This window comes from Squalius cephalus (assembly GCF_949319135.1).
Source record: "Squalius cephalus genome assembly, chromosome: 23".
NCBI classification, from domain to species: domain Eukaryota; kingdom Metazoa; phylum Chordata; class Actinopteri; order Cypriniformes; family Leuciscidae; genus Squalius; species Squalius cephalus.
The window spans coordinates 10,189,161-10,319,624 of NC_137144.1; the positions used below are offsets into that span (position 1 = coordinate 10,189,161).

General features: G+C 38.4%; 3 protein-coding genes and 1 long non-coding RNA gene across 10 annotated transcripts; 2 read left to right on the forward strand and 2 right to left on the reverse strand.

Moving 5' to 3' along the window:
- The first annotated feature begins 1,126 nt into the window (after positions 1–1,126).
- dusp8a (dual specificity phosphatase 8a) lies at positions 1,127–47,741 on the forward strand. Of its 3 annotated transcripts, none has more exons than XM_079859425.1 (7): positions 1,127–1,463; positions 14,970–15,326; positions 24,324–24,462; positions 44,125–44,291; positions 44,418–44,577; positions 44,847–44,970; positions 45,243–47,741. In XM_079859425.1, exons 2-7 carry the CDS (start codon positions 15,096–15,098, stop codon positions 46,309–46,311), a joined length of 1,890 nt encoding a protein of 629 aa, XP_079715551.1. In that variant the 5' UTR covers positions 1,127–1,463; positions 14,970–15,095; the 3' UTR covers positions 46,312–47,741. The 3 variants fall into 3 exon arrangements, with proteins under 3 accessions (XP_079715551.1, XP_079715552.1, XP_079715553.1); XM_079859426.1 differs by lacking the exon at positions 1,127–1,463 and adding an exon at positions 4,390–4,579; XM_079859427.1 differs by lacking the exons at positions 1,127–1,463; positions 14,970–15,326; positions 24,324–24,462 and adding an exon at positions 39,925–40,463.
- A 5,988-nt stretch (positions 47,742–53,729) lies between these two features.
- LOC307151423 lies at positions 53,730–62,004 on the reverse strand. Its single transcript, XR_013819876.1, has 3 exons — positions 61,951–62,004; positions 56,798–57,072; positions 53,730–54,405 (listed from the first exon to the last, which is right to left on the reverse strand). It is a non-coding gene; the product is annotated as an uncharacterized lncRNA (long non-coding RNA).
- A 68-nt stretch (positions 62,005–62,072) lies between these two features.
- On the forward strand, positions 62,073–113,050 carry mob2a (MOB kinase activator 2a). Of its 5 annotated transcripts, none has more exons than XM_079859430.1 (5): positions 62,073–62,204; positions 106,083–106,246; positions 107,852–107,945; positions 111,658–111,782; positions 112,574–113,050. In XM_079859430.1, the coding sequence occupies exons 1-5, from the start codon at positions 62,188–62,190 to the stop codon at positions 112,843–112,845; spliced, it is 672 nt and encodes a 223-aa protein (XP_079715556.1). In that variant the 5' UTR covers positions 62,073–62,187; the 3' UTR covers positions 112,846–113,050. The 5 variants fall into 5 exon arrangements, with proteins under 5 accessions (XP_079715556.1, XP_079715554.1, XP_079715555.1 ...); XM_079859428.1 differs by lacking the exon at positions 62,073–62,204 and adding an exon at positions 85,698–85,880; XM_079859429.1 differs by lacking the exon at positions 62,073–62,204 and adding an exon at positions 89,484–89,963.
- Positions 113,051–127,224: 14,174 nt separating this feature from the next.
- Positions 127,225–129,473, reverse strand: kcnj11 (potassium inwardly rectifying channel subfamily J member 11). The gene has a single exon (XM_079860070.1). It carries the CDS (start codon positions 129,161–129,163, stop codon positions 128,018–128,020), a length of 1,146 nt encoding a protein of 381 aa, XP_079716196.1. The 5' UTR covers positions 129,164–129,473; the 3' UTR covers positions 127,225–128,017.
- Positions 129,474–130,464: the final 991 nt, after the last annotated feature.

Consider the following 130,464-nt stretch of genomic DNA (forward strand, 5'->3'; position numbering starts at 1 on the left):
CCTAATAAGTTTGCATATGAAGTACACAGCAGTGTCAGTGAATACAATGCTTGAGATGAACACATGTGATGTGTGAAGAAAGCAAAGAAAAAATAAGAAAATAATATTTTGTGAACTGAATATTTTTATTATGCAATTTTCCAATCAAGCAGTTTGTCAAATTGTGTTTATAATATCATCACAATCATTTCCATTACAAAATGCTTTTAAGCACAACATAGGCTATAATTGATATAAATATAGAAAAAAAGAATAAAAATGACAATTTTTGTAGGGAATTGTAAATTGTAAATGTGTAATTCACCCTTTTCCCGCTAGATGACAGACCTTTACTGTAGAAAAAACGACCACAGTTAGCCTAGTTCTCTCCCTCCTCCAGAAGAGGGCGCTCGTTTAGAGACGTTCTACACTGTCATGCATCCTATATTTTACAGCAAATAGAATGCTGAACTGTACAATTAAAGGTATAGTTCACCCATGCCCCCCCACCCCCAAAAAATTAAAAATAAAGTCTCTCATAATTTGTTTACCCTCAAATTGTTCCAAACATGTATGAGTTTATTTCTTCTGTTGAACACAAAAGAAGATATTTTGAAGAATGTCGGTAACCAGACAGTTGATGGTAGCCATTGACTTCCATAGTAGAACAACAAAATACAATGGAAGTCAATGGGGTCCATAAACTGTATCAACATTCTTCAGAATATCTTCTTTTGTTTTCACCATTAAAAAAAAAAACAAAAAAAAAAAACACTCAATCAGGTTTGCAACAAACTGTGAGTAAATGATGACAACATTTTCATTTTTGGGTGAACTATTCCTTTAACATGCCATTAAATGTATGCCCATTTGACCCACTTTTAAGGATTACACTAGTATTTCATTAGCATAATGCTAACAGTATTAGCCTACACTAAAAGTTCACTTTCTTATGTTCATTTGTTGGTTCGTTCAAAGAAACAAAACAGCTGTAAATATTCAGCATCGGGTTTATCTCATGTCCAGCGAGTGACCTACAAAGTGCGCACTAACCCTAACACGCTCTCTCTTTAAAGCCTCAGTGTCCCTTTAATCTGCGGATCAGCGCGCTGACGTCAGCGAACCCCCAGGGCCACGCGCTCCCATTGGCTGGAGGTGACGTCAACGGCATTTTTTTCCCTCCTGAACCATGACCTCATCCTTAGTTCATTTATAGTGCCTAAGTGCACCTTCTGTTTTCCCGGCTGGCTAATGTCTACTATCGCTTATCTCTCTTTTCGTCACGGCGTCACTCGCTGGCCCAGTTGCGCTCTAGAAGAATGAAAAGGTTTTAATGGTTTTGTTATTCGCATGTGTGTGACAGACAGCGGCACAGACTCATGGTTAGTATACACTAGTGACGTCTGCTGGCGAATGGCTTCCCATCGGAGCGCAGTGCCCTACATGGAGAGCAGCTGAAACACTCGGGACCCGGGCAAACGGAGGTGAGTGCAGGCTATGGAAGGGGCGTATTGATATTTGAGACCTCACATTTAGGCATACGGCTTTATTTTGATGATAGTCGAAGAGAGACTGTGTTTTTTGGGGGGATGGACGTACTGGCGTGTATCGACCACTAGTGTCTCGTCTGAATGAGGGCAACTGTGTGCCTCAATGACATGTTAAACCAGACAGTGGTCATCATAATGTATCATCAATCGGCCATCATGTATTGTTAAATATGAGGTATTGTAAATCATCGTCATCTCATGACAGATTATATTGAATGTTTGTCTTCTGATTTGAGTGAGGCTTGTCATGCATGTCTACATTGCAGTCTGGGAGCTTTGTGTCCAACATCAGGTTTATAGTACATTTCAGTTACATTTCCATAATGTCCATAATACTGTGTGTGTGTGTGTGTGTGTGTGTGTGTGTGTATATATATATATATATAAATATATACATATATATATATATGATAATAACATTAAACAATAATAACAAAACAACTCATTCTATAAATATACATAAACAACATATAGTAATTGATTATTAATTATTAATAGTAACATTTGAATGTAGGCCTAGATAAACTATGATTGTTATTTATTTTGATCATTAATTTATTAACGAAATCAATAATGATATGCTGTTGTTATTAGTAATATAACACTTTAATATGCATTTAATTATAATTATTTGGATCAACTGAAAGGTTTCATCAACCTATTAACATGCTGTAAAAATAAAATAACAATAATCATACTTTTCAATATTTTATATGTATATTTGATTTTTTATTTATTTAATTGAATTTAAAAAAAATAATAACTTTGTAATATATAACGTCTATTATAACCTATATACAATATAATATTATTTAGTTTGAATAATTATTATTAACAGTAACAATAATAATGTTTTAAGTATTGTTATTAGTAATAATTTAACAACATAATAGCCTATAAAATAGTAATATACATACACATATTTAGTTTTCTATATTATAAAAACATTTTCATGAATTGATATGAAACAACAATAACAAATTATACTTTTTATTATTGTTATATTAATAATTAATAGAGCCATTGAATACATAGATATATTGACATTATAATATATAAAATATAATGTCTTGTATAAAAACTATGGTGTTATTTATTTTGATAATTTATTATTAACATTAGTCATATGCTTTTATTATGTTATTATAATGTATATTCTCTAGTGCTCAGATAGATAGATAGATAGATAGATATCAGGCTGCAGGGTTTAGATCTTGCTCTGTGTTTTATTATTATTGTGATTATGATTTTTGAGTGAGCGCACATGGTTATGATTAGTCTCAGGAGGAAAACTTTAAGAACGTTGTCTTTCTTTATGTATATAAGGACATAATTGATGCACTGATTTGAAATGCTGTGATATATTTGTGTGATTTAAAATGTTATCAAACTAAAAAGCTCTTGCTCCATAATGTAAAAGGCAGATTGGCTCATGTTACCAAATCCAGTTCATCACAACAGATGATATCACTGCAACAATGATTAACAAATGCATTCAGGCTCAGAAAGAACAATGGTCTATATCAACGTGCGTATGGCACAGAGTCCAAATAAGTGATGTCATCCATATAGTTAATGAATAACCCTGATTAAGATATTTTGCTCTCTTTTATCTTCCATTCGGCGATGTTTGTTCTCTGTTGTTCAGGTGCAGTCTGTCATTATAAAGCAATCGCTGTCACTTTAAATAGAGATGCACGCTTCTCTTTGTTTTGCTGTCATGGGCCATTTCAGCAAAAAAAAAAAAAAATCTATTTTGTCGTTTCTCGACATGCTACTCGGAAGTAGTATCAAATCCCTGGAAATCAATAGAACAGATGTTTGGTGTGTTTCTTGCTTTGGGATGTGAGGCGACAGCCTCCGCAACCTCTCCGCATGCCCAGACAACTTTTTTCCTTTTCCGTTTTTATATTCCGTTGCCATGGCAACTGTGTAGTCTCACTCTGTCTCCACATCAGCACTTTGCACCACTGTTGTTTATGCCGGTGTTTTTGATGAAGTAAAGTAATACCGGTCAACAGTTTGGAATAATTACGGTCTCATCAAGGCTGTTTTTATTTGATCAAAAATACAGTAAATCAGTGAAATATTATTACAGTGCAAAATAACTGTTTTGTATTTGAATCTATTTTAAAACATAATTTATTCCTGTGATGCAAAGCTGGATTTTCAGCATCATTACTCCAGTCTTCCGTGTCACATGATTAGAATAATAATTAGAATAATATGAAGGATCATGTGAAACTGAAAACTGTGGTAGTAATGCTCAAAAGGAATAGGCTACATTCTCATTGTTAGTTAATATTATAATGCATTAACTAATGGAACCGTATTGTAAAGTGTTACCTATTACTATTTTACTGTATTTTTGATCAAATAAATGCAGCCTTGGTGAGGATAAAAGAAAATTTTAAAAAATAGGCCAGTAGAGGAAAATATGCAATGCAACTAAAATAAAAAAGCACGTCACACCTTGTCGTCTTTGAAAATGCAAGAACTATTTTCTTGATTTGTTATCGCAACTTCAACTTCAAAGTCAAATCAACTTTGATTATTAATGTGGTTCAGATAAAGTAATATTTATGTTTATATTTATTAAACCAATCTCCTTCATTGTATTAACTCAAATATGTTATTTCAATGAACTCAAAATTAAGGCAACCAGGTAACTTAGGCTACTTTTTTAAGTTAAACCAACAATAATGTTTGTACAGTGAACAATGCAAGGTAATGCTCAGTCGGTGGTCTCGAGAGAATACACACACCTTCTCATTTCGACATACACAGTGTCAAACTGCAGTGCACAGCCTCCCCCCCCCAACCTTGCAACTGGAGTTGTCAAGCCGAAGGAACGCCATTAGACACATGCAGCGTCAGCCTTGTTATTCTCTGACGTGCCTCCACTTCTTCCTCTCATCCTGCGGCCCGCGGGGGGGCTGTTGTCATGCTATCGACCGTCCGATTGCAGGAGAGGTTACAGTGAGGGTTTCTTCTCTCCAAGGTGTGGCTGTACATCCTTCCTGTGGAGCGATTAAAGAGACAGAAGGGTGGTAAGGAGGTTTCGGTCTCTGGTGGATTATTGCGTGTCTGGAATCCTGCATGTGTTTGTGTTCTGGTGAGAATATGCAGGTTATGGTTACTTATGGTGACTGGGATTGTGATCAAAACAAAGGCGTCCATGTTGGGATGCTGGTTGCGTGAGGCTGGTCCTCTGGCAGCGTCGCTCTCGTACCGCACTGGGTTTGTTTATGTGGACGTGATGTGAAACGAGCCGTTTCATTATGAAACTGATGGATGATTATTTGACTTAGAACTGTTTAGAGAGAAACACTGGAAGTGCGAAGTGAAATGGAGATTGTGTGTGTGCGTTTGTTTATGTTCTTAAACATTCTGCTGGAATGCTTGTTTTTCTTCTTTTGTTTCCTATATAGCAAAAATTCCTTTATTTAATATATGCACACACATATTTATATATATAGATATATATATACACAGAAATGTGTGTATGAGAGTCTGTGTGTGTGCCTCAGTCTCTCCCTCCTGATTCTGCAAGGCGCTGCAGATATCTGAACGTTGCAGCATCACCCTCCCTCAATGCAGCAGCAGAGGGAGAGAGAGAAATAGACAGAAAGATAAAGAGTGTCAGTTTGAAGCAACTTATATTCAAGGTTATTATTGTTAACAAAAACTATTACAAAGATGACAACATACTTTAAAACATTTTTTTATGTAATTTTTTTTGCATGTGAACAAAAATTAAACAAACAGTAAATGTGCACTAAAATACAAATACAAATTCAATAGCCTACATTTTCATCATTCTTAGTTTTGTTTTTTATTTCTAAGTAAAATGACAACTAAAATATTTGCAAGTGAACAAAAACTAAATAAACTATAAATGTGTGCTAAAAATAAACAAAAACTTAGTTTTTATTAATTTTTTTCATATTATTATTTTTTTTTTTACATTTTTGTCAAGGAAAATAACAACTAAAACATTTGCAAGTGAAAGAAAACTAAATAAACTATAAATGTGCGCTAAAATACAAATTAAATCTCTTAAATCTCTTAGAATTAATCTCTTAAAGGTAGCGTAGGCAATGTTTTTCATAAACACTTTTTGTTATACTGGTTGAAACTCTCTTCAAATCTTGATAGCATATATAGATAGTTACATGTATCTTATGTGGAAGTCTGAGGACCAAAACATTTTTGTCCAATCATTGCATTCGGTCCGAATTCAAATTAATGATAGGATGTCCTACCTGCCTGTCAACCTATTGCACACCTTCTCACACCTTCTCATGCAGACATCACACGTCATCAGCGTGTTTCATGAGACAATGCAGAGTTAGACAGACGTCAGTCACCGAGCACCGCAAACAAACAGCAGCCACCTTGAACTAAAACAACAATTACCGTAATTACGAGATGGCAACCTGTGACGTCCTATGCAAAGCTGTTCATGTCCTCGGAATTATGTGTTTCTATGGAAACACTATCAACGCCAAAAAACTGTCAAAGCTTAAGTCAAAATTTTACGTTCATTATTTTTGTAATGTGCTTTGAGACATGAGGTAGTTTAACGCCGTCTCTCGTGATGCTTTGCAGACGCAGCTCTGGCTGTGCACGTTCATGTATTCTAAAGGAGGCGTGGCTTTGGAGACGCTCTGAAGGGAGGGTGGGATCTCAGCTAGCTTGCTATTGCTAGCCTCTCCGAAATTGCCTACTGTACCTTTAAGCCAGACTTCAGACTATTGGTGTATTTTGTCAAAATAACCAACCATTTAGACAAGAAGCGACTGTCTGATCATCAGACCAGAGAAATAATTCATCCAAAAATGTTGTTCCAAACCTCTATGACTTTCTTCGTTCTGTGGAACACAAAAGAAGAAGAAATGTCACATTCTGAGAAATGTTTCAGTGTTTTTTTCTCCTTATACAATGGAAGTCAATGGGCACCAAAACTGTTTAATTCCAATGTTCTTCAAAATGTCTTCTTTTGTATTCTGCAAAAGAAAGAAGCACAGGTTTGGGATGACATTAGGGTGAGAAAATGATTGGAAGTATTGTCCGAGCCATTATAGGAAAATGGAATAATTGAGTTATAAGGAATGGAACCAAAAAATACTATTGAAACAAAATTATTTTCCAAAAATACAAATGGATTAAAAACTATTTTTGAACCATTAAAGCTGAACATAAAATAAACTTCAAATAAAAACACAAAACAAAATAAAAGCTTGTTAAATTTCCAAACCTTTAATAACCTTGCTTACAGTCTGGCTCTTGGCAGTTAGAGGAGAGCTTATCCTGATCATCTGCTTAACCTTAACCTTAACCACAACCTTGGTTGTCTTCGTTCTGTGTGCTATCTCTGCATAGTTGCTCACTAACATGTGCTAATGCACAAGGCTCTGTTGCGTTCAGTGAGAAGGTGTTTTCCAAGGAAACTGATTATAAATCCTCGGTCTGCCAAAAGCACCAATTCTAAAGCATCAGAATTTGTCATAGAGTGACATGTTTATCCGGTTTGAGTAGAAAGGTTACCTCTTTCTACTTTCACTTTTGGTGTGGTTAACCTTCCATTAGTAAGCCAGTGGAGGAGGGTGACAGCCAACACCATTTTTTTTAATGACGGGTGTTGCATAGAGTAGACGTTTGGAGGAATACGACTCACATGAGATATTTTGTTTGAGAATATTTTGTCATGTTGGACTTTGATCATCTACTATGATATTTGTTTGTGTTTTTGCTTTTTAACAATGTTAATTATAGGTTCCAATTATTACGGTTACTGTTACTTCTGTAAAATCATAATGCCAAACCTGCATGACTGTGAAACACAAAAGAAGATATTTTGAAACAATATTGGATCACATTGACTTGCTTTATATGGACATACTGTAAACAGCTGAAACATAGCTGATTTTTGTGTTCTTTAGATGAAAGTCATACAGAATAACTAGGTTTCCATCCAAAGTTGCGAATTTAAAGGCACACTATGCAAGATTTGTACCTTAATATAACAGATTCGAAATCATTCATGCGATTGGTCCGCTGGTTAGTCCAGTTATCCAATCACATCCTCTGATGAGGCAAAGTCACATGAGTTTTTTTTTGTTGCTTATCGACGGATTTATATGTGTTTCCACTGTACTTCTTATCGGATAAAAAATATCTACCTCAATTTATCGCATACATTTTTTAATGCATATTTTAGGAATTTATGTACGTCTTGGCATTTACGCCCGGCCATATCCAAAAATCCTCATAAAAATAGGTCGATGGAAACATAGCTAATGACATGAGGGTGAATAAATGATGACAGAATATTTGGGTCAGCTTTCCTTTTAGAATGAAACAGTCACATAACAGTAACTGGTAATCATGGTAAAGTGTTGTGCTGAATGGGTTGCGACCACAACAATTTTTCTCAGCTAAACTAGGCTGTATGTTTTACTGCAAGGCAGTTATGGCTTTCTATTCATTAGATTATATGAACCCACTGCAGTGTTGCTGCTGCAAACGAATACTTCCCTCATCCTCAACTGGCGCTTGGTTTAGTCTTTTGCTCTGCATAATGTAAACGAGTGAGAGATTGGATTGAGAGGTTTGGAGATTGAAGCGTTCAGAAGGTCATTGCATACTCAAGCGGTTCCTGCTCTTTCAGGCCTGATCAACACATCACCCCACTCATACACAGTCATAAACAATTCCTCTCCCTCCCTCACAGATGCCTTCCTCCAACACAGATGCACGTACATTGAACACATAAAACTGTTTTCAGTCTGCCAAGTGGAATATTTAGGCTAAATGTGCCTCTGCAATAAAAGGATTACTGAAAAGACTATATGTGATCCTTGCAGCCGTGGCTATAAAAAGCACATTTTTCCAGTCTTGTTACATAATCTGTATTGGTTCAGTTTCCTAACGTCACATCCTCTCCAGCTGTAATATAAACACGGTCAGTATGTAATGTATCGCATATTTCCGATAAAGATCTGCTGAGCTAGAATCAGTATTGCCATTCATAAAATACTTATAAATACTGTGAAAGGAAAACATAATTGTATGAGCCCACAGCTTCATTATGGACGCATTAGTTTGATGATAATCATAGATTTACAGTTAAACTATGGTAACTTTATCATAATATAGTTATGTTGCTCACAATTTGATAAAAAAAAAATTAAATATTAAAAATCAATGTAGTAATGACTGTTTTTGTATAATACAGTGAATTAAATATTTAAAAATGAAGGATATTTATCACATTCTTTTTATTTGGAACATTATAGTCACGAACTAAAGCTAATATTTGCAAGTGAATTATTAAATGTATCTACAATGGTATAATAAACAGCAGTTTAAAAACATTATCTAAATATATATTTTTGTTTTTACAATTTAACAGTAGCATCACCTTTCTATGAAATACTAAACTGAAGGATTGTAAATAGTTGTTATTTTCATTTTAAGAATTTAACTGTATAATGTATACATTTTTATTATTTTTTTTTTTCTATGAATACAGCCTTTCATGCTAACATGGCATTAGAAAGGTAAATAAACAGTAGTGACTGGCCTTTTGGCTGTGGTAAAGGTATGGTAAAGTAACTCTCTCTCTACTTACATACTTTAGCATTTGGGGTCTATATGAAGAGTTCAGATGCAAAAGCCTCTAAGTGCCATTTGAAATTTTCTTCTAGAATGATCACTTTTATCAAGCTCGTATAGTTAAGTTCAATAATTTCACTTAAATGGCAATGCAAATTACCTATTAATTGTCATTTAAGTGAAATTTCTTAAAATTACTTAAATATACAAGCTTTATAAAAATGACCATTCTAGAAGAAAATTTCAGATGGCACTTTAGAGGCTTTTGCATCTGAACTCTTCATATGTGCAGTTAAGAATTGTTATTATGATCACTGGCGATATATGATCACTTGATGAATTTATTGAAGATTTTAGTGTGACAGCAGATGTTGTTTGGGCTGCAGCTGGCTTTCATACTCCCAGAGCTTAGTTTGCCCTAACGCAGGTGGTTCCTGTTTCATTAGTGTCGTTAAGGCCAGAAACATATGCAAATGCAGATGTGAATGCTTGGCCAGTGAATTGCAAGTGTGCTGTATCATTGTGCAGACTTAATGTGTGTTTTTGCACTTCTGTGGCGGTAGCAGACCTGAATACCCGAGGAAGTGATAAAGTTAGCTTTAAATGTTTGTGCCATTAATCTGGATTTGTTCTTGTTCAGAGTGCTAGCTAACTTATGCAGAGTGCTATGTGATTTAATTTAATTAACTTGCTAAGCAAGCTTCTGAGTGTAGAATCTAGTCTAAAAGTTCATAAAGTGCACGTAAAAATAATCCATATGAATTGAGTGGTTTAGTCCAAATTTTCTGAAGAGGATTGATCGCTTTATATGATGAACAGATTTAATTTAGATTTAGTTTAGGTTTAGATTTAATGAACAGGCTTTTATTCACATATGAACTTTCATCAACTCACACATCAGTTGTGATAAACGGAAGCTCAAGTATGTTCGCTTGTTGTGCAAGAACCATTGAGGTTCATTCTCGTTATCCAGCACATTTGAGCTTCTGCAAGAACCAATGAGGTTCATTCTCGTGTAATGCGGCACGTTTAAGCTTCTGCAAGAACCAATGAGGTTCATTCTTGTGTTACGCAGCACGTTTGAGCTTCAGCAAGAACCAATGAGGTTCATTCTCGTGTAATGCGGCACGTTTAAGCTTCTGCAAGAACCAATGAGGTTCATTCTCGTGTAATGCGGCACGTTTGAGCTTCTGCAAGAACCAATGAGGTTCATTCTCGTGTAATGCGGCACGTTTAAGCTTCTGCAAGAACCAATGAGGTTCATTCTTGTGTTACGCAGCACGTTTGAGCTTCAGCAAGAACCAATGAGGTTCATTCTCGTGTAATGCGGCACGTTTGAGCTTCAGCAAGAACCAATGAGGTTCATTCTCGAGTTACGCAGCACGTTTGAGCTTCAGCAAGAACCAATGAGGTTCATTCTCGAGTTACGCAGCACGTTTGAGCTTCAGCAAGAACCAATGAGGTTCATTCTCGAGTTACGCAGCACGTTTGAGCTTCAGCAAGAACCAATGAGGTTCATTCTCGTGTTACGCAGCACGTTTGAGTTTCAGCAAGAACCAATGAGGTTCATTCTCGTGTTATGCAGCACGTTTGAGCTTCAGCAAGAACCAATGAGGTTCATTCTCGAGTTACGCAGCACGTTTGAGTTTCAGCAAGAACCAATGTGGTTCATTCTCGTGTTATGCAGCACGTTTGAGCTTCAGCAAGAACCAATGAGGTTCATTCTCGTGTTATGCAGCACGTTTGAGCTTCAGCAAGAACCAATGAGGTTCATTCTCGAGTTACGCAGCACATTTGAGTTTCAGCAAGAACCAATGAGGTTCATTCTCGTGTTACGCAGCACGTTTGAGTTTCAGCAAGAACCAATGAGGTTCATTCTCGTGTTACGCAGCACGTTTGAGTTTCAGCAAGAACCAATGAGGTTCATTCTCGTGTTATGCAGCACGTTTGAGCTTCAGCAAGAACCAATGAGGTTCATTCTCGAGTTACGCAGCACGTTTGAGTTTCAGCAAGAACCAATGAGGTTCATTCTCGTGTTATGCAGCACGTTTGAGCTTCAGCAAGAACCAATGAGGTTCATTCTCGAGTTACGCAGCACGTTTGAGTTTCAGCAAGAACCAATGAGGTTCATTCTCGTGTTACGCAGCACGTTTGAGTTTCAGCAAGAACCAATGAGGTTCATTCTCGAGTTACGCACCACGTTTGAGTTTCAGCAAGAACCAATGAGGTTCATTCTCGTGTTACGCAGCACGTTTGAGTTTCAGCAAGAACCAATGAGGTTCATTCTCGTGTTATGCAGCACGTTTGAGCTTCAGCAAGAACCAATGAGGTTCATTCTCGAGTTACGCAGCACGTTTGAGTTTCAGCAAGAACCAATGAGGTTCATTCTCGTGTTATGCAGCACGTTTGAGCTTCAGCAAGAACCAATGAGGTTCATTCTCGAGTTACGCAGCACATTTGAGCTTCCGCAAGAACCAATGAGGTTCATTCTCGTGTTACGCAGCACATTTGAGCTTCAGCAAGAACCAATGAGGTTAATTCTCGTTTAACGCAGCACTTTGAGTTTCAGCAAGAACCAATGAGGTTCATTCTCGAGTTACGCAGCACTTTGAGTTTCAGCAAGAACCAATGAGGTTCATTCTCGTGTTACGCAGCACGTTGGAGCTTCAGCAAGAACCAATGAGGTTCATTCTCGTCTAACGCAGCACTTTGAGTTTCAGCAAGAACCAATGAGGTTCATTCTCGAGTTACGCAGCACGTTTGAGCTTCAGCTAGAACCAATGAGGTTCATTCTCGTGTAACGCAGCACGTTTGAGCTTCAGCAAGAACCAATGAGGTTCATTCTCGTGTAATGCGGCACGTTTGAGCTTCTGCTAGAGCCAATGAGGTTCATTCTCGTGTAACGCAGCACTTTGAGTTTCAGCAAGAACCAATGAGGTTCATTCTCGAGTTACGCAGCACGTTTGAGCTTCAGCAAGAACCAATGAGGTTAATTCTCGTGTTATGCAGCACGTTTGAGTTTCAGCAAGAACCAATGAGGTTCATTCTCGTGTTATGCAGCACGTTTGAGCTTCAGCAAGAACCAATGAGGTTCATTCTCGAGTTACGCAGCACGTTTGAGTTTCAGCAAGAACCAATGAGGTTCATTCTCGTGTTATGCAGCACGTTTGAGCTTCAGCAAGAACCAATGAGGTTCATTCTCGAGTTACGCAGCACATTTGAGCTTCCGCAAGAACCAATGAGGTTCATTCTCGTGTTACGCAGCACATTTGAGCTTCAGCAAGAACCAATGAGGTTCATTCTCGTTTAACGCAGCACTTTGAGTTTCAGCAAGAACCAATGAGGTTCATTCTCGAGTTACGCAGCACTTTGAGTTTCAGCAAGAACCAATGAGGTTCATTCTCGTGTTACGCAGCACGTTGGAGCTTCAGCAAGAACCAATGAGGTTCATTCTCGTCTAACGCAGCACTTTGAGTTTCAGCAAGAACCAATGAGGTTCATTCTCGAGTTACGCAGCACGTTTGAGCTTCAGCTAGAGCCAATGAGGTTCATTCTCGTGTAACGCAGCACGTTTGAGCTTCAGCAAGAACCAATGAGGTTCATTCTCGTGTAATGCGGCACGTTTGAGCTTCTGCTAGAGCCAATGAGGTTCATTCTCGTGTAACGCAGCACTTTGAGTTTCAGCAAGAACCAATGAGGTTCATTCTCGAGTTACGCAGCACGTTTGAGTTTCAGCAAGAACCAATGAGGTTCATTCTCGAGTTACGCAGCACGTTTGAGCTTCAGCAAGAACCAATGAGGTTCATTCTCGTTATGCAGCACGTCTGAGCTTCAGCAAGAACCAATGAGGTTCATTCTCGTATGCAGCACGTCTGAGCTTCAGCAAGAACCAATGAGGTTCATTCTCGAGTTACGCAGCACTTTGAGTTTCAGCAAGAACCAATGAGGTTCATTCTCGTGTTACGCAGCACATTTGAGCTTTAGCAAGAGCCAATGAGGTTCATTCTCGTGTAACGCAGCACTTTGAGTTTCAGCAAGAACCAATGAGGTTCATTCTCGAGTTACGCAGCACGTTTGAGTTTCAGCAAGAACCAATGAGGTTCATTCTCGAGTTACGCAGCACGTTTGAGCTTCAGCAAGAACCAATGAGGTTCATTCTCGTGTTACGCAGCACGTTTGAGCTTCAGCAAGAACCAATGAGGTTCATTCTCGTGTTACGCAGCACGTTTGAGTTTCAGCAAGAACCAATGAGGTTCATTCTCGAGTTACGCAGCACGTTTGAGCTTCAGCAAGAACCAATGAGGTTCATTCTCGTGTTACGCAGCACGTTTGAGCTTCAGCAAGAACCAATGAGGTTCATTCTCGTGTTACGCAGCACGTTTGAGCTTCAGCAAGAACCAATGAGGTTCATTCTCGTGTAACGCAGCACTTTGAGCTTCAGCAAGAACCAATGAGGTTCATTCTCGTGTAACGCAGCACATTTGAGTTTCAGCAAGAACCAATGAGGTTCATTCTCGTGTAACGCAGCACGTTTGAGTTTCAGCAAGAACCAATGAGGTTCATTCTCCTGTTACGCAGCACGTTTGAGCTTCCTCAAGGCGTTTGTTCTCAAGCGTCATGTAGGTTCAGCTGAGCTTCCGTTTGTGTTCGCTGATCATTGTTTATATGTGAATAAAAGCCTAAATTAAATCTATAATATAAAGCGATCCATGTCTCTTCAGAAAATTTGGACTAATCTGCTCGATTCAGATGGATTAGTTCTACCATCTATTTATTCACAAATATCTTCATTTGTGTGCTGAAGATGAACTGAAGTCTTATGGTTTTGGAACAAAATGAGGGTGAGAAATGAATGACCGACTTTTCATTTTTGGGTGATATCACAGGGTCACCCGGTCAGTGACAAATATCAGCGTCTATGGTAAATGTAAGGAAAAATAGTTTACAGAGAGCAATTTTAGAGGTTGAATAACTGTACTCTTTGTATCCATGTTAGATTCATATTGTTCTTAAAAACTTTAGTAAAACTTTACAATAAGGTTCCATTTGTTAGCAATAGTTAACTTCATTTCAGCATTTACTAATTTACTATTAAAATCAAAATGTTTATCTTATTATTTAATTAACTTAAGCTAACACATATGGGGTTCCTAAACTTTTTTGCTGGCTGAACCCCTAACACCTGAAATATTTACTCGAAGTACCTCCTGAGTGTTAATATTTCAATATTTTAACGACACATTCGCAAGCTTACAGTTCTCTGATGTTGGTTAATGGTCGCATGACATGCAAGTAAATATTTATTTTTTTGTGCATGTGTGTTTTATTTTGACTTTGTAGCCAAACTTTAAAGTAGACTCAAACCTCTGTTTAGTGTATCAGTCCACATTCACAAATGCTTGTGAAACTCAGCATTAACTAATGTTAACTTATGGGACATTTCTGTAAAGGGTTACCAAAACTAAATACCATTTACAAGAAATGTTTCAATTGAATGACTTTAAAAGTTACATGTGGTGTAACCATCAAGTAAAATGTAAAAACAAATTTTCATTATCGTTATGTAAAATCATTATCAATCATTATTTTCACAAATGTTTGCTCTTTGCTCTGACAGGTAATGTTTGCTCATATGCTGAAAAGAAGAACAAGCAGGAACAAACTTGTTTTTGTCCTGTGTAGTTTTACCTTACAAGAAACAACGATCCTAACTATGTGACCAAAAAACTAAACGAGATGCACCTTGCCCAGTTATGATTGTTTGCGATGTGCGGTCTGAAATAAAACAATAAAAAAACTGTTGCTTTTGTTTTTCCTCAGACACCATGCGCACCTTGATGTCTCTTTGTGACCCGTGTCAGTGATTTTATTATCACTGATCCACCGCCTCTGCCTTGGTTGTCGTTGTGAGCAACCTTCATCCAGAGAGGGCTTCTGGGTACCTCCATGGCGGGGGAAAAGGGCCGCCGCAGCGTCATGGATATCAAGCGCCTGGCGGGGCTGCTCCAACGTGGAGCCGGGCGATTGCTGGTCATCGACAGTCGGACTTTCTCGGAGTACAACGCCTCGCATGTGTACGGTGCCGTCAACGTCTGCTGTTCCAAACTGGTCAAGAGGAGGCTTCAGCAGGACAAGGTGTCAGTTACCGAGCTCCTCCAACCCAACGGAAAGGTCAAGGTATCAAGTGTGTGTTTGGGAGAATGTGTGGATAGTTTACGTAATCAAGGAATTGGGGAACTATTGGTGACATCCAAAGGCGGTTGATGTCTGTACGCGGACAGCTGTGAGCCTTTGAAGGGTTCAGTTTACAATGCTGTTCTTTTTGTGTGGACTTCACAACCATGTCACTTCACAATATTATAATGAACTAATGTTTACTTGTGAACACCCATTAAAGAGTCCCTGCTTTTGGCGCCAACTTGCAACATCTGCAGGCAAATTCATATGCACGTATAGTATTTGACACTTCCTTATGTAAAATGATTTTGTAATTAGGTGTAGTAGTCAACAGTCAGTATGAAGTCGAAGAAAATGTTTGAGATCACAAATCAGGGGTCTTGATGTTTTCTGGCGAGCAACTACCCTTGATCTTCCCAGATTGCTCATTTCTAAATTTGGAGGACCACTGTAGGTTTATTGGTTATCAGAGACTCTGAAATTGGAGACTTGAGTTTTCCATGACTTCTACATCGAATATGACATCATTTTTCCCGCCCGACTGGCATGCCAAGTCTTTATATTTTTAGGCACTCTGTGAAACTGACTGAACTCTTAGGGGGAAATCCAACCACCGACAGATGTCACGTAAAACTTCATGCCATTACTGATGAGGTCAATGGAGAAAACTGATCCGCCTTTATTGCGCACCTCGCTTTCCGGAAAAATTATGCCGCATAGGGAATGCAGTGAAATTTTATGTCACACCAATGATGAACACTGAAAGCAAAGTCATGGTCTCAAAGCCACCATAACACAACACCCTTTTTTTGAGGGCATAGATACAGCTTGCCTTTTTGATTGTTGGTTCATGAAATCAATTTTGTCAGTTCCTCATATTCAGGTTCACGAATGAGTGACCGACCTGTCATGCATGCAGTCTTTTCCGGTTTGGCTTGCAATTAGAAGGTTTGCAAGCTCTTTGTAACCCATTTCAACTGTTTTTTTAGATGCAAGTTTTTTGTCCCATCTATTAATTTACACAATTCACACTTACAATGACTTGAATAAACCTCTTCTATGATAAGCATGTTTTTCATTTCGGAATTTAAATTCATTTAGATATTTTTTGGGTGCAATTGAAGACACTAAATTGTCTGTAGGTGTAAATGAGAGTGTAAATGTCTGTGTATGAGCCCCTGTGATGGACTGGCCATCCGTCCAGTGTCCCCTGCCAGTAGCTGAAGATGCTGGGATAGATGGATAATAAAAATAAAAATAGATGGAAAATAATGATTAAGATTTCAAGGTGTGAGTAAATATTTTGTTATATTTGACATTTTTAGGGTCATGGTTTTTCATTACCATATGAAACCAACATGAATACAAAAGGTCTATTTCTACGAATTTGGCAAATGCGTTTTAAACTATATTTAATTTATATAGATTATGTCATGGTATGATTTAACTATTCGGAATCTCTTGATATTTTGGGTACTTCTTCAAAATATGTTTCATATGTTTTAGTATGGTGCTGGCACTGAGCATGTCAGTTCTGGGCCTTTGTGTGCTATTTGTTTCCAAAAAAAATAGGCACTTTGATTCAGATTTTCTGGCCAAAACCAGTTCCATCTGAACTTAACAGAGTGGCACTGTTTTCTTGGGTCACTCTTTCGCTGCATTCCCTATTTCTTTCCACTGCCGAGCCTAGAGGCTGTGTGGCTTTTATTATCTCCCTCAGTAAAGAGGATAACACTTGTGATTAATGCAAGTCCTGGATAAAGCTGGAGCTATCTGGGTGTAAGTGGGGGGAGGTGGGATGGGGGACGAATTCAGGAAACTCTTTGTTATTGGATGAGCATGACATCATAATCTTTAGTGTGGCCACTGACAGAGCGCTAGCTGAGCACGTGCAAATCGTCTACGCGACTAGCGCTGGATCCAGACAAAACCCTACCCCCTACATCCCCCCCCACTGCTTTGGACAGCTGCCATTGCCAGAAGTTGTGGCATCAATGTGTGAGCTGAAAGTAACGACATCACCGCAACCAAAGGCCACCAGTGTGGTCCATTGTGAGCGCGAATAAAGGAAGGAAGTGAAAGAGGGTATAAATGGATGGGTAGCACACATCCACACTGAGATAATGCCCGAGGTCCCCCATGGCTCTGTGTTCGGCCCATTTCAGATTGCATCAGCGGAAGGCACCATATGCGCCAATTGCCTGGCCTGCATTGTAAATGGGTCAGTGTTAAGTGCAGAAGATAGAGTGCAATGGTACAGAAGCAGGTCTTCCTTTGCAGCCACGAACAGTCTTGGCTTATGGTAATCTGTGCTGCTGAATGTTCCATTGAGCTGGTACTGACAGATGGCTATGTGGTCGCCCAGAGCGAAAACAGCCGAATAGACAGATCTGAAGGATGTACGGATTGAACAATGGCCTAAGAAAGGAAGGTTATTATCCAGGCCTTTATCTTGCACTCTTTGTAGAACATCACCTTTTCAAAATTTCACATGTAGACACTAATACATTTTTCTATTTTCTAACGAAAACATTTTCCATGCAAAACTCACCGCCAGGTTTATGGCTAAAACAAATGTGCCCACTCCCAAGTCTCAATGAGATTCTGGCACTTCTTCCTTCAGTGTAGTTGAGCTGGATAAAGACACTATAACTTTGCCTCATCGACACTTATAGAACTGAATGGAATCAACATTGAACTGACCTGAGTGGAATATTTACACTAGAGCAGCTTATAGCTGAATTGAACTTGCTTCATAATTGATGAACATGGTGCATTGACACAATTATTGAACTGATTTGAAATAACACTGAAAAAACTCTAAAGAGCTGCTTTACTGCTACATTGATTAATTTTACAACATTAACAATGTTATTTTCCTGTTTATTAATGTGAAGCTGCTTTGAATCATTCTGTGTTGTATAAAATGCTAAATGCTTAAATGTGACTTGACTTGAGCGATATGTATGCTAAAATATATGCAACATCTGAAATCACATCAACATACTAAAAAGCAGTAAGTAGCTTCCTATACTGTAGCTTCCTAAACATATATTTTCATGTGAAAATTGACACTGTTGACTATGTCCTGATCCACTGAACATGTAAAAGTACAGAGGACATACTTGTCAACAAGTTAAATTAGAATAAATGAGCCAGAGAGCTGAATGGCACGGGTCAATGGTCTCAAGATATATGTATCCACACAGGCCCCCGACAGGTGATATAAATAGTAATTGAACGTGCCATTTTTTAAATTCTGCTGATGTCACAGCATGCAAACGATCTGAATATGTTACAGATCTCTGCAGTGACCTTGGGAACATTCTGTGGATCTTGGAAAATGTAGCTATTTGACATTCTCGTCTTTGTGGATGACACCTAACTATTACTGAACCTCTCTATTGCTTGGTTTAGTAATAAGTGGGTACCTAATTACAACCCCACAGCACTGGCTGATGGGATTTTCAAGGTGTATCCGGCTATTCTCTGAATAGCATACTACCAATATACTACTAATATTTTATATATTAATTACCATAATATTTTTTATATTCCTTCAGTATGCAATAATATGTACTGTATACTATTTGCATTGAGTCAATTTCTGTATGTGTGGAATACCTGAATAAACTATATTTTTGGTTGTACGTGTACTTAGCTTAGAAAGGACTGGCTAATATAAGGTAACTACATGGGTTAAGGTTAGGTTTAAGGGTAGCATCAGGGTTTGTACCTAGTTATTTCCCCGTTATTACTATAATAAGTACACAGTATGTACATGGAGAACAGGACTATAAAATAAAGTGCTACCATATATTTTTTAAAATATTACAGTTCCAATTTCATCTTATCAATCTTATCTGAGTGAAATATCACATACAAATAATAAATGCATAAAATAATAAATACTATACATTATACTGTATATTATATATTCATTTTCTTAAATAAAATAATAGATATTATACAGTACATTATATTTATTTTATTAAATCATTAATAAATAAAACAAAATATTATACAGTACACATTATATATATATATATATTTTTTTTTTCCCCAAAATAATTAATAATTAAAATAATATATTATACATAAGACAGTATATTTTATGTATTGCCTAAAAAATATACCTTATACATGGCATTTCATACTTTAAATATTCAGCACACTGCAATAAATATCAATGCACTCGAGTTGACCTTACTTTTCCAGTGTGAAATATGAGCTGTAAAATCTTTCTCTGTCGGCCTGTGAGATGTTTTTACCTAGAATTTTACACAAAATTAGATTTAAAAAAATAAAAAAAACTTTAAATTTCAGAGAAAACTGGATATCACTTTGTACATTAATAATATGCCTGTCATGTTGATGTTGAACCGAAGGACTTATAAGTAAAAAAGCAGTTGACAACAAAGTCAAATGTGTAAATGTGGCAGCATTCGTGTTTGCCCTATAGGTGACCCAGGCTTCAGGAGGCCTTCACGGGAGGCCATGCTTCTAAAAGACCATAATCCCCAGGTGATGATGTCATGTCTGGATTTAGCTTTCATCCAATTAAGGTGGAACACCTTGTACCGAAGCGGGAGGGGCCTGTGGGAGACGGGCAGGGCGAAGAGAATGGAGGCTTAGGCCTAGTTTCTCACTATCCCCTGTCAATCAATAGCCTCAGTTTAATACCTTATCTAACAGCTAAGCTTCACTTGCATAATCGGTCAAGGTAAATGAAGAACGATAGGTGTAAACATATTCCAGGCCCTTTAAAACCAGGACTATGGTGCTATTATTTAACTTTCTCAGTCAGCCGAGTTGAGCTGGCAGGGAACGCTTGGTACTCTTCCACCGAGTCCGACCTTCGGCAGGTGACATCACCTTTTAGGCACATTGCCAAGTTGACGGTGTTGTGGTGTACACACGCCGACTTTCGTTTTCTTTCACATACACCTTCTCACCTTACTTACTTTTAGAGACACTTTGCATTTGCAAGGTTCACTAGTTGTGCTATGGATTTGAATTAAAGGATCAATATATTGTGCTGTGAAGTCCAAAACTACATTTTTCTTGCACAAATGGAAATAGTCCATTAATGTGGTAAACTTTTAAAATCAGGTCAGTGCCGTTTATAATAAAGGCTAAGGTTAAGGTTGATTTGACCTTTTATTTAAAGACAAAGATGGTGTTTTCTTTTTATGAACTGGGCAACTGATGTTTATTTAACTGATGGACGATAACTATGAAGTTTTAATAACTGTTCTAATTTGGTAAGAATAGGGAAGTCTAGTCCACACCACAACTTTAACAATAACAACTCAATAACAAAATTATGTCATTGGAATCACAATCACAACATTTTTTAATAATATATATATATATTCAATAATATATATATATATATATATATATATATATATATATATATATATATTAGGGCTGTCAAACGATTAATCGCGATTAATCGCATCCAAAATAAAAGTTTGTTTTTACATAATATATGTGTGTGTATGGTGTATAATTATTTTCTATATATAAATACACACACATGCATGTATATATTTAAGAAATATTTGCATGTATATACTGTGTATATATATTTATATTATATATAATTTATATTATATATAAATATTTTATATATAAATAACAAATTTTTCTTAAATATATATGCATGTGTGTGTATTTATATATAGAAAATAATTATACTCCATACACACACATATATTATGTAAACACAAACTTTTATTTTGGATGCGATTAATCGTTTGACAGCCCTAATATATATATATAATATATATTCGATATATATGTGTATATTTTACAACTTCTAATAAACAGAACATTATCGTCCATTGGTGTGAATGCTAATTATTGTTATAGTTATCTTTATAGTTTGTCGTTCTTGGTGTGAAGACCTAAAAAATTATTAATTCACAAGTCAGACAAGTGACTAAGTCGACATTTATGTGATGTATGTGAGTCGACATCGACTAGTCGCTGATGACGTCATTAATGAACAAATAAGCCAGAACCTTGAGCCGAGACTCGAACGCGGGTTGCCTTGTGGGCAGCACGGTGTCATAAGCCATAGATGTGCACAAGACAACCCGCGTTCGAGTCTCGGCTCAAGTTTCAGGCTTATTTGTTGAGCTATTGCTCCTCAACAACAGCTTATTTTTATCAGTTCTTTTGTCTTTGAGTCGTAATTTTTCTTGCAGATTTCTGCTCGTTCTAAATCAGATACAGATAAAGTAGCACAGTAAAGATATTTAGCACAGTAAAGCATTTATATGAATGCTAAATTAATTAATTACACATTAGTGAGAGAGCGATTGTGCGTGAATTATTTCTACCTGTCAGCGTCTCTCTACTAATAGTGAAGCTGTGGGGTTTAGTTACTAAGAAATATACGCTAGAACTTTTCCGTTTCTAAGATATTTTATTGATAAATCACAGAACATTTCTGCACTATTGCACTATTTCTGTGTGTGCGCGATCTGCACGTTATGTGCGAAGCTACTGTCTGCATGTGTGTGCGTTACAAGGCAGCTGCGCATTAGTTTAAAATGGCGATTAACTTGCGTGTACAATAAGATGTTTAAAACGTGCATTCACCTGATCTATTTTGAGCGTCCAGATGGTATAATCAAACATATCTTGTGGAGCACACTCAGATTATGCATTTATTTGGCATTTTAACTGTTTGGAAATGGAGCGTAAAAGTGTACTTCAAAGATTTCTTATCCTGTTGCGCCCTCTACAGGCCATGATCAGCGACTAGTCAACATCAAGCTTAAAGGTGCTGTATGTAAGTTTTTGACTGTACTAAAGCATAAAAATACCATAATATTTTTGCAAATTTGCAGATTTTTAGGAAACATGCTGAGTTCACATAATCGTTTCTCTGAAGAACAATGCTACAGCTAGTTATTTTACTTTGAAATGTGCGTTGCATGTCAGAATGTCTGTTTTTGTTTTGGTCTGTGCGATATCGCACGCTGCCAATTTACCCAATAGTATTTCGCCACCACAGGTTGCCAGTTACCACATTCATTTCTGTCCTTCCAAAAAAAAAAAAAAAAGTTTCTCGTGAACTCGCTGAGGAATGCTTGAACTATTGAATTGAAATGAATAGCAACTTAAATGTAAGTTTCTTACACAGTCTTATGGGCCACATTATGATATTTTGGAGGGCTTGAAAGCTTCATTCCCTGTTTATTGCAAATGGATAGAAAACTTAGAAAATTCTTCATATTCCGTAGTCATACTTGGCTTATTTAATTGCTTTTTCTTTTTTTGTGACTAAAGTCATTGGAAATCACAATGTAGTGGTGACCAATATAACTAAATGCATTCCTATTAATCGTCTATATTGTTGGTGTTTTCCCTTCCTGCATTACTTTCCTCTTCTCATCCCCTCTTTTTTTGCTCCTCCATCTTTCCTCATCTTCTTCCTCTGTCACTGGCCTCGTTCGGTCTCCCCTCCTCTCTTTCTGTTTTCTCCAGTAGTGCTCCAGTACAGTAGTGAGTCATTCTGCAGCGGCTCTGGCTGATGGTCATGTGATCAAAAACTGCCTGACAACATTGAGACAGCCGGGCTCGCGTGCAGCCACACACAGCTTCACACTCCTGCTGCATCGCAAACACCCCCCCACACACATAAGCGCATCACAAAGTGCATGCACTCCCATTCGGGTATAACGCACTAGTGCACACGCTAAAGCCTCGCAGCCGACAATTTTTGTGCGAAATGCGTGTCATTGCTCTTGATTCTTACATGTTTGTCTGTTCCATATTAATGCACATTAAAAAGCTGTGGCCTTTCGTAAAAATGCACTTTAATAATCACTGTCATAGTACAGTGATTGAGCGATTTATCGGACGGATTGATTAATTGGCCAATAAACATGCACGTCTGGCCAAAATGCTGTCTCCCCCTTGTGTCAGTTCCACAATAAATGGTCTGATGTATTAATAGTATATTGATTATATTTATAGTATATCGCTCATACAAACATATTAGTATACATTTTGTATATAATAATTGATATATAATATATTGCATTATGATATTGTCAGTTCCACAACCCTACATCCTTATCAATATATATTATATATGTAAATATATATTATTAATGATATATCATTTGTATAATATATTATTCTAATATACTGTTTAACTGCTCTACAGTAAATATTCTTAAAAGTAAAAAGTAGTTGTAAATACTTCATATTGTCTAATATATTATTAATTATCCAAATCATCATATATATATATATATATATATATATATATATATATATATATAAGTCAACAGAACAAGGAAACAATATTTGTGTTTTATTTGTTTTTAATATTGCTATTTAGGTTTAATTTATTTTTATTTCAGTTTTAGTTTTTATTTATTTCCATTTAATAATTTTAGTGCTTCAATTTAAATTTATTTCAGTTTTATTGCCAAGGCTATATTATTTTAGCTTTATTAACATAAATGTTAATTATAGTTAACGATATAGTTATTAATAATAACCCACATTTATATGTTTGTTAACTACATATATATATATTTGTATGTATGTATGTGTGTTAAATAATATATTGTGTTTTATAATATATATTCACAATTCTTAGATGCTTGTAAATATTATAAATGATAAATATCAAATATTGTAAATAGTTAATATTGTCTAATATATTATTAATTTTCTAATTACACATATAGTATTCATCATTGTCTAATTTTATGCATGTATGTATGTATATGTTAATACATGTTTATGTAAACAATCATTTTCACAATATTCACTTTATATATGATTGTTGTATCTGATTATATCAATTTGTCATTAATATAATTTTTTAGCTTCTTTGTATGTTACATTTGCTATAATGTCATCATGGCAGCCTTGCTATATTGTGAAAATAGTCAGATGCCCATTTGCATTGCATTGCATCTATGACTTCTAACTGATATGTTCCTGTGTGTTTGTGCACTCAAGGTGGACCTGGCCCGCAGACAGGAGGTGGTGGTGTACGATCAGAGCACTAAGGACGCCGGTCAGCTTTCCAAAGACAGCTTCGTCCACATCCTCCTGAGCAAGCTGGACGGCACCTTCCACAGGGTGTCTCTGCTCACAGGTACAGAACATCAGCATTTACTGAGACTTACGCTGGGAAACTGAGGTCTGATCTGCAGGAGAGGGACTGGGACGTATCGGTTCTGGTTCATACCAGCAGATGGCGATTCTTACATCACAGATTCTCAAACACACTCCTGCGTTATGCTGTCATTTCCTCACATTTACTTTACACGTTTCTCTCTCTCTCTCTCTCTCTCTTTTAATTTCCCTTTCGGCTCTGTCTTGTCTGAGTGGTTTTTTTTCTGTGCAAATGAATCAGAGGCCTTGATGATTAATGTTGTGTGCTGACAGGTTTTTTGTTATGTCATCATTTAAGGAATGCGCACACTCGACTTGTCGAGTACTCATTTTGCACCATGTAGTTGGCTAGTAAAAACATTCATTGTTTTCAAATTGAGTTTTCATTTGCGTTGTTTCATGGTGTAGGCACCAACAAAATATCACCTAAATCCCCCCATTACCGGTGTTGTTTTTATTTTATTTTACAGTGTTTATGCTTTAAACAATGCATACTGGTCATTTTATTTGTAGTGATTATAGTGCTCTGCATTGCAGTCGGACAAAACCTGGAAAATTAGCAACCCGGAGTTAGCATTTTAGCACTTTTTGTTCCATCGTCCCGTTGTCAATGGATTTTTTTATTGGTTTTTGGTTAAATTCCTGAAATAAGGTCTGTGGTGAACACAAGCTATTTCCACATTTTATTCATCAAATACATCAGTAATGCGCCACTGTGATTTTTTTAAAGCTGTTACGTGTCTTGAAAAAGGCAGTTGCTAACAAGTGGCTAAATGGGACTATAGAGGTTGTCTGGGACATTAAACGTCATCAGCCAAACAGGGGAACTCATCTACTCACTAGTTCGCTTTCACAGCCTCTTTGTGTTTATAATTCCGCTCTTGCAAACCGTTCTAACTCAAACTTTTAGGGAATAAAAAAAAAAAAAAAAAAAGACTGAAAGACTGTGAAAATGGTGTAGTTCGTTCATAGCCTAACTTTAGCTTTCTACTTATGGTGATTGTATTTAGGCTTCATTAAAGTTGTGTTCATTTGTGAAGATCTTCATAATGAACAAAAATATAGGAATCATAAACATTTGCTGGTCACAGAGTTTATTTTCTGCAATAATCCAAAAGCCAATGGAAAAATCCTAATGGGGTGTATGTCGAGGGAACCATGGTGAACTGAACGTCGGGTTGGCCAAGAAAAATATGTCACAATGCTGCACTCTATTATTAATAAGATTCATTGAAAGTATTTTTTTTTTATAGGTGTTGAAGTTAACTTTTTTCAAACCAATAATGAAACACAATTTTATGTACATACAAATTTTGTATTGATTTATTTTTATGTTGAGTATGTTACTCAAATGCCGATCCTTATCTGCAAACTTAAGAGTAAAGGATCATGTAATGTAATGCTAAGTGTTTCCACAATGTCTATGCACTGGTCTGACAGGAATCTCCTGCTGTCAATCAAATAATGATGTCATAATTCACAAAGGAGCTGCTAGTTGCCAAAGGCATGATTGTTAACCGCCATATGCAGAACAAACCTTAAGTAAACACTTCAGAAAGTTTTTACATCCCACAAATACAGACTTCTTTTCACTTTCTTCTTTGCACACTTCCTAATACATATAATTATTATTTTTGGTTAATAGCGACTGTCACAGCAAAGTTTGTCTCTCAAAGTGATGAGTCTGTAGAAACCCTCAGAGTAGGCAGTTTTCTGCGTGAAGCAAGCTTATGGTTTTTTTTCTTCTTTCTCTCGCTTATTATTAAGCTGCATGATCCAAATATGTCAGCAGTGAAAAGAAGCTCAAATTTATTTCAGTCAGGATTTGGGGAAATATCACCACTTCTGCAAATCTTTGATTATGTGGCTGCTTCTGCTGAAGCGTCTGTCACTTTTAAAGCTTAAGTCCCATTTAGTGTTTTTCGGTAAGCTTCTGCCACCTTAAATTAGAAGTGTCACGCATGACATGGAAACTTAACACGGCCATCACTGAAGCTAAGGCAAGCATCACTGCTTTGCTCAACCACTGCAAATATAGGAATATTGCTGTTAGGGACATGAAATATGAAGTGTTTTTCAGAATTCATGCTTGTATTATCATTTTCAGACTCTGAAAATAGTTCTTTGTGTACATGAGGCCAGGAAAGAAGACGTCATTATTTTATTAAGACCATATTAAGACAATTTGAATGACAAATGGCTCTTGGCGGCCTTTGATAAACATTAAAGGACAGCTCTAGAGGAGATGATGTAACGTTTCTGGATGCATTCAGTCCAGTACATGCAGTATTATATTAACTTTATGTGTCTTTCATGTGATCTGGATTTTGTATCGACTTATTTTCATTTAGCATACACAATACTGTGAAAAAGTCTTAGGCACGTTAGTATTTTCACCAAAAACAAATGGTTTTAAGCCGGTTATTTGTATCTTTTGCTGTAGTGTGTCAGTAGGAAATATCAGTTTACCTTTCCAAACATTCCTTTGCCATTAATTGTAATAATCCAGTGAGATTTCTGTATGCACAAGTAGTCTGACAGCTTGTTTCCGCCACAGAATAAAAAATAAAAAAGGTAGATGCGACTTTTTATCTCAGAATTGCGTGATATAAAGTCCCAATTGTGTGTTATATAGTCAGAATTGTGTGATATAAAGTCACAATTTCAAGAAATAAACTCGCAATTCAGATTTTTTTTCTCAGAATTGCGAGTTTATTTTTATAACACGCAATTCTGACTTTATATCACGCAATTATCTTTTAAAATGTTTTATTCTGTGGCGTTAACAAGCTTCCAGTATGCTGAAAATGGAGATCTGATCTCACCATCATTTGAGTCTGTCTGTGATTACATGAGGAAACAGAAAAAACTGAGACAGACTAAATCCAGAAGAACTGTTGCAACGTCTCCAAGACGCTTACCTGCAAAGCTACCTGAAACAAAGCTACGGACAAAAGCTGTTTTAAACACAAAAGGCGGTCACACCAAATATTGATTTGATTTAATAAATAGAAGTTAATTGATAAATAAAATCTATTTATGACATTATTTTTGAAAGCATCCTCACTTTATGAAAATTTTACACAAGTACCTAAAACTTTTCACAGTAGCTTGCGGCTTAAGTGTGGAGCACCGTTGTACAAATGAGTGATCATTAATGGAGTTGCGGCCTATGAAGAGTTTTTCAGATCATTGATAATTCTACTGTTAGGATGCCTACCTAAGAAGCTTGATAATAGGGCTAGGGCTTGAAACAGAGCTACAGAGTTATGCAACAATGTTTTTGGTTTAGCAGCAGATTAGATCAGGTGTTATGATCGGAATAGTGATGATTGTAAATTATAGACTCTAAATGAACAGGAAGTTTATGACCATTTCCTGTCTCAGGCAGTCACAGTTTCCTTTACTAAAAATGCTATCTGGATTAGAGTGTCAATTATGCACAAATCAACTTTGAAACTCCCTCAAAACACATGCAGACTAATGAAACAGAAAGCAAGGGATGGTTTCATTGTTTGAAAATACCATTCCAAATAGATGTCACAAAATTGTACCACTTTACGTAAAAAATAACAAAAAGCCATTTCTGAGTGATTCTTAAAGAAGTTTGTCTAGCAGCTGTTGTGAAATCTTGGTAAGTGAACCTTACAGATGCATTGTATGAAAAATATCAATGCACCATACATTTTATCTGAAAAGCTACCATAATTTCGCCACATTTTAGGCACAGTTTGACATTTCAGGCATTGTGAATCATTAGAGCAAAGAAACCGTAGGTGTTTAGTGTGCAAATTTGGAAGCTAGCCTACATACATGGCCATGTTTATGGAGTAATGGAAATGGAGGATAACGTGAAATATGTCGTCTGCCTTTAGCTTATTGAAAAGTATGGCATGGTGCAAGTCCAAATCGCATGAGTGTTATTATTTAGTGAACTTTACATCGAAACTACCTTTACCTTACTGCATGGTTTAGCTCAGACTCCGTCTCGGTTTCCTTTCTGTGAACTTGTTTGTGGAGCATGTCACAAAAATGATCCAAAACTCAGCATATACTACTTGTCGCACAGTTTTTTTTTCTATTATTTTGTTAATCTGTTAATTATTTAAGTAATAATATTAATATATTATAATGTATTACGCCTATTTATTCCTTATATATATATATATACATACATACAAAGATTGCTGTGAATAGAGAAAATTCATAGCATCTGCAGATATTCAGTGAATAGAGAAAAAACAGAATAAACATATATATATATATATATATATATATATATATATATATATATATATAATTTTGTTCTGTTTTTTCTCTATTCACTGAATATCTGCAGATGCATGAAGCGACGATGTGTGAATCCTAATCTTCTGTTATTTATGCTGCTATTTGCGCATATAAAACTAAACCCATGAAAAATGTATTTTGTTATTTTTAATGGGTCACAGACACTTATCAATTCTAAATGATTTTAATTCAAATTTAACACACTTTTAATGATCGGTTTACGACTTTCATTTGTCGGTTAGGGAAAAAACCCAAAATGAACATCCCTAGTGTGAAGAAGTTTTAACACGTCTGAACCAGCTCTTTGGGTCCACCCGGTTGACTGTCATAAAGATTGTCTGTTGCCTGTTGAGTTGGCCTGCAGTTTCCTGTTAATGTGTGGCGATCACAGGTTCTTGGACTGAAATGTTATGCGTGCTGTTGTTGAATTTGATCTTCCATCTCCCTCCACAGGCATCTCATCCACGCTGTCCATCTTATTGGAATGACACACACATTTACACACACGGAGTTCACAGCCTGAAGCTTTCACACCTTACCCACAGGGATGTGCTGCAGAACGCATGCGTGTATCCTACAGATGTGCAATCACTCTCAATCTCGATAGCCTGTCGCCATCTGCCTTTGTTTTTCTATGCATGGTGGGACGTCAAGTCCACTGGGTCACCTATATGTGACCCTGGATCACAAAACCAGGCGTAAGTCGCACGGGTATATTTGTGGCAATAGCCAACAATACATTGCATGGGTCAAAATGATCGATTTTTCTTTTATGCCAAAAATCATTAGGATATTAAGTAAAGATCATGTTCCATAAAGATATTTAGTAAATTTCCTACCGTAAATATATAAAACATGTATTTTTGTGAGTGAATGCAGCACAATCGCGAACATATAAGAACAACTTTAAAGGCGATTCTCTCAATGTTTAGATTTTTTTTGCACCCTCAGATTCCAGATTTTCAAATAGTTGTATCTTGGCCAAATTTTGTTCTATCCTAACAAACCGTACATCAATGGAAAGCTTATTTATTCAGTTTCAAAAATTGACCCATGTGACTGGTTTTGTGGTCCAGGGTCACATATGCATTTGCATGTGTGTCATTTTCTCCAGGTATTACATGGGTCAATGACATCATACACATTTTTTGCTCTGTTAATTCATTATTTTTGGTATTAAAATATATTTTGATACAGTCTGATACAATTGTCCTGATATCATAACGAAGAAATATGAAACAAATTGAACTTCATGAAAAGAAAAATGTAAGTACAGTAGTTTGGCATAATTTATGGCTTTGGGGGGATTCACTACTTATTAAGATTTAAAAAATGTTGTCCAAAAATCGTATTTATGTGGTATAACCAAAGACTATAGAAATACAGAAGATGCGTCACTCGTATTGTTTTGAATGGGGAAAAGTGCAACGCTCAATATGGCGGAATAAGTCCCGCCTCCTAAATAAGAGCCAATGGCCGATTGTTAATTGCTTGAGCTTATTTCGTCCATTAGATCTGAAAAAGCCAATATATTTAACCAGCCATAGACCCTCCCATCAAAGAAATCAGGACAGAAGTGGTTAAAAGTGGGCAAAACACATTTTATACACCATGTGTAAACGTAATTTGTCTCCCTCGTGTGCATGTGATCTGATCGACCATCTTAATACCAGGTTTAAACAAGGCCTCTGTGTCAATGTCAATAAGTCTTTTAAAATATCAGACAATTTTACCTTTTTATGACAAGCCAAGTTTAGTTCATATTGCAAAATGTCATGTGGTGCGACTCCCCGAAATCGTAATGATATTTATGATTTTACAATTAAAATGTTCATAAAAGATACTTTTACCTTGAAAATAGATTTAAAAGCTTTTGTGAGAATGTAAATGTTTTTTTTTTACCACATGACTTAAAGAAAAAACATTTTAATTACATTTTTATTTTTATTTTTTAAATAGTGTAAAAGCTTTTCAAAATCATATGAAACCAACATAATTTCAGAGAGTAAATTTCTAACTTGACACATATTTTAAACCTCCAGATGCTCTAAAATTGTCTGCTGCACAATTCCACTCAAAAGGGATGAATAAAATGTCCTCTGTACCACCAATAGTTAAGGCAGCAAAGTGGGAGGAATTCGGCAGAAAGTAGCAAATTATGCTCAATTAGAAGATGAAAGTTTTAGCTTGGCAGGGACCAGAGCGCGGCTGTTCCTTCCCCCTTTGTATTTAGCTGCTTTTTGAGCTGAATTCAGCTTTGTCTAACTCCCGGGCTTCTATTATGCAACTGGGCGTATCTTGCTGAAGTGTTTGTGTGTGTTCGCCAAAATGAGGTAATGAACAGGTGGTGACGCATTCGCTCTAAAACAATATCAATATATCCTTTCACTGTAAGCCTGCCCTCAACATTACGTTCTCTCTCAGACTCCAGACTCGCCACGGTCAGCCAAAGCTCCAGTTTTGCCGCCGTTTCTACGCCCAGTTGAGGTAAAGGACAGGAGGGCATTCATGATTTAAACCAGCACAGGAAAAGTCTGACAGACTTCTCTGGAAAAATGGTTCCTATTATATTTGCGCGACTTTAACTGTTGTAAGCCAAGATTATGAAAGACAAGTCATATTTTTAGCCTAAACATTCAGCGTTCCAAGATGCATTTTTGAAACATAAATGTACAGTCAATCTTCCAACTCTGAAGTCAAGTTAATCGTGTCAATTAAACACTAACAAAAATGGCCCTAAATGAGATCCAGCTGTTGTTTTTTTACATGCATGCATTTAGCAGACGCTTTTATCCAGGAACAAAAGCAATTAGTCAAAGAGCCAATATACAATGCCAGGTTTTTTAGACAACTAGAGTAGGAAGCAAACTAGAAAAGAAAAGAAATACAGTTAAAGTTAAAGTCCCCCTGTAGTCAAAAATGTTATCCCTTAAAACTCATCTTTGATCACCAAAATTACATATTTAAACGTTTTTTTTTTCCTATGAAAAAATGTCTTCATGCCTTAGAATAGCATGAATGTAACTCTACACCCTTCCCTCATTTACTATATGTCGTTCTATGAATATGCAAATGAGCCCTGCCTCCACTCACTCACTCACTCCAGCTCAGAGATCCACTCGTTGACGATCACACGTTGACCTGATTGGTTACAAGGTAGTTTGTGACGTCAGAAACACCAGCGATTTCAAACTGCGTTTTTAAGGAGAAAATACTCAGCAATGGTGTTGACTTATGAATTTGCACTTTATTTGTCTTAAAACATATTAAAAACACCATATAGACATTTAAACAACATTAAAAACGTTATACCACTAGGGGAACTTTACATACATTAATACCTCCACTGGAAGGGTGTTGACATTTTTTCAACATTTTTAAATAATTTTTGCTAAAATAAATGCGAGTTCTTTCATTTCTTTTATAGGATTGTGCTCATGACGTGTTAATGTTATGAATATTTTTAAGGACAATTTGTGAAGAAAAATGGGCTGAAAGGATTGTCGGCCAGATTCAAACTTACCTTTTCCATATAAGCACCAAGGCTCAACATCTGTAATTTTAGAAGTTATTACATATAAATGTAGAAACAAGAAATTTAAATGAAGCCTAAAATTGTGCAGCCTATCAAGGAAAAGTGTGCTATTACTCTTTGAATTTTTGCCTGGTGGATGAAATGGGCAAAGAAAATCCCCAAACTTGCACTTGACCCAAGTCATATCTAGAGACAAGAATATTATAAACTTTGGGATGGGCTTTTTATGATTTGGGCCTGTAGAAATCACCTAGAAACCACCCAAAACACCCTACCAACCACAAAGCATTTCCCCTGAAACCACCCAGGCGGTGAGTTTTGCACGAGCAAGCACCACATTTTCTTTAGAATAATTTATTTGTCAGATGCTTAAAGACGATGTGTCTTACATGAGGAATAGTGATCAAAGCAACATAATGTGAACATTTAAATCCTAGTCATAATAAGACATACCATCAAACAAATCTTGAATGAGTTTAGAAGGTTAACATCTAAAACACTGTCCTGTACTAGCTGCATGACTTCCTGTGTCGATGTAACCCGTGTCCATTATCGTCCCAGGGCAGCACGGGGATCAATGTTTCAATTGAAAAAGAGCCACTGTTGCCATTAGGATGAGGTAAGCTCTCGAGGGACGATCTTGGTGCTCTGTTATTTTCAACAAACACACACGTACACTCAAGTCTTTCTCTCGCTGTATGTCTTTCTGATTAGAGCATGTCTTTATTTTTAGTTCAGGCTCCTGTGGTCATCACATCTGGCGCCAGTCGCCTACTTGAACAGGCACACATGCACACGCCACAGATTCGCAAAGGTCAAAAAGATGACCTTTCAGTCTCCACCCTGTACCCTCGACATGCACATACACCACTTTGCGGTATGAAGAAATGAGTAGCATTTGTCCTACATATGGCCCACTGTAAACTTGGCTTTAATTTCTCAGTGCTCTCATAGACCTCAAATTATATGTGTTATGTCAATTCTGAGAAACAAGCTGAAGAAATGAAGAAATGTCAGCGGGCCAACCAGTGCCAAATACTTTCAGCATGACATGGACTACTTCTCCTCTCCTCTCTGCTACCGTCTCCCTCTTTTTTCACTCTTTTTCTCCCTCGGTTTACCCACACCCACTTCTCTTTTCTGGATTCTACCTATCATCCACATTTCCCACCAAAAATAAAAAAGTTCATTGCACTTAATTAAACGGAGGAAAACTTTTCCACTCTATGTTCAGCTTACAGAACCAGAGGGATATATTTAACACTAGCATTTTATTTCCCCCCTTTTATACTGTTAGCGATGCTTTCTTTCATTAAAATGGGCATAATTTAATTTGTACACAGAAGTTTTTGCTTCTGTACCTTAAAGATTTCTATATGTAAATGACTTGTTATAATTGGCTAACCTCCAAGCACCAGCATATTTAATTCAAGACGTGCCAAGAAGTGAAAGTAAAAATGGTTTATGTAATTCTTGTAACAAGAAAATGCTATTTCAGTCTATTTTCACATTTAATTCATTGTGTTACTTGCGGTTTCTTTGTAATTATTTGTGAAATGTACTACCAATTTCCTAGTGAAAATTGTTTCACTCCATTTTCAAAATGCCATTTCTTTTTTCAGTGTGGGTTTGATTCCCAAGGAAATCAAGAACTGATCAAATATATACATTAAATGCAATGTAAGTCGCTTTGGAAAAAGCATCTGCCAAATAATTTAGGTTATTTAGCTTGTGTTTGAATTGTCATGGAAATTTCTGGCGTTATGTGCTGCTTAGCTGCTTAGTTTCAGTAAATTCTCTGGATCATTTTGTTGCTGTAATTTATCTTGAAATGAGCTTAGGTCTACACGATATTGGAATAAACTGACATTGCGATATTTTGTTTTTCTGTGATAATATATTGCGATATAAAAAAGAAATCACCAGATGAATTGAATAGCTCTATTTGGACAGAATTAATCATTTTAGGATGATTGGGTGATTTTGTGGGGGGTGAATCTGCATAGAAAATAATAAACAAATTACAAGCATAGATAAAGATACAAATTAAATAAACAGTGCCTTTTCAGGTAAGTCTAACAGTATTTAGGTACAAATAAGGAATAATCAAATGTAAAATAGCACTGCATAGTCTTCACTTTATAAAGTAAATATAATTAATCTTTGTTAAAGCTACAAAAGTGATTTTCTTTTTGTATTTTGTTGTTTGACTAAGATTAATAACTCAGACAGTAGCAGTTTTATTAGGCTGCTGTCACTTTAAGACCGAATGCACGGATCCAATATAATAATACACATCCATTTTCTTTCTCAATTGTTTGCGTTCATGTTCAAGCACAAATAGTCACGTAAGAGAATGGAATTTGGTGTTCGTGTGTGTGGCTCTGTGTGTGTGCGAAGACAGGAAACAGCATGTGCTGTCTGAATTGAGTTCTCTTTCGCGTCTTCATGCGCTCAAACATTTTTTCACAAATGGTTTAAAATAGCTTGAATGTTTAAACTGACAGGAACATGTGTTCTAGTTCTAAATCGACACTTCTAGTTATAACACCTTCCAAAAGTCCAAAGGTTTTTTTGGCTCTTGAAGAATGAAATGAATTCCAGGAAAAGTTTGCAGAACACAGGACATGCACATACACAAACAAGTGACGCAACCCAGCACTCATTTCCTGATAGAGGCCCAAAGTCCTTCCATTCCATCCTCGGCTAAATTTGGATTTCCAGCGGAGCTTGAAGCCCCTGTGTAAAGAATGTGGGCTTTGTCGTAATTCCTCTGTCTTATTGGAAGCATTAATACTCCCTCTCATTTATCTCTCTTTCTCTCAGGCTCTCCATCTCCCCCTTTCCTTCCCACTCTCACGAAGCACATCCTCCCAGTTGTGTAACCCTCTCTGGAGACCTCTATCCTGGTTTACATGTGGCCCGATGACATCATAGTTCTCCATAGGGGGGTCTAGATCGCTTTCTTTCTCTGTCTTTTAAGGGGGAAGGGTGGGTCCATCCATATTAATAGATCAACCCTAGTTTCTCAATCACCCCTTCTTCTCTAGTAAGGACAAATGGATAACATGGGAATAGTTGATGCATGAAATGTGGTAAAATATAAATATAATATGGAGGTGTGGTTTTATGCATGTTCACCCATCTATAAGGACCATCAGTGTTTATGTTAAAGGGACAGTTCACCCCCAAATTAAAATTCTTCATTCAAGCATATCATTTTGGAAGGTTGCACTTACAAGCTTGCAGATGTACACAAGTTTGATGTCTGGCCCTAACTGCTCTCTATTGTATGTCTTCGTTTTCTCTCCATATTTGAACATCTGACATTACGACATTAATGTTAAGCTTAGGAAAAGAAAGGAGTGCAAAAGTTTGTCAATCTTCTCTGGACGCCTTGTCTTTCTCACATGTCACAGTAACATAAGAAGAACAAATTGCTTGCTTAATACCATCAATTTCCTCATCCAACTATATGAATCACACAAGATGGTTTTAAGCTTTTGGCTGTTAACACATCCTTGCAAAACATCTGAAAATTTAAATCTGGTGTAACTGGCCTCCAAAAGAGTGTTAAAACCGGTTTAAACCGGGTCCTCCTTCGGCTGTCGGTAACATAGCTGAAACATGGCAGACCTTGATTAATGAACTTGACCTTTGACCTGTACACTGGGTTTCAGCCCAGTACTGAGTGACGGCATCCTGTTGAGCCCTTACACTTGGAAGCCTCGAGTCTGTTCTTAACTGAGTGAGATCTGGTTCATAGTCTTTTTAACATTAATAGTGCTTAACAGTGTTAAATGAAAACTGATATAAGAGTCAGGCAATGCTGTTTTATCACCTCATAGATGTGTCTGTGGTGTTATTTCGGCGCCTAAAAAATCTATTGGACGTCTCCGATGGACCCGATTTTTCCCTAAAATCGGACAGGAGGAGCTCTTGCACGGGGTAACCTCGGGTTCACTGCCCCATCAGTCCGCACCCCAAAAAACAATTTGTTCGGAATGTTTTAGGAGATTTGGAGGCATTGATAGAAACATTGAGTCACAGCAATATCAGCAAAAAAGCTGTATCCTCTTGTAAGAGGATGTGTAACATTACTTACAATAAAACTAGTGTTGTTTTTCCGAAGTGATAAAATTCTGTATCAAAAATGTTAAGGCCAGACAAGTAGTTTTTTAAGGCTTGGTTTGTTGGGAATTACAAACCTGCGCACATATATTCAAACGCGCATACCAATAGACTGAACCCGTAATACGCATGTGCACGCCATCAGCATTCTCACAGGTTTCTTGTTTAAAGTCTGTGTAGAGTTTCCTGTTAAAACGGTGTTGTGTTAGCGGCCCCTAAGTTAATAACTAATGATCGTTGCGACGGAAGTGAATCAATCAAATTAACTTTAGCTGGAAAATAACTTTATTCAAGACCTGCTATAAAGCCAAAACAATCTCTGTTGCTTTAACCTTGTATCTCTGTAAAGCCACTTTGGAACAATCTACATTGTTAAAAGCGCTATATAAATGAAGATGACTTGACTTGACTTGTCCCATTTCACAAACTTTTTCATTTTGTAGTAATGATGCATTCAAGTCCTCCTTTGAAGTTCGTATTTACAAGTTGGGAAGTCGTAATTACAACACCAAGGGCTCTATCATCAGCCCAGTGCAGCTACAGGCACGATGCAAGTGTTTTTTGCTAGTTTCAGCCTGACACAGTTATCATTTTCATGCCATGTGCCACGTTGTTTAAATAGCAACTGCGTTTGCGCCCATTTGTGCGCTGGTCTGAAAACGAGGTGTGTTCAGGCGCATTGTTGGCGTGTTGCTATTTTGAGGCAACTGAAATAGACTGCGCAATATTTTTGGTTATTTAAAGAGCGCGTTAGTAATGTGCACCTATAGTCAGGTCCACAACGTGCGTACACTTTGTCCCGTAGATGGTCTGTTTGCGCTTTAACCTTGTGCATGAGCATATCCGTTTCCTCGCTAGAAAAGCGTTCAGTCTTTCCGCTTGCAAATTCCGCCATGTAAATAGCGAATCCGCCATGGCGCGAGCACAACTGGCTATTAGATGGAGTGGGAGATAAGACTCTGATTTTGCACGTTACGCCCAAAACACACCCATTACTCATTAAGAGAAACAGGGACAACCCTTTTAGACCACGTGCCGTCCTTTTTTCCATATATTGGACCACAATCAATGGTCGCAGCTTTCTCTACATAGCGGAAGGGGAGGGGCTAAAGAGGCTAAAACTAGCAGCGACACATTAGCTACGTTTAAAATGTAATTTTGTTCAAATGGAAAAACAGCAAATGGTTGTCTAAAAGTAGTGTTCCAATTTGAGACAACAGCATTCTTCTGAAATTCATATACTTGATGGCAGAGTACATAGTGTTAGGTAAATTTAGTGTGTAGTGAAGAAGTCTGAAGAGGAATTTTCTATTCAATTTGATTTACAATACAGAAACAGTCACCCTCATGCAATCAGTGTCTTTCTCAAGAACCCAATGGTAGATCACACTTTGTAGGGTTCAAATACACAACTTTTTTTTGTTTCTTGACCTCAGCTCAGCTATACCGTTCCCAAATGTCATGTGTGGAAACTCCTACGTGGGCTGCTGTCTAACGGCTGGGATATGTCAGAGTTGACACCTTCAATTAAAATTGCACATTTGTTGCGGCACGTGTGCCCGATTTAAAGCATGTCAGCAGTTGGGTCCAATAAAGGATGATGGTGATTAAACGATATGAAATATAGAGTAGTACACCACAGCAGTAAAGAGGCTTTTTTTTGTAATATGGCTTCTATCTGCTCTGTTTCGGTGGCGGTAAAATGATATAGCTACGCATGGCTAGCATGTAATGTCAGCGTGTCGTGTTTCTTTCTTTCCATGACTTCATCATGACTTCACTTATGGCTTGTATACACAAGATATCTAGAAGCGTAATCATGCAGTGAGAATTCAAGCTCCTTCGCCCCATATTGTGAGCGTAAATGAGAGATGCCCCATTGGGATCCATTTATGTCATATGTATGTCAAACTCCAGCTAAATTTCACGCTGTTTTATCACAGACAGGGGGATTTAGACACACTTAGACTGATGCACACATGTGAGTGCTGAGCGATTGAAGCTGGCGTTGTGCTCGACTGGAGGCTACCTCACACCTCAGGCATGACAGCTGGGGCCCCGTAAGCATTACATCATGGACTGATGTATCCGCGTATCACATGTCACTGGTGCTCTGACAACAAGAGCTATCAGCGCTAACAGTTTTCCTACTCCACTCACGCATTCACACAAAAATGTCTCTTGCACACACACACCATCCTCTGTTAGAATCCGAAAGCTTTGTATAAATAAATTCAGTATATTGTGGCAACACTCCTTAAGCCCCACATACGGGCAAGTGGAGTTGCAGTCAAACTGCACGAATGACGTAGCTTCTCTGCTTCACCTGATAGATGATCCTGCAGTGTAATGTTGTATTCTGATACATCTGCTCCCTACTGCACCTTTACGAGCATCATACTCACCCGTACAGATGGACATGCATGTTGTTCAAAGAACTACAAATAACTTTCAGACAGTTGTGAATGAACTAACTAGCAAAAACCAGCCTGCACCTGGACGTTCATTACGCTCCAAGCTGGTCTTTTCAGTTGTTTTATGTGCTATCACATCTTACTAAACCAAATATGTGTTTGAAACATGCAGTAAAGCACTTTAGAACAGCCATTGTATTTAATTCATGCAATGTTATCATTGCTACCAGCATGAAAATCAAAACCACCATAAAATCATGGCAATGACTTTTTTTTTTTTTAATGGAGTTTTGCAGTGTTTATTATAAATGATTTATCCATGCACATAATTTCTTATTTTTTATTTATGCGCCCTCATAATCTCACAACCTCTCCCTCACATGAGATCACAGCAATAACATACAACAACAATCAAAAGATCCAATCTACATTTATTCTTGTTTGAGAAGCCACTTCACTCAAGTGGGAAGAAAAGACTATTGCAACTTACGTTTTATGTCGACTTCAACACGTTTTAAGCAGATGTCGTCTTGCAGCACATGGATAGTTATGTTAGACATTTACACTTTTCCCAGATGCATTTATCTAATAGACTTTGTGCATTCAGTATGTGCATTTATTGGGAATAGAACCCGTGACCTTAGTTTTGCTACACCAGTTCCTCTACAGGGGCATTTTAGATGTAAAATTCAGATTTTTGGAAGACAAATAGAAAATTCACTCTCAATAAGAGTAAAACTAATTGTAAATGCATTTAATATGCATATCATTTTAGTTTTTTTCCCCTATATGTAAATTTGCACAATGTAGTGCATTTTGTATTATAGTAAATGTGATGCATTTAGGGAGTGTGACGAGAGAAGATCAAGCTAAAATGTGCATCTCAGTGTACATATATAAAGTGTATACTTGCAGTCTGGTGGTTCCTGTCTAAAACAGTTGAGAGGGTGTTATATTTTTTCATTTTCAGAAAAACATAGAGTGGGCCCCTAAGGTGGCTGCATATTTGCTCGGTGAGTAAGGAATGTGGTTGCATGCCTTACTCATGAGCCAGATTCAGCTCACACACAGTAAGAGCGAGAGAGAGAGAGAAAGGGGGGGGAGACAGAGTGAAAGTAAGCGAGAGAGGAGAGAGACAGGGCAGACTATGCTCACGGCAAATGAGCTCATTCACTCTAAGGTCACGCAGAGAGAGAGAGAGAGAGAAGGCGGGGAAAGACTTGAACGGAGGCTGTACAACAATAGCGAGCTCCACTTTCAGTTGTTGCCACACAGAATGAGATCGAGGAAGGATCCGTGGCGCTCCTGAGGAAAGACCACACACTTCTTCTGCCCTTATTTCTGTGAGGGGGATGCAGTTGTTTCTTTCCTGTGGAGTTTCCCTCCTAGGTGTTGTTTTTAGGATCTTACATTTTTTTGTTACCCAGCATCTTGCAGACGTATAGTTCTTGGACTGTGGTTTGGACTAGTTGGTGCATTCTGAGTTTGTGCGGATGCCCCTAGACGTGGTCATATCCCCTCCGGAGAATTGCTTCTGGCCGGGGATCCAGGGAACAGACATGAGGCTCAAAATCAGAGTTCGTAAGATGAGGAAGGAACGCAAGCTTAGAGGTGTGTAGCATCTGTTGTCACCTGGACAGATGGTGCTTTCCCATCTGTGCCAACACAAACACGTGTATGGTTCGAGATTATGTTTATATATTATCTAAATATTTTAAATTGACTGATGTTAAAATTCCTTTTTCAGTCTTTCTATTACCACAAATTTATGTTAAAAAGTAAAACATTAACCTAGCATTGCTATAGTGCTCCTATGATAATCTCCAAGAGTAGTAGCAAATTTAAATGGACATGCATTGGGTTGCTTTATATGATTTAAGTACATTAACGCTGTTGCTTTGTGTGTGTTCATAGTTCACAGCCTGTGAAACGTTATGCACACATGCAAGAGTATATTTGAGTTACTATGTGTGTGCGTTCTACTGATGTCACCAAATAGAAGTTAAACAGTTGGACTTTGCCAAGCAATTTACTTTTATTGCAGTGACGTCTATGTTTTTGTAATGGCTTTAGGGCAGAAATGCAATAATTGTAATAGCGGCAACAGTTAATGATTCAATGATACAGGGTCCCGGGGTTTAACACTTCTAATCTGTCAAGCATGACACAAAGCGCCGGGAGTGATGAGGTAGCCACAAACCCCCTGCTGTTTTTTGTGTTCCTCATTGTGCAGCATGCATGTGTGCAATGATGTCATTGGGCCTTTATTGAGATGCTAATAAGTGAGTGTGTGCGCGGAGATGGGGACAGATGGGGGCTGCTCCTCAATGGCGTCATGTCTTCTGCATCTGGAGACTTGTGTGTGTGTGTGTGTCTGTTGGTGTGCATTAGTTTCATTCAGGGGCCCATCAATGCCGCTGGATGTAGAGCCTTGAATAGAAGCCTGTGTGAGAGTGCCTATAGAGCTCAGCTGAAAAGATGAAAAACAGAGGGGCTCCTAAAGATGGAGGTCAGGTGCCGCAGGACAATGAACTGATATCAAAGGCTGGAGTTAATGAACTGTGCAACTCTGTGTTATTAAACACAAATGCATCTCGATAGTTCATGGTCTTGATAGTTCATGGCCATATCCGAAAAGTGTAACCTTTTTACCTCATCTTCTTTGTTGCACAGTAGGGGAACATGACATTGCAGCTGCAGTAGAATTTTAGGTAAGTATCCCACAAGTCTATGGTGACCCAAGCATTATATGCTCTACATAAGCTATTCAAAACTTCTGCAAATCCAGATAAATGTTGTGGTTCCTCCATACAAGAAAGGTTATTCCACTGTTCTGTTTTCAGAGAAAGCTGGATGACAAATGGAGGGTTATGTAAGGTTTGGAGACAGAGAAAAAAACATAGAGGAAGTGTGCGAGTGGCACATTGCCTTCTCGTCCAGAGCGAGTTTGACCCTGGCACACTTCTCTTGCTGAAAACACACATGCACTCATATTCCCAGTGGTTTTGAGAAACGTCACCACTGGCCTGTTACACAACTGGAGACTATAAAAGTGACTAATGTTGCCTAAGTCCGTCGTGACTTACTGTTAGTGTGTGTCTGTGCATTAATTAATAATTTTTTCTTTACTTCTTTAACTTTACTTATTACGGTGCAATTAATTGTTAATATTTTTGCTGCAATAGTAAAATTAGGTGTTTGTGGATTCAACTTCAGCCAGACGTTAAGACAGATACGGAAGCTTATGGTTTCCCTGTAATCCTAACTGTCACCACCACCGCCCAGTTAGAAACGATAGCCGATGACCTCACTCAAGCATTTCCTCTCTTGGCTTTTCAACAATGTGGTGCTGTACTTGTTCCTGTTTGTGTTGCTGTGGTACAGAAACACGTTTTTTCGAGGAAGCTATATAAAGCACCCCTCTAGATCTTCGAAGCAGGACAATATTCCAGATCCTTGAGATGAAAAGAGCATCAAATATCACTTGCAAAAGGAGATCCTGTCTCCTTGCCTTTTGAGTTTTGAGCTGTGGTCTTGCTTTCAGAGTTTCCAGATGCTCATTGAAATCCTTGACCTTTTGAGTTCAAGGGAGAGGGATGGGAGGTCAGCATTGCTTTTCTGTTTTGGCCTAAGTAATGCATTTGAGAGATGTGGGATAGGAAGCTAGTTTTAACAAGCCTTTATCAGGCAAAATTTGGAATCTTAGGCATCGCTGACAGTGTTGACATAATGAGCAACATTTTTAGGTGATTATGTCACTGGACCGGTAAGGGGAGTTACATTTGGGGGAGGGGGATAGATATCCAAGATTAGATGGTTGTATCAATGTGTTTGAATGTATTTGTGTGTGTGTACGTGTGTGGGGTTTGGGGGGAAGGGTGCATTTGAACCAGTATGGGGGTCGTAGAACATTTGGTCGGTAGTCATTCATCTACCGCTAGTTTCGAGAGCGTATGGAGGAGGCTCCAGGGGCCCGTTGGTTCTGCTTGAGTGACATGCAAATCACCTCTCAGTCTTCTGTGCTGAGAGATGATGTCATTGTACCGACCGTTGCCATTAATAGCAGGAAACAGACAGGTTGTCGCTCAAGCTCTTAAAAAACCAAGCACCTCCAAACATACAATAATTGTTTAGATGGTGATTTATGCATGGATAAGAGGGACAGGTGTTCCATGTTGTCCGTTAGGGCAAAGCAGGTGGCTTTTTAAAATTCACAGTTTGTTGAAATATGATGTCACCCTTGTATAGACTCTAGATGATGTTCTAAGCATGGCTTACATTTTTTTTTGGTAAACCTTCTTATCACCTCACTCTTTATTTGCCATGACTCATTTTATTGACTTGTTCATTTTAACTCCTCCATCCCACCCAGATCTGTTTAACACAGTCACTTTTGTTTGGACTATTTCACTGTTTCCTGGCTGGGACGAAATGATTTCATGGCTCCCTGGTTGACTGCTGTGTCTGCACGCTCCCAGGGTTACCATGTCCCAAATTCTCATGAAGCTCATCTGAGATTAAGGTCTTAACCCATCTGCTGGGGCTCACACTTTCTGGCAGCATTGCACAGCTCGATGAAGACTTAACTTTCTTCCTCTGTAAATCCATTCCACGTTTCCATCTTTCCCTGTTAAACTAATACATTCTAGTTCAGCTTCATGCACAATGTGAATACTTATAGTTGCAAATGCAGTTGCGAATTTATACATTGCATTTGAATGTGTGTATGTTGTTGCCCATGCACCCAACACCCTAGAGCTATGAATCAAGGGCTTGGTCTGCACCTGTGACCACCCTCATTCTCTAAGCCTGACGCAGTTGTTCAGTTGAGGATATTAGGTCATTCAGGAAAAGGAGCTCCAGCAGACAAATGCCAAAACTGGAGCCACCCGCCTCTTAAAGAGACAGGATCCTTCATTAGGCCAACTGGCCTTTGCTCACTTGACTGCTATGTTCATACATGCACTGACCTAGATTGGCATAATCTTGTTCATAACATCTGAATCCTCTCTTTATTGGTTTTTGACAAATGATGTTTGACATCAGCATGTCCTTTGTTAGTATGAAAGGTTTTGACTTGAATTATGCCCTTTATTATTATAGGTTGCAGCTTCTTTGTTCAGTTCTTTGTCCTGCTTGAGAGATTTTGAGTTGCATCCCATACATAGTGACTGCAAAATCCAGCATTCTTGTTGGTCTTGTCTTTCTTTTATTACATAGGTAGGGGGTAACTTTGTTCTTAATGTGTTCTTTCTTTTTTCTGTTTCTTCAGGTGGTTTTGCAGCATTCTCGTCCTGTTTTCCAGGCTTGTGTGAAGGCAAGCCAGTGGCCACTCTGCCTATGAGCTTGTCTCAGCCATGTTTGCCTGTGGCGAACGTTGGTCCCACACGAATCCTGCCCCATCTCTACCTAGGCTCACAAAAAGATGTGCTCAACAAGGTACAACTGACTATAACTAATATCTTGGAATGTTAGATAATTTTTCCAAATAATTGTTCACATATTTTATCCAAAACAGAAGTAATGATGCTACATAATTCTTACCCTGGTTCTTTGTACTCTCAGGATCTAATGGCTCAAAATGGCATCACATATGTATTAAATGCAAGCAACACTTGCCCAAAGCCAGAGTTCATCTCCGAAAGCCATTTCATGCGTATACCCGTCAATGACAACTACTGTGAAAAACTCCTGCCATGGCTAGACAAAACCAACGAGTTTATTGGTAAGAACCTGCTTGTAACAATAGAAGGTTGTTTTAACACTTGATTATAGTTGTCCTTTGGTGATTGAGTTTCTTGATGTGAACTTCACATGTTAGCTTGAAAAATGAGCAGCATGCCCTGTTATGATATCAGGAAGAACAAATTTGATCCTCAAAGCATATTTGCAGAAGTGATATGTTTTGTTTTTTTCTGGCTTGTCACTGAGGAGGTATTTGGTTGTCTTGCATGTTTTGTGGGTTGTCTCACATGTTTCCCCTCTCCCTTTCAGACAAAGCCAAGGTTTCCAACTGTCGAGTCATTGTCCATTGTTTAGCTGGCATCTCCAGGTCCGCCACCATCGCCATTGCTTATATCATGAAGACAATGGGCTTGTCATCAGATGACGCATACAGGTAAACTCACTCAGACACCCTGCAGCTTAAATTGCACGGCCTCAGAAAAAAAGTTTTCTGCTACCTGTAATTTTATATCCATTTACTGCAACATGTAAAATGGATCACATAGAAACAAGTAAACAATACCTGTTGAAGCCTTCTTGAACACATATTTTTGTTTAAGGCCTTTACAAGCTCACATGATGAGTCTTTGTGTTGAAGATGTCTTCCTATCCTTACATGCGGATTTGTCCCTAGGGTAATCATTCTTACTCTTCTTGGGTTTCCAGGTTTGTGAAGGACCGCAGACCTTCAATATCACCCAACTTCAACTTCCTGGGACAGCTGCTGGAGTTTGAGAAGGGTCTGAGGTTGCTAAAAGCTCTGTCCTCAGGTCAGGAGAAGTTGGAGCAGTTAAAGGAATTATCAGAACCTAGAGGAGAATCTTCAAGTGATCCTGAAAAGGGCCGTCTGGAGGCGGAGAAAGACCGCACAGAATTTGACGTTAAGCTACCTTCTCCAACCTCCCTCCAGCAGGGCTTTAATGGCTTGAATCTTTCGGCAGAGCGTATCCTGGACACCAACCGTCTCAAACGCTCTTTCTCACTTGACATCAAATCTGTCTACGAGCCCAACCACTGTCCTCGTCTCGCACCTGTGCATACCGAAGATGTCCCCAAACTCTGCAAGCTGGATAGCCCAGAGGCTGGAGAAGCCAATGGTGTATGCCAGTACTCACCTGTTTCAGTCAGCCCCGGTTTAGCTGAATCTCCAGGCCTCTTTCCTGAGAGCAGCTCCAGACCTCGTTCACGGAGGAAAAGCAAGCACAATGGTAGCAGTGCTGGAAGTTCTCCTGTGCACTCGCACAGCCTAAACTTCGGACGGTCACTCCCTGCACACAAAAGTCCCAGTCTTGATGACAATCTGAAGCCCTCCCTGCTGCTCAGCCTTCCCACTGTGGGCACCGGGCCCATGTGGACCAAGCATAGAGACACCGTTCAGGCCACAACCCCTGTTACGCCAACAGGCGAAGCCCCTTGGTTCTACAGTTCGGAGTCAATGAACAGTAATGGAGGTGGAGGAGTGGCAGTACACTTTCCTACGCTAGGCTGTAGCAGTCTCCCTGGGCCGTGTGAGGCTGTGCGTCTGCGGGAGAAGGTGGGGGAACCACGGGACTCGAGGGGCAGCTGGCACGAGGATGCTCCCACTTCCTGTGCTGCCGATAAGCAGTTTAAGCGGCGCAGCTGTCAGATGGAGTTTGAAGAGGGGATATCAGAGACACGTTCAAGGGAAGAACTGGGAAAGATCAGCAAGCAATCCAGCTTCTCTGGGAGCATGGAAATCATTGAAGTATCCTGACATCACCTGCTCAGCCCCTGAGGACTTTTACACATAGGCAGCGGACAGGCGCCACTTATGAGCAAGGATGAGTGAGAGTGGGCCTGGAGAGGCTGTTGTGTGGAACATTCATATTAGTTCATAGGCTTGTCGATAATGACTGGTTCTCAGAAATGTGACACTTTTTTTTTTTTTTTGTCTTTTTAAGCCAGTGGAACCTGACGCAGATTGACTTTGCTTTTGACTTTCTACTGTTTTTAAGCCATAGCCATCCCCAGATGACAACGAGCTGAGACTCCAGTTGCAGAATCCCTCGTTTCCTCACTCTAGAATCAGACCCCCAGGTTTCCTCATAAAAGCTTTTCCAGCCTTTTGGTGTATTGAGAATCAAGCATGGCTGTTATGCTTACACTTGTTTCTTTTATTATGCCATATTATGAAGTTACACCGCCACAGCACAAGGAGTCAGCATAGACTAAGCCTTGGTGGTACATGCTTTTACTGGCTGAATGAAGGCCTCTTTGTGCAGTTCTCTTGTCCACCCTGGTCCTGTATCCTAGCATTCATGGAATCCTGGAGGAGGAACCAGGCATGTCATGAAGGAAACACATTGTGGGCATTTTCCCATAATGTTCTGTCACTCTTTTGTTACCCAGATTTCAGGGTCTTGTTCTTCCCTTCCTGTGCCCAAGTGGTGATGCCCGAACTGTTGTGCAACCCACGTTCCTCTCACCGAGCATGCTTCAAGGCTGCTGTTTTCCTTACAAACAAATAGTATATGAACTATACACAGTGATTTCAATGGATGTTTAATTTTTTTTTGTTTTTTTTTGTCCTTTTTCTTAGTTACATTTTTAATTTATTCTACTGGTTCATTCTGGTAATGAGAAATAATATAAAGATTGTGGAGTTTTTATTTTTCCTCTTTTTTCAGTGTTGATCTTTCTTTTTCAGTGATATTTACGAAAATACACTTGCAAGACCGATACGGAACTACAAGCAATATGTTTTCACTTATTGTCCTCCTTTTTGTTCATAAGAGAGTGCGGTTATTACCAGGAATTATCTGATGTTAAAATGCACTTTCTTTTGCTTTAAGTGGGATGTTTTTGGATGTTCTCATTAAAAGGGTACCACAACGCTTTACAAAAAATCATGTGTAACCATTTATGTCCTGCGGTGTGCGTCACAAACTAAAGCATTTGGTATGGCTTTTATTTGTCTCTCCAGCCTGCTGGCTTGAATTATTAAAGACTTTAATCCAGCATGAATAATCTAGAGTAATCTAGAAGAATATGTATGATACCCCAGAAACTCATTTTGATTTTCAAGAATTTGATTTTTGTATTAACAAGCACACAAGACAAAATGAAGGGAAAAAAATGACAGGGACTCTAAAGGGGTTTGTCTGTGTTCCCCATTTGTTCTGCATATTTATGATATTATTTATTGTTTGTTTGGGTCTGATTGCGGGAGGATGTATGATGGATGTTGTGAATGACCCTTTGCAGATGCTCATATAGACTGGCGTCTTGGAGAGGAGTTAAGCCCCTAACCTTTAAATCCACGACTGCGCACCCATATGAAATAAGTATACACAACTAGATGCATTTTTAAACCTGACTGATGATCTGACAGAGTTATGTCTGTTGATCATCTAGTTTCTATTGGATCATAAACTTTTTATGTAAAACCAATAACTGATAAGAACATAATCTGCTCTATGGTGACAATACATTCGGCTTGCTTTTTTCTCAGGGGAGCTTTTGATGACTCAATTACAAATCTGGGCTCTGAGCTTTCTCTTTCCTGTCCTTTTCATTCATTCTCTCTTTTTTGTACCAATTTCTTTCCTACTCTTTCTCTCCTTCTCTCCCTTTTCCCTTTATCCTCTCCATTTCTCTCAGAATCTCTAGAACGCTCCAAAGTTTAAATATAACACAGAAAGGGTGTGTGTGTGCAAATGTGAATGGGAATGCCCTCTCCATGGGAGATAGTTCAGCAATTTATTTATGTCTGTATTTTTTCAGTTAGCTTTTCTGAATGGCAAATCTTGTATTTTGTGCTGCTGTAATTGTTTTCTTTGTGTGAGACATTACCTGTATTTCCTTTTCCTTCCCTGTACTATATTTTTAAAGACATTGTTATCATTATTTAAAACATGTAATAAAAAGATGCAGGCTGTCCTTTTTTGCTGAAATTGTTAAATAGTTGGCAACTAATTATTATTATTACTATTATTATTATTATTATTATTATATGTTGTGTGAATAGCATCGTATCAACAAAACTAATTGAGATAGGGAATTTTTTAAAGAAAAAATCTTGATACCTTAGGCTGCTTGACGCAAAATACCTCAGGTTCTTTGGAAAAGGCTTGTTCCTCCCCATGTACCCATTTTGTGATGATGATGAAACAAAATACAAACATTACAAAATATGAAAAAGTTTCGTGATTTCTTTTCCTTTGATTTTTGTATTAACATGATCTTGCATGTGCAAGATCAGAGATTTCCAACAGTTTTTATGAATGATCAACATTATAATTCATTTATGCATTTTGCAAGTGGTTTTCTAACATTCTATTAATGGGTTTAAGAGTTTTGTAAAATTTGGTGTTGACGTAAGGTACATGAAGAAGTTTGTAGGCATTGTTACCTAAGCTTTTTTGATAATGTCCCATGCAGACAGTAAAAAGGTTATAGGGGGGGTGAAATGCTCATTTTCACTCAATCTCCTGTTAATCTTGAGTACCTATAGAGTAGTATTGCATCCTTCATATCTCCAAAACGTCTTTAGTTTTATTATATTTATAAGTTAAAGATTGGCTGTACCGAGTCTTTCCGGAAAAAACCGAGCGGCTGGGGGCGGGCCGTGTGGGCGGTGTGCTATAGCTGTGCTAACTGATCTAACAACAACACAGAGAGACATTTGAAGTAGTTTACTCACCGTGACTGCTCGATCCTTAAGCATTAGACGATCTGCAAATAAGTCGATCTGGGCTTTGTTTATAAAACAATCATCGTCGAAATGCAGGGAACAAAGAGTCGTGCACAACCTCCGTTGATGCTTCGAAAAAACAAACTCCATCCACTATTCCCTTAACGCTGGGTTCTTTGGGAATCTGTGCAGGGTTGTCTTGCCCTGCCAACCAAAAACCCACTTCTTTGGTGACATTGACTTCCCTAAAGCCGAGCAGAGCGCTTTGAGGTAACGTACTGCTTTCGCTCTCTTCTCTCTCTGGTCTGCGAGTGCGCGCGCGGCCGCGGAGAAGTGCCCTTAGGACCCATATAAGGAAATTCCGCTCTATCTTACGTAAGACAGAGCCATACTCGAAAAAAACTTTCCGAAACTTGTGACAAACCGGAAGGAGTATTTTTGGAACAAAAATACTCCTTCAAACGTACAACTTAACTTTTGAAACTTTGTCCATGTTTAGCATGGGAATCCAACTCTTTAACAGTGTAAAAAACTCAGTATGCATGAAACAGCAATTCACCCCCCCTTTAAGATTTCTTTAATTGGAGCAAAAATAATGGGCAGCGAGTTCATCTGCATGTCCATTGATTCTTAGTAGGGAAATAAAGCTGTGAAAGATCTTTTATGTAAACATTTAATGTTTCAGAAGGTAGGTTTTATATAAATAAATATATATAGGTCCTACCATGCTTTTTCACTTTTTCAACTATATTTAGTCTGTAATGTTGCTGTTTGAGCATTAAAAAGATCTGCAAGGTTACAAAGCTCAAAGTCCACTCTAAAAGGAAATATTTTATTTAACAGAATCCACGTTTCAAGAACTACAACGAATGTCTTCGTTTAGACTACAACACGATTTTTACAGATCTTAAGTCATAACGTTCCTCATTTAAATAAACCCCACCCAAGGAATACCCAAAGAAAGTTGGCGAGGCCTGGTTGAGCTGCGCTAGAGAAGATGAAGAGTGTTGTTGCTGTTTTTTCCACCCTGGAAAAAAATTTGTCCTAAGGCTGATGAACTTAGAGAGGTAAATATTTTGGTTAAAACACTGTTCCTGAAGATTATAACCTCGTTTGTCTGTGCGCTGCACATCTTACGGAGAACGGCAGACAGACAGAGTACAATGCAGGCTATAAGCACAAAAAGCATCTCCTGAAAGACGTAACAATTCCCATTTTGTCGGGACATCTGTTGTTTATGGATCTGAACTTGAAAGTATGTCTTATTATTTTTAGATGTGTTTTCTATTAACAGTTCCAATTATAAGTTTTATGTTGCTACGATAGCTCTGATGCTAATGAAGGGCAAAGCTCTGCCTCCGCTAGCCTGCTAACTAAAATTACAGTATTGATGTAGTGTTTACTTTAGCTTTTGTAAGCTCTTGCTTTTGTAAGACAGTTCCCTGCCCCTCAGGAAATTATCCATGATTTTGTGATCGATTACTGTTTGTATTGCCATATTTTTCCGACAAATATGATTAAATGGTGGATAACATCGTATCTATGTGAAAATTATATGCCACTCTGAAACATCAGTGGCTTCATTGAATAATGCATTCAACCAGACTAGGTAGAGAGGAGCTGTCATAATGTAAAATATGTGAACAATAATGGGTTTTTTGAACAGTCAAGCATTAAAACATATTCCAGTACACCCCAAAAACAAAGTCAAGACTTTGTAAAAGGGCATAATAGGACCCCTTTAAATAGCCAGTGATGATGACAAAAATAATGAACAGCTGAGAAGATGAATCCAATGAAAATAAAGAGTGGTGGCAAACAAAGACAAAGAAACACATGTTACTGATGAAAACAAACTGAAAGTCCATGAAAACTATAACAAAGTCCATGAAAACTACAACAAACTGAACATAACTGTGACAGTAACGAGACGATGCGTCGTAACGTTGACGCTATGGGAACAGCCCCAGGCATGACCAGTGTCTGAAATGTGTGGAAACAAACCAATTGATTGGAATATGGTAGCCCTATAATGTCACATGTAGCACTCGTTAGTATAAAAGGGTGCCTTCCTTAGACGTCATCAGCTTATTGTCTGAAGGAGATGTGCAGGCATGCCTGAAGCATGGCAACTAGATGCAGCGTCTCTTTCTCCCTCAGGGAACCAGGGTTATATTCATAACCTAGACGCTCCCTTTCAAGGGAACTCATTGCTGCGTCATAACGTTGAAGCTATCAGAACGTTAATACCCACTTCACCATGCTGAACAAGTGCCTGCTTCACTAAGATGTGAAGATATGCACAATCCTAGTGAACTAGCACCGATAACTCAAGGGACTTACACTGGAATTAAATGTCAAAGTCCGTTCAGCCACATCACCATGACATGAAACGATGCCCTTATTTCCTAGAAGAGCTAACAAACAAGCCAGTGAAATTCCCAAAGCTCAATGCTCTTACCTACTCCTGGGAGCAGAACTTACCAGGGAAATCCCCCAACAGCCTAACAACGCATGAGATACTGAAATACTTCGCAACTCTACACATCCTCAACCCTTTACTACCTCTTAAACACTAGGAATGGTCTTAGAGAATGGAGTGTGCAAGCTAACTCCTAATCTGTACAAGTCTAAGGTGTATAAATGCTTCCCTCATTATCACCTCCAGGTCCAAACTGGAGGGGTGACAGATGAGGCAGTGGGACGCCAGTGGTGGTATTGCCCAGTGAACCTAACCTGTACCAGCCCTAAAGACAGCTTACCAAAGAGGCTCAGAGAGAGCCATACAACTCGGTATCGCTGTCTAGAAGGATCTCTGGGAGCGGAGGCCTCAGCATGATAACCCTAGAGCGAGTGGAGGCCTGTCTATGTTCTACCCTAAAGACAGCTTACAATGGATGCTCACAGGGAGCTCTTCACACTTGATGCCACTGTCTAAACTGAGCTCTGGGGAGCAGAGGCCTCAGCATGACGACCCTCTAGAGGGAGAAGAGGTCTATCTATGCTCTACCCCAAAGCTACACTTGGGAGACAGCAACTGATGAAATGGGACACGAGAAGCGGAATAGGCCATCTTCTTTCAGCTATGTCTGGCAACACTTCCAATGCAATTTGAAAGGAGCATACACTTCTAACTGCGTATTTATCAAGAAAAAGCAGCATGCGAGAAAGTGGGAGGCGGATTTGCCCATCTTTCCTCACCAAAGCCAGCGCACAACTATAAACACGGAAAGAGTATATAGCTACTACTTCCGAATTCGCCCACTGGGAAGACAACAACTGATGAATTCAGGTGTGAGAAGCAAAATAGCCCATCTTCTTTGTCTAACAACCATTCATATGCAAATATGAAAGGCGCATATACTCCTATCTCCGTAGCAAGTAATGCAAAAAGCAGACCTTAAATAACCCCTGCACAAGCACGATATATGTGCAAGGTTCTCCTAGAGAAGCGAACAAACAAATCTCCAAGTATGAGTGAATAAAAAGGGCAATAGCGCTGAGAAAAGCTCTATCTGCTCCTAAACTTCTCCATAGGAAAAACCCTGCGGGTTCATGAAAGCCAACATCAGCATAGGCTGGAGGGGGAGAAGCCTAAAGCGAGTTTTCTCTGCTACATATTACTACTTCAGAAACGAGAGCAGAGCTTCCCCACGACGACTCATCACAGTGTGTGCATATACAGCTCCCTCAAGAGCTGACAGCATTCACTCTACTCTCAAGCTTACATTTACAGGTGATATCTTCACTCACACACTTAAATAAATGGATCCTCAAGACCAAGAGCTAATGACGTCTAAGGGAGGCACCCTTTTATACTCCGGGGTGCTCTATGTGACATTATATGGCTGCCATCTGTCAATCAATTGGCATGTTTCCACACATGCTTCAGACACCTCGCCTGGGCACGCGTTCCCATAGCACCAATGTTATGACACAAGCGTTGAGGTCCCTCGAAAGGGAACAGCGTTTTCCAAAAATGAGTACACTCTAAAAAATGCTGGGTTGTTTCAATCCAAATTTGTGTCAAATATGGACAAACTTTTTTTAATTAAAATGTTTAACCCAACGGTTGGGTTTGTCCATATTTGACCCAAATTTGGGTTAAAACAACCCAGCATTTTTTAGAGTGTAGCAAATATGTTCAGATAAGTTTAGGGATGCAGGGAAAATACATGCTAAATGCAACCAATTAATTGTACATGAAATAAAATGGTTGTTTGTAATGATTTTTGGCAGCTTCTGTGATGTCCCCCTGTGAAAGAGGAGAAGATTGTAGAGGTGGCATAAAAACTCCCATCATATCCACATCCCATAACTATAATAATAAAGATATAGTTCTAAAAATCATTCTAAATCTAAAAGAATAACAGAGTCCACACCACAACTATAACAATAACGGAACAGAGAATCAATATCGTTGGAATCACATTCAGAATGATTTTTTTCCAGTTGATGAACCATAAAAACATTGACAGCCAATCAGAATCCATCCTGCTTTAAAGAACTCGAGCATTTATTCGCAGCACAAATAAACAGAACAATATCGTCTGCTTGTGTGGATGCTAATATAGTTATCGTTATCTATATATTTATTGTTCTTGGTGTGAATGAACCTTAACAGTGCTGAGTTCATACCCAGCTGCCCACTTGCAAGCTGCGGGGTCAAGGTGAAACGCAGCGTTAAAAGGCCCTCCGTATAACCAGGAACATTAAATCCTGTGGGAAAAGGATGAAAAATTCCCAGCTTCCCACTCGAGAATACCATTCTGTTGTCTCTCAGCTTGGGGGTTTTTCGTTGTCATGTTTTTGAACATGAGCACAGTGAATGAGTAACTCTGTGGGTATATCTTCAGCCTTTGGTCAAAGTAATTTGTTAATAGAACAAATTTTACTTTGTGCAAACAAAATAAGGGATGTGATGTGGGTGATTCATACATGCACCCGTGTGACGTATTCAGATGTTTGTTGAGTAAGTCAAGTGAGGCAGTGTGTTTGGACTGCGTGTTCTGAAGAGATAATGATTACGGAAGCCCAGCTGACGATGACCGCATGATGACATGCAGTCCACACAAAAGACTCTCCTGTCTTCCTCCCTCACATCACAGTCAAAGCTCAAACATTCACTTTTAACATGCATGCTGTGGCTGTGACCACAGGTCAGCCTTGTTGCTTCTAAATGGGTACAAAGAGAAAAATAGCAAAAGTTCATGATAAATTATATATAGAATAGCTTATTAAATATTATATAATGCAGAAATATTATATATAACTGATTATTAGAAATGACATTACAATTATTATTTATATAATTTCTTAATAGTTATTATAAAGTGTCGCCAGATATATTCATATACATTTTATATATTATTTTGCACCAAATATTATTTTTTTCTTGTTCTCAGAGCACTCCTTACACTATATATCCAGGCTATTTGAAAGTTGTCTATTTCCAATGTCCCCTTTGTTTGTTTTAGTGTACGTGCAACGAGCAGATTCTGTATCACATGGTTAATAAACGGGTCAATGATAAGGTTTTAAAAGGCTCTTCAAAACCTGGTTCAAATATGACTGTATTACTGTAAAATACGATATAGAATAACAATGAATTATGTTATAATATAATAAACTATATTTAATTCTGCCTACTTAACATTTTGGAGGATTTTGTCTGAGTGCAAGAAAATTGTGTTATTGTAAGCTATTGGATACGAGAGTGACAAGTTCCAATGAAGCTGATTGTTCCCAGATGCAGCCATGTTGTGTGCCAGAGAGCTCTCGGATCCCAGAGTTTATATACGGCAACTTATAAAACTGTTACATCATAGCAACAATTCTCTTCAATTCCGTTTGCTGGAGTCGGTAGGTAACTTTCCGTGGGATTTCTTGCCCTATTGCCTGTGTCCTCAAATGACCGTAAATCAAAAAGCATGTGAAAATGCTTCTTCACTATAAAAGAAAAGCCGCAGAGACTTACCATAATACATTTTATAAACTTTTGGTGCCACAAAATTATGTATTCATGCACTTTATGACATTGCTGCAGTTAGTTAGTGTGGCCGCAATGTTCCAGTGTAGTGTCAATTAAAAAAATAAATAAAGTGCCATAATATATATTTCCCACTGCCCTGAAAATAACCACTATAACTCAATGGAAAAGTGTAATTATTTGATTTGACTGCAGGTGAACATTTAATGATCAAACATAAATGATCACATTCATCTAATCTTTCCTAACGATCCGCTATCTACCCGCCCGATAAGCATGCTGACAAAAAAACGCGTCTCTCTAGGCAGCCTAGGCTCCGAGATCTGCACACAAAAACAATCTGGTTTTGAGTGGTTCACCAACCACTCAAAACCAAAATAAATAGTGTTCCAACCAATCACCGACAGGGGTGGGTGTTGTGAGGTTTTGCGCTCGTGCACGGCTGCCTATGACGGCTGCACGTGAAAACCTCACAACACCCACCCCTGTCGGTGATTGGTTGGAACACTATTTATTTTGGTTTTGAGTGGTAGTGAAAGCAACTGTTTTTGTGTGCAGATCTCAGAGCCTAGGCTGCCTACAGAGACGCGTTTTTTGACGGCCTGCTTATGGGGCGGGCAGCTAGCGGATCGTTAGGAAAGATTAGATGAATGTGATAATTTATTTTTGGGCCTGAAATCACTGATACAACCTTTAAGTGCTAACGCTACAAGATACCCTGCGTTATGAGACCTTCAAACTGTATTAAAGTATTTTTTGCACATTCAACAAACACTTCCTACACTTTGGTGTCCTTTGTTGTTGTTTTTTTGTTTGTTTTATTTTTTTGTTTTTTTTTTATGAATTTAAGGCACACATCTCATATTTTTGTTCTAAGAACAAAAAAAATTGACAATCAATTATTAATTGTAATTCATTTTATTACCATAATTGTTGTAAAATATTTTTTTTGTCATTTTAACATGATTTTCCCTCTAATTTACAATAAAAATAAACAATTCATAAAATTAAGATATCAAAGTAACATTATATTCACCTTTTGTACATTTTCTCAATATTTACTCTGTAACCCAAGATATAATAAGAAAAAAATATTAGTAAATATTTTCCCCCTTTGAGTTAAATATAAGTTTATAAGTTATAAGTTTAACTAAAAACCAACATTTTGCAAATCACCAAAATCAGATTAGTATTTAAATTATATTTAGGAATTTTGCAAATAGGTCACATGATTGTAAGTAAAGTAATTTCGAATAGAAAATTAATAGAATAAAAAATAGCTAATATATATAGTTTTGTTTGACCTAATGAAGCTGGTAAAAAAATGATATGATCAATAAGTTATGACAACATATATTTTACATTGATTTAACTCATCAAAATAAGTTCAGCAATTTGTTACCTTTTTTTTCAACAGATTCAACAAAAAAAAAAGTCAATTTAATGTAATTTAAGTTGAAATGACTTAAACATCCAAGTTTATTGTACTTAAAACTTTAAGGCTTTTTTTTTTTTTTTTTTTTTACAATTTATTATTTTTTGTGCCATCCAAGCTGTATACTTACTCCTTACATCAACTTTTCACCACATTTTTTAAACCTCTGTATGGTGCTGCCATCTATTGGTGGTTGGTGATGTTGTTGTCATCAAGGAGGCCAAACAGGGGTCATGTATTATTCAGTACACCTCCTTCCACATACATCATCTCTGCTCTCCTGAGATTTCAATGATGCCAGTGTAAGGAGACACCATCTATAATTGTCAGGTGGGACAGCTGTGCACTTGAAACACAGGTAGGGCTGAGTCCTCAGGCGCCGAGCACATCGCTCAGGGAAAGACAGGAGACAACGTGTCTGGAATCAGAGATATGTGTATTGATCTGTACAGTATTCGCACAAGGTAAATGTCTAAAGTGAATCAACCTTGTGTGCTAAGATTTCATGTAAGACCTGGTCATAACCTTAAAGAGATTGCTCTGTCATCTTTTGCTCATCCTCATGGCATTTCAAACCCAAAGAGATGTTCAAAAAGCTGCCTTTTTCCAAAAAATGAAAGTGAATGAATACTGGGGCTAACAAGCTCCAAAATAAGCACTACAAATAGGCTTCTTGTGCTATATTTTAAGTCTTTGTGTGAGGAACAGACTAACATTTTCTTCAGAATTTGTTGAAAATCTAGTCAGGAGAACTTTTTTGCTTGAGTTATTGAATTCAACAAAACTTTAGGTGGCATGTACGTTTACACGACAACGATATGCTCAAAATGGAGAAGTTTTTCCTTTGAGTTTTCCTCTTACAGACGACACCGTTGTCAAAACGATCCCCATTCACACGGATCCACGAAAATTACTGAAAACCCTGTATTCTGCTGCCAGGCCATTAGATGGCGATGAAACACTATAGACTGAACACGTAATACGCATGTGCATGATGTCATCGTCTTCAGAGATCCGCGTTTTTGTTGTTTACACGGAGACCGTTTTTAAAAACGTGCACTTTGAGGCGGTTTCAGGCACCCAAAACACCGTTGTCGTGTAAACAAACGGCCAAAATGCATAAAAAGTTTTACGTTTTTAGTTGAAAGCTGTCTGGTGTAAACAGCTCCTGAGTATAAACTGATGAGCCAAAACATTATGACCAGTCACAGGTGAAGCGAAGATCGTTGAACAAGGGCACATATTAAGGTCTGGGTGGAGAAGATGGTAAGTAAGCAAACAATCAGTTCTCATAATCAATGTGTTGGATGCAGGAAAGATGGGCAGGAATACAAATCAGATCAGGTCAGCAGTGGTGAGAATTTACCAATTGTGGTCCGAGGAGGGACAAACCAAAAACCGGTGACAGGGTGTTGGACGCCCAAGGCTCATCGATGCACAAGGAAATGAAGGCTATTCCATCTGATCAAAGCCAACAGAAGGTCTACTGTGGCACAAGGGAGACAAAATTTGAATGATGGTTATGAGATAAATGTGTCACTGCTGCGTATGGGGCTGTGTAGCCACAGAGCTATCGGAGTGCTTATGATGACCCCTGTCCACCATCCAAAGCATCAACAATGGACAAGCGAGCGTCAGAACTGGTCCTTGGAGCAGTGGAAGAAGGTCGCCTGGTCCAATGAGTTGGTAGACGCATGGGTAGACGTGTACATGTGCGCTGTTTATCTGGGGAAGTGATGGTACCAGGATTCACTGTGGGACGACAAGCCAGTGGAGGGAGTTTGGCAATGTTCTGCTGGGAAACCATAGGTCTGGCCATTCATGTGGACGTCAATTTGACTCGTGCCACCGACCTAAACATTGTTGCAGATCAGGTCCACCCCTTCATGACAATAGTGTTCCTTGGTGGAAGTGGTTTCTTACACACTGCACTGCACACATTGTTCAGGAATGGTTTGAAGTAAGTGAGGATAGGAGCAGGCTTCACTCAATGCATATACTTATAAACTTTAAGAGTGCTGGCCTGGATAATTAGAATACTAAAGTAGGAGAGAGGCCGCACTATGCATATATACTTTTATTTGCACATGAATGGTTTGAGGAACATGATGAACAGTTCAAGGTGTTGCCCTGGCCTCCAAATTCCAGATATCAATCTAATTGAGCATCTGTGAGATGTACTGGACCAACAAGTTCAATCCAGGCAAACTACAGGACTTGAAGGATCTGCTGCTAATGTCTTGGTGCCAGAAACCACAGGACACCTTCAGGGGTCTCGTAGAGTCCATCCCTCTGCACACGGAGAACCAACAGCATATAAGACTGGTAGTCATAATGTTTTGGCTCATCAGTTTAGGTTTGTTATGCTCTGTAAATGATGTAAGGAACTGATGACAGAATTTACATTTTTAGGAGAAAGTATTCTTTTAATGTGCACAAGAACGCAATATAAAGCACAATTCGAGATTTCCTTTTCACTTGAACGACTCCACAGAAACTCACTTTGAAGAGAAGGGTCCATTTTTAGAAATTGCAGTTAGCACTCCCTCAATCGTAATTTGTGATTCTAGCTGACTCTTCCTGGACCTTTTAAAGACTTTTCTTTAAAATAAATAGTCCCGGTGTCCCTCCTGTATCATTACGTCACAGTTAGGCTACTTCTTCGTCGAGTGAAAAAGTCATAATCGAGTGAAAATACAAATGGCCAATTACACAAATGAGCTCCAGATAAGGTTCCTCAATCAGGTGTTCTCATGCCCTATCGGATCATGGTCGAATTGCACGTGTTCGTGAGCTTGTCATTAAAGGCCCACTGAAGTGCCTTGGAATGCACAGCTTTGTTTGATGCGTTGACGTAATTTCCACTGAAACAGGAAGCTAAGGCCGGACATATTGAATGGCTCCTCCCCCTTTTCAAATAGCCAATAGCGTTTAGTGTACCTCATAGACTGCAAGTTGTACTTGACAGCACCATGGAAGCGGATCAGAGCGCTGATGATACGTCGGATTCAATAGTAGAGGTTTGAATAAATTCTAGCCATTTCATTCTTAACCAACGTACAGTTGAAAACTTGAGCGTTTGAGCAACCTAACACACATCTCCAACCCATATTGCTCTGTGACGTGTCAACGGTCGCTTTGGCCAGGTGGCATTTATAGCATTGGGGGGCAAGACACTTTAGATTCTAGAGAGCATTTGATTGGACAGAAGATGTCTGCGGTGATGTCATAAAAATCCGTGATCCATTTTAGCGGAAGTGAGAGACTGTAAGTTATGAATGCTATCTCCTAAATGCAAATTTTGTCATTGTTTTGGAACACACCAGCTTATTCACAACCTTAAGGCTAACATATTAATACTAAAAGCTAAAAACTTACATTTTGATTTAGGGGGCCTTTAAACTACTAAATGAATGCATTAATTAATTTTGTATTAATAATTAATAAAAATAATATATAACAAATTACTCTATTATATTATTTAAAAAAAAGTATAATATATTGTTAAAGGGATAGTTCAGGATTTTAGACATGAATCTCTATAGCTTCCCCATAAGCAGTGTGGTGCATTGACCATGACTTACCCCCGACAGCGTCCTGTGAGCCGAGCTCCGGTCCAGTTTTGGTCAAGATGAAATTAGTCCGGCAAGTTTGCTGGGGTCACGGCAATAAAGCTTTTTTCTTCTCAAATCAATATGTGTTCAAAAGAGTGATATATTTGCAGCACAAAACCGCTGTCTATGGAGAGGTCAGACCTCGTAATGGCTTGGCACTATTTTCTTCCCCGTCATATCACTGCGCGCTGCCGCTACCTACAGCCAGCTGGGAGCCGCGCACGTGTCACTTTGTTTACAGTAAAGAGAACGATAACATGTCTGACTACAGCAGCGACGATGACAACATTGACTTCGACACACAGCCAAAAGGATATCTTTACGAAGCTTCTTTATCTTCGCCAGTTTGGTGTTCACATTGAAGCCCAGAGCAATGAGCCAAAGTCGCCTCAGAGCAACATCTGCCACAGGAAATCTTTGAAATGTGTGAGGAGAAAGCGCCACATCTTTGTTTGTACAGTCCGGATAGTCACAAGTCCGCACCATTTTCTACAAAGCTTGTACAAACTGATCGCTCTTGGTGAGTAGCTATGTTAACTCGTTCGTGTAGCTGTTCTGAGCACGTAAACACTGCTGTAAACACTGCCGAACAACTGAAAAAGTGGTGTGCGCCTGCGCAGCTCGCAGCTGGCTGTAGGTAGCGGCAGCGCGCAGTGATATGACAGGGGAGAAAATAGTGCCAAGCCATTACGAGGTCTGACCTCTCCATAGACAACGTTTTAGTGACGCAAATATATCACTCTTTTGAACACATATTGATTTGAGAAGAAAAAAGCTTTATTGCCGTGACCCCAGCAAACTTGCCGGACTAATTTCATCTTGACCAAAACTGGACCGGAGCTCGGCTCACAGGACGCTGTCGGGGGTAAGTCATGGTCAATGCACCACACTGCTTATGGGGAAGCTATAGAGATTCATGTCTAAAATCCTGAACTATCCCTTTAAGGTAGGCTACCTCAGACAGGGTTAGAAAGATGTAATTACAGTTAACCATTAAAAAAAAAAAGCACATAGGCTAGCCTACAGCGCTTTCTGTTGGTAGGTTGAGAGATTGTTCTTTATTCATTGATTTTGACAACAATTTTGAGTGAAATTCAAAATAAAATGTGTATTATTTTAAGGCTCTTATTTATCAAAAGATGTAAAGACACATCAAACATCGTTATAGAATAGGACGTATCGGTTAAATAAGTGAACAGACTTAAAAAGCAAGAATTAATTTCTGAAACTTAGAAATAAGGAAAAAATAACTCACTCAAAAGACAATAGAAAAGGTAATCAAAGGTGTGCAAGAACGCTGAACCTATTCAATAATAGGCTGCCACTACCTACTACTACTGCTAATAATAATAATAATAATAATAATAATAATAATAATAAAAGAGATAATATAATTTGAAGAAAAAGATATAAACAATTGTTAAATGAGTCTCCTGCAGGTTTATTTCTGCCTGCTGAGGTCGATGTCAGGCACGGAAGCGACTGTGGGGGGGGGAATCAGTGGCTGTGGCTCAACCAGTAAGCTGCCCAACTAGACAAGGTTTTTGGACATTTTAGCGCGTTGCGTGCTTCAGTGCAAATTCATCTCGCTCGCTGGATTTTGAGACACAGCCGTGTTTACTTCCGGATTCCTTAAATCAAGCCGCAGCGGGACTGAAGCTTTAGAATCTCAGTGTACTTACAGACATCAAGAAGACACGGACCACCGGCATCCTCAGCACTGACAACTGAACCCCAGCAGCCCTGAGAACACCAGAGCTGAGTTCAAACCTGGAGAAACATCATTCAAAGTCAGTGAGGAGCAGCTCTATGTCCAGCACTGTTATTTAGGCACAGAGACCAAAAATCTAGCCCTGGATATAATTTGAGACAGCCGGTGAAAGTCAAATCAAAGCTGGAGTGGATCAGCTGCCAGCAGAATGGACTGGTTGATGGGGTGAGTTCAATATATTGGTCACTTATAAATGAACATGTTGTGGCATAAATGTATCTGTCTTCACATTTAAAGAGTTTTATGCCAGATCACAAATTTACATTACATTTGTTTTTGTGAATTGTTAAACTTTGAAGTTTAGTGGAATATAAATAGAGTTTATTTAACTCGAGTGGCTCTGTCATTCGTCTAGCGTTTCATACAGGTTTCACAGATTCAGAACATTGTCTGACATTAAAATGGTCTGTAACTTTAAACTGAACATTGCATTTGGTTCTACGTATGTGGTTTCCTTCATGACATCCTGCCACATGAGAAGCTACACCCTGACCTGTTGGGTTATTTTAGGTTAAGAAGCTAACAGAAGACTTAAATATGTGTCACTGATGTATTACAGATCCATTGAAACCTTTACTTTTTGATAAATGCTTGGATTTGATTCAGTTTCTGGCCAAGAGATTTTCTCAGGTATTTGCAAATAGTTGGATAGATATCTAAAAGTAGATTAGTTTTACATTAACTTGACTGCATGAGCTGCCATGCAAAATTTTCATTAGTCACTTAACATCTTTACCTTGTGGTTTTACAGTATAAAGTGTGTATGGTTGGTTTATCTTATAAGGATAGTTCACCAAAAAATGCAAATCCTGTAATCATTTACTCGCCTCATGTTGTTTCAAACCTGTATGACTTTCTTTCTTTTGTGGAACATAAAAGAAGATATTGAAAAATGTCTCGAGAGTTTTTGTCCATAATAACGCCAATGGGGTCCAATGCTGTTTTGGACCCCATTGACTTTCATTGTGTGACATGATTTGCATAACAGTTGAGACACAGGGTGCCGTTAGTTTTAAACTGTTGACTGACTATGGTTCAAGCTTATATTTTTGTTGTTTAATATCAACTGCAGGTTCAGATCTGCTCTGGGCCTCACTATTCTTATTTTGTCTGATTTTCCATTTATAATGGGCCTTATTTTTATTCAGCTGACATTGCCTATTTGCAAAGCAATTAGCATACTTACATGAGCAGGTTGATGCTGGGTTCCTGGTCTTGTAGTTAAATGCTGCATAATTTACTGATGAATGATGTCCAGAGATGTATCTCATTAGGCAAAATTAAATTAATTCAATTTTTTTTTTTTATCCTTAAGATTTTAGTTCACTGTCTTTTTTTTATTTATATTTGCACTTTTTTCCATTTTTAGAAAAATCACCAATATGTAAAGGACAAAATTCATGCTGAACTTTTTTTTATTTCTATAGCATTTTTTTTATTTTATAATATATAATGTTATTTAACCATCTTCTGAGCGAAGTCAGGATCTAAGAGTTTTGAATCATGTGAACTCCCATCTGTACTCCAATTGGTTGTCGCTGCATTATGCATAACTTTCATTTGCATAATGTTGAACTCATATTTGATCAAATCAGCAACTCTCAATAAAAATTCATTCTATTACCACAGAGACTTTTATGACTGTGCAGACTTCCCATGTGCAAAAGTAAATGCTATTGTGTATATTTGTTTTTAGGCAATGGAGTCATGAATAAACACATGCAAGAAGAAACGTGTCATTTTAAGAACATCTCAGTTGTCTAACAGTGAGAGGTGACAGGTTGCTTCAGCCATAGACAGAAATGGTCAGGCATTGTCAGGCATTCCTATGGGTTTATGCCATCATACAGCTGGTTTAACAGGTCCAAAGACAGTGACCATACATTCACATTCCTGTGTCATTACATAAGCACCCTCTCTTGACCTGCTGCTGCTGTTTTTGTCTGTTCTGGCCACATAAAGCATCATGCTGGCCATTGCAGACTGATAGGCCAAATCTTTTCCTGTTTTGATGTCTTGCATAAGTGACATTTTGGCTTTTGCCCTGTGATTCACCCAGTATTCACGCAGAAGAATAGCTTTAATTGTGTTTATTCGAACTTGCAAGTGAATTTGTCAATAGAGACATCACACCCTGCCTCTGCAGCCTTGGTTATGTTAGCATTAAAAGAAAGTATTTTTAGAGCGAAGGAAGTTTATTTTTATTGGCAAATATTTAGGAGTTTGTTTATTTTAGGCAGCTATATCGGTTGTTGGGCAATAGAGGTTTTTTTTTTCTGGAGGGGGGTTATCAGAATCAGTCAATATTATAGATATTATATATTATAGGTCGATATTATTTTTTTTATATCGGTTAATATTGGATATTTAATGGCTTTTTTGCCTTATTTTTACACCTGCATTACGTTTGCCATCATCTAACGCTCATTTAAAGTTAATCTTTCAAATGTGCACGATACTTCTCTGTCAATACCGATAACCGATTATTCAGAATGATATCTACCGATATTTATGAGGAAAAAAAGGAAAGAAAGAAAGGAATTTTTTTTTTCCCCAATTATGCTGTAAACTATACAGGAAACCCTCTCATTTAGTAGATTATAATTTCAACTGCTATTTTTTTTTAGATAATTATACTCAAATAAAAACTGTTCTTGACTTAGACAAGTAATTTGCAAGTAAATCCTGAGGTAAATATGCAAAGTTAAGTAACGCATTGTTCACACTTTTTCTTTCCGTGGTTTAAACACTGATTGAGCGATTACATGAGACATGTCACATGATACATTTTGGGAAGTTTTACTGTATCTTTAAACATACCTTTTGATGATAATGGATGTTTTTTCGTGCTACAACTATAAGCTATTTAAGTCATTTATTGTTTCAATTTCACTATAAAATCAACATAATTTTAAAGCTGAAACTTTGTTTCGTATCAGAAGTAACAAAATACAAAGCTATTTATGATTATTGTATGGGAGGTGCTACAAATATTTGGTGTTGGGAAAAACTGCTGACCTGCAACCCTGGCTTGAACTACGGGTGATTCATTGGGTCAAATCGAGCCTACTTTAACCTCACCATTTTTTTAAACTGTTAATGCGTTAACTTCGACAGCAATTCAAAATGAGACATTTTCTTCATACACAGTATGAGTTGCAGTCTGACATGTTTTTCTGCACCCTTTTGATTGACAGGATTTAATCGGCCCTGATCATTGGCTGTTTTTAAAATAATTGCTTTTATCAGCCAATACATCGGTGCATCCCTACTTTCAAACACTAATAATTTAGTAACACTGTTAAATTAACTTTAAGCTAATCACAAAATGAATATCTATTCTTATTGTACATTATGATGGTGTGATGTTTAAATTCACATATGGCTTTTAAACAAATGAATTTAAGTAACATTTTAATTTAAGGTGACGTAGTTACAAGCTACATGTACTTACTACAGTAATAACAATAAATGATGCATGATTACAAGTAACTAACCCTAAACCAAACCCTAACCGTAACTATATAGTTGTCACGGCACAGAAGGGTGACGGTGGATGTAAAATAAACAGTTTATTGACAGAAAGGGAGCAAAACAGAACACAACAGGTGAAGGATGGTATTACTAGATGACACGTAGGACTTAGCTGACTGTAACGCAAATGAAGATGAAGGAAGTGATGTTGAGTATTATGTAGATCGAGGAATGAAGACACAGGGAGGTTATGAGGATCCGAAGACTGCAGACTACTGAAGAAGACGAAGATGAGGACGAAGATGAGGACGAAGACGAGGATCAGGTACGGGAATGCTGGGAATCTCTGGTGAGAGCAGGAAGAGTCTGTGTAATGTGTGACGAGACCAGACAGTGAACTGGAGGGAGTGCAGGCTTGAGAGGCTGATGAGGGTGAACAGGTGCAGGTGATTAGAATTCCGGTGATGATGAACGAGTGGGTGGATCTGGTGCTGATGGCTGAGTGGATGTCAGGCGTAGGAGGTATGTCATCATCACCAGATCCTGTGGAGGGAGACAGAGGGTCAGTGTAAGGTTTGAGAATGGAAACCTGAAATGAAGGTGAGATTCTGTAATGTGAGGAGAGTTTCAGGCAATATGTGACATCGTTGAGCTGCCTCTGCACCTTGAAGGGACCCATATAGTGGAGACTCAGTTTACGGCAGGGCAGGCGGAGATGGATGTCCCGGGTGGACAGCCACACCAACTGTCCATGGTGATATTGGGGTGTGTTCCCTCGTTTGATGTCTGCCTGTTCCTTGTGTCTCTGCACTGCCTGCTGGAGATGGACATGGGCTGAGTCCCACACCCTCTTGCTCTGCTGGAACCAGTAGTTGACAGCTGGAACCTCTGATGGGTGTTGCTGATGGCACAGACCTACCTCGGATGTATCAGGAGATATCCTGGGCCATAGAGGGCCACCAGTAGCGTTGGCTGAGGAGCGAGAGAGTTCGCTGGCTACCTGGGTGTCCAGAACTCGGAGAGGTGTGAGCAGAGTCCATGAGGGACAGACGATAGGTCGATGGTATAAAGATACATCCCTCAGGACCTCCTGGCGTAGCAGGTTTGGTCAAAGTAATTCTGCTCCGCCGGAGACAGCTTCTAAGAGTAGAAGGCACATGGATGGAGGCGTAGGGATTACCTTGCCGCTGCGACAGCACTGCTCCGACTCCAGTGGTGGATGCATCGACCTCTGACAAACGGTATCTCAGGGTTTGGATGGCGGAGACAAATGCTGTCTTAAGGTCTTTGAAGGAGAGGAGGGCAAGAGGTGTCCAGGACAGAGACTTGGGCCGGTTTTTCAGTGGAGAGGTGAACTGATTAAGCTGTAATTCTTGATGACACAACGGTAAAAATTAGCGAAGCCCAGGAATCTCTGCAACTCTTTAATGGTGGTGGGTTGTGGCCAGTTCTGGATGGATTCCACCTTCCTCTGGTCCATTTGGATGCCATGTTGGTCGATGATGTACCCCAGGAAGTGGGCGGAGGAAGTGTTGAACTCACATTTCTCTAATTTGAGGTAGATTTGGTGATCCTGAAGACGCTGGAGAACTCGTTTTACATGTTAATGATGTTCTGACAGGTTTTGGAGTAAATCAGAATATCGTCTATGTAGACGATGACGAACTGGTTGAGGAAGTCTCTAAATACCTAGGTTGAAGAGGGACATAACAGGTCTTGACGACTGCAGACAGGCAATGTTGGAAGCAAGATTCTCCCCACTGGAGGATCTCCCCTGAATTCCAGTCCACACGTGGCTCATGTTGTTGCACCCACGGGCATCCCAGGATGATGTCAGCTGTAGATCCTTCCAGCACCATAAACGAGATTTCCTCTGTGTGCAGACATCCTATGAGGAGAATCTCTAGATTTTGGGGACTACGTTTCCTTTTAACGTTGAGCCTTTGGAGGAGGTTGAGAGATATGAAGTTCCCCGCTGAGCCGGAGTCAATGAGTGCTTGTGCTGAAACGGAGGTTTGACGGGTCAGAACATATACGGAAGTATGAGTTAGAGGAGTAATTTTAGGTGGAAGATGGACTGGACTCACCGCTGGGCGTGGTGGTCGGATGGGACAGTTCTGTAGAACGTGTCCTTCTCCCCCACAGTGTAGACAGAGATGGTTGTTAATCCTCCGCTGACGCTCCACAAGAGTGAGATGGTTGGAGTCGAGCTGCATTGGCTCAGGTGCTGGAAGGGTGACAGATGTTGCAGCGGGTGGAGGGTGCAGCGGGGATTGGTGCGGTTAGCAGGCTGACAGTCGTTGTGACACCCAGATGTTTTTTTGGATTAAATTCTCTATCCCCATGGCATCATCATAAACGACCATCAGTTGACGAATGTCAGCATCAAGCCATGTCAATAGGTGGTGAGAAGAGCGGTTTCGTTCAATCCATTAGAGGCTGCCAATGTACGAAAGGTTAAAGCATACCTCTCTGACTGATTTGGTACCTTGGTGAAGACGAAAGAGTTGATCGTGAATGGAGAGGGTTGAAGTTGATTGTCTGAAGACCTCGTTGATAAGGTGAAAGTGAAAGTGAAAGTGACACGTAACGGCCAAGTATGGTAACCCATACTTGGAATTTGACCTCTGCATTTAACTCATCCAAGTTAATGCACACACATTAGGAGCAGAGTAGTGAGTAGTTAACACACACACACTGCAAACGTGGATACACACACCCAGAGCAGCGGGCAGCCTTTGTGTGGCGCCCGGGGAGCGATTAGGGGTTAGGTGCATTGCTCAAGGGCATCTCAGTCATTTCCCACCGGTTCTGGAATCGAACCAGCATCCTCTGGGTTACCAGTTCAACTCCCTGGTTCAATGTGTTGGTGGAGTTCAATGTGTTGGTGAAGGCTTATAACGAGGTGGTTACTTGAACGTTGGACTGCCACAACGACTGTGCCCACTGTAGCGCTCGACCAGAGAGAAGAGAAATCATGAAGGCCACCACCGGTGAATGTCGCTGGACGGGCCATGGGATTGGCAGAGGCAGCAGCAGAAGAAGGTGGTGACAGTGATTGCCGAACTACTTGAACCAGTTAGGCAAACGGATCCGTGCTCGTGCTCGTGTTCGGGCTCTCAGTGCTCTGCATGGTAGGTCTGGTCTTCTGTCACGACACAGAAAGGAACAGACGGTGGATGTAAAATAAACAGAGTTTATTGACAAATCGGGAGCAAAACAGAACACAACAGGTGAAGGATGGTATTACTAGATGACACATAGGACTTATCTGACTGTAACGCAAATGAAGATGAAGGAAGTGATGTTGAGGATTATGTAGATCGAGGAACGAAGACACAGGGAGGTTACGAGGATCCGAAGACTGCAGACTACTGAAAAAAAGGAGGCTTAAGATCAGGTACGGGAATGCTGGGAATCTCTGGTGAGAGCAGGAAGAGTCTGTGTAACATGTGATGAGACCAGACAGTGAACTGGAGGGAGTGCAGGCTTGAGAGGCTGATGAGGGTGAACAGGTGCAGATGATTTGAATTCCGGTGATGATGAACGAGTGGGCGGATCTGGTGCTGATGGCTGAGTGGATGGTGTGAGTGACTCTGTGACAATAGTAAGTACATATAGTTAATTAATATTACTTATCTAAAGGAGGTACAATGTAATGACGACACCTTAAAATAAAGTGTAACCTGAATTTATTTTGACAAAAAGAGTCAGCTATAGAATTTTTATAATTTATGGGTTATCTGCCATAACATGTCAGTAATAATAAGCTTATCGGTATCTGCCAGAATTTCAATATCACTGTATTATTCTCGATTTGATTTTGATTGTCTTTAATCTGGTCAGAAGTTGTTCAGGTTCTGTCAGGGGACTGTTAGCGTCCCTGCTTTGCATGATAGTTTTAAAGAATTTGAAGCTATTGATGTCAAGGAGGGCACTTGACACACTTGGAATGGAGCATAGAGCTTTTATTTGAGTGGAGATTTCCACTATGGAGAAATAATAGCGATTACAGAAAGGCCGGAGGGAAGGAAGCATCTCCAGTGGGTGGAGGGAGCCATTGTTTTCAGAACCGTGTTTTATGGGAACTGTGTCAGCTTTTACAATAGCATGACGTTTATTATGTCAGGTCAAGATTTTATGACTGGTCAACCTGAGTTATTAGTTTAGTTGTTTCTAGCTTGCTATAGTGTTTAAATATTTGACACCGTTACTTTATCGTACTTGTTTCCTTTCGACCATTTGTAGACCGATATTCTACAAATATAAGTGTTTTACCTGGAATAAAAGGAAATAAATTGATTAGTTTGACAAAAGAAAACATTATTATTTGCAGTCTTGAGAACTGTTTTTGATGTTTGGTGAAATATGGCAGTGTGTGTTTTCTTCTAAAAGGTCCTGGTCTGTCCTTGGAGTTTGTACTTGTTTTCCTTGGCATAGCTGCTACTTGCTTGTTTGCTTTCAATTTCTATACTTAGTGCAGAACTGACATTGCCAGTACATTTCAAAACAAGTCCAAATTTGAGTAATATTAAGCTCTCTATTGTATTAAAAAAAAATCTTGTCTTTTTAAACATCTCTGAACTCCTATAGCTCTTCCGTGATAAACTGTCTATTTCAATTGAATAAAAACAGTTACATTTGTTTAATAGCATATTGTATTTGCTAATGGCTCCTTTGTTTGTCCAGATCTGTTAATTCATTTAAAAAAAATTGAAAATGTTTTTCATACATATGACTAGAATGTCTTTTCTTTGATGACCATGTTTTTCATTTCTGAGTTCAAATTCAAGAGCGCCCGTCAAAAAGTCTTGATATCATGATGAAAAAAACCTCATTACAAGAATGAAATTCTAGAAAAGAAAATCATTGAAGCAAACCATTTCTTATTTTTTATTTTGAAATATTGTATTATTATTTAATAGTGAAAAAAATTAATAATTACAAAACTGCACTGCTTATATAATAATAATAATAATAATAATAATAATAAAAACTGTTGTCCACCAAATAAAAGTAGGTTACACTTTATTTCGACGGTCCACATTAGACATTCTACTAACTATAAGTAACTTTGCAGCTAACTCTCATTAATTCAGGAAACTAGTGAACAACGACTAACATGATAGAGAATGATCATGATAGAGAAGACCCATGCATGAACTGTGTGTCATGGTCAGTAAATCTTAAAATATCATATAGTTTGTCCTTTTTATGACAAAGCAAGATTAGTTCAGGTTGTAAGATGTCGTGGTTCAACTGAGAAAATATTTATGAATGAATAATTTAAGATATTTGAACAATAATATACTTTAAAACAAATTAAAGCATTTTCTTTGAAGACTCTTCAAAACTGTATGAAATACATATTTAATGTGTTTTAAACTAGATCTTTAAAAAGATTTTCTTTCTTCATCACAATGTCATTGATTCAAATGGGAAAGGCAGCGGTATCTTGGAAGCAGATATTTTTGCTGTACAAAATATTTCACGTGTTTGTGATGTAGGCCTATATTTCAGCTAGACTGACACTTGTGATAACTGATCATAACCTTCTGTGATACCTCTTTTATCTGAAGTGAATTTCTAACAATGAGCTCATAGGGTTCACATTGTCTTTATTAGCACTGAAAAGCAAACATCACCACACAAAATGTCAATAAGACTAGCTTTCTAAAAGTGTCTTGAGATATATAGCTTGTGTAATGTTGGTCAAACAGACGGTTAGAGCCTCAGTCAGTCTTTTAAAACCAAAAACAATCCCTCATAGCCTGTAGTTTTACCTTTAGTCATAGTCTTTTTGATTGGTTGTCGGATGCAATGTCTGCTGTCAGCCAATGAGCAGAGGTCATGTGATCTTGTCCATTTACTCATTTTAACTATATGGTGTTGTCAAGGTGTTTCATAACATCATTATTAAATATTGATCACGGCAGGTTCTTTTGAAGTGCTAAATATTGTTTATATTCTGATATAGTTGCCTGAAAAGGGATTTAATGCCTTTTAATGTACATAAAAGCAAAGGTTTTATGAGTTTTAAAGGAAGTTTGATCGGTCAATGAACTAAATCATTCCTTATACTGTACTAAAGTAGGTAGGCCTTCGTGTTCTTGGTCTCTCTGCTGGTCCTGTATTATAATAATGCATGTGCGCCCTCTTCAGGCTGTATACTGTTATTATTTCATCCTCATCCATGAGCTTCATGTCTGTAAACATCACTGCCTGAATAATGACCTCTGCGGGTCACGGGACAGCTGGTAGATTAAATGCGCATTATTAAACGACATGTTGGGCTCCATATGTCTCCTTTATGTGTGCGGATGACATGTCATGTTATGTTTTATGCGGACAGGAAGCTATGCATAAGGATTGTACGTATAATGTGTTCATGGACCTTTTTTATCATGACATCTTTTAAACGTGTTTTGACTTCAACTTAATTTGAATGACTTTAGTTGAAATGTTTTTAGTTGAAATTTTCCACGTACACTACCGTTCAAATGTTTGGGGTCGGTAAAGGATTTGTTAATGTTTTTTTGTGATTTATGTGATGAAAAATACAGAAAAAAACAGTAATATTATTGTCATTTAAAAGAACTGTTTTCTATTTAAATAAGTGTAATTTATTCCTGTGATCAAAGTTGTATTTTCAGCATCATTACTACTCCAGTCACATGATCCTTCAGAAAGCATTCTAATATGCGGATTTGATGCTCAAGAAACATTTCTGATTATTATCAATGTTGATAACTGTTGCGCTACTTCATATTTTGACAGTGGACATTTTTTTTCAGGATTCTTTGATGAATGGAAAGTCAAAAGAACAGCATTTATCTGAAATATCAATCTTTTGTAACATATAAATGCATTTACTCTCCATTTTTATCAATTGAATGCATTACTGATGAGTAAAAGCATTCATTCTTAAAAAAAAAACTTTGAACGGTTGTGTAGTCTCAATTACTATGAGATTATAAAAGTTGTATGTTTAATAGATATTAAAAAGGATTAGAAAAAATGCTGTTAAAATAGTCTAAAATTGTTTCAGGGCACAACAGCTTAATGGCAACTACACATAAAACATAAGTAGTGTATATATATATATATATATATATATATATATATATATATATGTTTATATATTCTATTTTCTAATACTGATCAAAAGTTATAAGGTTAAGTGTGATTTTATTGTCATCCCTAGTTTTTTAATGAAAAAAAAAATTGTTTATAAGACTTATATTTAGTATGAAATGTCAAAATAATATTTTAATAATATAGATTATTATAGTTTTTTACTATTATATTTTCGTATTTGGAGTATATACTTTATACACTCCTATATCAAAGAAAAACTTATTTTGTATAGTATCAACTATTATATCAGTTATTAACCATTACATGGAAAAATTATTTTGCCATCTATATTGGCCTGAATTCCTATATTTGGTATATTCCCTAGTAACATTAATTCATAACGGAACAAAAGCAGTTTGTTTATTGCAAAATATCACCTTTAACTTCTTTGACTTGTGTGCTATGTAATTATTAAAAGGAGGATTGCAATATGTCCAACCAATGGACAGCAAGTCGAGGTCAAATCAGTTCACATTCCAGCGCCATTGGCATCGAGTCAAACCCGAACCCCTCCACATGCACAGCTGCAGACGCTTCACCATAGTGCTGATATACTGGACACAAGAAGCAGAAATATGAGCACAATTCAGAAGCATCTGGATGGGCATTAGTCATCATAACCTCATATATATTCAGTTATTTATCGGCAAGTAAAGGACTAATTCATTTGAATGCACTGAATTTAAATTTGTGTGAGTTTTAATGGTTTTGCTTTCATATCTGTTCCCTCTCATTCTGAAAGTATTGTGACACATCTGAAAGAAATTCTCACATATTCAAAAGAGTGATAGAAGTCTTTCACGTCTCACAGTGGATGTGGTCTCTAAGCTCTCGCTGGATATTGAGATCAAATCTTGCTCTTTCACACAGAAAAGAATCTACTAGGGGTGTAACAATATATCGATATATAAAATGCTAGCTAAGAAGTTAGTTACCCTAACCCTAACCCAAAACAAAAAAAGTCTAAAAATAATTCAACATTTAAAAAAGCTTGATTTAAAAAATACTTTTCTTTTATTTGCCAGGATGTTAAATTAATAAAAAGCAACATTTATAATGTTATTTCTATTTGTATTTCAAATAAATGCTGTTCTTTCTATTCATCAAAGAATTCTGAAAACATGTATCATGCTTTCCACAAAAATATTAAGCAGCACAACTGTTTTTAACACACATAATACAACATATAATGATAGTAATGGTAAATATACATGTAATAATAGTAGTTAATGGTAATAATAAAATAAATGTTTCTTGAGCATCAAATCAGTATATTAGAGTGATTTCTGAAGAATCATGTGACACTGAAGACTGGAGTAATGATGATGAAAATGCAGCTTTGATCACAGGAATAAATTACATTTTAAAAAACATTCAAATAGAAAACAGGTATTTAAAATTGTAATAATATTTCACAATATTTCTGTTTTTTTTTTTTATGTAAAATAAATGCAGCCTTGGTGAGCATAAGAAAAGTGAAATTGAAAACTACTGAAAATTAGTGTACACAATTTGAATTGTGATTAATATAACACTACGGTGGAAATGTTTATGACTTTCATAAAGAAAAAGAAAAAAGACTTTATTTATCCTAAATAGTCTGTCCACATTTAGTCATTTTTTTCTCTCAGTACATTTTCAGACATTTTCTCTCAATCTTTCTCATGTCTGAAATGTGTTTGCAGAACGATGTGAAACTCCTAGTGTCAGATGTTCTTCAGCTTATGATGAGAAATGAAACTGTACGGTGTGATGACTTCAAGTGTAATGCTCTAGATTACAGGATATTGCAACGAGACAAAACGGTTACATGGAATATACCCTCAAAAACCCCACAGTTCAATCTCTCGCGTCCGGAATATGAAGAAAGCCACCTGATATGAAGTTTCATAATCATTCATGCAGATGGTGCGAGAGTTAGTAAAGTGACAGTTCAACCGAAAATGAAAATTCTTTCATTACTTACTCACGTCATTGCACCCGTATGACTTATATGAAGCACAAAAAGAATTTAGCAGAATGTCCAAGCTGCTCTTTTACCATAATAAAAGGAGAAAGTATCCTGTCAAGCTCCAGAAAAAAAAAAAAAAAAAAAAAAGACTTATTCCTCATACACTGCCAGGCCAAAAACAAAACCAAAAATTGATGTTTGGATTTAAATAGTCAAATGCTTAAGAGTCTATTATTGGATCATTATTGCAGCTTCTAGCTTGTTATATATTTGGCAACAGTTCTTCTAACCCTCCCTAACCAGGGTTTTTCCTGGCTCAAAATGAGGCGGAGGTGGTAAAATCCTAATAATGTATTTTAATAATAAGGTAATTCAATGTTATTTTTCATAGATCATCATATAGCCTAATGTGTTTTTGGCATTATTTTTGTGGGTGGAGGTTGGTAGGCCTACCTCTAGGGGGGTCCGGGGGCAAGCCCCCCCCGGAAGAAATTTTTGTACATTTTAAAGATAAATTAATTAATCTGGTGCAATTTGAGTCACCCGAATTCACTGTTAAAAATAATTAATCCACCCGCAAACCGCCCATATTCTTTGATTTAGATATTTGCATCTGATCATCACATTACAATTATTCAAATTTTCAGTGTTAAGCATGATAATATGGTAACATATCACACTGAAGTTGGCTAATTAAAAATGAACATTTATTTAAAATAAAAGTTCTTCTTTTGGCAAAATTACATTTCCTTAATAGCCTAAACAGAGGCTTTACTCCATTCAAACTTAAATTGTCAATGTTTCATTACATCACTGTTTGAAAACAGAATAATTTTTTGTACCTTTATAAGGTTTTATTTTATTAAATGTTTGCTCCATCTTTCATTTCAAATTCTTAAATTTGATCAATATATTCAATTAAAATAATAAGACATTAGGCTGTTTCCAATCAAATGAAATAATTTACATTGAAAAATTATAACTGTATTAAATTAGATTATTTTAAATATTTTTGAATATACAAATAAGGAATGTTGAAAAGAATGATACTTTATGAAACTAAACCGCCAGTAGGAGGCGGCAGGCGACCGTCTTAATGAGCGAGTCATTGAGTCATTCATTCAAACGATTCGTTCAAAAGGCTGATTCATTCAGAATGAGGCAGTTTATGAATAGGTAATTGAATCTTTGACTCAATCGATTCGTTCAAAACGCTGAATCATTCAGTAGGCTAATGAAACAGTGTTGCTGTGAGATGCACTGTGGTTCTGCTGTGATGTTTGGAACTCTTTTATTTTATTTTATTTTAACTATTTGTTTATTGAACTGTTATGAAATCAGTCTGGTTTCAATCTTGATGGCATTCAGGAAAACATCACTCTGATCGTGTGTAGCCTAGGCTATATATTGTTTCTTAACTATAATATGTTATAGATAACAGCACGAGCCTCAACAGCGCAACTTTGTTACCGTCAGTACATTAGGTAGGCCTATATTATTATCAACTATAGGCTATCAATCGCCACTTACATTAAATGAAATAAAACAGAATCATCCTCACGTTTTCGGTGATTCGGAATATTTTTATATAAAATTTTTTTTTTTTAATTAGGGCATTTGTCCGGATGGGCTACAATTCTCTCTCACTTTTCCCTTCAAAAAAGAAAGAAAGAAAAAAAACACACGTGTCCCGGACAAAGTATATGGTCACAGAAAAGCGTTATTGTCGAGTCCTCCTGATATGTTTTCCTTGATTGGTTTTCCATGAAGAGAATTACGTTGTTGAAAACGAAAGTAAAGTGACGCACGTTCATTGTGTTTTACCGTGATGAGAGTTCCGTGTCTTTATTAAACTCAACACAAAGTTATTTATCTGTCATCCACCCTCGATTAATTGGAATGGAATGTTTTTATTACTTATCCGCGCACTGCGCGCAGCAGCAGCAGCACTATACGGCTTGAGAATGGACACAAGCGGTAACCGCAACAGAACCGTCACGGTGGAAAAAGTGTATCTGACCATGGCTGTCTGTCCGAGTTTTGTCGAGAGCCGGAGGCGGCACGAAATTTGACGGAGGAGGCCGCCTCATAATTCTCTATGCAGGAAAAACCCTGCCTAACTGATGGAGTGTGTAGCTTTTCATTTCTGAAACAACCATGTATGAAGACACATCATTGCCATATTCCAGGATGACAATGTCAAAATTCATCAAGCTCAAATTGAGAAAGAATGGTTGGGAGGAGCATGAAGAGTCATTTTCACACATGAATCGGCTCTTCTGAGCTCTTCCTTAAATTCATTGAAAGTCTTTGGGTTGTGCTGGAGGAGACTTTACAGAGTGCTGGACTCTTGCATTGACAATACAAGATTTTATCCAAAAAATGATGGACCTCTTTATGGAAATAACATCAAAACATTTATTTCCATCAACAGCTGCATCAATGTTTGGTCAAGATCTTGTATTGACAATGCAAGAGTCCAGCATTCTGCAAACATATAACATTCTAGAAACATAATAATCACTACAATAATGATCCAATCATAAACTCTAAAGCATTTGCCTATAATCCAATCAGCAACTTTTTTTTGGCCTGGCTATTTTTCCAAGTCTTCTGAAGCCATATGTTTGTTTCACCTAAAATTGTTATGTCCGCATTAATACACTAGATGGCAGCACTTCATCTTCAATAATTCTCTCTAACTATATATCTTTATACGACTGTAAAAGAAGTTCCATACACTAACCCTCATGCCTATTTTTTAGCCTATTTATAACTCTTTACACCCTGTTTCTTCTGTTTGATGATTCAAATTCACAGTTTACCAGTCCTGTTGAAGCGAAATGAAACGCATTCTGTGTCTTGAAAGGAGATGTTGGACTATATTGGGAAGTATGCAGACATGAGTGGAATGTTCTAGAGGAGTGAGAGCAACACAGCGGCTGTTATCGTCTTTACTCAGCCTCCCACAGATGTTATCATCTTAAACCTGATGTGTGAAAACGAATATCGCATTCTTCAGCCATTTATCCAAACATAAATCGAGTTACATAAGTTCGTAAACTTTCTCTTGGCGCCAAAGAGTTTACGGCGTCTGAGGTTTCATTGACTTAAACAAGGTTTGGATCAATTCATCACAGTGTTAACTGTGCCTCAAATCTTGTTACATTAATTAGGTTAGTGAGCCAACATATAATATTCAGTGTAGGCTGTTATTCTGGAGCTTTCCTACTGTTATGAGACGCATACACAACAGAGACTCTGTGGTTCATCTGGTGCTGATTGATTTGACTGTGCATGTGCCTACAGGCAGAACGTCCTGCCAGGAGGACTGACACATTTCAGCAAACACTTACGTCACTCTGGTCACATGGTGCACGTTATAGGTCTGAGCAATGCAGCCTCACACTGTTTGCAACAGGAGATTGTAAAATGACACAAAAGCCTACTTGTCCATTTTGTGATGTATGTAGTTTACACAAGCCAAGTCAAGTCACCTTCATTAATATAGCGCTTTTAACAATATAGATTGTATCAAAGCAGCTTTACAGTGATAACAGGAAATTACAGTTACCGAGATTGTTTTGGCTTTACAGCAGCTCTAGGATAAAGTTGTTATCCAGCTAAAGTTAGTTTTGATTGATTGATTCACTTAAGGGCCGCTTACTTAAGGGCCGCTTACATGACACCCTTCTAACAGAAAACACTCAACGCGCTTTGGCCCGCTCATCCGCACAAAACAGTGCCTGGTGGCTCGAGAACGCAAACCCTGAAAGAGATTCCAAGGTATAAGCCTTGAAAAACCTTTCTGCGCAAACCTCAAAAACGCAAACCCGCGAAAACGCAGACGGCGTGCACATGCGCATCACATGTTCAGTCCATAGGGATGCGCGTTTAAATATATACAGTATGTGCGCAGGCGTGTAATCCTTCTTTACAAACCAACCCTCAACAAACTACTTGTCTGGCCTTAAAAATGTATAATAAATAATTATTTATCACTTCTGTGCAGCCACGTGAACCGGAACTATCCCGACAACGCTTTATCTGTACAGAGGTAAAGGGAAGGGAAGGGAAGGAGGTCTTCACAGGGGAGAGACTAGTTGACACTTCAGGACTGCGTTGTTGTCGTGTCCAGGCGCAGGTCCTTCATCAGATCCGGATAAAGCCTGGATCCGGCGGACTGCGGTAAACCTCGGGATAAACAGAGAGACTAATATTAGCGTAGACGCCATCCTTCTTATGATGTAACAAGTACATCAGGATTTATGGGAGGTGTTCCCGGTTCCGGCTGACCTAATCTATGCAGCCTAACATTAAATTATAGAAGTCTATAATGTGTTATGTGTATACTAGGCCAAAGATATGTGTTTTTAGTCTAGATTTGAACTGACAGAGTGTGTCTGCTTCCCGGACAATGGTAGGAAGAATGTTCCAAAGTTTTGGAGCTAAATAGGAAAAGGATCTACCCCCAGCAGTTGATTTTGATATTCTAGGTATTATCAACTGGCCGGAATTTTGAGATCGCAATAGACGTGAAGGACTATAATGCGTTAAGAGCTCGCTCAAGTACTGGGGAGCTAACCATTTAGTGCTTTGCAAGTAATCAGCAATATTTTAAAATGTATACAATGTTTAATAGGGAGCCAGTGCAGTTTTGACAGAACCGGGCTAATATGGTCATACTTCCTGGTTCTGGTAAGAACTCGAGCTGCTGCGTTTTGGACCAGCTGTAGTTTGTTTATTAAGCATGCAGGGCAACCACCCAGTAGAGCATTACAATAATGTAGCCTTGAGGTCATGAACGCATGAACTAATTGTTCTGTCCAATAATTAGAATCTCTGCTTTTCAGAATTTAGTAGTAGGAAATTACGAGTCATCCAGTTTTTTTATTTCAGCTATGCATTCTGTTAATTTAGTGAATTGGTAAGTTTCGTCAGGGTGTGAAAAAATATAGAGCTGCGTATCATCAGCATAACAGTGGAAACTAATGCCATGCTTCCTAATTGAAATATCTCCTAAGGGTGGCATGTACAGAGTGAACAGCAACGGTCCTAGTACTGAGCCTTGTGGTACTCCATACTGAACTTGTGATCGATGAGACATCTCTTCATTACTGCAACAAATTGATAATGGTCAGATAAGTATGACTTAAACCATGCTAATGCAATTCCACTAATGCCAACATAATTTGAGTCTATTTAAAAGAATGTTGTGGTCAATAGTATCAAATGCAGCACTAAGATCAAGTAACTCTAATAGAGAGATACAACCACGATCGGATGATGAGAGCAAAAACTATGGTATGGTCTAAATCCTGACTGTAAATCCTTGCAGATATAATTTCTTTCTAAAAAGGAACATAGTTGTGAGGATACTGCCTTTTCTAGTATCTTTGAAAGAAAAGGTAGATTCGAGTGTGTGTTGCTCTGTTCTGCGGTCTTGTGATTTATTACATTAAACCTTTGTTTGTGGAAATATATCTTCGTCTCCGTCTGCCTTCCTGCAACCACCCGTGACACATGTGATGCAAAGCTGAATTTTCAGCATCATTACTCCAGTCTTCAGTGTCACATGATCCTTCAGAAATCATTCTAATATGATGATTTGATGCTCAAGAAACATTTATGATTATTATCAATGTTGAAAACAGTTGTGTACAAAATATTCAGGATTCTTTGATGAATAGAAAGTTCAAAAGAACAGCATTTATATGAAATGGAAAGCTTTTGTAACATTAAACACTACCGGTCAAAAGTTTGGGGTCAGTAAGATTTTCTTTTTTTTTTATGGAAAGAAATTAAAGAAATTAATACTTATATTTAGCAAGGATGCATTAAATTGATCAAAAGTTACATTAAATACATTTAGAATGTTACAAAATATTTTATTTCAAATAAATGCTGTTATTTTGAACTTTCTATTCATTAAAGAATCCTGAAAAAAATTGCAAAACTGTTTTTAACTGATAATAATCAGAAATGTTTCTTGAACAACTTATTAGAATGATTTCTGAAGGATCATGTGACATTGAGGACTGGAGTAATGATGCTGAAAATTCATTTTTGTATCACAAGAATAAATTACATTTTAAAATATAATCAAATAATAATAAAAAAAACAGTTATCAAATAAATGCTTATGGTAAGCATAAGAGACTTCTTTTAAAAACATTTAAAAAACGTACCGCTCCCAAACTATTGAACAGCAGTGCATAATATATTTATATATATATATATGTATGTATGTATGTATGTATATATATATTATATATATATATATTATATATATATATATATATATATTATATATATATATATATATATATTAGGGCTGTCAAGCGATTAAACATTTTAGTGTTTTGAATGTGCCAATTAATCGCAAATCATGAAAAAAAAAAGATAATTTAAAGTCGTTATTGTGTTAATTGAGAAAAGCATCAAATAGACATTACAAAAAGTAGCTTTTTGGCAAACTATCCACAAAATATGAAATATGTTTTTATGAAATGAGACTCTAATAAGAAACTAAATCTGCCAGTAGGTGGCAGTAAATGTCTAATTGAAAAAAGTTTAAGCTATTGAGTCATTCATTCATTTGATTCTTCCAAACAGCTGATTCATTGAGGAATGAAGTAAATAGCTCTCTTTATGAATGGGCCATTGAATATTTGGTTCACCGACTGATTCGCTTAAAACACAGATTCATTCAGAAATGAAACACCGCTGTGGGTTGTTCGGAAATGCACTACAGTTCTTCTCTAAGCTTTATTAGTAATATTTTCATTGGAAATTATTTTAGAAAAGCAGACAATATTGCTTCTAAAATATAACACAATATTAACTATTGAACTGTTTTTCAGCTCTGTTGTTCATTCATTCAAAATGATTAAAAAATAATTAATTCAAATTAATTAAACATTTTTAAATAGACTGCAACAATTAACAATTTGTAAGAACCCGTTAGTTACATGTTTTTGTTAAAGGGGGGGTACCATGGTGTTTCATGTATTCAGAGTTGTTTACAGTGTTAAAGAGATGGATTCTCATGTTAAACATGGGCAAAGTTTTAAAAAAATATTTTGGACGAATAACGGAGAATTTCTGTGCTGAAAATCTTACTTCCGGGTTGGTACAAGTTTCGGCTGGGTTTTTTTTTATCGTGGATCTAATGACGTAGATAAGAGTGGAACTCCTTATATGAGCATTTCTCTCGGAAAAGCGCGCCCACGCACACGTCGACCAGAGGAGAACGAGACCGCGCACATCAACAGGAAATCATCGGCAGCGCTGCATAGGATTTGTTCAAGAATGTCTCCAAAAAAGTGTGTTTTTGGATGTGAGGGAAAGCTTACCGTGTCCAGCTTTCCAAAGAACCCAGTGTTACAGGAACAGTGGATGCCGTTTGTTTTTCCGGGGCAGCAACGGAGTGTAGGAAGTGCGGTTGTGTGTTCTGGCCATTTCAGTGACAAATGTTTTATTAACAAGGCTCAGGTCGACGCTGGATTTGCAAATCGTTTGCTATTAAAACGTGGAGTGGTCCCAGTGATAAAAGACCCCATTCATGTAAGTACAACTGGATCAGATTTCTGTCTTTTGCTGGAAATCAAGCACTACCGCTTGACTCTATAGCTCCGCCTCCAGGACCTCGGCTTTTTCCGGAGAGAATCGGAAAGCTGTATTTTTCTTTTATAAATTTAATAAAACTAAACACTTTTTTGAGATATTAAGGATGCACTACTACTCTATAGGTACTCAAGATTAACATGAGATTAGGTGAAACTGTGCATGTTATGTACCCTTTAAGTTCAAGTTTTCAGATTATTTAAAAAAAAAAATATTAAAATTGAAAAAATTGAAAAATGAATATTGTTATGTTTTATGTTTTATGTAAAAAATATATATTAAAATGTATTATTTAATTATTAAATGTATGTCTTAATGATCATTTGTAAACACAAATATATGAAATAATGACAATTTTAAAATGTAAACAAATTGTAGTGAAAATTAAATTGGCATGATTACTAACCATCTTTAAAAGTTTACTTAGTTTCAGAAAAGCTACTACAATAAATAATTATTTTCAGTATTTAAGTCTTGATCTGTAAGCCCTTTGAGCTAGACTAGTTATTTTTCGTGTTTGTTAACAAAACATTTTTGAGTGCTGTTTGCTGTTTTTATTTTATGATGGAAGTTTTGACTATTCTCCTCTGAGATTTTTCTTGGTCTTCCATCTTTTTGTTCCATCTGACATTTTCCTCGTACCCTGATGATGGATGGTGCATGAGGGAGACTTGCACTTGAGTTTTGTAACAGTCTGGCAGGCAAAGTTTCCCTAATCCGTCTCTAAAATGATATTGAGCATAAGTTCTGCCAAAACAGCCGTTACCCAGAGATATAGTAAATATACTTTTATTTAGAAGTTTTAAATTACATATTTTAGTCCAGATTAATAATTTCATAACTTATTATATTAGAGAAAAAGAGAACAACTTCCAAAGCTTTATACACTGTAAATAAAAAGAAATCTGCTAAACTTATGGTAAAAAAACTGGCAGCAAATTTACCGTCAAAAATACGGTAGCAACATTTGTGGTTTTACAGACTTAAACTTAAATTTACAGTAAAAAAAAAAACATAATTCATTGTCTGATATAATGTTACTTTACAATCTTTTGAAGTACTATTATCTATTTGGTACCTTTGTTAAAATCTGGTAACCACCAATCACAGTGGTGTCGAGAGTCACATGATGAATCGAAGGTCATCAGAAGCAGATTTTCCACGAGCTGAGACAGTTAGTACTTATATATAGAAGCTGCACAGTGTCATTCACACAAACACTAAACACCATCATGGTAACACACATGACATTTTAAAAATGCAATACACATTAATTTAACAGCATTAAATGTAACATTAAACCCTAATGTACATAACTGATTAGGAAAAAAAACCTAAGAAAAACTATGAAGAAACATAGTTATTTCAACAAAAATACATGAAATGTGAAGTGTCACGCATGGAATTGTGGGAATGTCAATTTACGTTTTTAGTACGGAAACTTTCTATTTACAGTATTTTACCGTTAAAATCACAATCATTTTTTTTCAGTGTAAGTTTCAGCCACTTCTGAAGCTGGAAGGTGGTGTGTGTGTCCATGTTGCACAGTAAACAGCAGTTTGTCCCAGGACTGTACGGATGGCTTGTCCTGGTGCACTGATGGTTCTCGCTGAGGATTGCATAACTCTTTCTGCAGCCGCAGGGATCGATCCCTCAGGACTCTGCCAGCTTGCTGTAATTATACTGATGGTCCTGCCAGCCAAGCTCTCTGCAAGAGACTTACCTACACAGAGAGAAACACATTCATCATATTCTGTATCATACTGCAGGGTCGGGTAAGACTGAGAATGTAAGAAAGAACTGGCTCCTTTTCAATTCATGAGTGTGCACTTCACACACGATTTCACCACACCCCACGGGATGATGAGTGGGAATTTGAATTAAAAGGACAGGAAGAGGAATTCACTGAAGGACAATTCAAAGAAATGAAACATAACCACACATGGGATGAATTTCATGAGTCCAGCACAACAAATAGGAAAGAAAACATCAGTGCTTCAATGTTTTATTTAATGGAGGATGTTATTCCATTTGTAAGCCGATTTGTGTAACTATATTTAAAGGGATAGTTCACCCAAAAATGAAAATGCTGTCATCATTTTCTCACCCTCAAGTTGTTCCAAACCTGTATGAGTTTCTCTCTTCCGCTGAACACAAAAGAAGATATTTTGAAGAATGTCGGTAACCAGACAGTTGATGTACCCCATTGACTTCCATAGAAAAAGTCAATGGGGCCCATATTTGGTTACCCACATTCTTCAAAATATATATATTTTTTTTGTGTTCAGAAAAAAGACATTCATACAGGTTTGGAAAACCCTGAGGGTGAGAAAATGATTTTAAATTAAATAATTTTGAGGTATATTTCCAGGTGTGTTAAAAACATGTCTATTTTGGTAATTCATACTGAAAGATTAAATGTATTAGAAAATTTCTTATTTTATTCCAGTTTAAATTGTGACCTTTTTACTCCTGAAACCAGAGATTTAAAAAAGTGACCAAGATCCAGAAAACAACATAATAAGAAAGGTGACAGCATTGCCCTCACTGTAAAAAAATATATGATATGACAACATGTGTTTTTACATTGCTTTAACTCATCAAAATAAGTTATGTCATACAAGATTCAACTTGTATTTTAAGTCAGTTTAATTTAATTTAAGTTGAAATAACTTAAACATCCAAGTTGGTTGCACTTAAAATGGGCAGCAACGTTTTTCTACAAACTTAATGTGTTATGGAGATTTGTTCTTTTTTTAAAAAAAAAAAAAAAATTTTTTTAAACAATTTAAAAATTGAAAGAGAGACCAAACCATATCTGTCCAATTAGAGGACAATTTCTAGATGGATTAGTTGTATTGTATTATAGGGCTAGATTTAGCTCACTTAATTTTTCCCCTGGATACATGAAAAATGCACTCTTCTTTTAGTTGCTTTCAGAGCTGTTCTGCTCTCACTTTTGGTCTGGTTCTATTTTTAGTCTGGCACTAAGTGGAACCAGTGTTGCTGTATTGGGTGGGGTCTCATGGTTGAGATCCTAAAGTAGGCTATATCATTATGGTTATTTTTAGCTCTTCCCCATCATGATATAGCCTATAGCCAATGTGTTGGGAAACAGCGAAAATGTTATAAGAGGATCCTTTGGGCTTTCACTGTTGTTTGGAACCAGATAAATTAATGGAAGTTGGTGGTATAACTCCCAACATGTTTCTTTCTCTCTCGCTCTACTCACACACACACATTTGTCAGCATATTTAAACTTTAGTGTAATTCGTCTGCCTGGAAACGCTCGCCTTTGTTTGCCAGTTTCCCGAATGCAATCAAACACCCTCCATCCATGCCGCGGTTTCGCCAAAAGAACGTAGCTCAGACAAAACATAACGTTTTATTGCCATAAATAACTTCACAAGCACACAATGAAAGTGTTGTTAATCCCCTTCTCATCCCCCTGCCTGATTTTAAACCAGTCCTACTGAGACAAACGGACATTAGAGGCGGTCTCGTATTCAGGACTCCCCTCTCTTTGTGTTTCAGCAGCTTAACTGTAACATACTCCGTTAGCATTCTTATTATTTTACAGGTCTGGATTTAATCATCAAACTTTTATCATCCAAAATGAGGTTTAAACGGAACGGTTCGTACACCTTAAATAGGTAAGCAATTTAAATATCGACCTGGCATAATCATTCTTTCATTGATTCCTATGTTTTTCTCGCGGAATTTGGAATTAGCTTCATTTGTGTTTTTAAATTCATGACAACCGTTTCGCATTCGAATTTAACGTTCGATTCCGCTAAAGCCACATGTGAGCGCTTCCGTAAGGTCACGCAGGGCGTTTGAATAGTCCGCGTTCCGAGACTCTTTTAAAAACGTTTAAATTGACTGTCATAACGAACACCTTTGTTTTATCATGTTTAATGAGTAACGCACGCTAGCAGCAACATGCGAACTCATTTTGCAGCGTTGGTTTAGTTTACGAAGTTGTAAAACGTTTACTTTTTCTTCTAACGAGCAACAGGGGTTTAATTTCTGTGAAATAAACCAGTAAACCTGTACATCTTGCTTTTAGAAGGGAGGGGTGTTTCTTTTTTTCCCCATTTCCATTGAGAGAACCGAAACTAATGCATAGCATCATTCGTTCCTATTGTCTCCGCTGAACTGTTATTCATTGGATTCAGTGAGTCCAGCATTTAAGGCTCTGAGTGACCAGTCCATTCATAGTCAGATCATTAGGACACAAGACACATGCTCTTTCTCTGCTCATTAGGATTTCTCCCTGGTGTTCCCCAAAAATGTTAATTCTTCCTGGCCAGGTCTGGAAGAAAAACAGTTGTATTCTCTGCAGCTTTTCCCTTACAAAGGGAAGGTTCTTATCACAGCTCGGGCGCTGTTGTTTCCAGAGCTTCTGCTCCGTAATCACTTTGTGCTGCTAGGAATAACGTCATCGAGTCCGGGAGAAGATCACTGTGTTCCCAGCTTTATGCAGAGAGAGCTAAGATTTAAAACTGAGGCTTGAGGTATAGCTCCTCTCAGTGGTTTTAGATTTGACACAATGGGTGACGTAATCTTTTTCTGTGGTTAGGTAATTGATCATCTGCATATTTACTTGTATACAGAAACAATAAAGAGACCGCTTGCAGTGAGTTTTTTTTTTTATTATTTGTGTTGAATATAATGTGCTATTTGCTACACAAATATCATTTTCTGTATAACATTATAAGGTGATGGTGATTTTCTCTTATTTTCTCTTATTAGTATTTTTAAGAAAGCCACATAGCCTATTATGTAGGTGTTTATTTATTATTAAACTGACATATCATAAATGGGATAGATTATCCCAAAGATCATTTTTCAATTTTTCATTTTTCAAGTCACTCTCTTGTTTTTTCAAACCTGTATGCTGTTATTTTTTCAGTGGAACACAAAAAGAGGGTTTCATTTTGTTTTCCCCATGTTTACTGACAAAAAAAAAAAAGTATCTGTTTGGATTTAAATAGGCAAATGCTTAAGAGTCTATGATTGGATCATTATTGCTGTGATTGTGTTTCTAGCTTGTAATATGTTTGGCAACAGTTCTTCTAACCCTAACTGATGGAGTGTGTAGCTTTTCATTTCTTAAACAATATGTATGTAACATGTATGAAGACACATCATGGCCATATTCCAGGATGACAATGTCAAAATTCATCAAGCTCAAATTGAGAAAGAATGGTTGGGAGAAGCATGAAGAATCATTTTCACACATGAACTGACTCCTCTGAGTCCAGACCTTAAATTCATTGAATGTCTTTGGGATGTGCTGGAGGAGACTTTACAGAGTGCTGGACTCTTGCATTGACAATACAAAATCCTAACCAAAAAATGATGCACCTCTTGATGGAAATAACATCACATGAATATTTCCATCAAGAGCTGCATTAATTTTTGGTCAAGATCTTGTATTGACAAAATTCTGTCAAGTCCTTACTCCGTAAAGTCCAAGAATGGTGTGGACACATTGACGCACTGGTCATTGATGGAAGGGAAGACTATCAATGAATAGCAATGTACATATCGGTCCGTTTGCCAGATGACTTGGAATAAAGTGAATGAGTCACATGGACCTCTTTACTGGTGCTTTTATTGTGATATTTGTCCTATTTGGAGCTTGACATACATGGTTGCCGTTAACTATGTCGTATGATAAAGAGCTACATAAAGATTATTCAGAATTTCTCCTTTTCTTTTACATGGAGAAAATGTGTAGGTAAATGTCAACATAATTTTTTGGGGGTGAAAAATCGTTCTCTTGATGGGCGATATGATCAAAATCTTGTATCACGATATGACACATTATTTCACAATAACGATATATCACAATAGAGTTATTTTTGCTTTAAATAAAGTTTTTGTGATATTAAAATTTTATTGGAAATTCTGAAATCTCATCACCAATTTCAAAATCACATAAAAAAAAACTAATACTAGCCTAAGTAAAAAACAAACAAAAAACTCAAGCTCACTACAAGTAAATAGTGATAAAATAGGAACAAAAGATATGACAAAAAACTACAATAGAACAAAGCAGGTTTATTAGACGTCTGTCACTTTAAGAGCTAATGCACTGATCTAATATACTGATACACATGCGCTTTCTTTCTCAATTATTTACATTCACTTTAGACATAAAAGACTGTTTATGAGGTTACTTGAAAAGACGGGCATTTTGACATATTGTCAAATTATTAACATATTATTACATGTGTGTATTTGACTGTTCAAGCCCAGTAAGGCACTAAAAAGAACTCCAGTCCAGGCACTAAGTTCAGTTCTCACACACTGTATGAGCAGAGGCTTCATGTGCGCACGTTTCAGGTGTGCGGCATCTCTCAGGGGCTGTTTACACGACACCGCTTTCAATGTAAAACTTTTTATGCGTTTTGGCCGTTCATTTACACTACAACAGCGTTTTGGGTGCCTGAAAACAGAAACTTTTGAAAATGGTTTTCAAAGTGCAAGTTTTTCAAAATGGTCTCCTTGTAATCAACAAAAGCGATTAAATGGTTTAAAATCACTTGTTCAAAATAAACTGTAAGGCTGAAAAATGCATGCAAACGATAAGCTTTTTGAGAAGGCACAGAGTGGCAACATCACGTGAGTGTAACCGCAATAGAGACAATAGTCCAAAATCTCCCCTACTGCTGAGAAATAACACTGTCTAAGCTCTGTAAACTATAATCAGACAGCACATATTAGCCAATCAGGATGCGGCTCTGTCAACCTCAACCAATGGCGTGAGTTCGGGAATAGTTGTTTACTAATTGTTCACTAATTGTTTGTCTGAATAATGAGAGACGGGTAATGTTTGGGATTCAGCTTCGAATGGATCATTTTTTTTGCTAGAGGAGCAGAAATCACTTTCTTTGATTTTATTTTCATTCTTTTTCTTTTTCCCTCTCTTTATGCCCTAAAAGTATTTATATTTGTTAATAGCTTTGCTGCCAGAGTCATTCCCCTACATTGCAACATTTCAACAATTATTTATTTATTTAACATTGGTCTCTTATCTTGAGGTACTTACCCATGCAAAGAGTATTTTTTTATCGTTTTTTTTTTTTTTTTTTGAGAGTGGAGAAAGTTTTCCTGGAAAGAAACAGCACCATTTGCAGGGGCTGTTTAGGCCCTTAAAAATTTCCTGGCTCAGAATATTCCTGCAGTGGGCCGTCATCGGTTTGCAGCAAGTCTATTTGCCAACCCGTCGCTCCCGCCTCAAAGTCAGAGCCAACGGGAGAGTGAGACGGGGAGGAAAGGGAGAGAGACAGCGACAGAATGAGAGAGAGAGAGAAGATGGGAGGGGGGAAACTGAGGGTATCAGCAGAGAGGAACACACAAGTGCTGAGCGACTGTATGCGCTGTGCTCGCCTGCTGCGGACGCTTGTATTTGTTTGCTGACTGAAGTGTTGTTCTGTCTGCACCGCGGCAAGGGAAATCACCACCTAACAAAGCCCCAACTGTGTGCAGTCCAGCAACTGAAAACAGATCGGGAAACAGGAGAGGGAGTCTGAAAGTGTGAGGAGAAACAGTTTGGGGCTCCACTGCAGATCTGTGAGGATGCTATGCCAAGAGTTCCCGCTCTAACGGATGCCACTCACCTGTAGTACATCTTAAAGCCAGCACAACAGAGGACAGGACAATCTGATTGCCGACTTCACAAGCTGCATGGGGGTTCTAGTGTGTTGTGACTGCTTCTTTTACAGGTACCAGTTTTGGGATGTTTTATCATCCTCTTCTGCGTGTTTTATTTTTTCCCCCCACTGCCTTAGAGTTGTGGATGTTCTTGAAGCTGTGCCAGGTTATGCAGAGATCAAGCATGATGTTGTACGATGAGAACCTTCAGCTAGAGAAAGAGCAGATAGTTCAAAATCAGTGCAGTTTGTAGTGTGTGGGGGCTGCAGACCGATGTTGGTTTGGACACTGTGTTCCCAACTTGCTTTTTCCCTACAGCTAAGGGCAGACTTTGCCCTTTCCAATGTTAGTTTCGACCTCTACCTCAATTTGGAAAGTTAAGCAAAGGGGGCTGTTCGAAAGTTAGTGAATGTTAACAGACCAAAGCATGCTCTTCACATGGAAGGCTTGAGAGATGCTGTTTCCTTTTTTCCCTTTACATGTGGTTGTAGTTTTATTTTACTGCGGTACTGCTATATATAACAAATCTCTGAAGTTCCATGGTTTTTCAAGGATGCCGTCCAAAGTCAAAAGTCCCAGATGTATCTGATTAAAAGGTTGAGTTTTTTTTTTTGTTTTTGCTGATCCATCTATTCTTTCTTCTACCCTCTTCATCTTTCCTTCATGTTTCCGTCTCCTTTTAGACTTTTGTGTTGATTCACAGTTAATGTTTACGCTTGGAAAGCTAGAAAACCATCATGATCTGCTTGATCTGGCAGTTTATTTTGTCTTCTGCGGCTGAACTGTTTTTGGCTGTCCGGTGTGTAAGGAGTTCACGTCTTTTTAGTGCAGTATCCAAACACTGTTTTGTTTTATAACACCGCCGTCAGGTGGTGTTGTTTAGTCTTTCAGGTTTACGTTGCCAATCGCAACTGTTCTCTGGGATGTTGTTTTTAGACACACCTGCTTTCCGCAAAAACTGTTTAGCCTCTGTATAGTGTCTGATGTTTCGATAACAGCTTACATCAAAGTTATTCTCAAGTTGCAATAACTCAACTAATAAGCTGTGTGTAGATGGAAACTTTTTTATGTGACCAATCCAAGACTTGGATGAATGGAAAATGCATCCTTGCAAAGTTCACGCTGTATCAATTGTAGTGTTGCTAAACTTGTTTATAGGCGAAGTCCAACTCTCAAAATCTGTAATCGCATCCTGTTTGTGATTGTGTAAACAGATTTGTTGAGTGATTTGGTGGTCCCTCAAAGGTGGTCAAAATGTGGTGTAAGATTTTTCATGGAAGTGATATGTTATGGAAGTGTAAGAATTTAAAAAATATTCCAGCGCTGTCTGGTTGTGGAGTATGCTGTTATCTGCTATGCCATCTGACTGGGTCGTCTATTTAATCTGATGTGCTTTGATTGGACTGTGTCGGTCGGCGTTTCCTTTCTGTCTGCATTCTTCTCTAGCTTCGGGCCAATCTCTTATGACGATCATGTCTTGGGAAGCTAAGGTCTATTTTCATGATCTTAGAGGTTTTCTTTTGAATAAAATTAGCATTGTGAGGAATACTTAATTTACTTAACTTCTATAAAAGTAACTGTTAATTAGGAAGGTGGAAATTTGGATTGTATTTAAATGAAAAAGAATGTACAATATATTGGTAGACATGTTGCTTTTGTTTAGTAGTTTTTTTTTTGTTTTTAATCTTCAGTCGGATTTTGTATGCTGATAAATTCCAGTCAACTGTTCTTAATTTCACACTCAATTCTTTTTCTAAGATATATCTTTAGTCTAAATCCTATTAAAATGGGTAAAACCTTAAAGTCCCCCTGTGGTGAAAACCAATGTTGTTTATGTCTATGTGGTGTTTTTAATATGCTTTAAGTCAAAAAAATAAATAAATTGCTGAATATTTTCTCCTTAAATCTGCATTGAACCAAAGACAATCTCAAAAACTTGGTTTTAAATCGCTGGTGTTAAATTTCTGACGTCACAAACTACCTAGTAACCAATCACGTCAATGTGTGATCGTCAACGAGTGGATCTTTGAGCTGGTGTGAGTGAGTGGAGGCAGGGCTCATTTGAACTGCGTACATATAACTGCGTATATTAAATGAGGCAAGGGTCTAGTTACATTCAAGCTATTTTAAGGCATGAATAATTTTTTTTTCAAGGAAAAAACATTTAATCTTGGTGATCAAAGATGAGTTTTAAGGGATACAGTTATTGACTACAGGGGGACTTTAAAGATTTGTACCTTTAGCCATCATATCAGCTATAAAAGAATTACTCAAAAGGTAGGATATACTAGATTGTATTTAAATATTATTGTACAATTTAATTGTCTTTAACAAGTTTTAGCAATAAATTGGCAGTGCATTTATAATCAGATATATTTGTCCACCATTTTGTTGTATGTTGTCATCATTGAATAATGTTGTCATATTGTCTGTAGCCCCTTCAGACCTCCCAATTCCCCACTGTCATGCCCTCTTCCGTCTCTTGTGTGAAAATTATGTAAGTGCCTCCTCCCACTGCAATAGATCCGGTTGCAGCGATGCCACTCTTGCTCTTCCTCAGCATCGCGAGCTGCAGCGTGAGCACCTGATAATGCTTAATCAGCATCAGCACCCAAGGTCACTCCATTCATTCCCACCTCCGCTGGAGACTCTGCACACATCCAGCCGTTTGACACCTAATCACATCAGCGAAGAATAAATGAATGCTTAAGTGGTGTAGGGCATAATCTGTTTTGGCGGCACTCTGCAAGCCACATGTCCACCCCTCCCAGTACTCGTTTAATTACCTTATAGATGGTGTTCATTCTTGACAGATATGACCCTTTTTATTGCTTTTTTTAATTATCTGTGATAAGTTGTGGTGAAATTGAGGGAGGTTAGGTTTCCACAAGTCCACAGAAGTCCTCACCACTCCCTTAGCTTGATAATGTTCACATCTCATAACGGGAGTGATGGTTTTTTTGCAGTGCTAAGCCTTTCTATATTTAGCAGACAAGAGCTTCTTGTTGGAGGAGAATTACAAGGAGGAACGCAGTATTGCTCATCACAGCAGGTTCCTATTACGTAACATTCAGAGGTCGCAGCTGTGACGTCATCCGGTTGGAAATGCCTTGGGGCCTCGCTTGGTCAGGTATTCTTGCAGTCTGATGGACCCATTTAGTTACATACGTGCGTCAAGGTTACATCATGCATATGTTTTAAAGGTTAGTTCTCGACATTTAACCCTATTTACACGTCTTGACATCAAGGTATTTTTATCATCATGGGAGTTACCTATTTGGAGGTGTAAACTGGATGAGTGAAATTCTTTGAAGAGATGTTACGATGGCGTATATATAGGATAGATGGTGCCTTCATTCAGGGTTGTTTGGTCCAGTTTTATAAATGACCTCTTTTGAACCATTTATTTTTCAAAAGGAATGATCTTTGTTTGTTTAATGTGGCAGTTTTGCACAGAGTGCTTCAGCAATGCTACATTGGACCCTGTGCTTATAACAGATATGGACAATCCTGCCTCTTGTAGAACATAGTTTTGGCTTCAGATGGTGTGCCTATGGACGACTCACTAACCGTCGAATGCCTATTATACATAAATGGTAAGAACTGGCTGAAATCAGCAGTTCCAGTGTGATTGTATGGTGTCTACACAGTTTCACAGATTAAATGGCGTCTACAGTTTCACAGATTGGATGGTGTCTACACAGTTTCAAAGTCAAAGTGCGCAGGTTTCTATCATTCTGTCAGGAAACTTGAGTTCCCAGATCGAATCACAAAAGTTTCTAAAGGTCATAAAATCTTTAAAATATGTTTAAGAGTTTTGTTTGAGAGACATCTGGGCAAAAAAAGCAATATCCCTGAGCACACCTGTAGATTTCCCTTTGTTCTCAAAGTTGTGTCAGATTTCAGATATTCAGATATAGTCACTGAATCCACTTTATGATTATGGAGATTATCACTCATTAAAGAGACCAGTTGGATAGATGTTTGTGTCCATACTAAGAGTGTTAGACCGCTTTTTATGGTGATCTGACAAAAGTCTGATGGTCATTCTTTCCGTTTTTGCTGTTCAGATCTGAGAATGAGAGGCATAAGTAATCAGGACAGGTAAGCATAAAAGGTTTGCTTACTTCCGAAGCATGTAGCCGTGTCCTCTGCACTTCCGTTCTATGTTTTTCACATCTAATGGAAAGCATGTCAGTCTTGAGTTTTAAGAACTGGAACTTCTGAAAATGGTTGGCCAGACCAGCATCGAGTTTGTCATGACTAAGAAACAACATTCTGTTGTTGTGGATTCAGGATCCTCAGGGATGATACCAATGGGCTCTGAGGTCTGTCTGGATGAGTTTCTTTGAAACTACCTCCCTCCCAGAGGCTCCTAAGCTACTTAGAGGATAACAGTTTCCATGAGCCTCACACCTGAGCTGGGCAGCTGTTTACATTTCCAAAGCCAATAAAAACATGAGGCAGAGCCTTTCACATGACAATGCTTTGTTTTGAGTAGACTCTCAATCCCAGTTATTCTGAGGTTGTTTCATTGAGTATCTCAAATGTGCACTGTGGCGACAAGAGACTTGTTATTAAATTAAATTAAAAAAATGAAGAGTACGATTAATGTGTACAAATTGGTTAGCTTTGAATGAATCTCTGGTTCATCTCAGTGAGGCTGGGTGGAGATGTTTATGTAAACACCGGAAAAATGTCTATGATAGTGGCAGACCTGCTTAAGTAGAATCAGGAGAGGGTTCAGGAAATGAGCATCTGAGGGCACTTAAGGGCCAAATTACGGTTCCTGGGTGGTTATAGAAATGTACTTGCCAAAAAAGGAGTTGGGACACATAACCACAGAGTGATTCGCCTAAAATAGCACGGAAAACAGCTGGAGTACATGTCCTCAAGCTCGACTTGCAGATTTGTAGAACAATCACTTGAGCAATGCTGTTATCAGAAAGTCCTTACTGTTTGGCATTTGACCCCATTAGGGTCAATACGCATTAGTCGCTGTCTGAGAGAGTGTTTCCTTTTCTTGCACCCCTCACCAACCTGGTAAAAAAAAGGCATTGTATTCAGTAACACAATTGTATCGTTGTCTTAAGCATTTCTAATGTACAAACATGGCATCCCGCAGCTAAGCAGTCAGCTTTATTCTGCCTTCGTGCACAAAGGTCTTTCTGTATTGGACCCTTACATCCCGAAGTCATGACGACCATCTGTCCTGGCCCTTCCCTGCTTCTGTTTACAAAAATATTGACATACCCAAAAGGTCATTAAAAACGTGTCTTTGTCATTCTCTGTGCTGTAGAGTATTGAAGAAAATACCTTTGTTTAAGCACAAGTAAAAGTTCAGGTTTTGCTTAATGATGCAAGAATGATTTTTTTTAAAACTTGATTTTAACCTCTAGAGGTTCGAGGCATGTGGCAAAGTGCTGTAAGTAAGTAAAGGAATCCTTCCTGGTGGCAATGACTATAGTCCCTGGAGAAACTACTTTTGAATGGCTGTCAATGGAGAAAAATACTTTTTACAGATGGTGTAGTTATAGCATTTACCAGTAGGGGCTAACTGGACTGCTAACCAATCACTTGGCCACTTGGTTGATGTACTGATGTATTTCTCCAGTAGGAGGCAGTGAAGTTCTTGTTGTAAAAACAAGACTGCCATCCACTCTTTTAAACTCTTTGTGCTTTCAGATGGAACTTGTGGTTTAACCAGTGCAATTTTGCATCACATGGTCGTCTTGCCTTTTCATTTCTTTACTGTTTTTGTTTTTTAGCCCATAGCTATTTTTGCTCATGATCTTTTTAAATCTTTGCTGGAACTTGTCATCCATTTCGGATGCGTGTTTGTGCGCGTTACTATTCATGTATACCTCATTACTTTACATAATGTCTGTCCACACTGATGAAGCTTGTCTCATCATCTTTCATCTCTTTATTCTCCGAACAAAGACCTTGATTAGCTTTTCCTACCCCCGAATCCAAGGATCAAAGGCTCTGCCTCCATAATTACCAACATTCAGAAGCTCTTTCACAAGCTGAATGAAGCCAGTTCTTTCCACTGCTTTATTTTCTAGTTTTTTTAAATTGATGTTGCTATGGATTAACAGCTGCATCCCATCTTTAAGTCTATAACCCCCCTACTCCACTTGAAATCATAATGACTATTTATTTAAATCACTGTAATTGATGGTAACTGAAGGTGACAAATGGTAGGTTTTAATTACCAATATTGATAGGGATTGTGACTGATGTGACAAGCTGACCAAAAGATAAATTACCAAATTTATCTTTACCTAATTTAAATTGACCAGAATTAAAATTATTTATTAATTTGGCTTAATAAATACAAAAAGTGGATTTTGGCATCACAACATTTCAGATGAAAAATGGATATTCATTTTGAGATTAAAAATGTATTAAATAATTAACTAGTTAACTAAACATTTGATAGTGGAAAAGACCAAAGGCTGATTTTATGAACACTGATGCATTTATATTGACTCTTATTTTACACACTATTTACACAAAAATCACTTCAAATGTTTAAATCAGAAATGTGTATTCGACAAAGTTGTTGATTTTGGAATGGACACCAAGCAGGTGATTACTGTTCATTGGTTAATTGGTAATAAAGTTATCAAGTGAAAGTGTATCGCTACTCTGTGTAGATTCTGGGGTTTTGTTGGACAGTTTTTGCACAATTGCTTTGGATACATACAAGTTAGAACTGCAGCTACCAACTATTTTGAGACTTTGATTTAATCTGTCGAGACTTCAGGATACGTTTGTACTTTTGTTTGCCCTGTATCTAGATCCTCAAACTGAAGCCGAATCCTTCAACCGCTGGAATGCTGCGTGTGCGGTGAAGCCGTTTGAACATGCTACAACACGTCTCGCTGTTTCCTTCATTTTCTGTTTTGCTCACTTTCTTTTTGGCCGTTTAACATTACATGTGCATTTTCTCTTTTATAGTCTCTTGGAAGCGTCATATAACCTGGTTTTTTTGGTTGAAAATGGGCATAGCGATGTCACACTTGCACAGAATCCAATTTTAAACCTTCCCGGAATTTGTACGAATTCTGCGTATATTTCAGCCAAAAATGAAATGAAATCTCACTAGCAAGATTGAAAAACGGGTGCTGTAAAAACTGAGGTTTTCTACTTCATCCATCTCCCTCTTGCTTTCACTGCTCCCTGCCGTGTGTTTTGTTAGCCGAGAGCAGAGTGTGTTGGTGCATGCAGTCGCTCCTCTGCAGGAATGTGCGATAGGATGCAGGACCATGTTAATGATGGCCATCTTCCAAAATCTCTTCAGGACAGCAGGGGAGATGAGTAGGACAACTCATGGTGTTGCAACAAATTATTTTATGTACTTTGCTAATAAAAAATGGACAATTCATACCAAGAATAAAGAAACAAACACTTACTTTTGAACTATTGAACTATTGGTGACCAGAACAAAAATAGATCTTGTTTTGGAAGTATTGCATCTCATGATTTGTATAATGCTTGGAATGAAACTGTTGTAACACTCCAGTCCAGATCATCAACAATGACTGAAGAAGGATGAACTCCTCCACACATGATCCTTGAGCCACTCTGAATTGAAACTTGCAATCAAGTGTTGAGAGATTCTTTCAGCGTTTAACGTCTTTTCTCCGATTGCAACAGGATTGTGGGTAGGTTCTTATCTATCTTGTTCATCTCACGTTGCCCTCGGTCTTTCAGCAGGGCTGGATTACTCATCTGCTGGATGCTTTAGCTCCGGGCCTAATGTGCTGTGTCTGAGAGGATTTTTTTTCTGTTTGCTTTGTCTAAGAGGAATGTTCGTTGACTTTCTCACCGAACGAGTCGAGCCAGCCGTGTGACCAATCGTATGATCAAGCTTGAGGAAAAAGTACTGGCTGATTTCAAATGTTTGCTCCCTTTTTACTCAACTACATTTTATTTTTTAACCTGGCCTGGTCTCACTGAATGAGATGAATGATGTGTAACATTTGTTTAATCACTCTGGCCTTGTCTCAAACATGATATCTCATCATACAGTACATCTGTTCCGTTCTATAATTGGTAGTTGGACACATGTGAACATGACTAAATGCCTAAGATTGAAAGTAAAGTCTGAAGCACATCCTGTAAATCAGTGACTTAATTGTGCTATCAGACACGGCAGATGCTGCAATGTTGTTTCAGTTGTCGTGAATTAGGTAGTCAGTAAACATCTTGTGAAGTGTGGGATCAGACAGAGGTTTTTGTTGGGCCTCAGTTGACAGATAACATTTAACTATGCAAGACCAGCCACTCATGTATTTTTTTCAAAAGATTCTCTTGCGCAATATGTGAAGATTACTGAGATAATATGCTATTATTATATTTTTTTAAACCTTAAGGAACTTTCTAAATGTGGTAATATTATTCATGGTCTGTCGTCAGAGTACGTCAGACTAACACTGCTTCTTTTGTGGTTTTATGATTCACTAGCTTCTAGATTAAATATTTTCCTTTTGGCTTTCATTGAAGACACAAGATTCCAATTACGAAATTGCTTTTGTAACAACGGTATTATATAAATATCTTTTCAGTGAGGTATAAATAAAGACTCATTTCCCTTCATAGTCAACAAGACAAGATCTTTCTGTGTATTATCTTTTCTGTATTCAGAGGCAGAAAAAGAGACAATACGGTTTGCGCATCCATTTTTTCAGATATTTTTATTTTGTAAAGTATACTAGTCACCCCTAAATACTCAATCATTTCTATAGCTAAATAATAAATAATTTTGTTTCGCTATCAGCAGTCAAAGTAACGTTTAAACATGTTCCCTCTGCTCTTCTGACAGGAATTTTTGTGTAGTTTGGCTTCTGACACGGTTCAGTGTCAGGCACTTTTTTATTGATATTTTCTTATGTTGTTTAACCTTTAAAACATTACTTGGACCCTTTATATGTTTGGCTTTGAGTTTGGAATTGTCCGAAATATTAAATAAATATTAACTTGACCTTTTTAAATGTGGTAGTAAGATATTGTAGCACTTATGAAGGTTTTTTTTCCCCTGAACAAACCAGAGCAAAGACAAAACAAGTTGTGCATTGTCATGTTACCTCAGAATGTCTTGAAATAAGGCTAAATGTTTCCTCTTAAATGTAGTTATGAAGAAGGAACGTCATTCGGAAGATGGTTAGACCACATTGGCCAGAATATAACGCACTGAGAGGATCAACAGACAGTAGACCTACAAACTAAACTGCATGTTAACCAAAACACGCCCCGCCCGCGTGCGTATGATTGGCTGTCGGTTTGGTGTTAACATATCATGCCCCGCCCATTGCCTGTTCTGATTGGCTGTCCTTTGGTAGAACGAGAACTTTGGAGTAAGAACTTTAGTTGCACTGAGTACCTGCCTATATTCTGTGAAAACATCCACGGAGGGGAAAGGGAAAGACCGGTCAGTTCAAAACACTTTGGACTCTCAGTCCAAATTTGTTGATAGCACTTCGGATATGCACTCGCAGAAAACTCCCAGAAACGGATTAAGTTGCAAGATGGTTCTTCAGGCTGTTGGTAAAGTTTTAAGGTGACGTGGCTTTGCTTTTTAGTTTTATCAATCTATTATTAGATAGTCACAAGTACACTGGTAAATTAGTTGACTGAAATGTATTCTTAGACTTCCCTACATATTAGATACATGAATGGGGGGGGGGGCTTTACGAATCTTAGGATTTAAAATGATGTTACTGACAGTGATTATAGGACATTTGTTATGGGAATTTATTATTAGCGCACCATGAAACGCACGTGCGCATTACGATCTCCGATATCAGATTGATTGAGAAATATTACGTGTCTCATACTTATTCATGAGCAGCAAACATGAACCGTTCATTAAAATTGTTCGAAATCTTCGTGCACTTGCTCCAGGTAATTATTCTCGTGAAATTTAGAGAAAATGAGTGCCTAGTGGGGAAAACATGATGGATAGATGGATAGATAGTGATTTGAAGAAGTTATGCTGTATGCCTATGTGAGTTTTGAGTATTTTGTGCCGTGTGTGTGTGTGGCTTTTTTAACCTCTTTGGGAGCCAAACAATGAAAAGGCACTTTCATTATTTTTGTATAGAACTGCATTTAAACATTAGCATGCTTTTAATATGATAGAAAGGGGGTAAAACAGTATTTTAAGTGTGTTAAAGACCCCCCTCTTCCCCCACCTCTCTGTTGTGATGCTGGTGTTGTGTTTAACACAATACTGTCACACACTCTTCATGCCTAGAAGAACCAGGTAGTACAAACTTGGCTAGACAAACTCATCCAAAGACCAGCAAATTTACTTTTGCATTAATGCTAAAAGTCACCAGGTTTGTTTGAAACAATTATAAGTGCTAGCCTATATAAAATAGTTTGAAGCAAATATAAATTCATCCTCACACTGACAGGTTCATTTCTTTTTAAACATTTAAGTTTTGTTTAAAGTGTGATGTTACATTAATCACATTATTTAGTGCTGGGCAATGATGAATCGCATCCAAAATAAAAGTTTGTGTTTACATAATAGGCTATATACGTGTGTACTGTATATAATTATTTTGTGTATATAAATAAATACACACACATGCATGTATATATTTAAGAAAAATGTGTTAATTTATATTATATATAAATATTTGATATATAAATATGTATAAATATACAGTAAATACATGCAAATATTTCCTAAATGTATGCATATGTGTGTATTTGTATATATACAAAAAATAATTATACACAGTACACACACATATATTATGTAAACACAAACGTTTATTTTGGATGCGTTTAATCGTTGGCCAGCACTAATATATATATATAAAGAGCAAAAGATACAGGTAGATGCTGGATTGTTTTACTGCTGTTTACTGATTTCCAGATTGTAGTTTTGGTATGAATGGAAACTTAGAAGTTTCCAGCCCTGTTCTCTGAGTTTTGTTCGAGTCAGAATGATTTAGGGATGTTTAGATGTTTTGGCTGCTGCAGATGCTGGATGAGAATTCGCACAGTGTGTGTTGCATAATGTCAAGCCTCATGCATAGTTCATCTTTGAGATTCTGAACAGCACACTGCACTTAATAATTGCTTTTAGATGTTTACTTGGCAATGTAGTTAAGTGTTTAATTGCTTCAGTTCCCTAAAGAACTTGTGAACCTTATTTATTTCAACCCTTTGAGGATAACAAGAGAATGTTTCACATGGTTTAAGACACTTCCAACAAACACACATTGTGTGTTAGACAAACATCTCTATTATTGTTTAATATTTAAAAATTAATCACTAGAGGTCAATGGAGACTGATTTTGATAAAAACCAAAAAATCCATGGAAAGGAATGCATTTGAGGATCCAGAACACTGTTATGTCAGTTGTTGTTTTTTACATGAAGAAACAGTTTGTGCATCCAAAAATCTGAACGCACATTGTTTTATTTTAGCCTTCCCAGGGTTTCGTCATTTTCCAGGAAGCACTGTTTTCGTGAATTATGTGGCGCAGGGCAAATTCTCAAGCCATTAGCTAGTTTATTTTAGGAGAAAGAAAAACTTTCTAGCTGCCAGCGGCCCTCCTTTTACACACACACACTTCATGCCCACTCAGAGCAGTTTCCCGCAGATATCTTTGCCATAAAAGGCATTGTAGTTTCAAACTCTCAAACCAAGCCAAGGTTTCGACCAAAGACCTGTATCATCCACTCAGCAGAAGAAAACAGACAACCATTCTTGGCTCCACTTTGGTAGTGTTCACACTACAGTTAAATATGGTGTCACTCCACTTGTGAGTTTGGTTGCGTACAGACAGAGGCGTGTGTTTTGACTTATTAGCAAATAAGAATACTTTGCTTGGGTACATACATAGTGAGCATCGATGCTCCATGGTGGGACTTTTTAGGGAGCGAACATTTCAGTGCGCTGGAAGGACTTTGCAATTGACAGCTCTTAAAATGTCCGACTCCCTGATCAGTGCCCTGACTACTGAACTAGGGAGATGATTGAGACGCACCCTCAGTTTCTGCGAGAGAGCGCCCCCCGGCTTCAAGTATGAATGAAACATGCATTGCATGACTGTTTAGTGACCCATAATGTTCACATCACCTCATTTTAGATAAGAATAAATCATTGAGGCTTAGACTATTTTGTCTCTTTGAATTTAAATCTAGATTTATTCACATTGGCCCATGAATACCTATGTGAACACATTTGCCCAAAAAAAGTAAGGGGAACAAATTTACGTTTTATTAAAAGTATTCTACGCACATGGCTATGATGTTTACTATGTTAATGTTGTGTGTTCAGGACTGACTGAATGCATTTTGGAGCTGACATAATCATTAGAAACAGAAAAGCAAATGAAGAATGATTAGTGTAGCTGCTGTTCATAACACGTCAAGCAATAGATAGTCATGCGCCTTTGATCTAATATAATTGGAGGACAAGGTTATGAGATGTATTATGTGAATGCTTGGCTAAAGTGATGTGTTTTTAGTAGGGCTGTCAAACAATTAATCGCGATTAATCGCATCCAGAATATTGTGTTTACATAATATATGTGTGTGTATGGAGTATAATTATTTTCTATATTTAAATACACACACATGCATATATATTTAAGAAAAATGTACACAGTATATATACACAGTATATACATATATATATATACACAGTATATACATGCAAATATTTCTTAAATATATACATGCATGTGTGTGTATTTATATATAGAAAATAATTATACACTGCACACACACATATATTATGTAAAAACAAACTTTTATTTTAGATGCGATTAATCGCGATTAATCGTTTGACAGCCCTAGTTTTTAGTCTAGATTAGGCTTGCTGCGATAGTCAGTGTTGTGTTCAGCCGCAACACCAGTTACATCACTAGCCCACCACAGCACCGCCCTCAATAATAATTTTGTTTAGTTAGAAAACAGACACTACAATTAAAAACTAAATGTGTCTGGTCAATGCAACGTGAGTCGAACGAGTCGCAGCACAGATCAGCTGCAGGAGTCAGATTTCATTTATCACAAGAGTGACGCGAGCTGACTGACAAGACGATGACGGAAGATTTGGTTTCAAAGTGAAATGTAAAAGCGCCTATTTGGCAATATTTTGGATTTAATCCACATGCTAATAAACCTGCAAAGGATTAGTTGTTTGTCATTAAGAATAATAATGAACCCACCATTCAAGCAATTGCCGCCCTCGAATTATCGCAAATTCGCACAGGTAGTCATAGGAATGAACTGAAACTTATCCGTAGTCTAGATTTAAACTAGAGTGTGTCTGAGCCTCGAACATTATCAGGAAGGCTATTCCAGAGTTTAGGAGGCAAATGCGAAAACGTTCTCCCTCATTTAGTGTACTTAGATATGGCTACTGACAGATTAAATAAAAACATGGTCGTGATAGCCTTTGATTTGTCTAATTTCTTCAAGCGGACATATTTACCATGTTTACTATGGTAATGTTAGCGCGCAGTCCTTTGCATTGTATAAATATTTTTTGCCTTATATGGTGATCAGAATCCACATCGGATCACAAACAGAAGGTATTCAAACATGAAAGTGAGTTTTGAGCTAAAATGGTTTTAAAAGTCTTTATGTTAGCTGGTAGCCATATGGAACTCTGCCTTTGTTCGTAACCACTCCTCAAGCCCGGTTACTTTATTGGTTTTACTTTATTTTGATGGTTTAAATATTCTGTTGACTAGAGGTAACATTGCACCTACATGCCAACTAACTCTCTTTAGACAGAGTGTTAGTAGAGTATTAGTAGACTGGTAGGGTAAAGGTTAGTAGAATAGTAGAATTGAATCTCAGTAGAATCTCAGTTGGGGAGCATCAAAATAAAGAGTTAGCAGATATTCGCTATCTACTAATATTCTAATGAGAGTTAGGCTAGTTGACATGTAGGTGCAACGTTACTTATAATCAACAGAATGTCTAAAGGTGACCGTCAAAATAAAGTGTTACCAATTTTATTTGAAATATGGAAAGTGAAGCTCATCCTAGTTTGGAATAATTTCATGAACTGAACTAGATGTTTCATTTTCTGCTCAACCGATATCAAGAGAAAACAACTATTTTACTATGTGCCAATTTTGTATTTATTCGTATGATGTGGATTATACCGAAACATAACATTTTTAGAAAAAAAAAATAAGGTCCTACACCCTATCCGTCAGTGGGACGTGAAGCAACATCATACGAAAACTTGCTGAGTAATAACCTCCTTTTTTTTTCCGTCTATATTTCCTTCATTTTTAGAATTTTTCAGTATCTTTGACCACAAGCAGTAAATTAGCTCATTGTGTGAATTCCCTTGGTGATTTATCTTCATTCTATTTCCTGTTTTACCCGGAACACTAATCATGTGTAGTTAAATGGAATGACATGCAACTAAAGTTGAAGTTTACCAGACTTCCCACGCTCCAATGATGTTTGATCAGACCGTGCTCCACGATTAACCCTTTTAGACCTTTGACACGAGTCAATTCGAGACCTTGATATGGATGATAAGATCTTTCCCGCTCGGAAGCAATCCAGAATCCCGCTAATCTCACAAACCATTCCTTTTGTCTTGGCTTCAGTTTAAAAACACTGTTTATGGACTTTGGTCTCTGCGATAAGTCCTCTTCCTGCTCCGATGATGGAGTGTTGTGTGTGGGAAAGAGGAAAAGGTGAAGGTGGTCAGAAACTTGAGGTTTGGGAATGAGGGAATGTTTACAGTGCTGAGAGACTTGAACAGGATATCAAGTTGGTGGGTGAGCAATAAATTCGATTCCTTTGTCCGAAGCAAAACACTGATTTAAGGCTGCAAGGAAGAAAAGAGTTAAAATGAGTGAGCAGTAAAGAGAAACTCTACCTAATTTGTTCACATAAACACAATAAGCCAAATAGGGGTCGAAGCGAGCGCAAGGAAAGGATGTAAATTCTTTATAACCCGTCCTTGCCTGTGCTCTTGTTATTAGCTGTTTAATGACCCCTATAACCTTTGTCCCAACCAGCTGCGGGATCTGCCACAGCAATGCGATTCTGGCATTTACATGTTAAAACTAGCACTGGAAGTCTGTTTTGACACAGGAGTTTGAAACAGACAAGAAATGTGGTTTACTGCAAAGAAGCGGAGATGTAGGACCACTTTGGGAAGTTTTTTCAAAGTGTTTGGAAGTTCTTACACTTTCTTGTCTGGGTCGATTTATTGTTTCTATGAGGTTTACATATCCAATGACTTGAATGGCCTCTTTTAAACAAAAAATAAAATAATGTTAAGCCTTTTTTTATGATTTACAAATTTAAATCATATAGTAAAAATTCCAGCAAATTGAATTGAATAATCCTTGCGTATTAATTTTATAAATTAAGAATTTTAAATGAGTAAAAAAAAAACTAGAGCTTAAAAACATTTTGTATAAATTTTAATGGGACAAGACAATGGACCATTTAGTTTGTGATTCGTATTCATAAATAAAATAAAAATGAAATGAAAATGTTTAAATTTGGGAATACATATCACAAACTAAATGGTAAGATTTATAGAAAAAAAATGTAAGCTCCAGTTTTTTTAGGAGGCCTAAAGTTCTGAAAACAAAACATAAGAAAAGAAAAAAAACTCAATGACATTCATAAAAACTTTTTTTTTTTTTTTTTTTACCATTTTACTACTTATTAATATTCGAAAAATCTTTGTCTACCAAGTCATGTGGTGCAGCCAACATGCATCACCAACAAAACAATTAAGGAAATGACATCATAGAGAGGATCTCTGCAGACACTCATGACTGTGCATCAAAGTCAAAAAGCCTCTTAAAATATCAGATAATTTTACTTTTGGGCTATCTTACTTCAGTTCAAAATGTCATGTGTGAATCCCCAAAAACTCATATTTATGAGCAAGCATTTCATGATGTTTGTGAAAAAGTAGTTTTTACATTAAATAATGCATTTTAAAATGTAATAAATTAATAAATAAGATGTGTACACCTCACATATATGTAAGGTGTAAGAAAAATGTTAGAAAATTTTAGTAGTTACACCATATGTCATTTTTAAATGTTTGAAAACCTGTGCATTTGGTGCCGCTACTGACAACCAGAAAAACGCACTTCAACTTTGTTCCACTCTGTGCGTCTCATCTTAACGTGTCTCTCTCTTCTCCCGTCTTGCAGGAAATCCAAAACGAAGCCTAATGGAAAGAAAGCACTCGCTGAAGAGAAGAAGCACTACTTGGAGCCAGAGTACACAAAAGTGCGGGTCATGGACTTCGACCTGAAAGATTTGGTGGCGCTTCCCACCAGAGAGATAGACCTCAACGAATGGCTCGCCAGCAACAGTGAGTTCCTAACCAAACATTATGGCTGTTATGAGTGTTTGCCCTGTATTTTGAGGCTGAGAGTCTTTGTCCGTCTTCAAAAATAACCTTCTGTCAGGCAGGAGTTTGTAAATCAGTCGCATTTTAGTGTGTGTGTGTGCAAAGTACACAAAGCCATTACTGAGCACCACCTTCTTAAATTGTTATTGCTGTGAAAAGAGAGAATTTGAAGGAATAGTTCACTTCAAAATGAAAATTCTGTCATCATTTACCAAACAATTAATGTACCCCATTGACTTCCATGGTATTTTTATTCCTACTCTATGGAAGTCAATGGGGTCCATCAACTGTTTTGTTAACGATATTCTTCAAAATATCTTCCTTTGTGTTCAGCAGAACAGATAAATTCACACATGTTTGAAACAACTTGAGGGTGAGTAAATGATGACAGAATTTTCATTTTTAATTGAACTATTCCTTTAATTATGAGCCAAATTATTTCTGAAACTAATGAGATGGAACAACAGCAACAACAACAAAATACCAGAGACTGCAACAACAACAGACGCACACATTGACAAGCGCTTCTGTGAGGGGGTTTTGAGAGCCGCAACTTTACTAAAAGAATACAAAGACATTTTCATCGGTAATTAAAAGGAAATGTTTGGGGAAAAAAAAGAGTTACAAAATACTGCATGTTAACTAAGGGGCTGTTTACATGTCAATGTAAATGTCAACTAAAACGTAAAACTTTTTATGCGTTTTGGCTGTTTGTTTACACGACAACGGCGTTTTGGGGGCCTGAAAAAGCAAACTTTTGAAAACGGGTTTCTAAGTGCAAGTTTTTGAAAACGGTCTTCGTGTGAACAACGAAAACAACATCTCTGAAGATGGTGACATCATGCACATGCGTATTACGTGTTCAGTCTATAGTGTTTCATCGCCATCTACTGGCCTGGCAGCAGAATACAGTTTTCAGTCGTTTTCGCGGATCCGTGTGAATGGGGATCATTTTCACTATGGTGTCGTCTGTACACGGAAAACTCAAAGGAAAAACTTCTCCGTTTTAAGCATATTGTTGTCGTGTAAACGTACCCTAAATATGGTCCTTAGCGTTAGTGATTTGAACAAACCCCTAACCTTAAGTATAAACCCCTAACCAGAATGACTTCTAAGTGATTGGACTTATTATTTTCACCTGGCGAACAATAAAACGTTCAAGTTTGATCTTAGCATTTTGCTAAGCTAATGACAGGATCGTCAAATAAAATCAAACCCAAATGATGTTTAAAATGATACATTTTTAATTGCACAACTTTATTTATTGTTCATTTAGAGTATTGGATAAAACAATTATTTATAATCAACATTTCTCTTGCCTCAGCCACCAACTTGAATTTTTTTCACTAAGCTTATCACAATGTATTTTGGGATTTCCTGCTAAAATGAGGCATCTTATGAGGCACCATGATTTATTTGCTACGTTTTTGAACAGACTTCATGCTATGACTCTGATGCCATAAAACGCTGCCTTCATAGGAAGTTCTTAAGCTTTAGTGATTGTGAAATATCAGTGAATGTCTCGTCACAACTTCTCTGAATGCCTTTTCTTTTGTCCTTTTGCAGCAACAACCTTCTTCAATCTCATAAATCTGCAGTATAGCACAATCTCAGAGTTCTGCACAGGGGACACATGTCAAGCCATGACGGCCTGTAATACGTAAGTCCTTTCATTTTCATTTCTCTTTCTCTGTTTCGTCTGTCTTTCTAGCTCTTTCTTCCTCTATGTGTGTCCTGGGCGAGAATCAGAAACCTTCTTTTTACGAGAGCTGCATTTGAAGGCCAGATCCCGGATCAGCACACTGGCTTTGTAAGAATCTGGGTTTGTAGGTCTGATTCGGGTTAATGCATGACTGGAATGAAAGCTGACACACATTTTACTGAAGCCAGTGCTTGTTTGGCTTTCAGATGTGTTTTGAACGAGAGAATACAAGGGAACTATTCTCAGAATTAGAGGTTTTGTAACTTTGTTTGAGGCGGAACCAATTAAATGACCTTAAAAGCCTATAGTTAAATGTTCCCACAGGCTGAATGGGTGTTAAAGAATTACTTGTGACAACATTTACCTTTCAGCTTTAGTCTCTTGACCAACTCTGTGAAAGTAATACTTACTTTTTACTTATTTTTAAGAGTAAAGAGTAAAATATTGTGTGATTTCAATTTCCCAGAATGAATTTTGCGCTTTCTCCTTACCTAGACTTTTAACAACTTCTCTATACTATATCACAAGTATCAAGAAAATCCAGCGAACAGGATGTATTTTACCCAATAACTTAAATAACAACACATATATAATATTATTATTATTTTTATTATTTAGTTAGTTATAGTTCTAGTTATATTTATTTGTAATAGCAACTATTATTATCCTATAATGATATTTAAATGTGTTTATTTGAAGAATTTGTAAAGTTACTATAAGAAATATTTGGTGTCCCCAACTTTTCCATCTCACCAAGCATTTTAGAGAACAACTGAATTTCTATAAAATAGTTCAAGCTCGATTGTGATGGAAATGAGATGCTACAGAGAAGTACATCCCTGCCAGATAGTGAGAAATGTCATCCATTTTAAGAATTTTTACTGAAATTACAAAAATACTCAGTAATTGAGTATTTCTTCACACAGTTAATTGACTTATTGAACGTTTTCTCAGAATAAGTGGAATATCATAACCGTCACACACAATATCAATAATCCACCCTCATACATTATACCAAAATCCATTTAAAGGTTTTCAAGGAGACCTATGTCTTTTTTCAAAGTCTTGATGTTTTTGGGGTCTACTAGAATAGGTTTTCACATTCAAAAATGTAAAAAAAACAAACACATTATTTATCACATATTTAACAGTGTTACAGCTCCACTCTTCCCAGTCTGTCAGTAACGCTCTAGTTCCTGTCTCTATGAGTAAAGCACAATGCGCTCTGATTGGTCAACTGGAGCAGTGTGTTGTGATTGGTCAAGCTTTTTGAGCGTGTTTGGGAAACGTCGCACTCCTTACCATAACCACCAGTTTCAACACAACTAACGCGCCTCGACCAGGCCTCATATGATTTATTATGCGTATGCCTTTGGCGGGAATGTATTATTTAAATGAGGAATATTGTGATGTGTTTGTTCCCGGCAGAAAACTCATGACTACAATGGAGGCGTTTCAGGGAGTTCAGAAACGGCGACACTGATATAGAGAATAACTCCTGCTGGGTTCACTGTGATTTGTAACTTTGCAGACCTTTTTAATGCTCAAACAGCAACATTACACTAAAGAAAGTTAAAAATGTAAAAAAAGCATAATAAGACCCATTTAACACTGATCGTTTGAAAACGTTTAATTTTGAAAACGAAGCATTCAAAAAATGCCCCAATTGTAGAATCACTCGTCTCGAACAGAAAGTCCCACAAGTAACCATGTTGACTTTTAAAATCTTTGCTCAACTCGTTTGCCCTGTTTGGTCGGAGCGAGTTCTGGGTGTGAGGCGCTTAACTCCTCATTTACACACTGACCCGTAGAACCACATGCTTGACTATTCATGGACAAGATTTACCAACACGCAGAACACTAACAATTGCGCACTAACCCCAGGCATACCATGGAGGGCAAGGATGGGTGCGCTCAAAACACAAGCCTTATTTCAGTCACCGCCGGCTTTACAATTGATAAATCAATTACTGATGAAAAGACTGGGAGGAAAGAATGGACAAATAGACCTGATGTTCTGTCCCTCCATTTGTGATTTAGTGCCGAGTTATGTGGTTATATGCTGAGGTATTTTATTAGTATGATTATTGGGTGTTTCTTCAGTCATGGACACAGGGGTTGATTTTTTTATTTTTATTTTTTCCTTTCTTTAAATTACATTTATTTTTTTATTATTTTCAAATTCTTTTTATGCATAAATGTTGTCTTATTGTCTCAGACTTTCAATCTTACACTATAATTTTTTTTTTAACTATGATAATCTGAACAGTGAAAAATTGTATATTTCTTTTGCAGATATTTATATCAGTTTTTACAGAAATTATGACAGTCCCTCAGTTATAGCTTTGCTCCTAATAATCAAATATTTTATCAAATGTTAATTTATATGTATTTTTTTTTTTACCAGTAAGACAATTTTAGTTTGATGTAAAATGTGAGACAAGTGATCTGTAAGGAGTTTAAGGTAAACATAATTTGTGAAAAGCATATTTTTAAATGTGGAATTTTTGATAAAAAAAAAAAAAAGGTTTTTATTGGGGTTTTTTTTGGTGTGTTTTTTTTTTTTTTTTTTTTGGTGTGTTTTTTTTGGAAACATAAAATGCTGGCTATAAAATTAGCCTTAAAAAGACAATTTGGCCATTTTATTCCAAAAATGTTTATAATGTAGTTTTCACCACTTCATTTTATTAAACAAACAACTGATTTACAAAAACACTGTGGTGAAAATGTTTGTAACGTTTTAAAAAAAAGACAATTCTCCTGTGATGCATGTGGACTGTTGGACATTTTTTTTTTTTTTTTTTCCAAACGTCCATAGTTGAAGAAACACCCTAAAATATTTTCTACTTGTACTATGCGATAAAATGTGATAAAAAGTAGAGTTTTGTACAGGTAGGTTTAGTACTTGAAGTTATGAAATTAACTGCCGCCATTTTCACTCTGAATCTGTAACTCTCCACTTTAGCTTACATTGACCCTTATTTCACTTAAAGGGATAGTTTCATTAAAAATGAAAATTCTGTCATCATTCACTCACCCTCATGTCGTTCCAAACCCGTAAGACTTTCGTTCTTCTTCGGAACACAAATGAAGATATTTTTAATGAAATCTGAGTGATTTCTGTCCCTCCATTGACCGCTAAGCAACTACCACTTTAACGCCCCAGAAATGTAGTAAAGACATCATAAAATTAGTCCATGTGACTCTTGTGGTTTAACCTCCATATTATGAAGTGACGCGAGTGCTTTGTTTGTGTTCCGAAGATGAACAAAAGTCTTACAGGTTTGGAGCGACATGAGGGTGAGTATTAATGACAAAACTTTCATTTTTGGGTGATATCCCTTTAAACAAGTGATTTTTATTTCATCCGTTTGGTTCATGCTCATGTTTGCTCATGCGTTGAATGCATCAGGTCACTGGGTCCTTGCATGGTGTACGGTCAGTTATGCGGACAGTTTGCATTCCAAGAGATTTGTAATGTCTACACCCAACCCCCCACCCCCCCAACCCATGCTACCCTCCCAAACTGAGCAATCCTCCTTAAAAAAGGTGATAGCAGCCACATTCCAGTTGTTTTAAACCGTAAACTGTTGTTCACTTTGTCCTAATGTGCTGGAAATGTGACTCACAAGAGGTGAATTTTAATTTTAGTTTGTGGTCTTTTTCACAGAATATACTACTGGTATGATGAAAGGGGGAAGAAGACGAAGTGCACAGCGCCTCAGTATATTGACCTCGTAATGACTTTCGTGCAGAAATTAGTGACGGACGAAGAAATCTTTCCCACAAAATATGGTGTGTATAATTACTGCCCTCTTGCAGTCGTAATAGAGAACTACACGATATGAGATTTCAACGTTTGAAGTAAAAGCCCTTAGATCAGTGGCGCCCTCTAGTGTTCATAGAGTAGAATGAGCTTTGTGAAAATAACTGATCTGGGCTTTCTCCTTGATTTACTTTTTTTCTCTTGCAAGAAATAGCCATGTATAATAGAATAGGGTCATGGTAAAAACGATCCCTTTATGAGGAATTAAAAAATATATATATTAGAATTATGATTTATAAAAAGTAATTTAATAACAACTTGGTTTAAGGTGTCCATTTTACAGTGTAATTATTCATTTAAGTACTGTGTAATAATAATTAGCTACATGTATTTACTATAGGATTAGGGGTTGGTTGCATGTAATTATGCATAATTTATAGTTATTACTACAGTAAATACATGTGTAACAAGGACACTGTAAAAATGAAGTGTTACCAATTTTTTTGTAGTCATAGTATAGTATATATTATTTAAACAAACAAACAAATATTTACAAATGTTTTATTATTTATTTTTAATTCACTGACATTTGATTTAATTTCAAACAATAAATTAAATGAATCATTTGAGTTTTAATTAAACCTGATTATTTTAATACAGTTTTTATTTACTTTTTTCTAAATTATAGAAAAATTATAAACATTAGTCATTCGTGAATAATTTGTGAATAAAACATTATTTTTAATGAACAATATTTATTTTTTGATTAATAATTAAAAATGAAATATAATCAATTAAAAAAATCTCAATTCCCTTTCAGGCAAAGCCTTTCCCAACTCGTTCGAGTCCCTGGTGAAGAAGGTGTGCCGGTTCCTGTTCCACGTGTTGGCGCACATTTACTGGTCGCACTTTAAAGAGACCGTGGCTCTGGAGCTGCAGGGACACTTGAACACACTGTACGCACATTTCATCGTCTTCGTCAGGGAATTCAACCTGATCGACCCCAAGGAGACCTGCATCATGGACGACCTGTCGGAGGTGCTGTGCGCCCCCCTGCCCCCCCTCCCACACAATCACGTGACCGAGAGATGAGCCAATAGCAGACCTGACACAACTCCTCGGAGGAAGATGACAGAGAAGAAAAGCGGGAGGCCTCCTTGGACGGGCCCCTCCATCACTTTTCCCTCACCGTGTTAATGTGAACTGATCAAAAGGATGGGACGGGGGACCGCTGGTCTGCAGGTCCTGTACCAGCACAGATTGGTGTGAATGTTTAACAGGACAAACAATCTGTCAACATTATCATTTATATAGGAACATTTTATATTTTTATTTGCTTTTTATTATTATTATTTTTGCGCATAAACCCTTGGAGGTTTTGTTTTCTTTTAGGGAATGGTATTTCAGCTCGGCTCTCGTCAGTGCCTTAGATATATAGCTAAGGTATTGTTTGTTTATATGCAACACTGTTTCGAATATGATCCTTGACCTCTGGCTCCCCCTTGTGGAGGGAGTGACGTCACGCACCGACTGACTGTTTATGATCTCTGCAGCCTTATTTCACCTTTCTCTATTCCAGCCATCATTCATTGTCCATTTTCCTATACGTTATCTAAATAATTTCCAGCGGTTCAAAAATGTATTCTTTAGCCTTTCAATATTATGTAAAAAGGGTATGATGGTTTGAATGATGCTTTAGAGAAAGTCTGGACTTGTGTGTAGGTTTCTGACAAGGATACCACCCCGAATGCAACATGCCCACATCTGGGACACGTGGATTCCACACGGCCCAGATGTGGGCCGGATCTGGGCCGACGCTATGTTGCTGTCTGGGATATCCGCAATGTCTGCTCGCAAAGATGATGCAGACAGGGACAAATATTTGTTGCATGGCAGTTGACTTGCTGAGTTGTATTGATGAGAGAGCACATCCTCCATTATTTTTTTATTTCACTTTTTATCTGTCTTTTTTTAAATGATCAGAGGTCATGAATATTGTGGCAGAAAATGCACATTAAGTCCCAACCCCCCAAGAAATAGATTGTAACTATATATATATATATATATATATATAAAAAAAAAAAAATCACAATAATTGCCTTTAGCGAGAGAGCATCTCTCCTCCTTAATTAATTTATTTTTACTTTTTTATCTATTTGCAGAGTTCTTCTGTTCTTGCTTTCTTTTTATGTATTTTAATTATCTAAGTTAAAAGCCACTTAATATTTTAGGCTCTGCAAAACATAATCAAATAAAAACAAGAAATGCCACTTTACCTCTGTGTTGCGTTCCCTTCATTAATGAGACGGTTCAGGTGAATGGAAAGAGTCCTCGATGAATCGGCATCCTTGGGAACTTGGTGAGGTTAGTTCAGATTTGAAATGTGCACACATGAAGAAACTGTTTTGAGAAGAGTCATTTAAGATTATTTTCAGACTGCCAGCAGAAGAATACAGAAAGACAGACTAAAACCGTGCGTAAGCATCATTACGGCATATAGAAAGATTTGATTATGGAGAAAACCCTGAGCATGTTGCTTCTTTTTTGTTGGACAGGAAAGTGAGTTCAGAAAGTGAATCGACGTAGGTGATAAGATATAGGTAGATAAACTATAAGATTAGAAAAGATAAGATGCCTTTATTGTCATAATACAAAGGCAATGGCATAAAAGATGCACTTTTATGGACTTCAAAACAGAAACAGCCATTCACTGCCATTAAAAAGCTTGGAAGAGCCAGGAAATGTTTTAATATAACTCTGATTGTATTCGTCTGACAGAAGAATGCCATACATATATACAGCTAGGATGACTTGAGGGTGAGTAAATCATGGGCTAATTTTCATTTTTGGGTGAACTGTCGATCCTTTTAAGTGAAAACTCAGAGACGTGATCATGCTGATCCACGTCGATAGATGGCAGTGCAGGGACTTTGATCTTAAAGCAGGGCTGCCAACTTTCTTTTACTGTCTATGCAACTCACACACATTCAGCGAGACTCACGCAATTGGACACTTCTCACGTGATCAAGCCACACATTAGCGTTCTCACGCAGTGAAAAATACACAGAGGAGCAAAGAAGACCGACAAGACAGCAGGTAACATCAGTTATGAAACAAAGTCTCAGCTTTCAAGTTTTGTCTTTTTTTAAAGAAATTCAAACAATAAATAGGCTACAATATATTTTGTAGCTCTTTACTGTTGTAACAGATCGCTTTAGCCCCTCAGTTCCAGTGGCATCATCTCTGCCTCTTTACTACTAGTTATAGTACGAAATAAACATGAATGAACACAAAAAGGTATCGTACTAGGTTACTTGCGTAACCTTGGTTCCCTTAGAGATAAGGGAACGAGTACTGCGTTGCAAACGTCAGGACGCGTCAGGAGAGTATAAATTCGGAGAAAACTCGCCATATGACAGGTCTATATCGACTGAAGCGAAACACCAGATATGACCGAATAGCACGGCAAGACAATGCAGTACTCGTTCCCTTATCTCTAAGGGAACCGAGGTTACGTAAGTAACCTAGTACGTTCCCTTATGAGAACGTTCTCTCGTACTGCGTTGCAAACGCTGTGGGAACCCAATTTAAAATGCTGTGCTATTTGCCTGTGACTATTCTGAGAATCCAGGGAGCCCCGGGACTATAACAGAGCAGTCTGAATATCACAGACCAGAATGTCGGGTCTAAGATGATATGTAAGTATGTAGTGAAGCACAAAGGCCACTAAAGTAAGTATAGGCCTGGGTCGAAGAGCCAGGGACCTAGAATACCATTCCCACATAAAATAGTGAAGTCACAACAAGTGTCTGAGTTATACACTGGCCTGGTTCCATAGAGCCAGGGCCTAGATGGAGAGAACTCGTGCCTGCAGAGCAGGGACCTCAAGATTATAAAACCTTACAAATGTGGACGGGGCGGACCAGCCGGCCGCCGCACAAATGTCTTGGATAGGGACTCCACTGGACCAAGCCCAAGAGGAAGCCATGCCTCTTGTGGAGTGAGCTCTTACACCTATGGGACACGAAAGGCCCAGTGAGGTGTACGCCAGAGCAATAGCATCCACTATCCATCTAGATAGCGTGAGTTTCGTGGCCGGCAGACCTTTGGTGCGGCCTCCGAAACAGACGAAGAGCTGTTCCGACTGTCTGAAAGAGGCCGAACGCTCCAAATATATTCTCAGAGCTCTGACGGGGCAGAGCGTGAGAGCATCACTATCTTCTCCCGAGGCTGGGAGGGCTGATAGAGAAATAACCTAGGCTCTGAACGGTGTTGAGAGCACCTTAGGTACATATCCGTGTCTTGGCCTAAGGAAGACTTTATAGTCGTTAGGTCCAAACTCAAGACAGGAAGAGCTCGTGGAGAGCGCTTGTAAGTCGCCTACTTTTTTAACTGACGCCAGTGCTAGCAGCAGAGCGGTTTTAAGAGAGAGAGGTCTTAAATCAGCCGACTGAAGCGGCTCGAAAGGGGGTCCTTTAAGAGCCCGTAGAATCAGAGAAAGGTCCCAAGCCGGCACTGAAGGTGGTCGAGGCGGGTTAAGCCTTCTGGCTCCTTTAAGGAAGCGAACTATAAGGTAACTCTTGCCTAAGGAAGAGCCGTCCACCTGCACATGGAAGGCTGCGATAGCTGGCACATACACTTTGAGCGTGGAGGGGGACCGTCCCGCGTCCAGCAGCTCTTGGAGAAAGGAAAGTACCGTTGGTACTTCGCAAGTGTGTGGGTCGAGGTCCCGAGCTAAACATCAGCTGGAGAACCCTGACCATTTAAATTGGTAGAGGCGCCTCGTAGAAGGGGTTCTAGCCTCCGTAATAGTATTCAGGATGCCTTCCGGGAGGTCCTGAGGTACCCGTTGAGTGGCCACACATGGAGGGCCCACAAGTCGGGACGCAGGTGCCACATAGTCCTGTTCGCCTGCGCAAGGAGGTCGCTCCTTAGCGGGATCGGCCACGGAGCTATCTCTGACAGCTGCATTAGCTCTGGGAACCAAGTCTGAGTTCGCCAGAGGGGGGCTACAAGGAGTACTGCGCAATTCGTGTTCCTGATCCGTTCGATGACCTGAGGGAGCATCGAGACCGGGGGAAACGCATAGAGGGGAGGCTGGGCCACTCGTGAGCCAGCGCATCCCTGCTCTTCGAGAAAAAGATTGGGCAGTGACAGTTGTCTTCTGAGGCGAAGAGGTCTACCTCTGCCTTGCCGAAGACCTCCCATAACAGGAGAACCGTTTGGGGATGGAGTGACCATTCTTTCTGGGGGAACATTGCCCCGAGAAAGCATGTCTGCTCCTACATTCATCGTGCCTGGTACGTGAGCTTCCCTGAGTGAGCGCAGGTTGGTTTGAGCCCATAGCTGTGTGGCTATGGCTAACAGGTTTGGGGACCTGAGGCCGCCCTGGCGATTTATGTAAGACACCACTGACATGTTGTCCATGCGGACCAAGACGTGGTGTCCCGCCAGATACGGGAGGAAGATTTTTAGGGCTACAAAAAGCGCTCTCATCTCGAGGCAGTTGATGTGAAGGCGTTGCTCCGAGCTCGACCAGAGTCCGGAGGCAGGCCTGCCCTCGTACAGGGCTCCCCAAACGGAGTTGGAAGCATCTGTTGAAATGACCCTCCTCTCTGAGACCAAGCCCATACTCACACCCTGCTGGTACCAGCTGGTGTTTTTCCAGGTCCAGGGCTTTGATACAGCGCTGATCCACCCTGATATTCATGAGGCCCGAGCACCATGCATGGGATGGTACTTGAGGTGCTAGCTATAGCTGAAGAGGACGCATACGCAGTAGGCCTAGTTGGAGTACTGATGATGCTGAAGCCATAAGGCCCAAGATCCTCAGAAACGTTCGGAGGGGTACATAGGTGCCCTCTTTGAACGATGCGGCGAGCCGCTGAATTGACACAGCCCGGACCGTTGTGGGCCATGCTCTCATAAGCACGGAGTCGAAAACCGTTCCCAGGAACGTGATACGTTGGCTAGGGGACAGTATACTCTTGGGAAGATTCACCCTGAGCCCTAGACATTCCAGATGGCTGAGGAGCCAGGCTTTGTGAGTATGGGACTCCGCCTCTGACTGAGTCAGTATGAGCCAGTCGTCGAGGTAGTTCAGAATGCGCATTCCCCGCTGTCTTAGGGGGGAGAGAGCCGCATCCATGCATTTCGTGAAAGTACGAGGCGCCAGCGCCAGTCCAAATAGTAGGACTGTGTACTGATATGTCTGCCCCTCGAAGGCGAATCTCAAGAATGGCCTGTGGTGGGGGTTCACTTGGATGTGAAAGTACGCGTCTTTTAGATCCACTGAGAAGAACCAGTCTCCTGGGCGAATTTGCGCTAAGATGTGTCTGGTTGTAAGCATTCTGAATGGCCGTCTCATGAGGGCCTTGTTCAGATGTCTGAGATCTAAAATGGGCCTCAAGCCACCGTCTTTCTTCGGAACGAGAAAATAACGGCTGTAAAACCCTGACCCGCTTTGAGACTTGGGAACTATCTCGATAGCCCCTTTCGCCAGCAGACATGAAACTTCGGTGCGGAGGACATGAGCTGTTGTGCTCCTTACTGAAGTTTGGATAACAGTGCGGAAGCGCGGTGGTCTGTGGACGAACTGAAGCGAGTAGCCACGCTTTATAATGTTCATTACCCATTTTGAAACTCCGGGGATGGCTTGCCATGCCAGAGCCCACTGAGCCAGAGGTAAGATCATATCTGACGGTGGAACGCCCAGACTCGGGGGCCCGAACCGACATGGATTTATGAGAAAACATTTGCTCGAATTGTGCATTTTGTGGGTCGCTGTAAAAACAGCGTTTTGGTGCAGGGGTGCGTGACAAAAGACGGGCCCATGTTCTGCATTTACTACTGCTCCAGCCGCCTGAGCTGAAGAGGGGGCTGTGAGAAGCACTCGAGCGATCTTCGGGGCTGGTCTGGCCGCGGCGGGACATAAACCCCTCTTTATGCTGGCTAGGACGGCTTCTTGGGCTCGTGGTCGAGCGTCAGCTTAGGCCGGGGACCCTGGCGCTTGGGGAACGGGTACCATTTCGCTGGCTTCAAACGTTGGCTGGTTTCAGCCACTGGGCGGGGCTGATGAACCTGATGCACTGTCTTCTCTGGCTGCGGCGTGCTCTTGGGGCGCCGTGAAGCCGAACTGGAGCGCTTCGGGAGGAAGAGATGCTTGCTCTGGTGTCAGAGCGATCACACTGAGGGGCGGGTTCCGCGGAGCCCGACCAATCCTCGCCTTTAGTTGCCGCCATAGAAACAGTGTCGTCCAGTTCTTCAGCAGATCCGCCAAAGGAAACGAGTCCTGCTGCTTCAGGAGAGGGGCGTTGGTCGCTTCTGGCGAACACAACCGGAGATAAGGGTGTCGGCGAGGCACGCGGGGAAGGACCCAGCGTGCAAGCGCTGAAATCACCGCATTCAGGGATCCTCTGATAGCGCCGCTTCTTCCTACGGGGCTCGCGGGGCGCCGAAGACGGAAGATGGGCGGGTTCACTCTCCGACGTAGTGAGGGTGAGTCTTGATCGGAGGACGGAGACAGGCATACTGTCACAGAAATGACAGTCGCCTTTAGTGAGCGCTGCCTCGGCGTGCTCAGGGCCGAGGCAGACAGCGCACTGGGTGTGTCGGTCTGACACATGCAGGGGAACCCCGCAGGATTCACAGATGGGGAGCGGCATTTGAATCAACGTGCTCCGCTGTTAAAACAGCGTTTTAGCTCTTTTAGAAGGACTAAAAGGATACACGCCGGATGCTACAGGGAAACGCTTGCTGGGCGATATCCGCTGAAGACGCGAAGCTGTTCCGCTGAAGGGGCTTTTCGACGGTGAGCGGCTTCCTATCTGGAGAATCAGTGAGGTGTGTCTCTGAGCTGAAGGAGAATAGATCTGTCATATGGCGAGTTTTCTCCGAATTTATACTCTCCTGGTGCGTCCATTTTGGTGCGCTTGAGTCTGGCAGGGCGTCAAGCGCTCCTATTGGATTGGACAGCCAATCAGCTCGCTTCGCGGGCTATGATGCTCTCGCTGTGCAGCTGCAATGTGTTTTAAAATAAAGGCTTCAATATTCTCGAGAAAAGGAGTTTTCCCACAGCGTTTGCAACGCAGTACGAGAGAACGTTCTCATAAGGGAACTTAAAAGATAGAACTTAAATGAATTTTGTCATGAATTGCATGGCATACAGGGGATGGCCAAAGTAATTCTCCAAGGGAGGACAATTACTGGTCTTCATTGCAACGTTTTTCTAATAGAAAGGATGTTTTATTAAAGTTCAGGAGGAGCACGTTCATGATCTCTTCAAACTGCACAAGAGGATACCGGGTTTGTTTGTAACACTTTTTGCTTTAGCATCTGTAACTCACTGAATTAGAGTGCTCAAACTTTTATACAAAGTACCCACATTTGTTTACTACGAAAGGCACCAATTCAAACCTCTGCAACAATATCACAGCCCTTATAAGTTGATGTCAAATACGTGGTGTGCTGTTGTTGCAATCTGCCCCACTACCGGTGTAGGTTGTAACAGTGGCGTAGGTTTGATTTTGAAATTGGTGGGGACGGGGACATCAATATATACATATATTTTAAGTTTTGATCGAAATTATTGCTAGGGATATATCAGTGTCACTGGATATTGGTAGGGACACGTCCCTAGCGTCCCTACTAAATTCTACGCCCCTGGGTTGTAACAATTAGACAAAAGAAGCAAAAACAGGTTTATTAAAACAATCAAAAAGGACAAAACGAAACAATTCCTCTCTTTTTCTGTGATTGATCACTTTCACAGCTCAATCCACTTTCTGTTTGACTCAGGAGTTTGTGCATGTGTCTGTATTATTCTAAATTAATCTACTAGAACAAACTTCCTTTGTTCAAAGAACACGTAGATCTAAAAAAAAAAATAAGAATAATTGTGTCAATGTGTGACTCAAATATTTGTCTCAAATATTTTCTTAAGAAGCTTTGGTGTTATTTTGGTGTATTGCTGAAGACTGCCTGAATGAAAAACTCCTCAAAGTCCACATTTATTTTATGTTAAGTATACTACAAATACATTACTTATTTATGTACTTAATATAAATACCCTACAATTGTACTTTTGTTATACTAAATTGGTATACTTAAAGTCTGTTAAATTGGAACAATTAATTATGTACTTAATGCACTTTAGTTATCCAGAAATAGTGCTGAGGTTCAACTAAAGATATTCTTAAGTATATTTGATTGTGCTAAAATGGAACTATTCCATATATACTTTAGGTACACTTTAAAAATATTGCATTTAATGACTGATATTATACAGAGATCATACTATCCTTACAAATAGTGACATTAAAACACATTTTAGGCTTAAAGGGGTGGTATAATGCTCTTTTCAGAAGATGTAAAATAAGTGAATGTGAAGTTTTAGCTCAAAATACCCCACAGATATTTTTATATAGCATGTTAAAATTGTCAAAAATGCACCGGTTTTGTGTCTGTCCCTTTAAATGCAAATGAGCAGCTGCTCCCAGCACGGGGGGCGGAGCTACAACAGCTTGTGTCCTGAAAATTTCAAAAACTTTTTTGTTTGTTTAAATTTATGTAGCTGATGTGGAGTTAACTATCTTCTAATCATTGATTAGCATATTCAGTCTTGATAATCTATAAATCATGTTTCGGGGGCAGCGTTTATGTAAATTTTAGGGTTAATGATGTCACTAACCCGGGAGGAATGTGGTGTAGTCCATTCCATCCGTTTGGTGTAGTCCTTAAAAAGCAATTTCTTTAAAATAAAATATCTCCCTTTGCTTTGAACTTTGAGCATCGTGATTTGGCAGATGTTGTTTATGCTCAAACATCAACATTACACAATAACTAAAGTTTAAAAAGTGAAATCATAATCAACCACCCCTTTAATATTAAGAAATGTGTATTGTGCAATAAAGAAGTACTACAAATAAAGTTTAATTATTATATTTATATCAGTAAGTCTCAAGCGAAATGTCAGTAAATATGTTAATGGATATTTAGTATGCTTAGTATCATGAAATAAACTTGGTGGTATTTGTTTTTTTGGGTATTCTTTATATTTTGTTCAGATTTGCATGCATTTGCATAGTAAAAGTTGTTTGAGCAATTTTCAACCACTGAATATTTTCTTTCAACTTCTATGTTCTCTAATTATTTACAGACTCTGACTCCTGTTATTTGAGGTTCAGGTTGAAAGGTACACAACGCTACAACAAAATCTAACCCTTAACCCTAACCCACAGCCCCCATCAGGCAGCTTTCACTGCCAATTGTAAAGACCTTTCGGCACGACCATTACTCCGACCTGCAGATATCTCCATACCTAGGGCCCAGTTGTTCAAAACGTTTAATCCGGATCAGAATTATCTAGATTTGGAAATCCCATTTTTACTCTCCAGGAACAGGTAATCCATTTGACTTTTGTGCCGGTTTTTCAAAGCAAAATAGGTTTGGATCATCCTGATCCAGAAACACACTTTTCAGATTATCAAATCTGGATTAGCAGTGCTCCAAATGGCCTTACATTTCACAATGTAGGCTGCTGGCTAGCTAAACAACAGCAGGTAGAAGAATGTGGGTCACTTTAAATGTTTTATTTTGAGAGAAATAATAATAATAAAAAAAAAACATGAACAAACAAACATCCCCTTCCATTTTCAATTTCCTTAAAACAATCATACCCCTACGAGTTCACTAAAGGGACATGGTGATGAAAAAAATAAATAAAAAAATGTCCAAGAGCTCAACGTGAACTGAAGAAAACACATGCAAATTAAGAAAACATCTTCATCAGTTTGACAACACATGTGCTGCAAATACTCACAATGCAACCAAATACAGAAATGTGCTGCAAATTCTCACAATGCAACCAAATACAGAAACGCCCTGCAAATACTCACAACGCAACCAGAAACATAAACGCCCTGCAAATACTCACAACACAACCAGAAACAGAAACACGCTGCAAATAGCACAGACCACAACAGAAATGTGTTAAAAGGAACCCCAACAAGTGACGAACCTGGCTTGGACATGCTTATTGTTCAATGTCTACTCATCTGTGGTGTTGTCAATGACCTGAAAGGTGAGTTGTTGTTGTTTTTTACATCCTGATCGTATGTGCATTGTAAGTATTTGCAGCATGTTTCTGTATTTGGTTGCGTTGTGAGTATTTGATAGATTGGGTAAACCCAGCCTGATCTGCCGGCGATTTGATTTCGCCCTGCAGCTCAGGCTGGAAACTTGTACATTTATCTCTGTTGCTTCCTTTACAAATTTGCGGGAACCAATCACAAACTGGCTTATCCACCTGGCGCGCTATTGGCGGGTTTAATCCAATCCAATTCCAGAGCCGTTACGGCTCTGTCCAATTCTCGACGATGCTCGATGGCATCTTTTTAGCAAACAAATCACTCGAGTGGGTGTAAATACCTCTAACTTTCATGTTTTTTTTTTTGCATAACCTGTAAAAGGCCACGTTTCCTGCCTGGAGTTTTCGCGTCGCTCTTCAAAGTACGGCACCCGGATCGTTGGTCTGATTGGTTGAAGGACTATCCAATTGTGTACAGAGTCATTTGAACTATGCCCGCTGATCACGCCTCTTGTGCAGTAGAAAATACAGAGCACACTCCCCAGACCAATGTTCAATCTTAAAAGATTGAGCTTGGTCTGGTGATAGCCAGACTAATTATTTCCAGCATGTTTCTGTATTTGGTTGCGTTGAGTTTTTGCAGGGCGTTTCTTTATTTGGTTGCGTTTTGAGTATTTGCAGCACGTGTTGTCAAACTGATGAAGATGCAGGGTGTTTCTGTATTTGGTTGCATTGTGAGTATTTGCAGCAAATTTCTGTATTTGGTTGCATTCTGAATATTTGCAGGGCGTTTCTGTATTTGGTCCCGTTGTGAGTATTTGCAGCGTGTTTCTGTATTTCGTTGTGTTGTAAGTATTTGCAGCGTGTTTCTGTCAAGTCAAGTCATCGTCATTTATATAGCGCTTTTAACAATATGAATAGTTTCAAAGCAGCTTTAAAGTGATAATAGGAAATTACAGTAACAAAGATTGTTTTGGCTTTACAGCAGCTCTAGGATAAAGTTATTGTCCAGCTAAAGTTAGTTTTGATTGATTGACTTCCGTTGCGAAGATCATTAGTTATTAACTTAGGGGCCGCTAATACGCAACCATTCTAACAGAAAACTGCAAAATTTGTCGTCGTGCCCAGGCATTCACCTTCATCAGATCTGGATACAGCCTGGATCCGGCAGACTGCGGTAAACCTTGGTATAAAATGAGATACTAATTTTAGTGTAGACGCCATCCTTCTTATGATGTAACAAGTATCAGGATTTATGGGAAGTGTTCCCGGTTCCGGCTGACCTAAACTATGCAGCCTAACATTAAATTATAGAAGTCTATAATGTGTTATGTGTATTCTAGGCCAAAGATATGTGTTTTTAGTCTAGATTTGAACTGACAGAGTGTGTCTGCTTCCCGGACAATGTTAGGAAGACTGTTGCAAAGTTTTGGTGCTAAATAGGAAAAGGATCTACCGCCAGCAGTCGATTTTGATATTCTAGGTATTATCAACTGGCTGGAATTTTGAGATCGCAATAGACGTGAAGGACTATAATGCGTTAAGAGCTCGCTCAAGTACTGCGGAGCTAAACCATTTATTACTTTGTAAGTAATAAGCAATATTTAAAAATGTATACAATGTTTAATAGGGAGCCAATGCAGTGTTGACAGAACCGGGCTAATATGGTTGTCATGATTCATGTCTGTGTTCCCCTGTCTTGTCCCATGTTTAACAGTTCCCCGTTATGTTGATTAGTTTCCTCAGGTGTTTCTGATTAGTCATGCCCCCTTGTTATCTTGTTTAGCTTGTTTGTTACCCTGTTACCCTGTGTCTTGTGTCAGTGTATGTGGGTTCTTGACTTTGTAATGTTGTTTGTCCTGTTCCCGATTCCTGTTCCATATAGTCTAAGTCTGTCTAGTTTTGAGTTTATTTAATAAAGCTGTTGCATGTGGATCCTGCTTCCTCCTTTGATTCAGCCTGCATCATTACAGAAGAACCCACCACAAATGGATCTATCAGCAGGCAGCAGCTTTGGGGAGTCTCCAGTCAAGAAGGCGGCCATGCCTAATTCTGGTTCCCAGGATGGCCGCCTCCACGCTTCCTGAGCCTCTTTCTGTTCCACATCAGCCCTGCCGAGCCCGAGCTTCACGTCACGTCTGCCGATCCAGAGACTGTTCTCGTCACTTCTGCCAAACCAGAGACTGTTCACGTCACTTCTGCCGATCCAGAGACTGTTCACATCACGTCTGCCGATCCAGAGACTGTTCACGCCACGTCCACCGATCCAGAGTCTGTTCAAGTCATGTCCGCCAAGCCAGTGTCTCCGGACAAGATGGCCGCCACCGAGCCAGTGCCTCCGGACAAGTTGGCCGCCGCCACGTCGTCTGAGCCCTCAGCAGAGATGGCCGCCGCCACGCCTGAACCTGAGCCCTCAGCAGAGATCCGCCACGCCTGAACCTGAGCCCTCAGCAGAGATGGCCACCGACACGCCTGAACCTGAGCCCTCAGCAGAGATGGCCGCCGCCACGCCTGAACCTGAAACCTGAGTATTTGCAGCGCATTTCTGTATTTGGTTGTGTTGTGAGTATTTGCAGCGCGTTTCTGTATTTGTTTGCATTGTGAGAATTTTCAGTGTGTTTCCGTATTTGGTTGTGTTGTGAGTATTTGCAGCATGTTTCTGTATTTGGTTGTGTTGTGAATATTTGCAGCGTCTTTCTGTATTGGTTGCATTGTGAGTATTTGCAGTATGTTTCTGTATTGGTTGTTTTGTGAGTATTTGCAGTGTGTTTCTGTATTGGTTGTGTTGTGAGTATTTGCAGTGTGTTTCTGTATTGGTTGTGTTGTGAGTATTTGCAGTGTGTTTCTGTATTTGATTGCGTTGTGAGTAATTTGCAGTGTGTTTCTGTATTTGGTTGCATTGTGAGTATTTGCAGTGTGTTTCTGTATTTGGCTGCATTGTGAGTATTTGCAGTGTGTTTCTGTATTGGTTGTGTTGTGAGTATTTGAAGTGTGTTTCTATATTGGTTGTGTTGTGAGTATTTGCAGTGTGTTTCTGTATTTGGTTGCGTTGTGAGTATTTGCAGTGTGTTTCTGTATTGGTTGTGTTGTGAGTATTTTCAGTCTGTTTCTGTATTGGTTGTGTTGTGAGTATTTGAAGTGTGTTTCTATATTGGTTGTGTTGTGAGTATTTGCAGTGTGTTTCTGTATTTGGTTGCGTTGTGAGTATTTGCAGCATGTTTCTGTGTTGTGTTGTGAGTATTTGCAGCGTGTTTCTGTATTTGGTTGCGTTGTGAGTATTTGCAGTGTGTTTCTGTATTGGTTGTGTTGTGAGTATTTGCAGTGTGTTTCTTTATTGGTTGCGTTGTGAGTATTTGCAGTGTGTTTCTGTATTGGTTGTGTTGTGAGTATTTGCAGTGTGTTTCTGTATTTGGTTGCGTTGTGAGTATTTGCAGTGTGTTTCTGTATTTGGTTGCGTTGTGAGTATTTGCAGCGCGTTTCTGTATTTGGTTGCGTTGTGAGTATTTGCAGCGTGTTTCTGTATTTGGCTGCATTGTGAGTATTTGCAGTGTGTTTCTGTATTTGGTTGCGTTGTGAGTATTTGCAGTGTGTTTCTGTATTTGGTTGCGTTGTGAGTATTTGCAGCGCGTTTCTGTATTTGGTTGCATTGTGAGTATTTGCAGTGTGTTTCTGTATTTGGTTGCATTGTGAGTATTTGCAGTGTGTTTCTGTATTTGGTTGCGTTGTGAGTATTTGCAGTGTGTTTCTGTATTGGTTGTGTTGTGAGTATTTGCAGCACGTGTTGTCAAACTGATGAAGATATTTTCTTCAGTTTCAGCGTGTTGAGCTCTCTCAACCACCGTACTCATGTGAGCCACAACCAAAACAAACAAATACACGATCAATAACAATGCAATTGTTAGAAACCATACTTTTGACTTTTTCATCTCTGAGGATTGTGCCAATATAATATGCAGTGATTAAAAAATACTTTAAATTAAAATATTATTTTTGTTTGATATTTGCAGCTGATTGGGGAATTATTTGATGGTATCTTTTTTTTCTTTACTGTTCTGAAAAGCATAATAGGTAGCCTAATATGTGCTTTGTTACGTTAATGGTTTAAATTAATCAATAGCAAAATAAAGATATAAATGTGCATATATTGTAAAATTTTTGTTTTGCACATGATACAAATGTTGTAATTATACACATTTATATTTTTATTTTGCACATGATACAAACGTACATAATAACAATTATATTATATAACCAATTTTAAAGTTTTATTACATATTTGTTACTGAAATCCACCCTTCTGCTGGGATCAAAAACAAGATTGGATTTTGTGATATAATATAACCCATATTAAAAATGGTATCCAATCCGATAGCCGAAATCCGGTCAGATTACTTTTTAACAACTGGGCCCAGAAGATATGTGGGTCAACTTCAGATCTAGTACTAGGCCACAAGGTGGAAGCATTTCTCAAGTAATGCGTTGTTACGCTTATACATGACACTAATTTACTCGTTCTAGAGCGGTGCCTTAGCTCATGAATATTGATTATGATAAGTGACTCCCGGGTCACTTCAGGACGGTTGCCACGCAACATCGTCATGCGCTAATTATATTTTGGTGAATCAGAGTAGGATTCACAGCACCGACATGTGGGCCAATCCATTAATATTCAAAGGGTAAACCTTTAGCCATACTGTAGCTATACTGTAAGGTCTGTCCTGTGCATTACAAAGCAATTCAATACAAACAAGCTGGTTTATTTATAACAAGGCATAAAACAGGGTATTAAACGTCATGCGCTTCTTCAAAGCATGTGCATAGTCATTCACTTCCTGAGACCTTAATTCAAACGTGCATATTTCTCAATAAGAGGTAATTCATAATAAAGAAAAGTTACAACAGTGCATCCTATTTCTTGGATCCAAACGAAAATATTATATAATAATATATATTATATCTATATTTTTTAACTATACATACAAACGTAATATTTCACCATTAACCTCCTGAGACTTACCACATAATTAAAAAAAAAAAAAAAAAGTTGTCCACTGCAGTGGACATATGCACACCGTTTTGTTGTTAAATAGCTATATTTGGATGTCAGTTATTTTTATTCCAATACAGTTGTTTGAAATAGACAATAAAGCGTCTCAGGAGGTTAACGACAGAACAGATTCATGTTTCTTTTGGTGTGCTGATCTTGATTCTTCTCCTCACTGATGCGCCTGCTCTGTTGGACTCCTGCAGTTTAAACCTCTCCAATCCTCCCGCCTCATCCAGAGCTCGCGCGCTGCAGCTTGGCGTGGACACTTTAACGGTGTTCCCAAACTTAGAATAGTCCACAGCATACATCCCATCTTCTTGAGACACCGTAGGCACAAACCTCTGACCCCATAATATCTCCTCGGACAGGTAAGAGGTCCGCGCTTGTGTGGTGATGCCGGTGGTCTCCACAACCCCCTCCAGTACGACGACCACCTCAATGTCCTCGTGCAGCAGATCAGCCGCCGATAGATCATACAGCGGGCTGTTTTTGTCAATCACGTGACAGATGATGAGGGGTGACACCAGAAAGATGCTGTTGGTGCCCACCGGGTTGTCCATCTGGATGTCTATCTGATCCAAAGGCACCATCTCGCCTTCATTGGTGACGGTTTTCCGCACCACCTGCATGTGGATGGCGGCACTGATGATCATGCTCTTCCTCAAGTCCCCGAGGCGAAACATGAAGCACAGCTTGTTGTTTCTGACGGTTATAACCGCGTGTTTGCTGAAGATGAGCGTTTCCGCTCGCCGGTTTGCTTGCGCGGTTTTCATGAAGATGCATCCCAACATGATGGCATTGATCAGCAAGCCGACTATGTTCTGAATGATCAGTATCACGATGGCCGATAGGCACTCCTCAGTGACCATCCGTCCGCCAAAACCGATGGTCACCTGAACTTCAATGGAGAACAGAAAGGCTGAGGAGAACGAGTGGATGTCTGTTACACACGGGACAAAGTCGTCACCTTTCGGGTCCAGATCTCCGTGCGCGAAGGCGATGAGCCACCAGACCATCCCGAACAATAGCCAACTGCACAGAAAGGACATAGTGAAGATCACCAGAGTGTGAAGCCATTTTAGATCCACTAGAGTGGTGAAAACGTCTTGAAGAAACCGTCCTTGTTCGCGTATGTTCGTGTGCGCGACGTTGCACGTCCCGTTCTTGGCGACGAATCGCGCCTTCCTCGGTTTAGTCTTAAATTTGGGCTGTAACACATTCTCCGCCAACCGAGTCAAGAAATAGTCATCGGGAATGAGTCCTTTTCTGGACAACATAGCTGGTCCATACTACAGTTTCGCGGCTGCGCTATTAAGTTGTAACATGGCAAGTGCGCTCATCTTCAGTGCGCGCCGCGCTCGGTGTCCGTTCACGCGCTCACATGAGGGTATAGGAGGTCCCGTGGGAAGACGACACTTTTAGTGATCCGGCTGCCGCTGTCAGTCAACTGCAACCGGATATTTTCTCGCACATCCTCAGATGTGACTTCAGAAAGACTCATTCAGCACAGGGCATGCGTGCTAAACGCGAACTTAACCACAGTGAGAAGAGAACCCACTCTGCGTTTACAATTAAAAGACAGGCTACTATAGTACTACACTTCTATAATCATGTAATAGTTAGGGCTCCAGTTCTAAAGAGACAAACTACTACTAGTCAGCAATGCTGTACTACACTATAGCTTGCTACACTTTACTCTGCATTAACAATATAACTTTTTACCTATTAAAAAGAGCATTTCTTTTTTCATTTCTAACTTCGGTAACACTATTTTAATTTATAATTTACTATAGTAATAACTATAATTAGGCATAATTGCACGCAACTAACCCTAAACCAAACTCTATTCCTACCCTAACCCTATAGTAATTACTGTTCATGTAATTAATTAATATTACTAGGTAAATGTATTTTTTTAATTGCATTTTTTATTTTTATATTTAAAAGATTAGCATACCATATTACAGACGACAAAGCTGTACTGGACTATCTTGCTAATATATTGTTACACTGCATTAACAATAAAAATCAGTGTGTGAGTGCAAGTTTGCATGAGACAAACTACACTAAGTTATATAATAACCTATATACTATAACTGAACTACACTGTAGCTTACTATACTATGCTAATTAACTGTGAATTAGCAACACATTTAGCTTTTAAAGGCTACAGACTACAGAATAAAATACAAAACAGTGATTCATTTCCTAGCCTATATACTATACTGTGACAGTATGATATATAGGCTAGGAAATTAATCACTATTTACTGTGCTATACTTCACTCTTCATTAACAATACAAAAAAAAAAATAGGGCTGTAGTGAATAATTATATATAAATAATTCTGTAGTATATACTACACAAACGCAATAGCACACTACCCTACAGAAATTCTGTGCTTACTACACTATAGCAGACAACAGTGCTGTGTACTACTATATGATGCTCTTCATTACCAATAAACATTTAGCATCAGTTCTAACTACAGTATATTATACTACAGCTAACAATACTGTCTTAAAATACGTTACAATAATAGTGAAGTAAGTCATAGAATTCACAAAACATGTATTCAT

What these genes read in the sequence shown, in the direction of transcription:
- kcnj11 (XM_079860070.1), bottom strand. Translation starts at nt 129,163, where the DNA reads ATGTTGTCCAGAAAAGGACTCATTCCCGATGACTATTTCTTGACTCGG.
- mob2a (XM_079859432.1), top strand. Translation starts at nt 99,387, where the DNA reads ATGCACTCGCAGAAAACTCCCAGAAACGGATTAAGTTGCAAGATGGTT. An exon ending in GCTGTTGGTAAAGTTTTAAG is followed by an intron (nt 99,461 to 106,082) that starts GTGACGTGGCTT and finishes CCCGTCTTGCAG; the next exon opens with GAAATCCAAAACGAAGCCTA. An exon ending in GCCATGACGGCCTGTAATAC is followed by an intron (nt 107,946 to 111,657) that starts GTAAGTCCTTTC and finishes TCTTTTTCACAG; the next exon opens with AATATACTACTGGTATGATG.
- dusp8a (XM_079859425.1), top strand. Translation starts at nt 15,096, where the DNA reads ATGGCGGGGGAAAAGGGCCGCCGCAGCGTCATGGATATCAAGCGCCTG. An exon ending in CAGGGTGTCTCTGCTCACAG is followed by an intron (nt 24,463 to 44,124) that starts GTACAGAACATC and finishes CTGTTTCTTCAG; the next exon opens with GTGGTTTTGCAGCATTCTCG. An exon ending in TCATCAGATGACGCATACAG is followed by an intron (nt 44,971 to 45,242) that starts GTAAACTCACTC and finishes TTGGGTTTCCAG; the next exon opens with GTTTGTGAAGGACCGCAGAC.